Source organism: Tachyglossus aculeatus, chromosome X3 (genome assembly GCF_015852505.1).
Source record: "Tachyglossus aculeatus isolate mTacAcu1 chromosome X3, mTacAcu1.pri, whole genome shotgun sequence".
Lineage (NCBI taxonomy): Eukaryota > Metazoa > Chordata > Mammalia > Monotremata > Tachyglossidae > Tachyglossus > Tachyglossus aculeatus.
The window spans coordinates 17861232-18005410 of NC_052099.1; the positions used below are offsets into that span (position 1 = coordinate 17861232).

General features: G+C 42.1%; 1 protein-coding gene across 1 annotated transcript; it reads left to right on the plus strand.

Annotated features, from left to right (window-relative positions):
- Positions 1–24810: 24810 nt before the first annotated feature.
- CDH9 (cadherin 9) lies at positions 24811–102529 on the plus strand. The gene is made up of 12 exons (XM_038770368.1): positions 24811–24915; positions 53425–53746; positions 73095–73389; positions 88985–89104; positions 89715–89882; positions 93881–94068; positions 95659–95912; positions 97712–97848; positions 98585–98706; positions 99729–99846; positions 99940–100191; positions 101941–102529. The coding sequence occupies exons 2-12, from the start codon at positions 53519–53521 to the stop codon at positions 102426–102428; spliced, it is 2370 nt and encodes a 789-aa protein (XP_038626296.1). The 5' UTR covers positions 24811–24915; positions 53425–53518; the 3' UTR covers positions 102429–102529.
- The last annotated feature ends 41650 nt before the right edge of the window (positions 102530–144179 follow it).

Here is a 144179-nt window from a genome sequence, read left to right on the forward strand (position 1 = left end):
TTTTGGAGAAGCAGCGTGGCTCTGTGGAAAGAGCCCGGGCTTGGGAGTCAGAGGTCCTGGGTTCTAATCCTGGCTCTACCATTTGTCAGCTGTGTGACTTTGGACAAGTCACTTAACTTCTCTGAGCCTCAGTTACCTCATCAGCAGAATGGGAATGAAGACTGTGAGCCCCATGTGGGACAACCTGATCACCTTCTATCCCCAGCGCTTAGAACAGTGCTTCGCACATAGTAAGTGCTTAACAAATGCCATTATTATTATTATTATTTCAGGCAGAGACACAGGATCTGCATTTTTTCAGGTAAGTCAAAGCTTTCAAAAAAGCGGAGGGTTGGGGAGATACCACGGGGCAAGATCAGAAAGACCTATTCCCTGCAATCAGCAGAGCCTAGATCAGGGGAACAGGCGTGCACCTGCAGACACATACAAGTCCTGGGAAACTTCAGACCAAGATCCTCTGGGAACTGGGCTGGTCCATGGGGCCCCCCGTGGTTGGGAAGAAAGGCTGGGGTGAGTGTGGAACTAAGACCACAACAGATAAGCAGACAGGTAAGTGTGCATGCGTGTTGAGCAGGCTGTGGGGAAGCAATCATTCAGTGATATTCATCGATCACCCTGCTGCATGTTAAGCATTTGGGCAAAGCCAAACCTATTCTTCCTCTGTGTTCCCAGAATTCACAGTTCCTCTTCCTCTCAACGGGTCCAGGTACTGGTCAGGTCCTGGTTTGAAGAGTGCAATCAGCTTGCTCATTCAACACCCTGGCTCTTGTCTCTCTCCTCTCCAGTCCATATTTAACTCGGCAGCCCAGATCCCTTGCCTAAAATGTCATTCTGCATATACCTCCTCCCTGAAAAAGTTCCAATGGGCTCCCATTTCTCTCCACAGAAAGCAGACCCTCCTGGTCATTGCCTTTAAGGCACTCAATCAGCTCTGTCCCTTCAACCTATTCACTCTCATCTAACACCAAGCCCTAGCTCCCCCCTTCACTCTTCTCAAGTTAACCTATTCACTGTGCTTCATTTTTGCCTCTCTCACTGCTGACCTTGCTCATTCCCTCCTTTCTTCCTGGAAATCCCTTTCCCTCCACACCAGTCAACCCTCTGCTCTCCCCATCTTCAAAGCCCTTCTGAAATCTTATCTCTAGGGAGGGCTTCCCAGATTGATTTCTGCTCTCCCTCTTACAGCCCCAAAAGTCAAACCCCCAGGCCACCTAAGCCCTTAACTACATATAACCTCCTGTAGCAATTAAGAACATATCTATATTATCTATTGTTCATTCATTCAATCATTTATTGAGCACTTACTGTGTGCAGAATACTGTACAAAGTGCTTGGAAAGTACAATCTATTTCTTCCTCTTGCCTGTTATTTGTTTGAGTGTCTGCTTCTGCAGTCCACCTAGACTGAAAGCCCCTTGAATGCAGGGTTCATTTCTACCAACTCTATTGTACTCTCTCAAATAGTATGGTGCTCAGCAAGCAGTAGGTGCTCAGTTAATATGATTGTTAGAAAAAGTGCTTTCTCCCACAAAGTTTTTACAGTTTAGTGAGGGGGTGGCAAAAATGAAAATGATGATGGGGTGGGCTAATCAGGGAATGCCTCCTGAAAGAGGTGACTTCTTTCCTAGAAGGGCTTTGAAGAAGTCAGAGAGACCTAGTTTGACAAAGTGGTGGTGGAGGGGCTTCCAGGAAGGGGAAAAGATGTGATGAATGAGTTAGGCGAGGACAGTCCAGCATGGGGGAAGTGAGATGTTAACTTGAGAAGGACAAAGAGCATTTGCTGGGCAAAAAGAAACCAGCAAAACAGATGGGAAAGAAGGAAACATCTGGCTCAGACCCTTGAAGTTTATGGTTAAGATATTTTGTTATTTTCCAGCAAAACCAGTGACTGAAGTTTGTCACTCAGAGTCATTGTGGCTACCACCCATCCACAGAGGAGAAGGGTAATTGTACAATAGGATACATGAAATTTAAAATTCAGTGTCACAGAAGTTACAATTATCACAGCAAATATCTCCAAGGAACTAACCGGAACACAAAATTCATTTTAAAAAGTCACTCTTAAAATACCGAGTTTCAGCCAATTCTGATTTTAACACTTTTTATATTTAGTTTTCTATGAGACTCCTGTCCCTTTATCATTGATATGTGTGTATAGACAGTTATCCACAGAAGAGCTCAAATATTAAAAGAGTCTGACATTTTTCAGTGTCTGCCCTCAATCAGATTCAGCAGATTAACGACGGCAATCAACTGCCAATCAGGCTTTCAATGTACATGGTCTCAAACATCCGAGCATTCCAGCACTGGCCTTTAATCCAGATGGTTAATCTGCTTATGACTTGTTCTCTCCTCTTCTTACTCACAGTGATCTACAGTCATGCTCTACTTACTAGAGATTACTCTGCCTGAACATGATATTTTTATATGCCAGGTAACTTCTAGCACTTTGTGATCGTATTATTTCAAATTCATTCATTCATTCAACCGTATTTATTATGCACTCATTGTGTGCAGATCACTGTAGTAAGTGCTTGGGAAAGTACAATACAACAATAAAGAGTGACAATCCCTGCCCACAACGAGCTCACAGTCTGGGAGTGGTGGGGGCAGACATCAATACAACCAAACAGACATCAATACAAACTGATACAACTACAGTTATATACGTAAGTGCTGTGGGGCTGGGAGAAGGTGGGAGGAGAAAAGGGTACAAGTCAGGGTGACAGTGAAACAGTGGGAGATGAGTAAAAGTAGGGCTTAGTCTGGGAAGGCCTCTTGGAGGAGATGTGCTTTCAGTAAGGCTTTGAAAAGGGGAAGAGTAATTGCCAGGTGGATTTGAGGAGGGAGGGCGTTCCAGGCCAAATGCAGGAAGCGGGCCGGGCAGGCAGCGAGACAGGCGAGATGGAAGCACAGTGAGAAGGTTAGCACCAGAGGAGTGGAGTGTGTGGGCTGGGTTGTAGAAGGAGAGAAATGAGGTGAGGTAGGAGGGGGCAAGGTGATGGAGTGCTACACTTGTTCGTGCATTGTTAGTGGTGGTGGTGGTAGTAGTAGTAGTAGTAGTAGTAGTAGTATTAGTAGTAGTGATGGCTTCTTGCCATTGGCTTTAGACCACTCAATCGGCTTTCCCCCTCCTATCTCTCTGATTTCCTACTACAACCCAAGCCAAACACCTCAATACTCTAATGCATACCTATTCACGATACCTCCAACTCATCTATCTCGCCACAGATCCCTCATCCACATCCTACTGTGGCCTGGAACTCCCTCCCCATTCATGATCACTCTCCCTATTATTACCTTCACAGCCTTATTAAAATCACATCTCCAAGAGACTTTCCCCGACTAACCCCTCATTTCTTTTTCTCCCACTCTCCCTTCTTCATCACCTTAGCTCTTGGATTTGCACCTTTTATTCACCCCAACTTCAGCCTCACAGCACTTATGTACATAGCCACAATTTATTTATTTATATTAATGTCTGTCTCCTCCTCCTCTAAGTTCCTTTTGAGGAGGGGCTGTGTCTACCAGCTCTGTTATACTGCACTCTCCCAAGCGCTTGGTACAGTTCTCTGTACACAGTAAGTGTTCCATTAATAAGATTGATTGATTATTGTCCCCTAGAAAAAACACTAAGGAAACTGTTACTGTAGTGGAGAAGTACATCAACCAATCACGATTATTTATTGAGCTGTGCAGAAAGCTGAACTAGACACTTGAGAAAGTACATTTGAGTAAGAGACAGACCCCTACCCTTAAGGAGCTAAAAGTCTAAGTTGAGGGTGTTGGCAGACACAAGCCATTCACACAGTAGCAGCTGCAGATAGCAAAGGGTCACCTCACCCTCAGCCCCGAAGCATTTATAAACATGCCCATCCATAATTTATTTTAATGCTGGTCTCCCCCTCTAGACTGTAAGTTCCTTGCAAGCAAGGAATGTGTCTACCAATTATCTTATATACTTAGCATGGTGCTCTGCACACAGTAAGCACTCAATAAATACAATTGATTGGTATTTATTGAGCACCTACTGAGTATAAGGCCCTGTACCAAACACTTGGAAAGTATAATACTCACAGGACATATTTCCTGCCCACAAGGTACTTACTATTCAGTGGGGGAAGCAGGTATAGGAAAATCTACAACCGGTGGTATCAGAATAAATAGAATTGGTTGTTCAACCAAATAAAGGCATATACAGCCCTCTGTTAGCAGGGCAGTGTACTGACCACTTGGGGAAAGTACCACAGAAGCAAGAGACACATTCCCTGTCCGCAATCAATCAGTGGCATTTACTGATCACTTACTGCTCAGATCACTGTAGTCAGCGCTTGGGAGAGTACGATACAACAGAGTTGGTAGACAAGTTCCCTGCCCATAATGAACTTACAGTCCAGAGAAGGAGTTTGAATCCACTAATTCAAATACACTTTCCATTACCTACGCCTTTGCAGTGTCCTTCGAGCAAGAAGAAACAGTGGGTTGGTTCCCTTTCCAGTCAAAATTAAAAACCCATTCATTAAGCTTCACTTATGCTTAGTGACAGCTCTGTGTATTTCTCTCCATGATATGCTGTGCCCTTCACAGAGTCGCAAGAGCGCATGGAATTATACTGCATTGTGTGCTAAATGGGTTTGGAGCAATTACCAGTGTCCAAGTTTTTATTCTTTTTCATTAAAGCTGTTATTATGCCATGACAAAGATAAATAATACCTGGTTATGTTGGGTTCTGCCTTTGCTAAATGGGAATGACATGAATAGCGATAAATAAGAGAGTAGAAACATGGTAAATAAAACATTAGCATTTATTTTTTACCCACGCAGGTGTAGGTGTCACTAATGAATAAGAATAAATATGTGATGTTAATTGCTCTGGTTTACCTAAGTACATAATGTGAAAGGAAATGTAATACTTGACAAGGTGGAAAAGCAGTCAAGTAAATTGCAGGCATTGTTTTCTGAGAAGAAACATTCCTTTTCCCTTTTATATTTGGTACCGAGAAAAGGCTATAACATAGTTGGATAGTACAAAGTGCCAGACATTGTGCTGTCTAGACTGCAAGACTGTTATGGGCAGGGAGCATGTCTGCTAATTCTGCTGTATTGTACTCTACCAAGTTCTTAGTACCATGCTCTGCACATATTAAGTGGTCAATAAATATGATGTATTGATTATTTGGTCTGGAGGATTTAAAGCAGGAAGTTGAACACATGTCCAATTAAGCTGTGTTTATATCGACTTTTGAAATGGTTCTGAAACATCATTATGTAATAATATTGCATTATTCAAAGTGTATTTCCTTTACATTCTGAATATAGAAAACCTCCGGAGCAAGCTCCCCCCTAAACTCCATATTCTGGGATATAGTGTCAGAGTTCCCTCCCTTTACATATCTTTTCTGGGATTCATCCACTCATATGGCACTTACTAACCTCATGCTAGGTGGCAAGCACTAGCCTAAGCAGGAGGAGACGATAGAATGTAAGCTCATCTCTAAACTTTAAGCTTGTCTCCATATTGGAAGTTCATCTCTAGACTGTAAGCTCATTGTAGGCAGGGAATGTGTCTGCTTGTTATTTTATTGTACTCTCCCAAGAGCTTAGTACAGTGGTCTGCACAGAGTGAGCACTCAATAAATACGATTGAATGAATGAATGAATGAATGAATGAATGAAGGCCAAATTGGGACAAAGTGATTCACAAATGGCAAAATGGCCAACTAGCCAAGACAGAGACAAGAGTTTAAGAGGGAATCTGCCAACATGGGACAAAGAAACATACAATATAGAATGAAGCTGGGTTCCAATTCTGGCTCCACCACTTATTTGCTGTTGGACCTTGGGCAAGTCACTTAACCTCTCTGTAGCTCAGTTACCTTCTCTGTAACATGGGGAATAAAACTGTGAGTCCTTTGAAGGGCAGGGACTGTGTCCCACCTGATTCATTAATTCATTCAATCATATTTATTGAGTGCTTACTGTGTGCACAGCACTGTATTAAGCACTTGGGAGAGTACAATACAACAATAGACACATTCCCTGCTCTAGACCTTACAGTCTAGAGACAACCTTACAACCTAAACAGAGCACTTAGTACAGGGCCTAAAACATGGTACGCACTTTAATAAATACCATATCACCCAGGCACTTACTTCCATTGCACCTGTGTTTGTAACTTTATAAGCTATTGGTACTCCTCTCTGTAATTTCTTTTAATGTCTCTCTGCCCAATAAACTGCAAACTTCTTGAAAGTAGGGATCTTCTCTACTAAGTCTATTCTACTCACCTAAGCACCCTTTAGATCTCAATAAATTCCACTGTTTGATTAATCTATCAATCACATTTATTAAGTGCCTGCTGTGTTCAGAGCACTGTACTAAGCACATGAGAGAGTACAATAAAACAGGGTTGGTAGACACATTTCCACCCTTTCAATGCCACCCATAGCCTACAAATGTCAAAATACTTCGCTCTGAATGCCTGACAAATGATGGGAGGGTTTGAAAAATAGCTTATGAGATAGAACCCTGGTCACTAGACTCTAAGCTCTTTGATGATAGAGATTCTGTCACCTAGCTCCGCTGTACTCTCCCAAACACTTAATACAGTGCTCAGCACACAGTAAAGGCTCAAAAAATATGATTGGGGAGGGGGAGGGAGGGAGAGAGGGAGAGAAGGGGGGGAGGGAGAGAGACAGAGACAGAGACAGAGACAGAGAGAGAGAGATTAAACGTCCAGGGTTTAAAGTCTTGTAAACCACTATATTAAGGAAAAACTCACATGGTAGTTGGGACAAGCATATGCTCACAATAGTTCCTTCTGACTCCATAGCACAATGCTGCGTGTTACCTACTAGCCAAAGCACACAGTGAAACTCATGCTTTGGTTAGACTGAAAGAGCACCAAAGTGGTCTTGCTACCTCTTAGATCAAAGCTGATCACATTGCAGTCACGTTCTGCTCAGTTGAGCTTGGTTTCAGATTGCTGACATTGAAAAAATGGTAAGACAAGTGATCTGCCTCAGAGCTACTGAAGTCAAAAGGTCTAAATGCTGATACACACTAATAACATTAGTAATTGCATTTATAAAAGGCTTACTAAATCCTAAGAGCTGGGATAGATACAGGATAATCAAATCAGAAAATCTGTCAAATACAGGGTTCACTAGCTGAGGGAGAGGGAAAAAAGGCATTTTATCTCCATTTTACAAAAGAGGAAACTGAGGAACAAAGAGGTTAAGTGACTTGCCCAAGGTCACACAGCTGGTCAGTCACAGACCTGGGACTAAAACTGGGCCACGATAACATTTTTAGGGAACTCAGAAATCAAATAAGTTGCTATGGAAGACAAAGCAGAAAGTCTTATTAATCCTTCGCTTTTTTTTCTAGAAACCTTGGAAAATTAGACAATTTTATTTTTTTTAATGATTTGATTTCAGCTGCTTTATTTTCAAATATTCTTAGTGAAACTGTTAAGGGAGTTAAAATGATCCAATATTCCTTCATTGTAAAGATTTTGTGGCAGCAGATAAAGATCGCTCTCATCAAAATATTCCATTATTTCCCCCCCTCCGGAAATCAACTCTTAATCTGCAATGAGAGCATTGAGTTGTCATGTTGCGAAATCAATTTGGAAGTATTACTTTTTGAAGTCAAAAGCTAAGAAAAAATAAAAGCCAGTGAATCAGTCAACTCTGGCCTTATTTACCCTTGTAGTATGTACTTAAACTGTCTCTCAACCCTTTCATATACTGTGTACATTCATCCGCAATCCTGACATATATGGACTACCTGTTATATTTTTGCTCTTCCTCCTGCCACCAAAATGTGTGACTAACTATTGTCTGTCTCTTCCCCCCATTTGATTATAAGCTCCTTGAGAGCTAGGAGTAAGTTTGTTTCCTAGTACATTCCCCTATGATCTTAAAACATTACTCTGCACTCAGCAGTCTCTCAGTAAATCCACTGATTAACTGATCGATGATGAATAATTTTAAGAGCCGTATTCCTACGACTGACTGAAAAATTTTACAATTCATTCAATTGTTTTTATGGTGCACTTACTGTGTGGAGAGCACTATACTAAGTGCTTGGGAGAATAAAAGATAACAATAAACAGACACATTCCCTGCCTGTTGAGAGCTTACAGTCTAGAGGGGACTATAATGCTCACAGTACTTTAGAACTGCTAATATGTTGAATGAAGTATTCCATATCTTCAGAGGAACTATTGGATAACCTGTGGAACATTTGCTCCTTTCATTTCTCTCTCTCTCTCTCTCTCTCTATCTATCTCTAACTCTCTCTCTCTCCTCTCTCTCTCTCTCTCTCTCTCTCTCTTTATTCTCCCAATATTTTGGGGCTCACAATGGCATTTATTAAGCGCTTACTATGTGCAAAGCACTGTTCTAAGCACTGGGGAGGTTATTAGGTGATCAGGTTATCCTACGGGGGGCTCACAGTCTTAATCCCCATTTTACAGATGAGGTAACTGAGGCACAGAGAAGTTGTGACTTGCCCAAAGTCACACAGCTGACAGTTGGCAGAGCCAGAATCTGGAAAGAGCCAGTGGCTCTTTCCACTGAGCCACGCTGCTCACAGCCATATATTATATTCGTTGCTTAGTCATTCTGAAGCTGGTATTCACAATGTTTCTCTAATATTCTATATGTATTTTTTCTGGGAAGGATAAACAAGCTCCATACTACAGAGAGCAGGTAAAAGGATCCTTTGTTTCCCTGAATGCTCTTCTCTCCCCTCCACCTTGCCCCAAGAAAAACTGCTCTGAGAACCCTGTACTCAGCCTGCCCCAGTGGCACCCAGAATAGCTACTCCTAGTTCCTTCCTCCACCCTTCAAGATTCATCTATAACCTGGTGGCCCAACTATGGGGAGGTTATACTGCTCATTGAACAATCCATCAATCAAATCACTTAACTAATGGTATATGACCTTAGAAAAGTTCAACAGAAGTACAATCCCTCAAAGAACTAACAGCATGGTGGGAAAGACTGGCACCTATTATTAATAACGAAGGCATTTGTTCAGTGCTATGTGCTGATCAGTGTTCTAAGCACTGGGATAGAACAAGGTAGTCAGGTTGTCCCATGTGAGGCTCACAGTCTTAATCCCCATTTTACAGATGAGGTAACTGAGGCACAGAAAAAGTTAAGTGAGTTGCCCAAAGTCACACAGCCGATCAGTGGCGGAGCCTGGTTAGAACCCACAACCTCTGTCTCCCAAGTCCGTGCTCTTTCCACTATGCCACGCTGCTTCTCTGATTACATTGTGAGAGCTAAAGGGGAAACCAAGACACAATGGGCAAAGCAAAGCACAAGAAAGACCAAGAGAAAAATAAGCTGCTCCCTATGCACTGTAAACTCCTTATGGGTAGGGAATGTGTCTACCAGCTTCTCAAGTGTACTCTCCCAAGTGCTAAGAACAGTGCTCTGCACACAGGAAGTGCTCAATAAATATCACTGATTGACCGATGAATAAGCAACTAAATAAATGGTAAATGTAAATGAACATATACATGAGTGCTAATGGTGGCTACTGGGATGATATAAACCAGGGTTGTGGAAATTAATCAGGGCAAGTTTCTTGAAGAGGGTGTAGTTTAAGGATGGCTTTGAAGATGAGAGAACCATGGTCTGCTGAGGGTGGACTGGTGGAGAACCTAAAGTAGATGACCTAGAGTTTATCCTTAATGAGTAGGGAAATGGGGAGCCATTTTTCTGAGGTTTTTGAGGTGTGGAAATACAAGTTCCAAACAAGGTTGATTCAGTGGGCAGAGTGTAACCTAGACCGAATAAGCTGCTAGGTGAGCTGTAGGGGATAACAGTCTAGCAGGGAAGAGGCCAGGGGTCTCCCCTGAGCCAGGTTCTTACCCAGGAGTCATGAAGACTAGTGTCTGTCCCCACTCCAATAGATTGTAAGCTTTTTGAGGGCAGGATTATATCTTCCAACTATTGCATTCTCCTGTGAGTTTAGAACAGTGCTCAATATAGAGTACTGGATTGATTGAAGGGTGGATGCCAAAGGGGAGTGTGGACAGGGGTCTGTACCCTTTAAACACTTGACATTCAACCTTACCCTCAGCCCCACAGCACTTATGCACATATCTGCAATTTATTTTAATGCCTCTCTTGCCCTATAGATGGTAAGAGTCTTGCTGGCAGGGAACGTTACCACAGGATGTCTACCAACTCTATTGCATTTTAGTTTCCCAAATACTACCAACACTATTGCATTTTACTTTCCCAAGTGCTTAATACGGTGCTCTGCACACAGTAAGCACTCAATAAATACAACTGATGGATTGAAAAGTGGATTTAAAACACTGGAGGAAGTGAGAGGCGTGTTGCCTTCCGTTTCCATACTTGGAGTGTATCTGTTTGGAATACAACATTCTCAAGACAAAAAGGGAGAAGTGAAATATTCTCTGGGCACGGGAAACAATCCAACTGTTCAGAACTGTCTGTGAAAGCAGGAAGGGAAGGAGCCGTAGCATTTGGATTTATTTTCATGACTGACCGACCAGCTGGCATGCGAAGCAACATTAATGAGGCATGACATAGCCTGCTGCTGGACACTGTTAGAGCTTGGCTTTGCTTTCCACCAGTTTTCATCTCCCAGAAAACTCATGCGGCATGAACTCATTAAGAGTAAGAAATCTGTGTGTGTGTGTGTGTGTGTGCGCGCACGCATGTGTGCCTGTATTAGTCAGCCTTCTCTGAAAATCACTGTCAGGGACCCTGCTGTCGACCAGACTGACAGCATTCAGTAGAGCACTGTTCTGTGAAATAGAGTACAGTCACATGCTGGGAATGGAGAAATGTAAAATCAAAAATTCTCCAGCAGTGATTATGTAGCAAGGTTTTTGATCCTGTTAATAATGTAATAGCTTAAACTTGGAACTTTTGTTTCTGAATAGAGAAAAAACTGAGCTTTGGAAATAGTCAAATTGCAATGTTCTGTTATATTTGGGAGAAGAGTTATAGATTGAGAAGCAGCATGCCCTAATGGAAAGAACACAGTCCTGGGAGTTAGAGGACCTGGGTTCTAATATTGGCTCTGCCACTTGCCTGCTATGTGATCTTGGGCAAGTCACTTCACTTCTATGTGACTCAGTTTCCTCATCTGTAAAATGGGATTCAATGCTTGTTCTCCCTCCCACTTAATCTTTGAGCCCTCTGTGGGACAAGGACTGTGTCCACCCAGATTAATTTACATCTCCTCCAGAGTTCAGTGCAAGGCTTGCCACACTGTAGGCTCATTGTGGGCAGGGAATGTGTCTATCAATTCTGCTGTGCTAATACTTTTTCAAGCACTTAGTATAGTGCACTGCATACAGTAAGCGCTCAATAAACACATTGATTAATAGTAGGTGCTTAAAAAATGTTACAATTATTTTGTGTGGTCTGCTCTTATGACTAAACAGCCTTTCAAGTATGTCACGCACAAAAAAATTTTCCAGATTACAAGTTAGTGTAAGCCAACTAGCGATGGGGTAATATTTTCCACCCACCCCTGCCATGCATGTTTATAAACAAAATGCATCACTCTAACCCAGTGAATGGAAGCTTTCTAAAGGTAAATAAAACCCAGAACCTCCTTGATTAGAACGAACAGTCTTGCTATTTAATGGCAAATGTTCATTCTTGAGTCATATTTCCTTCCCTCCTCTCTCTCAGTCAAATTTACCACAGGATAGCCAGGTGAGGAATTCCTCAGTCACAGTGCATATGTCTCATGTATTCCAGTGTACTCATTTTGGGGGACATAAAGAAACTAACCCTTGATATGTGTGAACTTTTAGCTCTCTACAGTTCATCCTATTTAAGCTAGGGTCCACATACACATTCTTTGGTGCATTAGTGTGTACCATGAGTAATGCATTCACTATATGAAGAATTAGAGCCCTGTGGAGGGTCAAACTACTAGAGGTATCATGGCAAGATTCAAGGCCCCATGACTTTTTGGAAGAGAATCTAAAATCCCCATGGTCGGACAACTGTACCACGCTATGTTCCTTGTGGCTCGATTAAGAGATTGGCAAGTTTGGATCAAGATTTTAGAGGTCCCAAAGAATTAAATTAAATACTAAATTTTATTCCTCTTGCAAAGCAAAAGCAGCATTCAAATTCTCCTAGGATGAATGGCAGATGGGTTTATCTGAGTCGTTGCCCAGTCCCTTTCACCAACTTCACTCAAGGGTACTAACCAATTATTTCACCAAAACTGGGATTTTTGTCACCAAAAGAATCTGTGAATGGGTCCAAGGGAATGCTTGTTCTGCTCACTTAAAGCATTTTTGTACATATCCCATACTTCTGCACTCACCTTCATTCATTCACTCAATCAATCGTATCTGTTGAGCACTTACTGTGTGCAAAGCACTGTACTAAGTGCATTTATTTAATAATATCAATGATAATAATGGTGGTATTCGTTAAACACTTACTATGTGGCACTGTGCTAGGTTCTGGGGTAGATTTAATCAAACCTGACATAGTCCCTGTCTTCCTGGGGAGCACTGATGAGGAAGCTGAAGCACAGAGACGCTACGTGATTTTCCTAAAGTCACACTGTAGGCAAACGTCCGAGCCGGTATTAGAACCCAAGTCTTCCGACTCTCAGACTTGGGCTCTTACCAGTAGATATTGCCACTTCCTAATCCATCTCTACTTCCCCCAGTCTGTAAATGATTTCAAGGCTTGTCTTCCCCATTAGATATGGCAAGCTCCTTACAGGTAGAGGTTGTTTACTCACTCTGTAATCTTCCCGGTGCTTATGCCATGTTCTGCACACAGTAGGTGCTCAAGACACAGTTTACTGATTCACTGATGGAATTTTTTAATCGAAACATCAAGATAAGTTGACTTAGGGGATAGTTTAACCACCACGGGAGTCAAAGTGAGTCTGCTCATCGAATATCCAAGTAGGTGAATTGCATTCACCGATTAAACTCAGAAAAAAAAGCTCAGAAAAAAAGAAGGGCTTTCCTTGCTCCAGAGAGTATTCTACCTAAAGAAATTCCACTGATGAGGATCTCAGGGCCTCAGCAGGAGGTGGTGAACGGCAAGAGATCTGGAGTTACATCTCAGGGTCTTGCATCAGACTGTTTCTATTACTGTTCTCCCTACTTGGGTATTGATCTTGAGTCAGGAGAGTGCCACTTGCTCATTTAGCTTTCACCCAAGAATTATGATGACAAGAGCTTCAGTAAGGAAAATGTGTGGGCTGAGTAATAATCTTTACATCATGTTGAGCAGGGTGAAGGGAGCATAGTAAAACATAATAGTTCCATTTCAGCAGGAAGGGTGATCTAGTGGAAAGAGCATGAGATTGGGAGATGATAATAATGATAATATTGGCATTTATTAAGCGCTTACTATGTGCAAAGCACTGTTCTAAGCACTAGGGAGGTTACAAGGTGATCAGGTTGTCCCACGGGGGCTCACAGTCTTAATCCCCATTTTACAGATGAGGTAACTGAGGCCCAGAGAAGTTAAGTGACTTGCCCAAAGTCACACAGCTGACAAGTGGGGGAGCAGGGATTTGAACCCATGACCTCTGACTCCAAAGCCCGTGCTCTTTCTGTTGAGCCACGCTGCTTCTCATGTGTGATTTCTAAGTCCAGCTCTGCCACAGGCTTGCAGTATGACCTTGGATAAGTAACATAACCTCTGTGGGTACTAGTTTCCTTATCAGTGAACTGGGAACAAGGTACCTAATTTCCCTTGCTCTTGAACTGTGAGCCCATGAGGGGCAGGGACTGTGTCTGACCTGATTATTCTATATCTGTCCCACCAGGTACTGCCAAATCAACATCCCAACCAACCACCACCATCTTTCATAAGACTGAGAACCTGGCAGAGAGAGATCAGGAAAGAAAGATCAGCTTTTTTGCTGGTCTGGCTGAGAAAAGAGAGACTGAATGAGATAAGAGAGGGCTCTTGCTCATCCTAGGGACAGCACTGTGGATTCATATCCTTGAGTCAGGGGGGCGGGGACAGGAACCTCTGTGACTCAGACTGAGACTTAAGCAGAGTGAGGTCAGAGAAGTCACATGAACAAATTATCTTGGGAGACTTCAGCACTCGGATTGCTAGTGAGGCCCAGGCAGCACTTAGAACAGTACCTGACAAGTAGTAAGCGCTTAACAAATGCCATCATTGCACCCAAATCAATCTTTAGAAAAGCAGCGTGGCTTCATGGAAAGAGTGCAGGACTGGGAGTCAGAGGGCGTGGGTCTAATCCCGACTCTGCCACTCATCTGCTGGGTTACCTTGGGCAAGCCACTTCACCTCTCTATGCCTCAATTCCCTCATCTGTAAAATGAGGATTAAGATTGTGAGCCCCACGTGGAACAACCTGATTACCTTGTATCTACTCCAGCACTTAAAGCAGTGCTTGGCACATAGTAAGTGCTTAACAAATACCATTATTATTATTATTATCTATCCATGATATCTATTAAATGCTTACTATGTTTAAAGCACTGCCTTTGGGGGAATGCAATATGAGTGGGTAGACACCATCTCCACAAGAAGCTTGCAGTCGAGAGGGATGCCTATAAGAAAACACCAAGGAGCCCCATTTGGTTCGAGGCAAGATCCAAAGCCACACACAGTAAACAACTGCAAGAGGCTTTGAGAAGGGACTTCTCATTTGGATTTGCACTCTTTACTCGCTTCAGCCTCGGTCCCAAAGTCCTTAGGGATGTATCCGCCATTTATTGGATTACGTACATAACGTCTGTTCAGGGAATATGTCTGTTTATTGTTAAACTGTACTCTCCCAAAAGCTTAGTACATTGCTTTGCACAGAGTAAGTGCTCAAAAAAATCCAATTGAATTAATTAATTAAGTTCATAATGTGTGTCTCCCCCTATGGACTGGAAGCTCCTTGGGCAGGGAAGGAATGGGTCTACCAACTCTGCTATACTACATTCTCCCAAGCTCTGCACTCAGAAAACTCTCAATAAATATGACTGATTCACCAAAGGGACTTCCTTCACACCAGACCAAGCTAAACCGCTCCACAAAGAGAAGGACTGATTGGACTTTTAAAAGCCTCCAAGAAAGGAAATTCTATAGACTTCTTTCATAACCAATTCCAGTGTTTAAGGACCTGACCAAGAAATGTATCATGCTGCAGCAGTTTATGACAAGGACATAAATAAGGTTTAGTGAATACAGATAATTTCATATAATTACTTCCCTTTCTTTCCCTATCAAAAATTAACATCTGCAACACCATTTTTATCAGTGGGGTTTTTTTTGAACTTTTGCAGTGTACAGGCTTCTGTAGAATCCACTTGGATGGAAATGAAAGACATGGGACCTACCTTTGAGGAGTTTATAATCTAGTGGGAACAGGAGAAGGGGAACAGACATACATTGCCATTTATGAAATAATTAAACAAGTAAGATTATAGCTATAAACAGAAAAAAATGTAGCCAAATTAATTAGTAGACGTATACATACATCTATTTGGATGCCTTTTGGTGATGAGGTAATGGAGGCACAGAGACATGAAGGGACTTCCCTAAGGTCACACAGCATGCATTTGGAAGGGCCAGCTTTAGAACTCAGGTCCTCTGATTCTCAGACCCATGCTCTGTATACTAGGCCACGTGGCTTCAAAGCACAAGGACAGACCTCGGCAGATACAACCATAAAAATTCAAAGGAGTTGATTTTTGGTGGCTCAGTGAAGGCTGGGGTTCATTTCAGTCCTGCAGCTCAGCAGCCTTACATGAAGGAATTATTCAAAGTCTATTTGAGCTGGGGTCAACCATTATTCCCCAGGTCTGACAGATTTGCTGCTGGTCATTTTCATTCGTTTCATTATTTTGGAGTCACATTTTCGCTGAAAATTGACTTGCTGTGATTGTCTCTTCTGAATGAAAGAATGGGACCCTATACTAAATTGACTGTGAACCCCATGTGGGACAACCTGATCACCTTGTATCCCCCCAGCACTTAGAACAGTGCTTTGCACATAGTAAGTGCTTAACTACTTTCTTCATTATTATCATTATTATTCAAGTGGCACTCTATTATTGCCACCCAAACTAAAAAGGTCAGGCTGAGCCTGGTGGCATAAACATTTCAGGTCATCACTTGCACTTATTCAAGTTTTGCTATACAGGCCTACCGAATACAACCCTAAAGTCCTTTCCCTTTAAATGCCTGAAATCTTTGGGAGGAAATGTAGTCAGCCACACAATGGGAAGGCAAGACAATGGAGTGTAATGTACACTGATAGAAGGAAAATTATCTCTTAGGTGACCATGATGGTGATACTTATGGTGCTGGTGAAATATCTATAAGCAAGGCCCTTTAGTTCATGGATCTTTTTTAATGTTATTATTCCTACATCTGCTACTCTTCCTGCACAGAGGAGGAATGCTTAATTCTTCAAGAAGAGGAAAATCAACCTCATGAATAGGCTCCCATGATGTTTGCATAAACTGCAGGAATTTTCAAATTGCCTATTTTCCCATGAAAATGTCGGGCGTAGAAAAGAATATATCTTCCCAGCCTTCCTTTCGTAACTACTGTTGGATCTGTATCCAAAAATCTCATCACATAATAATGATAATAATAATAATGGCATTTGTTAAGCACTCATTATGTTCAAGCACTGTTCTAAGTACTGGGGTAGTTATAAGCTACTTGCCTTATGTGAAGAGATGGCCAAGGCTATGGGTGGCTCACTTGCTGAAGAGCTCAACCCCAAGGAGCTAGGCTGCTCTAATTAGAAACCCAAAATGTTTCCTGGCCCAAAAGGGGGCACTGAAATCATTGTCATCCCTCAAATGCCCACCTGACCCAACCAGCTTCAGCAGGTGACCTTAACTCGAGAGCCCAGGAACTTTGATGTATTGCATTGCTTCAAGCACTTAATATATTCATTCATTCATTGAATGATATTTATTGAGTGCTTACTGTGTGCACAGCACAGTACTAAGCAATTGGGAGATACAATAGAATAATAAACAGTGACATTCCCTGCCCACAATGAGCTTACAGTGCTCGGCACACAGAATGTACTCAATAAATACCGCTGATTATGATTATGATGATGAAACTGCGAGAACTCAGGGTAGGGAGGCTAGGGAAACAGTTCTCTCTTCAATGACCTGTCTACTGGGTCACCTTGGGTTGGGCAAGTCACTTAACTTCTCTGTGCCTCAGTTCCCTCATCTGTAAAATGGGGATTCATTCAGACTGTGAACCCCATGTGAGACACGGACTGAGTCCAACCTGGTTACCTTTTATCTACCCCAGTGCTTAGTACAGTGCATGACACATAGTAAGCATTTAACACATACCATTAAAAAAAAAAACCTGCCCCTACCCAGTGGGCCCAGGCCATCTTTGTGGGCCCTGCGTGGTGGGGGTTCACTGTCGGAGGTGAGAACTGGGTTGAGGAGGGGGCATTTGAGGGGTCCTTTTGACAACTTACTTTTGAGCAAGTCTCTATCTTCTGAGAGAAACATCTTCCTACTGAGAACTCTCCTGCACGGAAAGCTGTTACCCGGCCTCTGCTTTCTCAACAGTCACAATTGCCATGGGAGGGAAGGGAAAGAAGAGCTGCTCTCTCTTCAGGCCCCTCCCATAGGGGCACTCAGCTGTGTTGGATATCAATCAGCTGGAGCTCAGCCAATCTCCAGCATGAACAGGTCAGGAAGCGGGCCTTCTTCACACTGCTCCAGCCCTCCCCTACCCCGGCGCCTTACAATCTCCTAGTTCAGGGACTAGGAGGACGATGGATGATGGAGGATGGAGGCGGCAGCGGTTACGATACATAATGTACTCTGTGGAATAATGGTGGGAAGCCTTATAAATGTCGCAGGCCCTTTGGGGTGCCGGGCTGTGGGTGTTCACCATGGGGGAGATGGGGGCTGTGTGCCTGTTTGTGCCCAGAGTCTCTCCAGGGCAGGAAAAGATAATAATAATAATAATGAATGGTATTTGTGAAGCACTTATCATGTGCCAGGCACTGTACTAAGTGCTGGAGCAGCTACGAACAAATCGGGTAGGACGCAGTCTAGAAGATAAACCTAAAGAAGATGGGTCCAGTGAAGACCCTGAAATGGAGATGAACACCCAAAAAAGCACCATTTTTAACTGGTGGTCCGGTCCCGACTTCCAGGAGGAGCCCCATCATCCTCCTGCCCGAGGGCCGGAGGCCAGTGGGGAGAGGGCACTGCAGTCCTCTTTTCCAGTGGGGGCTCACAGACCCTCCAAGTCACGCTGGCCTGAGGTCAGACCCAAGGCAATTAATCTTCTGGACTGGGGAGCCGGGCTGCATCCTTCAGAGTCAGCAGGGGACCAATGCCTGGCTAAAGAGGCCCAGATAGAGACCAAGGACAGCCAGTGATGAGACGAGAATGCCTTAGTCAAGGCAGCATTTGCATAAGGGATGATGAGAAAAGCAGCATGGCCTAATGGCTAGAGCTCAGGCTTGGGAATCAGAAAGGCCTGGGTTCTAATCCTGTCTCCACCACTTGTCTGTTGTGAGACCTCTCTGTGCCTCAGTTACCTTATCTGTAAAATGCGGAATAAGACTGTGAGCCCCACATGGGACATGAGGGAACTGAGGCATAGAGAAGTTGAGTGATTTGTCCAAAGTCATACAGCAGACAAGTGGCAGAGCCAGCATTAGAACCCAGGACCTTCTGACTCTTGAGCCCAGGCTCTGTCCACTAGGCTACACAGCTTCTCTCACCACTAAGCACACTAGCTGCTCAATAAACCTTCCTTTACCCCCATCTGTGCCCGGATGCTTACTAAGCCTGATTGTTGGGGTTCTCCACTACCGGCAGAGGGTCCTTACGGGGCTCAAGCATTAAGCCAGGTGCACCTACCTACAAATCTCTGGCAACCACAATAAAAATGATAAGCATGCTGGTAATCATGGAGTTTAAGTGCTTACCGTATGCCATTTGCTGCAGTGAATACTGGCACAGGCTCAAGGGATTCAGAACGGACACAGGCCTTGTGCCACATAGGCTTTAAAGTTTAAACCCTAGAAGCAGCGTGGCTCAGCAGAAAGAGCCTGGGCTTTGGTGTCAGAGGTCATGGGTTCAAATCCCGGCTCCGCCAACTGTCAGCAGTGTGACTTTGGGCAAGCCACTTAACTTCTCTGTGCCTCAGTTACCGCATCTGTAAAATGGAGATTAAGACTGTGAGCCCCCTGTGGGACAACCTGATTGCATTGTAACCTCCCCAGCGCTTAGAACAGTGCTTTGCACATAGTAAGCACTTAATAAATGCCATCATAAAATGCATCCGAAGATGGAGTATGTGCTTTCCTCCACTTCCTCGCCTCTAATTCTCTCCTCAAACATGTCCAAAACAGAACTCCTCATCTTCCCACTTAAACCCTGCCCTCCCCTGCCTTTCCCATACCCGTAGACAATGCCACTATCCTCCATCTCCCAAACCCAATAACTTTGGCATCATCCCCGACTCACCTTTCCCATTCAACCCTCGTACTCACTCTTTCACTAAATCCTGACAGTTCTGTCTTCATAACATTGATATAATCCACCCTTTCCTTTCCATCCAAACTGCTACTCTGCTGATCCAAGCCCCCTTAACCCGTCTTGACTACTGCAGGCCTCCTGTCTCTCCCCACTCCAGTCCATACTTCACTCTGCTGCCTTGATCACTTCATTGAAAAAGAAAACACTTTTCAGTCCACATTCTCCATTCCTCAAGAACATCCAGTGCTTGCCCAATCACCTCTACATCAAACAGAAACTCCTTGCTTTTGGCTTTAAAGCACTCAATCAGTTTATTTCCTCCTACCTTACTTCTGATTTCCTACTACCACCGGCCCGCACACTTTACTCCTCTGCCGCCAACCTGCTCACTATACCTCAGTCTAGTATGTTTTGTTGCCAACCCCTCACTCGTGTCTTCCCTCTGGCCTGGAACTCCCTCCTCTTTCACATATGACAGACCACCACTCACCCCCTTTAAAGCCTTATTAAAATTACATCTCCTCCTAACTCCTCCTCCCCCCTACTCCCTTTCCCTTCTGCATCCTCTGTGCACTCAGAGCTATACCCTTTAATCACTTGATATTCACCCCACCCTCTCCCCGACAGCACCTATGCACATATCCATAATGCATTTTCATGTCTGTCTTCCCCTCTTGACTGTAAGCTCTTTCTGGGTAGGGAACATATCTACCAACTCTGTTACACTGAAATCTCCCAAGCCCTGAGTACTGTGCTTGGCACGCAGTAAGGGCTCAATAAATGTCACTGATTGATGATTGACTGCACACAGTAAGTGCCTAATAAATATTATCACTACTCTCACAGTCTGTGCAAATAAACAAAACCCTCCCAGACACAAACTTGGTTTGCTTGGTCTGGGTGTGCACGAGGGAAGGGAGAGCTGACAGGAGGAGACACCGCCTCCCTCCTGTCTGTCAGTCCCAAGAGAAACTCACCTCCCCGGCTACCTTAACCCATGTCTGCCCCTGGCAACTGAACCACCTTACCTCCACCTTCATTTGCCCTGGGCCTCAAATCAGAAACCTGGAGACCAAGAGTCAAGTTCTCCATCACCTCGCCCCCTCCTACCTCACCTCCCTTCTCTCCTTCTACAGCCCAGCCCGCACACTCCGCTCCTCTGCCGCTAACCTCCTCACTGTGCCTCATTCTCACCTGTCCCGCCATTGACCCCCGGCCCACGTCCTACATCTGGCCTGGTATGCCCTCCCTGCACACATCCGCCAAGCTAGCTCTCTTCCTCCCTGCAAAGCCCTACAGAGAGCTCACCTCCTCCAGGAGGTCTTCCCAGACTGAGCCCTCCCTTTTCCTCTCCCCCTCCTCCTCCCCACCCATCGCCCCCCCTCCCTCCCTCTGCCCTACCCCCTTCCCCTCCCCATAGCACTTGTGTACATTTGTACATATTTATCACTTTATTTTATTAATGATATGTACATAGCGATAATTCTATTTATTCTGGCGGTATTGACACCTACTTGTTTTGTTTTGTTGTCACTGTCCCCCTTCTAGACTGTGAGCCTGTTGTTGGGTAAGGACTGTCTCTACATGCTGCCGATTTGTACTTCCCGAGCGCTTAGTACAGTGCTCTGCACACTGTAAGCACTCATTAAATATGATTGAATGAATGAATGAATGAATGAATGAATCCCCAGTCAGAGAAATGGGTCAGCGTTCGGGGGGCTGTCGGGAGTGAGAAATGGACAGGAGTTGTGATCTGACAGGAGTGTTTTCTGCTTGAATAATGATATTATCCTCAGAGTTGCATTTATAATGCAAACACTGATAAGCTCTCAGCCTCAACAGCATCACTGTCTTCATTATCATCCCCTTTGGCTGCAAAGAAATCCAAACTGGAGATTTCTTTACACTAGCAACAACGGCTCAGTACTTGGAGCAGCTTAAAACAAACAGAAGAGAGAGTGCATTGCAAAGACAGATTAATCTAGTTTCACTTTCCTGATTTTAAACACATCATGAATTTAACACACTCTCGTATGTACATACTCACTTGCCTCCTTGGATAGCACCGGCAAGGAAAAGACATAATGTACAAGAAATGACGGTCAGGAAACCTGAATTAGCCTTCCCCGCTAGGCCTAGGAAACTGCTTGGGACGATCCTGGTGGAAAAAAAGGTGTGAGCCATGTCAGCCACCTTGCTCATGGCTCAGAGAAGCAGCTGGGTCTAGTGGGAAGAGCATGGGCCTGGGAGTCAGGGGACCTGGGTTTTAATCTCGGCTCCACCATTCATCTGCTGTGTGATCTTGGCCAAGTCACTTCACTTCTCTATGCTTCGGTTCTCTACTCTGCAAAATGGGGATTCCACACATGTTCTCCCTCCTACTTAGAGTGTGAGTCCTAGGTATGGCCTTGTATCTTGCATACTAAGCCTAAGCGCTTTGTATAGTTCTTGGCACATTAGCAAATATTATTATTATTATTATTAGTCCACAAAATTGTAAACTCCTTAAGGACAGGGATCATGTCAACCAACTCTAGTTAGGGCTTAGTATAGTGCTCTGCTCAGAGGAAGCGCTCATCAAATACCACTGACTGGCTCATTTTGATCCTACCACTCCTCCTGGTTCCCCGTCAAGGAGACACTCTTCCACGGATGAAGTTGGGGGCAAGAGAACATCTCAGAACAGTAACTGAGGACTGGCAAGCTATTTTGGTTGAGGGCAGTGGGCTCTGCTGCTTCTGGGAATGGATGATTGATTGACCATGTGATTGACTGATTGACTGATAAAAAGAGAGGACCATGTCCAAAGTAAGGGTAATCTATACAAACACGGAAATGTCATCACTTCTGATTTTCTGTCTCAACTAGTCATAATTCTGAATCAATGGTATTTATCAAGCACTTTCTGTGTGCAGAGCACTGCACTAAGTGCTTGGGAGAGTAGGTAGATATGTTCCCTGACCCCACGTAGCCTCAGTCTAGAGGATGCTTAAATTAATTATAAATCATAAAAATCTGCTACTACCTTTTTGTCCACAGTCATATTTTTGAAAGCGTTGACTATTTTCCATGTAACTTTTTCTAATTTGGTTGCACTGCATCTAATGGGTCTTCATAGTTGTACCTCACAGGCCCAATGAAGGTCGCAGCTGACTTGGTTCAGACTTGTTTTTGACCAAGCCAACTTAACCTCCTGACCAGGTGGTCATGGGTTATATTTGATGTGTATAGTGACTTCCCTTTTTCACGGTCCCACCCCCTCAACTGCTTTTTTTTTTTTTTTGAAAGGAAAAAAATGGCATTTGCTAAATGCTTACTGTGTGGCAGTCACTGTACTAAGCGCTGGACTAGATACAAGCTGATCAGATTGGACACAGTCCATATTCCACACAGGGCTCAGACCTCTGGAGCTCCGTGACCAGTGAACTCTCAGGGCTCCTATCAATCTCTGGGACTGGAGTTGTTGCTAAATGCTGAATTTTGCAGCAAGTGGCGAGAACCCAATGTAAAGCATGGCTTAGTGAAAAGATTCCGGGGTTAGAAGTCAGAGGATGTGAGTTCTAATCCCGGCTCCGTCACTTGTCTGCTCTGTGACCTTGGGCAAATCACTTAACTTCTCCATGCCTCAGTTACCTCATCTGTAAAATGGGGATTAAAAGTGTGAGCCCCACGTGGGACAGTCTGATTGCCTTGTATCTACCCCGGTGCTTAGAATGGTGCTTGGCACACAGAAAGTGCTTGATAAATACCATTGATTAATTCAGAATTATGACTAGTAATAGGTTAGTAAGTGCTTAATGAATACCATAATCATTATTATTATTATTTTTAAAAAGCCAGCATAGGGAAAGAAGTCAGAATCAGACCAACTGCCTTCATTTCAAAAAGAAAAAAAGTGAACATAGGGAAAGAAGTCAGAATCAGAACCTATTGATTGCCTTCATTTAATAAAGAAAAAAAACACACAAAAGGCTGACACTATTTCCAGATAGAGTGCAGCAGCAGCAGCCGTGTGCACGTGGTAGAGGAAGGGTAGGTAGACAGGCTGGGATGGGGTGAAGGAAAAAAGACTTGGGTTTTTTCCTTATTGATGAGCGGCAGAATTGAGTTCTAACTCCTGTAACCGTGATCTCTACTTGTGCCAGTTGCAGGTTTGCGTACACCTACATACCCATACACACAACACACAACACCCCCACAACACACCCCCATACACACCCACCCACCCATACACAACATACAACCACACCTACCCACACACAACACACACGCACAACACACACACACCCCAAACACACAACACACACACAACATATACCCACAACACCCCCACACACATCACACAACACATATACACAACACACACAACATACACACCCACACACTCACAACATACACCCCCACACACCACACAACATACACACACCACACACAACGTATACACAACACACACAACACACAACATACACACACCACATATACACAACACACAACACACACACAACACACACCACACAAAACATATACACAACACACAACAACACACACCACACAAAACATATACACAACAACACACACAAAACACAAAACATACACACAACACAACATACACACAACACACAACACACAACATACACACAACACAAAACATATACACAACACACTACAAAAGACACACACACACACACACACACACACACACAACCCGCCACCCCCTCCAATTTTTCTCCTTGAAGTGGAGATCGGATTAGGGCGGGCGGCAGGGCAGAGCCGTGGCCCGATCCGAGCGGGGTTTAGCGTTGTGCAGAGGGCTCCGCGCAGGCCTCCCCCGGGCCTTTGCCCGCACCTCCCGGGAGGGCGGGGACTCCGGGGTCCTCCGGGCGGGGATGGGGGTCCCTGTCTCCCTACCCTTCCACCTACCAACGTGCACACGGCTGCTGCCGCTGCACTCTATCTGGAAATAGTGTCAGCCTTTTGTGTGTGTGTGGTTTTTTTCCTTTATTAAATGAAGGCAATCAATAGGTTCTGATTCTGACTTCTTTCCCCATGTTCACTTTTTTTCTTTTTGAAATGAAGGCAGTTGGTCTGATTCTGACTTCTTTCCCTCTGCCAATCCGACGGTGGGGGGGGGGGGGGGGGGCTCCCCTTGCCAACCTTCAAAAGGGCGAGGCTGGCAGGCGGGGCCCGCCACTCCATGACCATCCGCAGGAGGACCATCGTCACCGGGAGCGGGAGGAGGAGGAGGAGGAGGGAGGAGGGGGAGGAGAAGAAGGAGGTGGTGCCACCTCCAGGGAGCAGCCCAGGGGAAGCAACCGGGCACAGGCACGGGCACCGCCGCCCTCTCCCCGGGCACAACGAGCGACAGACAGACAGACAGGGAGAGCGCCAGAGAGGACAGCCAGCTGCCAAGGTAAGCAGCCTGCGGGCCCTGCCCTGGACTGCCCTGAACTGGGCTAGACCGGGCGGCCCCGTGGCTCACTGTCCTCCTGATGATTTACACACTGGACGCTTTGCCCTGAGGAAGTTCGGAGCAGGAGCAAAGTTGTCCTGTTCGACCTTTCTGCTCCCTGCTAACTGGCCTGGAGAGCGGATTTTAGTCTCTAGGGGATTCGCATCGAAGGCTGTTGAATGACCCAGCTTGTTTTCCAGATCCATATATGTATATATGTCTATGTATGGCTCGACATGCATAGGTAGAGAAAACAAGTTGTGTGTATCTGTCCATGAAACTTGTATCTGTATATAAATAACAAGTTTTCCGTCTATATACTTGTATGTCTTGTGCTGTCGAGTTGTAGTCATACCTGTATATAACAAGTATAGTAATATGTGTAGGTATAAACATAAATATATGTATATACACATACATATATGTATATTATATATATTTGATCATTGACAAATATGTGTATATATGTGTGTATGTATGTGTGTGTATAGATAGATTTGATCATTGACAAATACATGTAAGTCATGTCGTGCACTTAAATACAGGGAACATCATCAGATTTTCGAAAAATGGGGGGGGGGCAGACTGTACTTTAAACTTGTACTTTCCATTTGTTTATCTTTACCACTTGTCTTTAACCCAAATACACCACTGTTATGCAAAGTATGTCTTCACACTGTGCCAATTTAGGTCCCTGCCTCTCTCTGACCTCTATTTTTATTTAAATGACCTAATTCAGACTTGATTTCATCTCAAATCAAGGGGCAAACAAGAGACCTCTTTAGGTATCTTTTTAAAGGATGTTTAACTAGTAGAACAAAACAAACCAAACACGAACAAACAAAAACTATGTGTGACAGTTTCCCCAGAAATGAGTCAAGGGGCAAATGTCAGTGAATATGACTGTCGACTTGGGTCGGGGACTTTCATAGGTGAGGGTAATGTTTGGTGGGAAATTCAAAGCGATCAGGCAGCCAGCGCCTGCCAATTCAAAGGATCTTTTTCTAGAAGTACCAGGCAATAGCCTTGGCAACTTGATTTTCATATAACAAAAATTACAAGAAGTACAGTGGAGGCAGGAAGAGTCAAAGGCAAAATTGTACATTTTTTTGAACCCAAAGTGATCTGGAAAATGGAATTATTTGCTCCACAGTTCTTTGGCAAAAACTAAATCACGTCAACTCAGGTTTGGAAAGCGCACAGGTCTCAGAGAAAGAATGATGAATGCCAACAGTAAGGAAATCAATATCCCTGAATACTGCAGGACAGGAAGTCTTTTCTGACCATTCATTCTCTTGGCCAATTTGAAACAGCTTTAGGGAGAGGAGCTGAACCAGGAAATTCTCAGCAGCAGTAAACTGGTTAAAAAATGTAAGGTACGCAGATGACTTTTGGATGAGCACATTTTATGCTTTACATTGCAAAAGAAATGTAGAACAATTTATCCGGAGATGTCCTCCTTATGAAGAACCTCGTGTGATTAGTGAATTATTGATGGCTACTTGCTTTAAGAATTTTTTTTAAATTCCATTATACCAGGTGTCCTGAAAAATGTTAAGGACATTCAGATACTTGGGAAGAAGCAGGGTAAGAACTTTTATGTAGCCAGAATGAACGTTCAATATGCCCCATGATTCACAGAAATCAGTAAGTCATTTCGTGGCTTTCTCTGAAGGAAAATCTTACCAGGTTTTGTTAGGATTGTGCATGACCAGTATAGTCAGTGCTATCTTGGAAAGCTCATTTATTCAGCACAAGAGAACACATTCAAAATGTAAATACATTTGTGTTTCAGGGTCTTAGAATTGGAATTCACAGCAACTGTTACGTTTCGTTGGGAAGAGTTAATCAGAGATGCCACTGACCATACTGTAACATCAATGATCGAGACAGGAGTAGAAATAGTATTTCCTAAATTAAACATTCCTTGTAGTGCCAAGGCAGTTGGCCACAGTAAAGCTAGAACCCGATGTTTGGGATTTATTTGATGTTTAAATTAAAGTAATTTTTCATTTTTGGACCCAAATCATATTGACCACAGTAATACTCTACACAGTTCAGAAATTAAATGAACTGAATGATGTGAATCCTATACAGTCTTAAAATAATAAGGTCATATCCATTGCTTTTCCAGAATAACACCATTTGGGATGGGGATAACTCGATATAGATAGGACGAGTGTTTCGTTCTGAACTACGAAGCCCTTAATGGTAATGAGTTGTTTGGAAGTAGGTCTCAGAACTTAATTCGCTTCTCACTGCGCTCATCCTCATGAGGCTACACGATCATGTGGTAACAGAAAACGACTTTGCTGATAACCCATCCATCTGGGAGCAAAGTGTGCAGGTCTGAAATCGTTGCCTAAAATATACCTGACATAGGCATGCGTAGCTTTGGGGCAGCAAGACTGTTCTGGATACCAACTGGTGATGCATTTGCTGCCACTCTTTACTGAGGTATATATAAGAGATGGGCATGCTTCCCCCATGATCTAGCTGCACCCCCTAAGGTTGTCAATAACATCAGAGCTATTTCAGGAGTTTAAGAATAATGCAACTCTAATCCCTTCTTAGTTTCTGCCATATCCCTTTTAAATTCCAGTAAATTGGGATGACAGAGTCTCCTTGAAGGTAGCAATGCCTCAACAGAGTTGGAAGAAATCTTATGTCTGAAAAGAACCTCATTGCCTCGGACAGCTCTAAAATGAAGAGAATAACTTGCATCGATTTCATAGAAATTGGTATATTTATATTCAATGTGATGAAGACAGAGATCTATGAGGATCATTTGTATCCATATCCATTCCGTGTTATCACCTTCATATGTATTCACTGCTGCAAGTAGTAGATGCAAATGTAAAGTCTAAATTCACAAATATTTAATCTGTGTCTGAGTGGGAGCCAGCCATGATTTGTGGATCTGAGTATATGAAAATTAATTGTGAAAGAATAAATCCTAGATAGTCACGATATGAGTAATGAAATTAAGGACAATGAACCATAAATCTGAACAAACAGAACATAGTACTTGCAAAAACATCCTGGCCTGACTTTGATATATTTCCAGAAATGACTCATTCCCATCCCTGTAAACAAATATCTACAATATTCCTATGTAGTGAAATCCGGTTATGATATTGTCATTCTTGAAGTAAACAGAGAGTCCAAAATGCTCTGAGACTTCACTAATTTGCAATCAAATTAAAGGTTTTGAAAAAAAGGCAAGAAGAAAATGCAATATAGATAGCAGTAGCAAATAGAAATACCCTTCAAAATGTTCTTTCCAGAAAATGCTATGATCTTCACAGAACATTAAAGATTTAAAAGCAGCACAATATTCCCTTATTATGCACCTCTCCAACTTCCTCCCCCCCCCCACCAATTTTTTTTTTTAAGGAGAATGATAACTCTAAAACCCAATGTATTTACGTGGAAAACAGGCAACATGAATGCTAGTGCATTCCGTGTATGATATATACAGTTCTTGTCAGTAACCAGTATTATTTGTGGTATGTGACATACATTTTACCAGTAACGAGTTGGCGCTTAGAAAGGAAAGACAGCACTTTTTGCTGTAAATTAATCTCCAACAAGCAGAGATGCTTCACCATGAATATGTGATCTTACCTATCCCAAAAATGAAGTTGAGAGCAAGCGTGTTTCAAATTAACCAAATAGAGCCGGTTACTTTTAAGCTCCATGTGAAAGTATTTTTCTCAAGACTCTCCCTAAAGTTTGGTTAACTATTAAGAATGGAAGAATCAACTGGTATCAGTCCATCACTGGGATTTATTGAGCACTTGCTCTGGGCAGAGTACTGTACTGAATGCTTGAGAGAGTACGATATAGACATAATCTCTGCCCACAAAGAGCCTACACTTTAGTGTAACTGGAAATGTATGAACTTTAAATTTATTCTTTTCTAGCAATCTTAGAATGCCGATGTGTCCAGATTGGCAATCCATCAGATCCTGGGAGCACCATATTAAGCCGTCAGTGAAGTCCTCGGACACTTACCATTGCCTTTCATGGGGACTGCACCAAGAAACATTAATAAGGAAACAGTATTTGAATGCAAAGAAAATACTGAGGCTTTTGACTATTTTCTTCAAATACCAACGTTCCATAAGGTTTTATATATATATATATTTGCTCCATTAGCTTTGCAAATTACAGAGTAACTGTATAGGGAATGAGGGATCCTGGGGCCAGAGTAATATAATAATGGAAAAAAAGAGCTCTTACTTGGGGTGGTGCACTGTACTAGACATTTGGGAAGCACAGACTAAAGAAGCAATATGTACCCTGTCCACAAGGACCGTACACTTTCAGAGAGACACACATAAACATTATTTACAACTAAAGGGGGTCAAAATAAATAACTGAATGCACATATATACTCATCCAGGAGGCCTTCCCAGACTGAGCCCCTTCCTTCCTCTCCCCCTGTCCCCCCTCCATCCCCCCCATCTTACCTCCTTCCCTTCCCCACAGCACCTGTATATATGTATATATGTTTGTACATATTTATTACTGTATTTATTTTACTTGTACATATCTATTCTATTTATTTTATTTTGTTAGTATGTTTGGTTTTGTTCTCTGTCTCCCCCTTTTAGACTGTGAGCCCACTGTTGGGTAGGGACTGTCTCTATATGTTGCCAATTTGTACTTCCCAAGTGCTTAGTACAGTGCTCTGCACACAGTAAGCGCTCAATAAATACGATTGATGATGATGATATATACGTGATTTTGATGGATACATTTATAAATGCATAAATAGTTGAGTTGGCTGAAGAGAGGTTATTACTCAGGGTCCTAAGCATTTGGGTTTTCTGGGCAATCAATTTGAAACATCAGACCATGTGATTTCTTGTATTGTACCCTCCAAGTGCTTTGTGCAGTGCTCTGTACACAGTAGCAGCACAATAAATACCACTGGTGATGATGAAGGTGATGATTTCTCAAGTATGGATTAAAATTTATAGGCACCTCATTTCCTTTTCCAAGTCTCAAGAACATAGATTCAGTTTATGATGAAAATATCCTTCATTCACTCTGGAGATGCACCTCCCCCCCCACCAATTGTAATGTGGTGAAAGAGTTCTTGTATAATTTAGAATTTTATCCTGAGGCTTGATCTGAAGGAGTCAATTGCCTACTCAGTACATGGGTAAGATGTTATCCAATGTGAAGGATTTTTAACACGTCTTGCTGAGCCAAGCATTTGTTTTGGCAAATGTGCAAAACCGCGGGAGAAAATATTTACAACTATTTTAAGACAAACATTAGAGAAGGAGGTTTGTAATACTTCGAATTTGATGGAGCAGATCGCTTCTTCGTTCTCAGGTTAAAATCTGGGTTGAAAAATATTGGTTTATGGACAAGTAGTCCAACAGTGCACTAAGAGTGGGGCCGGCTACGGGGTGGAGGAAGATAGAAGGGAGTAATAATAATAATGATGATGGCATTTATTAAGCACTTACTATGTGGAAAGTACTGTTCTAAGCTCTGGGGAGGTTACAAGGTGATCAAGTTGTCCCACGTGGGGTTCACAGTCTTCATCCCCATTTTACAGATGAGGTAACAGGCACAGAGAAGTTAACTGACTTGCCCAAAGTCACACAGCTGACAATTGGCAGAGCCGGGATTTGAACCCATGACCTCTGACTCCAAAGCCCGTGCTCTTTTCCACTGAGCCATGCTGAGATGGCAGGGGGTGGTGTGGTAGAGCTGGAAGTTGAGATAGACAAATCAACCTGCTGGGCCAGGAATAAGAATTTCCCATGATGCCAGAGAAGCAGTGTGGTCTAGCGGATAGAGCACGGGGCTAGGAGTTAGAGGACCCAGTTTCTAACCCCGGCTCTGCCACTTGTCTGCTGTGTGTCCTAGGGCAGGTCACTTAACCTTTCTGTGCCTCAGTTACCTTATCTGTAAAATGGGGATTAATTAAGACTGAGAGGCCTATGTGGGACAGGGACAGATGCATAAAAAATGTTTACCACAAACAAAAAGTATTTCCTCGGTTCAGTCTGAAAAGCACATCCTTGGTCCAGGGGCTAGTTTTGCCTCGATAACTGTGGCTGTTGAAGGGGTGGTGGCAACAGCAGCAACCGCCAACATGGCCACGAGGGTTCCATCAAACCCCTCCAGGGTCCAAAGCGGGTTATTTTGTCCCGGGCATACAGTAGAACCCAAGTCAAAATCCAGGGGTTCCTGACACTAGAAGGAAGCCCAGTCTGGGCTGTAAATAATCCCAAGGTCAACCCAACTCTCCAGCAGTTCCAGTTAACAAAGGAACCCAAGCTACCATAGGATCTGGTGACTCCAGCATACATATCCCATTAAAACTCATTTGGGGATGTATCACAAGGCCATTCAGTTGTGTTTGGGGGCAACTAATGTATTGGTAGTGTGAGGGCCGCCTGTACCCAGCAACCACCCTAAGCTATGCTCAGTCCAAAAAAGACCCAGAACTCCAAACCTGGGGTCAGCGTGGCCTAGTGGCAAGAGCCTGGGCTTGGGAGTCAGAGGCCGTGGGTTCTAATGCCGGTTCTGCCACTTGTCTGCTGTGTGACCTTGGGCAAGTCACTTAATTTCTCTGCACCTCAGTTACCTCATCAGTAAAATGGGGATTAAGAACTGTGAGCCCTGTGTGGGACAATCTGATTACCTTGTATCTACCCCAGTGCTTAGAAGAGTGCTTGGCACACAGTAAGTGCTTAACAAATACCAAAATTATTATTATTACTATCCTTGGGGGTCCAGATTCTCTCCTCAGATTCACCAGTTCTATTTCCTCCAAATGGGGAAGGGTGTTTAAATTTACTCTGCCCAAACACACATAATCCAATTTAAATTTTACAGGCTCCTTATCATGGGCTGTAATCTACTAGGGAGTCAATATTCACTTCTCTTCTTTTGAGACAAGGTGTGAAAACCATTTCTTTAAAGCTGTAACATAATGTGACAAGATGCAACTTAGTTGGACCCATGGCAGAAGGTTGTGAGTAACAGTTTTACAGACATGGTACTGCATGGAAAAAAAAACAACCCAACAAAAACTAGCACTTTAGGACATGTGTTTGTTTTTATTTACAAAAAATAAATATTAAATAGGGAATGGCAATGGCAGTTTTGATGTATGCTTTTGAATATGGAAGACCAGATGTGAATCTCTTAGGATTTAAATGTACATTGCTTTGGCTAGCTGTGGATTTTCCCTACTTTTGCAAGACAGCTTTCATGAAGAATGTGATCTACGTCTTTATCAGGCTTTCCCAGTGGTGAAAGTGGAACCTTAATGCTAAGGAAAAGCTTGGCAATCCCTGTGGAAGCTGGGGCAGTGAGGACATCCAAACGCCAACATTATCCAGCTCTCTAGACTGTAAGCTTGTTGTGGGCAGGGAACTCTTGTACTCTCAAAGCGCTTAGTACTTTGCTCTGCATACAGCGAACACTCAATAAATGCCACTGATTGATTATCCCATACTTTAATTTGAGCATTTCCTCCATTTGTCCTCAGAGGACATGGAGAATAATTCATTTTCCTCTTCTCCAGAAAATTCTTCATGTATCGATGATGGTAACTGTCACCACTTTATTACCCAACCCCCTGGCACTTTTAGATTACAAAATTTGTGGTAGATCTTTTCCCCCAAGATCTATTTTTCTCGCAGGTAATCAGTTTTACTCTTCTCTTGGATGTCCGCAGTGACCAAACATGGACAAAGGGTCCTCCCCAAACAGATACTTCTTTAGCCAGGCAGTCTAACTGCTACTGACCCATATCCCCCTTCCAAGCGAATTGTGTTCATCACAGCTCCTCGTCAACTTCTGGGCAGCTCTGCCGCTTGTGACATTTTCTGATCTCCCTGTGCCTCACTGGACTTTCCGTACCATGTCAGGCTGTCTGTTTTGTCTCTGCATGTATTATTTTTGACCCATCCCTGCTGAATTCCATCCTGTTTCTGTTGGAAGAGTATTTGAACTTTCAATAACTCTGAATTCCATGTTTGTCTTTCAAAGTCTTAGCACCTCCACCCTACCTGATCTTCTTTCATTGAAGTAATGGATCAACAAATTGTATGGCATCATTCAGAGATCAGTTCCTGTTGAATACCTCTTGATATGTCCTTCCATTGACCCTGAGCCACCGACGACTGCCCTTAGCTGCACCCTCACAAAACTGTAGTATGATCAAGACCATAAGTTCATCCTCTTGACTAGAAATTCAATGTGGGCAGGGAATGTGTCTACCAACTCTTGTACTGTACTCTCCCAGACACTTAATACAGTGCTCTGCACATGGTAGGTGCTCAATAAATATGATTGATTGAAATGGCATGGACTTGTCAAAAAGATCATCATGGGGTACACACTCACAAGTCTTCCTGAATTCCAGTTCGAACTCAGCTATTCCTCCCTGGTCTACCATTCTAGAGAAGGAAGAGATTAAATTGTCAGCCATGATTTGCTGCTACTTTTATTGCAAAAAGCCCTTTTATAAGTGCTTAAGAGAGTAAGCCCAAAGTAAAAACAGGATCCCTGCCCTTTAAGAGTATACAATCTGTCAGTCTGGGAGCTGTGCTCACATGATGTTCAGGGTACAGGGCCTGAGGCTAAACCAGTGTGGTTTGATTCCAAAAAGCTGGGTATTTTCAGTGCACAGATATAACACCAACATCTTTGGACACAGATGGGGGAGAGTAAACTTAAACAAAATTTCTCCTAGAATAATCATTTCTTGGGTTGTGTAGTCTTTGTTGTTATTGCTGCTGATTGACCTCCATTATGTCTTCTCCTGGGTTTTTGCTGTCATTTCTCTACCTTTGGCTCTGTCCTAAGGGGCAGATATCCCATCTGAATGAATAACCATGCACTATGCCCTATTATTTGTCAATCAATTCATCCATACTAAGTATGAAATATTGGGAGAGTACAATTCATTATGGTTGGTAGACACATTCCCTGGCCACAAGGAGCTCACAGTGTAGATGGGGAGTCAGACATTAAGACATTACTTCTACAAAGTAAGGATTTAAAGGTATCAGTAATAATAACTCAGAGTAGTTAGTCATTTACTAGTAGGAACAGGAGTTGCATTTAGGTGCTTGGCAAGTACAGAACAATGCCCCATATTCCATTCTACACAGACTCTGAGATATTTGCAAGGCTACAAACAACTCCTTACCTACATGTTCAGCTAAGGCTTGGCTGAAACACATCCCCACATCTGACTTTCTATTCCATGACGAGTTCTTTTACTTCACACTTAATTTACTGAAATATCCTAGTGTCACTACTGAGAATAAAAGCATATACATTTTTTAACAGATGAAGAACATCAGGTTTCCCCTGACCCCTTAATATCCATTCCCCTTACTCCTACAATCCACTTACTCTTCTTATCTCCAAACCATACTAAAATATCTTAAAATATTTCCTCCCCTTCCTTAAAACTTTTCACAATCTACTAAACAGCTTAATGTGGATTTCTGCTCACCAACTTTATTGGGTGCTCCCAAGTTATGCCCCTTTCAAATGGGCCCTGTTCTCATTACCTCAATGAGAGGTTCCTCTTCTTTATTCCTGTCCTTGACTCTAAGAACCCCTCAATGCTTGTTTTATTTCCTTCCTCTCTCTTTTCCTAGAAAATATCATTTAGTCTCAAGAATTAAGCTTTTAACATTACCATGAATCAAGCCAGTTCTACATTTCATGCATGGACTTTGATCTTAGTTTTTTTTCCCCCCAATTCATTCATTCAATCGTAAATATTGAGCGCTTACTGTGTGCAGAGCACTGTACTAGGCGCTTGGGAAGTACAAGTTGGCAACAGACAAAGAAGGTCCCTACCCAACAACAGGCTCACAGTCTAGAAGGGGGAGACAGACAACAAAACATGTAGACAAGTATATCTGTTGCTGGGTGAGGAACCTGTCTGGGGGTCCTGTTGTCACCCTAGTTGGATATGGACAGGGAATGTTATATTGTTATATTGTTATATTATATTATGTTATATTGTATATTATATATGTTATATATTATATTATGTTATAATGTTATATTGTTATATTGTGACATCGTCCTATCCCAAGTGCTTAGTACAGTGCTCCGCATCCGGTGAGCGCTCAATAAATGCAATTGATTAATTGGTTGATATGGGAAAGTGGCGAGGGGTCAGCATCTCCTCCTAGCCCTCCTGCCACTGCAATCACCAAAGACCCCACACACTGAAAAATCAAATCACCCTAGAGCCTCAGTGCTTAGCACAGTGATCTGTACATAGAAAGCACTCAATAAATACCACTGACTATAATCTTGCTATTTCTCACCACAGCCCATCTTTCAGAGAAGTCTTTTTCTCTTTTCCCAGCATTGTGGCTTGGTGGAAAGCATGTGGTGTAGAGCATGAGAAGCAGCATGACAGAGTGAAAAGAGCACAGGCCTAGGAGTCAGAAAGTTATGGGTTCTAATCCTGGCTCCTCCACTTGTCTGCTGTTTGGCCTTGGGCAAGTTACTTAACTTCTCTGTGCCTCAGTTACCTCATCAGTAAAATGGGGATTAAGACTGTAAAATGGGGATTAAGACTGTAATGTGTCTGTTTAGTGTTATGCTGTACTCTACCAAGTGCTTAGTGTAGTGCTTTGCACACAATAAGCTCTCAATAAATACAATTGAATGATTATCTCCCCCTTCTAGACTGTGAGCCCGCTGTTGGGTAGGGAACGTCTATTTATGTTGCCAACTTGTACTTCCCAAGCGCTTAGCACAGTGCTGTGCACACAGCAAGCGCTCAATAAATATGATTGAATGAATGAATGAATGAATATCTCTGGTATTTTCCACTCAAACCTGTTAATTCATTAGTCTACTGTTCCATCGACTATTGTGCATTTTTCAACAAGAACCCAACATCTGAAGTTCTAAAGTATTTACAGTCACCTTAAGAATGCTATAAAATAAAAATATTATTACATTTTTAAGGTATTGGCTCTGTGACTTTTTACCACGTTGAAATTCATACAGCATATAAAAAAAAAGTATGGGGTGTTTGAAATTGTTATTGCCTTAAGTTTGAGATGACTTTGTTACTCAGAACTGGTAGGATCACAGATGACTTATGAAGGTCTTCTAAAACCCGTGGCAATAAAAGTTTCATAGCACCTGATATGATCACATTTTTTATGACATGTATTTTACTTCCCTTTTCTATCATTTTTATGGTCTTTTCTGGGGGAATCAAATTTAATGCTTTTTGTTTTTTTAAAAACAACAACAGAGGAAATCATGTCCTTCTACATGCAGGTTGTCCCCTCTTTGGGGTTAAGGTGTTCAGAGAAGATTCCCTGGTCTCTTGCTTCCTCCCAATTCCCATCTGACTCTCCCTTCCCCTACCGATCAATTGTCTTATGTATGAATTCACATACATGTTCCAGGCACCTACACATATACCCACAAACCCCCAACTACTTTGTAATCATCATTGGTCCACATAGCATGGAGCCCACTATGCTTCCAGCCTCTAGATAATTTGGGATTCTTCCCATCCCAGGCTCCCCTTGCTTCCTCAGTCTCCATCTTCACTACCACTCTGGGTGTTGGATGAGTTGGGGACAGAATCAGGGTGCTGGAGTCCCAGGCCCAGCACGGGAGGGGCTAAGGTGATTGGACCATCTGCTCTCCTCTCCATCCCCTACTCACACTGCCTCTTCCTCCTCCTTCTGGATTCCAACACAATTCACAGGGCTACGGGTTCCACAGTCTAGTTTCCTCCAGGCTGGGGGAATCTGGTAACCAATTTAAAATGAAACAAAGCATCTCTCATTCTGTGTTTCATGGGCAATGGCAACTTAATTTCACACCTATATATTTTACTGCCAAAGATGGGGAAGTGATGTTGACCATCTGTGCTGAATAAACCAGGCAAATGATTAGGGCTGCAGCTGTGACAATTCTTGGGCTTAAGAAATCCTAGGAAACTCCTTCAATCCCAAATTATCTAGAGGCTGGAAGCATAGTGGGCTCCATACTATGTGGACCAATGATGATTACAAAGTAGTTGGGGGTTTGTGGGTATATGTACAGGTGCCTGGAACATGTATGTGAATTCATACATAAGAGGTGGCCTCAAAATTACAAGACTCGTGTGTGAAGCTGGAAGACTAAATACAGGTGTTCTGCTGATGGACAGCTCATCGTGTGCAGGGAATGTGTTTGTTCATTGTTATATTGTACTCTCCCAAGCTCTTAGTACAATGCTTTGCACAGTAAGTGCTCGATAAATACAACCGAATGAATGGATGGATGTTCCCAGTGCCTGCTATTTGCTAAATACTGTGTCGTGATAGTCAGAGATTATCTGAGGTGGGACTCAGAGTCCAAGAGAGAGAAGAACAGTAATCTTATTCTGCATTTTTCAGATGAAGAGACTGAGGCCCAGAGAGGTTGTGACTTGCCCAAGCCCAGAGACCAGGCCGGGGCAAAAGCTCAGTTTAGTCTATCCCTACAGTTTAGTAGAAAATGGTGGCTAGAGACTTTCCCGGCCAATGGAAGGGGTACATGATGCAAGAAGATTTTTCTGAAATGATTATTCTAGGATAAATTCCATTTAGATTTACTCTCCTCAGTCTGGGTCCAAAGATGTTGGTGCTGTATCTGTGCACCGAAAATACCCAGGTTTTTGGAATCAAACCACACTGGCTTAGCCATTGGGCCTGCACCCTGAACACCATGTGAGCACAGCTCCCAGACTGACAGATTGTATGCTTTTGGAGGGAAGGGCTCATGTCTTTACTTCTGGCATACTCTCTTTAGCACTTACATAAGAGCTTTTTGCACACAATAGGAAGTCATTCAATACCATTGACTGCTTGATCCACAATTAGAATTTCAGCCCTTTCCCATTCTGTTTCTCTGTCCCCCACTATGCAGTCACTGTGGCTCTGGGACAGGCCCTGAACCCAGGCACAGCATCTTGTGAGGGGGGAACAGCTCTCAATCAAGCTTCCCCTTCATGAGGTGTGCACAAGGACATCATCTCAGATCCCAAATTCCCTGACTGCAAGTTCTCATTGTACTAATCTTTGTCCCATCGAGAACAAGGCTGTCATAGGAATTGTGGGTACCAAATCTCCATCACTGGAGCTGGCTGAGGAGAGTCAAGGACCCTCTGGCTGCTCCGGGGTGGGACAGGACCAAGATTTTGCTCACCTATGCTAGCTCCCCTCAGATGGACCAACTCCATCGTACTCTCCCAAATGCTTTGTAACGGTGCTCCTCCTTTATCAACTTATTTCCCCATTTCTGGCTTTGGCCTCCTTTCGCTTTAATCTGCTCACATATTTAAGTGTATGAAAATGATCTTTAAAAGCAGTTTTTTACACAGGAGTTACCACCTTAGGTGTTCGGTTGCATTATGCTGATGGATGCTCCACTTCGGCACAACAGATTATCTTTTCAGAAAAAAAAAATTGGTAGTCATAGGTTAAGTGCTACCTATTAACATTTTAAATGGCAGTTAAGTATAATAATGTATCTGTCCGGTTAAATATGAATTAACAAGCAGCTTGTAGCTTGTATGTGAAGCTAATACACAATTTCAGACATGTAAAACCGAGTCATATGTAGTACAATGCAATAGCTCCCTCTATTGGATAGCGATTGTCCACAGTAAAAAAAACAAACAACTGACATACTTTTTACTAAAAAAGCCTTACTTCCACCAGAACTCTGACATTTTCTAGGAAGCTCACTGAGCTCCCCTAAAAAAATTCACAACACAAATCTTTTTAATCACACTTGCTACAGAATGTATCAAGGGTGTGCAAACCAGGTCTTTGTATCATGTCAAATAAGATTGGCCAGTTGTTAGAGTTGGCTTCAAATTTCCAATGAGACATTTATTTGTACCAACGAAAGTACAGGAAGAATGAAGAATAGCGACCAGAACAAACAGAATCATACAGACACTGCTCAATCACAGGTAACTTCCATGCATATTTTACATCACGGATATTCAAGTATTCAGACTGGAAAAGCCCTGGGAGGGTACCGTGTGATCATTACTTTAATAGTTCCCGCACTTACTAGGAGCTCAGTCCTGAGGTAGATACAAGGTTATCAAATTGGACATTGGGAAGCAACGCTGCCTAGTGAGTAAAGCACAGGCCTAGGAGTCAGAGGGACCTGGGTTCTAATTCTGACTCTGAAACTTGTCTGCTTTTTGACCTTGGGCAAGTCACTTAACTTCTCTGCGGCTCACATCTCATCTGTAAAATGGGGATTAAGACTGTGAGCCCTGTGTGAGACAGTGAGTGTGTCCAACCTGATTAGCTTGTATCTATATTAGCACCTAGCACAGTGCCTGGAACATAGTAAGCGCATAACAAATACCATTAAAAAAAGTCCCTGTCCCACATAGGGTTCATAATCTAGCTTCTCCCTATTTTACAGATAAGGAAACTGAAGGCCAGAGTGGCTTTGGCCACACTGGGTGAAATGGGACAAATATGTCACTGGCTGTAATTTTTGTTTATAAAAATATGGGTGGCGAAAATGAATGACATTCTAGTTTGAGAGAAACACTACTATACCATCCGGGCAGGTTTTCACGGGTCGGGGGTTTACGTAAACATGAGCAGTGATCCTCGAACCCCACTGAGGTTGGCTGGTGAAATGTGGCCCAGCTAGGCAGGGCAATAAAGAGCCAACCATGTGCAACACACCTTGACAATCATGAGTCCTTCACAGAAATATTCCCACAGCACTGAAGCAGTGTAGGTCATATCACATCTTGTCTGGGAGGAACGTGTGCGGTTTCCGAGGAAGATAGAATATCCAAATGGCTTGGGTTGGGTGAATGAGGCTGAGCTGAAGACATGTGTGTCTGAATATATTGGTGGTGAGCTTGTAGTCACTCATGCAGATGTGAATGAAAATCACCCATCAATACACAGGATTTATCTAAGTTCCCATTTCGTGCAGAGAACTGTACAAAGCCTTGGGAGAACGAGGCTGCAGAGATGATTTCTGTCCTCAATAAGCTTACAATCTAGTGGAGAGGGCACTAAAATAAATTGCAGCTAAACTGCTAACTTTTTAAATTACTAAAATACATTACTCCCATGTGTGTATGGCTGGGCATTCATTTCATAAGGTACGTGCGTACAGAGATGATGCATTTTCAAATTTTGAGACTGCCTCTTAGTACCCTAATTTTTTTATGGTATTTGTTAGGCACTTAGTAGGTGCCAGGTACTCTACTCAACGCTGGGGTACATACAAGCTACTCGGGTTGGACAAAGTCACTGTCACACATAGGGCTCACAGTCTTAATCCCCATTGTACAGATGAGATAACTGAGCCACAAGGAAGTTAAGTGACTTGCCCAAGGTCACAGAGAAGAAAAGTGGCAGAGCCAGCATTAGAACCAGGAGCCTTCTGACTCCAAGGCCCATGGTCTATCCACTAGACCGCATTGCTTCTCTAGACCTTGACTAGACCTGAGCAAGGCCTCTCCTGATTGCTGGTCTGTCCACTACTGTTGTCTCCCAGCAGCCCACTGATTTGCCACATGATTTGAAACTCTCACTAGATCTTTACAGGATGTGCTTTGAGTTCCCTGTTTGCACATACCCACTTTAGGGTGGCTAATCTGCTATTGTCCATTCTCCTCACATGTCCTACCTCAGGGAATGCAGCTGCTGAGAGCCCTGTCTTTGTGCCTCATGATCTCATTTCATCTTGCTTATCTTGACTACTCTGTCAACCTCCTTGGGGAGCTCCCTGCCTCCTGTCTCTCTCCTCTCCCATCCATACTTCACTCTGCTACCTGAACCTTTTTTCTGCAAAACAGTTCAGTCCATATCTCCCCACTCCTCAAAAATTTCAAACACCTCTGCATCGAACAGTACGTCCTTACTGTCGGCTTTAAGACAATCACGTCTCTCTCTCCTACTATAGCCCAACCGGCACACTTTGCTCCTCTCACACCATCCTACTCACTGTACCTTTATCTCATCTATCCCACCACCAAGCCCTTACCCATACACTCCCTTGGGTTTGAAACTCCCTCCCACTTCATACCCAGAGATCCACCACTCTCCAACCCCGCAAAACCCTCGTAAGATCACATAAACTCTAGGAGGCCCTCCCTGACTAAGCCTGATTTCCCCTGTCTGCCCTCCCCTCTGCAGGGCCTATGCACTTGGCCGGGTATCCCTAATGCACTTGGATATTCAGTCCAGCCCCACAGTGCTTATGGACATGGCCTTATTCTCCCTTACTTCCCCTATCTCTAATTTATTATAACGTCTGCCTCCATCTGCAGGATGTGAATATCCTTGTGGGCAAGGATAGTGTCCTCTAACTCTATTGCATTGTACTTTCTCAAGGACTTGGTAGAGTGCTTTGCACACAGTAAGTGCACAATCAATACCACTGATAGAATGCTACTTGATGCTCAGTTTGGCCCGTAGATGGCACTGACTTCCTCTGGCAGTTGACCTGTCTCCTATCGCAGGACCCAACTTTGCATCAAAATGGAATGTGGGATGTGAATATAGGTTTGTAGGTCTTCCATGCAGTATGAAGAGTCCCGCCCTGTGGTTGGAAACCTCTATCACTCTCCCCAAAATGTTGCCACCTGCTAGATTGTATTTTCTGCTTCTCTGTCTTCTCCGTGTGTCACCGGATGGTACAACAACCAACCAACCGATGGCATTTATGGAGAGCTTACTGTGGGTAGACTGCTGAACTAAGAAAGGACAATATAACACAGGAACAGAGACGTGAAGTGACTCGCCCAGGGTCAAACAGCAGACAAGTGGCGGAGCCGGCATGAGAACCCATGACCTCCTGACTCCCAGCCCCTCGCTCTCTCCACTAGGCCATACTGCTTTGGTGTGGGGCAACAGTTTGAAGGCTATGATATAGTCACGAGGAGTCTTTTCTTCTTGTTTAGGGATTCCTGCAGGAATGGTATTGGTCCGATGGATTTACCAGGTTTGGTGACTCTCACTGTGGCAGTCAAACCTTCCAACTATTCACCCCAACTTTCTTCCAGCAAACTCTTCAGTAAGGCTAATAATAATTAATATTCTGGTAATTGCTAAGCTCTTACTATTTGGCAAAGAACTATACTAAGCACCGGAGGTGGATACCAGGGAATTAAATCAGTTACAGGCCCTTGGGACTTGGGACTACTTGGGACTCACAGACTAAGTAGGAGGGAGAACAGGAATTTAATATCCATTTTACAGAAATAATAATGATAATACCTATGGTATTTGTTAGCACTTACTATGTGCCCGGCACTGTAAAGGACAATAATAATAATACTAATTGTGGCATTTGTTAAGTGTCTACTGTGTGCCAGGCACTGTTCTCAGCGCTGGGGTGGATACAAGCAAATCAGATTGAATACAGTCCCTGTCCCACGTGTCCCACATCTCAATCCCCATTTTACAGATGAGCTAACTGAGGCCCAGAGAAGTGAAGTCCTCCCAAGTTCACACAGCAGACTAGTGGTGGAGTCAGAATTAGAACCCAAGACCTTCTGATAGAGCATAGGCCCATGCTCTATCCACTACGCCATGCTGCTTCTCAGTATGGCAGAGTGGAATGAAGTGACTTCCCCAAGGTCACACAACAGGCACGTGGAATAGCCGAGATTGAACCCAGCCCCTCTGACTCCCAGGCTCATTGCTCTTTCCAATAGACGGTACTGCTTCATGAAATCAGGATACCGAGAAGGACACACAAAAGTGGCCCCAACTGCTGTGGAAAGGAGAGACGATGGCCCAGGAGACCAATTTTTGCATTCAGGCAGTGTGGTAGGAATTTTCCTTTCATATACCGGAATCTGCCCACATTTGACAAGAAAATCGATAATAAAATCTGCCATTGTGTCATCTTCGGAACCCCCCAAAAAGCTTAAATACACACAGACATAAAGGAATCCTTATTTTAATACGGATATAATCATAAACAGCCCAAAATTAAGAGCCATTTAATCATCGGCTAGTGTAAAATTTCATTTAAAATGTCACAATATGTATGTAGTACAACATAACCTTTATTGATAGTAAATGTTAATGATAGGTATTACTATTCACTGCTGGTTCAGGATCCACAGTGGGTTTTGTATCCTTTAGATTCAAAAAAGAAATATCATGCACTGAACAATCCCACATTTATGAAATCAGAGAATTTCAGAATTTGAATTCCTTTGCTTGACCCATTTGGAAAATATTGAAGAGATACCTTCTCCTATACCTATCTTGGGGCTTTTCTCTCTAAACATCAGTTTGGCATCAGTTGACTGGCAGGTATTCCAGATGAATCAGAGTACGCAAGCCAGTTGTAAATCAACCTTTTCAACAGGAAGGAAGATGCTCAGAGAGGGGCACGCCCGTAATCTAATCCAACTCACTCTAGGCAAATAGCACCTCAGTCCCCACCCTAGACATTGCTGTCCTTGGTCCATGGATTTGAAGATGACTCCACTGGTGGTGAGACTCTGGCGGTTTCTTTGGAGAAGCAGTGTGGCTTAGTGGAAAGAGCATGGGCTTGGGAGTCAGAGGTCGTTGGTTCTAATCCTGGCTCCGCCACTTATCAGTTGTGTGACTCTGGGCAAGTCACTTAACTTCTCTGTGCCTCAGTTACCTCATCTGTAAAATGGGGATTAAGTCTGTGAGCCCCACGTGGGGCAACCTGATTACCGTGTATCTACCCCAATGCTTAGAAAAAGTGTTTGGCACATAGTAAGTGCATAACAAATACCATTATTATTATTATTTTTTGCTTGGGGCTGATATAATCAATGTGAATTCCAAACACTTTGGCATAGTGGGCCTGAAAAGACTGTCGTTGACTGCTTGCTGGAATGTACTCTCCCAAATGCTTAGTACAGTGCTCTGCACACAGTAAGCTCTCAATACATACGCTTGAATGAATGAATGAATATTGGCTGAGCTCTTACTTTGTGCAGAGCATCCTGCTAAGTGCTTGGGAGAGTACAATCCCAACAGGAAGCCAAGGACAGTAAGATTGTTGTGGTCAGGGAATGTGTCTGTTTATTGTTGTATTGATTGATTGATACAACTTATTAGCACACGTTTTCCTAATCCCTGCTGGAATTCTATTACTATTCAAGCATACTTTTATGATTGAATTTCTATTAAACATGAGTCATTCATATCATCAAGGTAGGCTTGAAATTACAGACCGTTTAATGGGGAATCAAAATTTTAAACAGAGAAGCAGCATAGCCAAGAGGAAAGAACAGAGGCCTGGGTGCCTAAGGACCTTGGTTCTAATCCTGGCTCCCTCTTGCTGCTTATTCATTCACTCTTTCATTCAATCAGATTTATTGAGCACTTACTATGTGCAGGGCACTGTACTAAGCACTTGGAAAGTACAGTACAGCAATAGAGAGACAATCCCTCCTCACAACAACCTTCAATGTTTACGTATCCAAAAGGAAGTTAGAGGTGTTAAATTCCTCTCAGAAATTCTATCTTTTGAGTTTTTTCCTCATAAGGATTTCTCACTGAGGTTGTAAACTTTAGGTTCTAGTTTCAGCACTCTGGTATTTGAGCTTTCACACACAGAAGTCAGGAACAAACAAGCATGAAAATGTAGTTTTTTAGCATAAAAAAATTAAAAGGAGTAAAACCATTCCCCTCCATCCCCCAAGGTCATAGGAACAAAATAGATGTCTGTGTAGAAGGGGGGAGACAGACATCAAAACAAGTAAACAGGCAACAGTATAAATAGGTTTATACATATATACATAAATGCTGTGGGGCAGGGAGGGGGGGAAGAGCAAAGGAAGCGAGTCAAGGTGACACGGAAGGGGCGTAGCTGAGGAAAAGGGGGCTTAGTCCGGGAAGGCCTCTTGGAGGAGGTGCACCTTCAGTAGGGCTGGGAACAGTGATTGGTGGATTTGAGGAGGGAGGGCATTCCAGGCCAGAGGTAAGACGTGGGCCAGAGGTCGACGGTGGGACAGGTGAGAATGAGGCACAGTGAGAAGGTTAGCACCAGAGGAGCGGAGTGTGCTGGCTGGGATGGAGAAGGAGAGAAGGAAGGTGAGGTAGAAGGGGCAAGATGATGGAGGGCCTTGAAGCCAATAGTGAAGAGTTTTTGTTTGATATGGAGGTTGACAGGCAGCCACTGGAGATTTTTGAGGGCGGGGGAGGGTGACATACCCTGAACGTTTAAGTGACCTTGATCAGGTAATTTCTCTGTAGGCCAGCTCCCTCATCTGTAAGATGGGAATTCAAAACCTGCCCTTCCTCCTACTTTGGCTGTGAGCCCCATGGAGGACAAGGACTGCATTCAATCTGATTATTCTGTAGCTACCCCAGCACTTAGTACCATGCTTGGCACATAGTAAGCACTTAACAAATACCACTGTGCTATTATTATTAGCATTAACATTTTGTTAATAATGATACTTATGGTATTTGTTTAGCACTTACTATGTGCCAGGCACTGTACTAAGCGCTGGGGTAGATACAAGGTAATTGGGTTGGTCACAGTCCCTGCTTCACACTAGGTGCGCAGGTTTAGTTCCCATTTTACAAAGAACTGAGGCACAGAGAAGGGAAGTGACTTACCCAAGGTCACATAGCAGACAAATGGTGGAGTCGGGAAGTAGAAGCCAGGTCCTTCTGAATCCCAGGTCCATGCTCTATCCACTAGGCCACTCTGCTTTGTTCTTCTTCTTCTTCTTCTTCTTCTTCTTATTGTTATTATTATTATTATTATTATTATTATTATTATTATGAAGCAACTCCATGGATAACTCTCTCCAGAATGTCCTGTCCTTTGCCATAATCCGCAACCTTTCTAATGGTTCTTCTGTTACCACTGTTATGGTCTCTATCCTCCTAGCTGCTGGCCTGCCTCTTCCACGTTTTCTCTGGAGTTTTCCTAGCATTAGTGTCTTCTCCAGAGAATTAGTCCTCCTGATTATGTGTCCAATTGTTCTGGCTAGAACTGCCTAATCCCCTTATCACCTGTAGCTTGTTGGTAAGCCCCTGTGGTCTGAATTAACTGTTGATGCTATGATGCCATTTCCCCAGTGCCAAATATCACACCTCCTTTCCCACTCCCTCAAGCCAAACCGGAATTTCAAGAATCAGCAGGATGCATTATTTTTACCCAGAAGGGCTGGGATGGAACTGCTTCCAAAGTCAGATGTATCTTGGGTGGTCAATGCAGGCTTCGATGCCATGAAGAGGGTTGGAAATACAATCGTGCTGTGTAACTGTGTAACTATACATCTCTATCTGGCAGTGTATGGATTTCTTCACCTTTATAAAGATGAAGGAGCAGCATGGCGTAGTGGCAAGAGCACGGGCTTGGGAGCTAGGTCAAGTCACTTCACTTCTCTGTGCCTCAGTTACCTCACCTGTAAAATGGGGATTAAGACTGTGAGCCCCACGTGGGACAACCTGATTACCTTGTATCCCAGCGCTTAGCATATAGTAAGTACTTAACAAATACCACTATTATTATTATTATTATTATTATTATTATTATTAAATGTCTATGAACTTTACTGATGCTGCTGCTGAGATGATGATGGAATTAACTGCTTGTTATGTGCTGATGACCAGGATAGTTAGAAGATATAAAAGAATAAGAATCAACCTCATTTTCATAGGTGATGATTAACTCTTTTAGGATTTCATTTAATAAGACTATGAGATGACAAAATGCAGTAGAAATCGCCAAGTGATGCCCTGTGAATGTTGACGGCGGGGGGAATACGTTGAAAAGCTGTGGTGCCCCAGGTTACCCCCACTGGTTCCCTTTAGGAGGACTGAACGTAGAAAATGACAGTCTGGATTTGTCGGCACTGCAGTGCAGTGTGTTTGGCAGATCAGAAGTTAGGATGTTCATGAAACGTCTTAAATAATGCAGGTGATGCCTATCAGAGTTTATAAACAGGTGGGTGTATGATGCCTCCGTCACTTCTACAGGAGACATGATTCCAAAGGGGAATTGGTACGACGCACATCGAGCTTTGATGAAAACATTTCCTTTTATTTCTTGACTTTGAAAGATGCACTCTAACTAGCCACTAATATTGCTTTGGAAAATAGCAGAGAAAAATGTGTGATGCTGCCTAATTAGACAGGGAAATGACAGTGAAAAGCACCCCAGCAGAGAAGAATGCACACTAGAAGATCAAAGGAAGTTCAAAAGGATTTATGTTTGCAGGGCTACATGCAATACTTTAAAAAAAAAAATCTCCTCCTCTATTGCTGAAATGGAAACCATACATCAAGGGCATTAGTGGGAGCAAGAACGACTGAGTGAAAATGTACACCAGCCTCCCTTCATTACTCCAGTAGGTTTCAACCCCCCACCAAAATGGTTTCCTCATTAATTTTGACTCAATTGAAGAAAAAAAAGTTCTACAAAGCTGGCTCTGACTATATTTCTAATTAAATCCTCTTCATTTTATAGTGGACATTAGAGGGTTTTAAAATAAGAATCCAATTATCTTTAATTTCAGTAGGCTAGAGTGTTGGGTGCCCAGAAAGATGAGATCCACCACAGATGGTCAGAAATGACTCATTCTGTCTCATATCACACTTGCTGCCTCCACCCTACCTAACCGACTCAGTTTACTTCTCTAACAGTTTTCTTGGCTATAGGCCATGGATGAAAATCTTCCTTTATCCCCCAGGGATGGTGGGAGCATAATGAATATAGGGGGTAAAGCATTTTTACTTGCACTGGCTAAAAGACTATGTTCTGTGAAAGTCTCACTTTATGAAAGCATCTTTTAGTAAAATTTATGTACATGTCTATTCTGACATTATCATTAGTCGGAAATGTTTCATTCAGCATTGCTTCATGCAAGAAAACCTGTCACATCATCATACGGCCATTTGCTATCAATTAAAATACTTGCATCCATACCCCTTTCTTCCTCTGTAAAAATCAGGGGTCCTCTTCCCCTTTAGTACAATTCCATTGAGCTATAGTTCATGGTTGTCGTTTCACAAGAAGGCTGCTTAGAATTCGAGCAGCGCTGTGTCCATATGTCTCAGAATTGTTGTGTTTTGATATTTTAGCAGAACGATCACACTGAAAACGTGAAACCTTTGACTTTGGAAGAGTAACAAACTCCAGCGGGACACTGATGATATTTTGGCCTTAACGATTATGTAGCATACATATTAAGTTTTATGAGTTTTTTGTTCATTTGGATTTTGACTGTTGTTGCTCTAGTGTGATGTTGCTAAAGGTTAGAACGGGTTCCTATCATGCTTGTCACTGTGCAGAGCTAATTAAAAATATTACCATGGTGATTGCTATGGTAACCTTGAAGTTGGCACCACTGCCAACACATCCTCACAGTTGATTCAAGCAGGGAATGTCTTTCCTAGCAAAGTTATTGAACAGAGTGAATTCTTATTCCTCTGTATACTTCCTTGTTGGGAAATATGGCTGGATTTTGTATTGCCCTATCCACATGATTTTAAAAATCATTTCTAATTCCTTCAATACACAGACTGAATATTGAAGAAAAATATTATGTTGTCATTCAAAACATTGAGACTTCCTTTATTAATATGTTCAGCAAATAACTATTTTGTGAGCATAAATCTCTTCAATCCATCTATGATAATGACATAATGGGGTCCACTGTGAGAACAGAATTGTTGATTGATGAATGGATGAGCTTTAAAGTGATGAAGGACTACGTGACTATAATTTCCACACAAAAAGGCAAACTAAGGGGAAGATCCTGAAAACATCTTCATTCAGAGACACACCTTGGCATTTAGATGAGTTGAGCTCTGGCATAAACAGCGCCAAGTTCACTTCTGACTTGTCCCTTGGAAATATTCCTTTAAAAATGGCAGTCTAGAATGGATAGGGGGTAGAATGAATCAGTCAGAGATGCACATTTCATATGTAACCAGAAGCACTGGGAATGCATTCCTGTCCCTCAATTAACCAGGGTAGGCAGCAGAAACATCTTTTTCCTTAGAATTCTACAGAAACACATTTTTTAGTATACAAGAAATGCATCAAATGTGTTTTAAAAAGTTTTTTTAAAACTTGAAAATTTGACCTCCAATTGCAAAATCGGTCTTTCATGAGCTTTGTTGGAAAGGAACAGTAGTAATGGTATTTACTGAGCACAGATTGAGTGCAGTGCTCTGCAGCATTCAGTCAATCAGTTGTATTTACTGAGCGCTTAGTCAGTGCAGAGCACTGTTACTAATCACTTGGAAGAGTACAATACAATAATATAACAGACACATTCCCTGCCCACAACGAGCATACAGTCTAGAGAGAGAGAAAGGCATTAAAATGACTAAATAAATTAAAGTTATACACATAGGTGTTGTGGGGCTGGGAGTGGGGAATAAATAAAAGGAGTCAGTCAGGGTGACGCTGAAGGGAATGGAAGAAAAGGAAAAGAGGATGTAGTCAGGGAAGACCTATTGGAGGAGACAGGCCTTCAATAAGGCTTTGAAGGGAGGCGGAAAAGAGTAATTGTCTGTCAGCTATAAAGAGAAAGGGTGTTCCAGGACAGGGCAGAATGTGGGCAAGAGGCAGTGGGCGAGACAGAAGAGATTGAGGTACAGTGAGTAGGTTGGCAAGAGAGGACTGAAGTGTGTGGGCTGGGTTGTAGGAGGAGATTAGCAAAGGGAGGCAGGAGGGGGACAAGGTGATTGAGTGCTTTAAAGCCAATGGGAAGGAGTTTCTGTTTGATGTGGAGGTGGATGGGAAACCACTGAAGGTTCTTGAAGAGTGAGGAAACACGGACTGTACATTTTTGAGGAAAAATGATCCAGGCAGCAGAGTAAAGTATGGACTGGTGTGGGGAGAGACAGAAGACAGGGAGGTCAACAAGGAGGCTGATAACATAATCAAGGTGGGATTGGATAAGTGCTTGTATTAATGTGGAAGCAGTTTAGATGGAGAGGAAAGGAAGGATTTTTGCACTGTGGAGGTTGAGCTAACAGGATTTAGTGATAAATTGAATATGGGTTGAATGAGAGAGAGGAGTCAAGGATAAATGCCAAGGTTATGTGCTTTTGAGACAGAAAGGATGGTGGTGCTGTCTACAGTGATGGAAAATTCAGGGGAAGGACAGAGTTTGGATGGGAAGAAAAGGGGTTCTGGTTTGGACATATTAAATTTGAGGTGACAATAGGACATCCAAGTAGAGATGTCTTGGAGCCAGGAGGGAATGTGAGACTGCAGACAGCGAGAGAGATCAGGGCCGGAGATGTAGATTTGGGAATCCTCTCCAAAGAGGTAGTAGTTGAAACCACAGAATCAAATGAGTTCTCCAAGAGAGTGGGTACAGATAGAGAAAAGAAGGAGACCAAGAACTGAACCTCGAGGAACCACCATAGTTAGGGGGTGGGAGGCAGGGGAGGAGCCCGTGATGGAGACTGAGAATGACAGCCAGAGACATGAGGAGAACCAGGAGAGGACAGAGTCAGTGAAGCCAACGTTGGATAATGTTTCCAAGAGAAGGGGGTGGTCCACAGAGTTGAAGGCTGCTGAGAGGTCGAGGAGGATCAGAATGGAGTAGAGGCCTTTGGATTTGGCAAGAAGAAGATCATTGGTGACCTTTGAGACGGTGGTTTCTGTGGAATGAAGGGGATGCAAGCCAGATTGGAGGGGGTCAAGGAGACAGTTGGAAGAGAAAAACTTGAGACAGCTGAGTTGGGGTGTAGGAAACTCACTCAAGGAGTTTGGAGATGAATGGTTGGCGGGAGATGGGGCGATAAATGCAGGGAGCCATGGGGTCAAAGGATGGTTTTATTACGATGCGGGGACAGGGGCAAGCTTGAGAGCAATGGGGAAGAAGCCACTGAAGAGTGAACAGTTGAAGATGATTAGGGAGGGAAAAAGGGAAGGGGGCAAGTGTTTTGATAAGGTGCTAATGCTCTGCAGTGAGCATTTGGGAAAATGAACAGAAGCAAGAGGCATGTTTCCTGCCTAATCAATCTTCATATTGTATGTCATGATTGTGCTTATTCACAAAGATTCAACCAGATCAAAAAAGGAGAGCATAGAGGCAAATAGATGTTTTAAACATTCAAGCATATACGTATTCAGTTCAGCACTGAAAATGAGTGATCAACTGGCAACTCCTGAGATGAATAAATATGAATCATTTTATAAGCCTGTTAGGCTTTCAACTCACTACCTTAGAAACCCGAGAAGCAAAGATTACTTAAAAAAAGGTTTTGTTGAATGGCATCAACATTTAAGGGTGTTGAATTACATCTGGAAAATCTCCATAATTTCCACCCCCAAATAATACCATCCTATTTGGGTTCCAGGAAAAAAGATAAGAAGATATTAGACAGAAGAGCTGCAGAGTTCAAACAAAAGCATTAAGGGTTCACACAGAGATCTATGTGTTTGTGAAACACTATGTAAATCAGTCTTAAATCATTGAAACATTTGCTTTTATTGTTTGGAAAAGTTAGGAACAAGGACATCCGACTTTTTTTGCTCTGAAATTTAAAACTGACATGTTAAAAGCTGGTGCCTTTAGAAGCACTTTGTCAAATGACTTCCAGTTTCATTCATTCATTCATTCAATGATATTTACTGAGCACTTACTGTGTGCAGAGCACTGTACTAAGCACTTGGGAAGTACAAGTTGGCAACATGTAGAGATGGTCCCTACCCAACAGTGGGCTCACAGTCTAGAAGGGGGAGACAGAGAACAAAACAAAACATATTAACAAAATAAAATAAGTAGAATAAATATGTACAAGTAAAATAAATAGAGTAATACATACAAACATATATACATATATACAGGTGCTGTGGGGAAGGGAAGGAGGTAAGGTGGGGGGGATGGAGAGGGGGAAGAGGGGAAGAGGAACGAGGGGGCTCAGTCTGGGAAGGCCTCCTGGAGGAGGTGAGCTCTCAGTAGGGCCTTGAAGGGAGGAAGAGAGCTAGCTTGGCGGATGTGGGGAGGGAGGGCATTCCAGGCCAGGGGGATGACGTGGGCCACAGTTCAACGGCGGGATAGGCGAGAACGAGGCACAGGGAGGAGATTAGCGGCAGAGGAGCGGAGGATGCGGGCTGGGCTGTAGAAGGAGAGAAGGGAGGTGAGGTAGGAGGGGGCGAGGTGATGGAGAGCCTTGAAGCCGAGGGTGAGGAGTTTACAGTAGTGCATAGATAGGATAAATCTAACAGAAATGTAGAACTGAACTTTTGTCTAAGGAACTGAAGGGGAAGAGAATAAAAACCCGATTTAATTTATATGATGCTAAAATTATTTCAATGATTTAAATGTAACATGCAGTGAAGATAGTTTATCATGATCAAAAAATTTAATTTGTGTGTTAGTCTAGATTTCTGAGATACTCTGATTTAAGTTTAGCACCTCTTTGCTAACATTCTGAGTTGTTAACAATCCCTACCATGGGCAAATTATAACAATATCTTTACTTGACATAATTTATCCTCACTAATATTTGTCAAGAACCTAAAAATATGAGTCCCTTTACAAGTATGAAAATAGGCTGTAGGGTCCAACCAGAGAGACTTTGGATAATGAAGAAAACAGTTCCTAACTTTAACTGTGATTAGACTTTGAAATAGCTTGTTAAGAGATGTGATGGAATCTTCATCAATGAAAATTTAAAGTAACTTATCAATCAGCTTCAGAAATTATTCTAAAACCAATTAGGTAAAGGTATTTATTGAGCACCTACTAATGCATTACACTAAGCACTTAGGAAAGCACAACAGAAACAGCAGATAGGTTCTCTGCCCACAATGGGCTTACTCTCTAAAAGAGGGAGCATGTAAAAATACTTACAAATAAACGAAAAAAATATGTACAAAAATGCTAAAGATGGGCACGAATAATTACCAAAGTGCTTGAGAGCGTTCACTGATGTGTACAGTTTAGGGTGCCACAACTAACTGGGGAAGGCCTATTAGAGGAGGTGGGTTAATAATAATAATAATGGTATTTGTTAAGCACTTACTATGCGCCAAGCACTGTTCTAAGTGCTGGGTAGACACAAGGCAATCAGGTTGTCCCATGTGGGGCTCACAGTCTTAATCCCCAGTTTACAGATGAGGTAACTGAGGCACAGAAAAGTGAAGTGACTTGCCCAAAGTCACACAACTGACAAGTGGTGGAGCCGGGATTAGAATCCACGACCTCTGACTCCCAAGCCCACGCTTTTCCCACTAAGCCACACTTTTCTGAGGAGGGCTTTGAACAAGGGAAGAGCTTTGGCCTGTCGGATGTGGGGAAGGAGGTTGTTACTTGTTACAGATCAGGCAGCAACATGAGTGAAAGGACGGTCATGGGAGGGAAGCAGGGAGGGGCATTTAGTAAATAAGTTTGAGGTGAATGGCGAGGGAGAATCGGGAAATACCTGTGGAACATGTTGCTTATCAAACTGACTGACCTTTGGTATTTTGGCCAATTTTCAGATATACGTGACCTTGACTTCTAATTATTGAACCTATTCTCCTGGGAGAACCGAAGAGAGATTACACCTGACCTATTTTGAGAAGCCCCAAAATAATGAAGACTTGCTACTGCCTTACCCTATGTATCTGGACTTGTATGCTTCAAACAGTTCACTCCACCCAGTTACAAGAAAGGATTCCCTGGTATTCCCAACCACCAAGGATTGTGGGACTGTCTGGAAACGACAAACAAGTGCTTCATCGTGTCAAAAGAGGATGGATGTGGAATCAGTTCTTTCTTCTGGAAGAGTACACAGGCACAGACTCTCAGTATGTAGGGAAGGTAAACACCTTGACTCTTTGAATGAAGAACTTGATTATGGAAAACTGTTCTCTCTTTCTCAAGCTCATGTCTCTGCCTGGGAGTCCCTCCATATTATCTTTTCATGCCCCTGTCTGGCATTAAATAAATCCACAACTTCCCCCATTTCTCTGAGCCGGCACACTGGATGCAAGGCTCTCATATATTATTACTCAAATATGCTGCCCTGAAAGGAGTTAGAGCTAAACTAGCATTTTACACCACATGCCAAAGGGAAACATGAAATAGAGAAGAACTTTGGGAATCCAAGGGGATTCACATAATTCAAAGTATGAGCTGAGAAAATTAGTAAACAATTACGACCCCACTAAGGAAGGGTGTGAAACTGGGAGTCTGAGGGATTTCAGGCAGCAAGAGTGCTAGAAATCTATCAAGTGGTCATTGGCTTTCATTTGGGAGACCTTTGCCCCTCATGAGGTTTTGTGTTTTTTTGGATATTTGCACCTTTAAAGTAGGTAATGCAAATAGCAATAAATAATGAGGGACCACAGTGTTCTGCTAGTGGTGGGTATAACAAAAATTTGGACATGTGAATGGAAATATGTCACCTGGTGATATCTTCGAACAACTGTCCGACCCCCAGCCCATTCATACATAATGAATCAATGGCTAAGGTAGTGTAATTTTCCCTAATCAAACACAACCTCCTTGTTACAACCAAAATGGCCGCATGACTGTTACAGAGCATAAAAATAGTCCTGAAGGGAAATTTATGGCTCTTGGGTTGACTTGCCTATAACTTAATTGTCATCATGTAAATAGCACGTAGACAAACATATGATGATTCCAGTAAAGATTGGATTACATCATTCAAATTGTTTCATGCATGTCCATTCCCGGGCTTTATTCGATATTCAAGGTGCTAAGGTGAATCCTTGGAGTCATTTTAAAATAATTTACTCACTTTTGAACATGTAGCAAGGTACAGGAGGTACCTTGCAAGCACCTAATAACTCAGTTTTGCTATACTGTGTGTGTTCATTGCATGTTTCAGTTTGGACATGATTAAGGAATTTGGGAATGTCCTTTCAATTAGATGTTGGCCCAGTAGAATATGCAGTAACTTTGGAGGAAATGGTTTTGGTTAACATTCGACAGCTATAATGGAAGTCTTACTGAAATGTGGGATTTGTACAGAATGTGATCCTTGTGTTATAGAATGAGTGTCTTTAGTAAAGCAAAACAGAGATGTGAGTGTCTTCACCACTGACTTAACTCTGACCGTAATTATATGGAATAGCATAAGGGAGGCAACATGACCTAGTGGACAGAGCATACAATTATGAGTCAAGAGACAGGGGTTCTAGTTCCATCTCAGCCTCTGGCATAATGTGTGACTTTAGGCCAGTCCTTAACCTCTCTGTGCTTCCCTGCTCTACTTCCCTCTTAGACTGTGAGGCTCGTGTCAGCATGGGAACTGTGTCCAGTCTGATCATCTTGCATCTTTCCCAGTGTTTAGAGCAGTATTTGAAATGTATTAAGCACTTAATACCATTATTATAATTAGAATGGTGGGGACATGGCTCCCACACAAAGAAAGCCCACAGATATGTATGAATTGTTTTATAAAATCGGAACAGTACTGTGTCAGGCAATACTGTTACACACAACTGAAAATTGTCTTTGCCAACCAGAAATGAATCTGAGAAGCACATCTAGTAAACTTTAGAGAAGAAGAAGCACTAAACCCACTTTCTCAAACATTTTCCTCCTGGAGAAGCACTAGAGGGAGAGTACTCCAGTGGGAGTCAAGAGACCAGTGTTCCAGTTCATAATAATAATAATATTAATGGTAATAATTGTGGTATTTTTAAAACACTTAATATGGGTCAAACACTGTTCTAATTGCGGGGGTAGATACAAGGTAATCCAGGGTTCACAGTCTTGATCCCCATTTTACAGATGAGGTAACTGAGGCCCAGATAAGTAGAGTGACTTGCCCAAGGCCACACAGCAGATATGTGGCAGAGCTGGGATTGGAACCCATGTCCTCTGACGCCCAGACCCAGGCTCTTTCCACCACTAGGCCATGGTGCTTCTCAGTTACTTCTCAGCTACTGACCAGCTGTGTGACCCTGGAGTGAATTACTTACCTCTTAATTCAGTCACGTGTCAGTCACAGAAGCAGCGTGGATCAGTGGAAAGAGCCCGGGCTTTGGAGTCAGAGGTCATGGGTTCAAATCCCCACTCTGCCAATTGTCAGCTGTGTGACTTTGGGCAAGTCACTTCACTTCTCTGTGACTCGGTTACCTCAACTGTAAAATGGGGATTAAGACTGTGAGCCTCCTGTGGGACAACCTGATCACCTTGGAACCTCCCGAGTGCTTAGAACAGTGCTTTGCACATAGTAAGCGCTTAATAAATGCCATCACTATTATTACTATTATTATTATGTGATCACTAGATTAGTACAGCCTTCCCCACCCACCCTTGTAGGCTGTTGGCACTCATCAGAGGAGGACAAATGTGAAAAGACTTTGGTGGGGGGTAGGGGGAAAAGAGAGAAAGGAAGGGTGCGGAGCCAAGCTCTGGTGAGGGGAGAGGAAGAAAACCTAGTTTTAATTGCAAGGATCTAGAGATAGGCAGTTTTACTATCTGCCATAACAGTAATAGTAATAATAATAATAATAATAATGATATTCGGTAAGTGCTTCCTACATGCATGCACTGTTCTAATCACTGGGGTAGATACAACGTAATTAAGTCAGACACAAGCCCTGTCTCACACGGGGTTCATGGTCTAAGGGGAATGAAGAACCGACATGTGTAAATTATTTCTCTCATAAGCAGCATCAGAATGACGTGAGGAAGAGGAGACTTTTTTATGGTACTAAGTGCTTACTATGTACCAGGCACTGTACTAAGTGCTGGGTAGATATGTTAGTGAGGTTGGACAAAGTTCCTGTCCCACATAGGGTTTATAGTCTTAATCCCCATTGTACAGATGGGGAAACTGAGGCACAGAGTAGTTGAGTGACTTGCCCAAGGTCACACAGCAGACAGGGGACAGAACTGGGATTAAAACCTAGGTTCTTCTGACTCCCAAGCCTGGGCTCTACCTACCACGCCACACTGTTTCTCATAACATTTGTGGCATTTTTTGAGTGCTTACTATTTACCAGGTTCTGTTCTAAATGCTGGGTTAGATACAAGATAATCAGATTGGACACGGTCCCTGTCCCACATAGGGCTCCCAATCTTAATCGCCATTTTATAGATGAGGGAACTGAGGCACGGAGAAGTTAAGTGACTGGCCCAAGATCACACAACAGACAGGTCGGGGAGCCAGGATTAGAACCCAGGGCCTTCTGACTCCCAAGCCTGGGCTCTATCCACTAGACCACGCTGCTTCTTGGAAAATGTCAGTGTGGGTTAATTTAGAGGTGTCAATGGTGGATAACTTTAGCTTAAACTCAGGTTTTCAGAGGTCTCTCCAGCAGTTCCAGCTGCCATTCTCATGGCCAGCCTATTAGGAGGGTGATCTAAGAGTAGAGCTGTTAATTAATCCTAAAAGCCTTCAGGAGCTGTTGGTATTTCCTTGTGAGTCCCACTTGGAACATTCTGCATTTGTTTCCCTCTATTTATGTTCCCAATTAAATCCTGTTTATTTCTCTTGCCTGTTTATGGGGGAAGCTCCGTTATGGCCACTTTCCTAATGGAATCTTGGCCATATTTCCATGTCCATACTACCCCTGATCCTCCTAAACAGTGGATGGGTTGGTTCAGTGATTCATGGGTATATAGCAACATGACCCTGAATTCTGTGCAAAATTCTCCTCGGGAATGCCTCTCTGGGTCTCAGTTTTCACCTCTGTAAAATGGAGATGAGATACCTGCTCTCCCTACCTTTGGTCGTGGGCCTCAGGTGGAACAAAGTGCTTTGCACACAGTAAGTGCTCAATAAATATGAATGAACGTACTTGGCTTCAAGAACCTTACAGTCTAAAGTGTATAAAGGCCACTGGATTGGAAGAACCTGATGATGGCATTCCAAACTTGTATGCTTTTATTTCTTGCCATATTGTCCCTTTTTGACACCATCATTGGGTAATTCATGATTACAACAGATCAGAGCTGTAAAATTAATTTTTGATGTGCTCAGAGTCTTTGGAAAAAATCCTTACTGATGATTTCTTGAATTCTTTATAACTGCCTGCATGTTTTTAGCTTTCAATGAATTTTTTGATGTATAAACACTAAAACACCAGGGGGTAAATCATTTTTAAAAGGTCCTGAAGGCACAGTAACTGAAACTCTGCAATATGAACAAATTAATGTGAAAAAATACATTATAATTGAATTAAAGAAAGACAGTGATCATATTTGAATGCAGTTCTAAAATGGAGAAACAATGTTGCGAATAGGATTCTACCATCTGAGGGGGAAAAGGGGGTAGGGGCTCTCTCTATACATTGCCAATTTGTACTTCCCAAGTGCTTAGTACAGTGCTCTGTACAAGGTAAGTGCTCAATAAATATGATTGAATGAATGAATGAAGTAGCTTTCACATACACTCAGTTCTTCACTGAGGTGCCTCATTCCTGATTCACCTTATTCTAAGGAAAACTCATCTTACAGTTTGTGGGTCTTGACAGATGCCATATATATGCATACAAAGATTTCTGTGGTGCATCACTTTCCATCCAGATAGATGCACATTATTGGAATGTTTATTTTCTGTATTTGATATGGACTTACTATGTGCAAGCTACTGTACTAAGCACTGGGGTAGATACAAGATAATCAAGTTGGACACAGACCCTGTCCCATATGGAGCTCACAACTTTAATCCCCATTTTTGTTTTGTTTGTTCAGAGGTAGTTGTTAAACGCTATGTGTCAAACACCATTCTCAGCACTGAGGTTACAGCAAGTTAATTAGGTAGGACACAGTCCCTGTCAAGCATGGGGCCTTACAGTCTTAAGTAGTAGGGAGAACAGGTATTGAATCCCCATTTTACAGGTGAGGAAACTGAGGCACAAAGAAGTTAAGTGACTTGCCCAGAGTCACACAGCAAACAATTGGCAGAGCAATCGGAGAGCCAGGATTAGAACCCAGGTCCTCTGACTTCCAAGCCTGTGCTTTTTCCACTAGGCCACACTACTTTTCAGTACCTATTCCTTAACAGCATCTATCAAAATGTGCAGTAAAGACACATGTTGTTGAAGAATGAGGGGTTTTGAAAAGATTGAAATGATCTCTAGCTAGATAGACCAATGACACCTGTTAAATCAACTGTATTCTTCTGAGTGCTTAGTTCTAGTGCTCTGCACACAGTAGGTGACCAATAAATACTACTGCTTCATTACTGCTTTTTCACAGTGTTTGATCATGAAGAATATAAATCACAGAGATCATACTTATCATTGACGAATAAGCCCATCGTTGGGTAGGGGCCGTTTCTATATGTGGCCGACTTGTGCTTCCCAAACGCTTAGTACAGTGCTCTGCACACAGTAAGTGCTCAATAAATATGACTGAATGAATTAATGAATGAACTAAAGTCACTAAAGGCATTTCTTATAATTATTATTATTATGTAAATCAAAATATTACTATTGATTTGAAGAGATAAACACACAAATGAGTGCAAAAGGATATCATACATCTGGGCTGACTATTTGAAATGGAGTTTCAGTTGGGGGGGGGGGTGGAAATTCCTGTTTGACTCCTGGACAAGAGCATGTTCTTGGCCTTTTCCAACTGAGATAGTAGAACAGTTATTCTTCCAGTTAGTCAGTCAGTCAATTGTGTTTATTGAGTGCTTACTGTATGCACAGCACTGTAACTAAGGGCTGGGGAGAGTTCATTTCGAGTATTATAACAGGCATATTCCCTGCCCACAACAAGCTTACGGTTTAGAGGAGAATTGATCTTCAACAGAGTGCTTAGAGATTGGTTTGAGTGGAATCCTTTACTCAACCTGCTCTTGGCCATCATTGATGTTTTTGCTTTCCCTGGCCCAGAGAAGTATGTGCCCATCCTTTTCCTATTTCCCCCTGTCCATCTCCAGCCTCAATTTTTTATTGACACTGTATTATAACTACATCAGATTGGCCTCGAAAGGGTGGTTAATGGACACCTAAATGGTACAGGTAAATCAGTACTCAATATTGCAAGAAAAGGCACTTTTTGGGAAATAATTCTTCTAATTTGAACTAAATTTCCCCGTGCTCAGAAACGTGGTGTTGCATTTTTTAAAAGAAAATTTTCAGTTAGAATATTCTGAAGACATGAAAATTACACTTTAATCTATTGCCCAGATGGAAAAAAATAATATGTTAGATCTTGGAAGTATGTGGTGGGAAAAGATGGTTCTACAGGATGAGAGTAGGTCATTTAACCCAATCAATCATTAAATGAGCTTGAAAAAGATAACAAAAATATGGGTGAACAACCAAATATTTTTCCCTTAACTTACTGTACTATAAGGAACACTCAGTAGCACATTCCCATGTCATGATTTGTTTTTTTTTTTGGATATTCTGACAAATGATTAGTTCCATATTCCTTACTAACCAAATAGTCACTCTGACAGTTTCCATAAATATCACTGTCCCATTGTATTGTCCAAATTAACATATTTTAAGTGGGATGCAACTATAGTGCTATGGAATGTAAAGAGAAAATAAATCAATCAATGGTACCTATTGAACACTTACTGTGTGCCAAGCATTGTGCTGATTTCTTGGGAAAGGACAGTACAACAAAGTTGGTAGACACATTCCCTTCCCATAAGGAGTTTACAGTCCAGAGGGGGAGACAGACAGTCATTAAAATAAACTATGGATAAATGCATAAGTGCGGTGGGGCAGAGGGTGGAGTGACTAGCAAATGCTTGAAGGGTAATAATAATAATGATGGTATTTTTTAAAGATCCAAGTGTACAGGCAACACAGAAGGGAGAGGAAGTAGGGGAAAGAGGGGATAGTCAGAGAAGACCTCTTGGAGGAGGTGATTTTAATAAGGCTTTGAGGGTGAGAAGAGTGGTGGTTTGTCATATATGAAGGGGAGGGAGTTCCAGACCAGAGGGAGGATATGCTAAAGGGGGTGTCAGTGACAGAGATGAGATTGAGAAACAGAGAGCAGGTTGTTGTTGGTGAACCTAGAGGGGGCGTTGGGTTGTTGGGCAACACTGGAAGTTCTTGAAGATTGAGAAGACTTAGATTGAACACATTTTTAGAAAAATGATCTGGACAGCAGAGTGAAGTAAGAACTGGAATGGGGAGAGACAGAAGGCAGGGAGGTCAGGGCAGTAGTCAAGGTGGGATATGATAAGTGCTTGGGTCATCATAGTAGCCGTTTGAATGGAGAGGATGGCATATTTTAGAGATGTGAAGGCAGAACGGGCAGGATTCGGTGACAGATTGAATATGTGTGCTGAATGAAAGAGAGAAGTAGAGGATAATGCCAAGGTTACAGGCTTGTGAGCGGAGAGGATAACAGTGATGGGAAGGACATGGCTTTGACAGGGAAGACAAGGAGTTTTGTTTGGGACATGTTTACTTTGAAATGTTGGCGGTACATCCAGGTAGAGATGAACCAAAGGCAGGGGGAAATGCAGGACTATAAAGAAGAAGAGAGTCTGGGCTGGAGAGGTAGATTTGGTAAGCAACTGCAAAGAGATGGTAGTTGAAGTTATGGGGGCGAATGACTTCTCCAGGGGAAGATGGCAAATAGAAACTAGAGAAGCAGCATGGCTCAATGGAAAGAGCCCGGGCTTTGGAGTCAGAGGTCATGGGTTCAAATCCCAGCTCTGGCAATTGTCAGCTGTGTGACTTTGGGCAAGTCACTTAACTTCTCTGGGCCTCAGTTACCTCATCTGTAAAATGGGGATGAAGTCTGTGAGCCCCACATAGGACAATCTGATCACCATGTATCCTCCCCAGTGCTTAGAACAGTGCTTAGCACATAGTAAGCACTTAATAAATGCCATTACAAAAACTAATACAAAAAAAGTCTATTCATAATAGAAATGCATTAGGCTTAATGTCAAAGGTCCAGAATCTCATTTTAATTAACATGTGGCTCAACAGAAATAGAACAGAGGTCCATGGGTGAGTCACCAAAAAAGATTTTATTGCCAAATACCCATTGCCTGAGCTCTCTGATCAGTAACAATCCATAATTTACATTATAGCTCCATTGTACCCTCCCAAGTGTTAAGTTCAGTGGTCTGTGCTTTAGCTCAGAGCACAGTAAGTGCTCAAGGAATATGATTGACTGAATTGGGAATTTGCTCTAGAAATCTTTTCTTGTCAACCCTTCCTAAGTGGGGAAGAATGTCATTTTAAAATACGATTTGCAAAGGAATTGCCTACATGCATACATACTCTGTGAAGTTTACAATTATCAGGGAATGAAACATCATTTCACTTGGCCAGAAGGGTCTCCAAAATTCTGTTTCTGTTTTTTGTTTTTTTAACCTAAGCTTTGGTATTATAGTTGTAGTAATAGCAGTGGTATTTATTGAGCACCTTCTGAATGCAACAACCTGTCCTAAATAGTTGGCAAATACAACTGAACAAAAACACACATTCCATGTTCACAAGGGAGAGACAGAAAATATTTATAAATAGTGGAAACCACAGGAAAAATAAGGATCAGTTAGGGAGTAGAATTAATATTCCAGGATAAAAAATTAGAAAAACAATTGATTATACACATATACACAAGGGCTGAGGATGAGGATGAATATAAATGCATCCAAACTAAAGGTGGCTGTAGAGCTGCTAGAACTCAGGGTGTTGGGATTGACTTGGGAAAGGGAGAGGTGGGATTTCAGGAAGGATTTGAACGTGCAGAGAGCTGAGGTCTGATGGATTGGGGAAATGGGGGAATTTTAGCCAGGGGAACACATAAGCAGGGATTACAGACAGGTGAGTCAAGGATGAGAGACATGTAGATGTGTAGTGTATGAACTAGAAGAACAGAGGAATGATAGAATGGTAATAAGAATGGCATACTCCGAGCCCCACCTGGAACAGGGACTGTGTCCAACCTGATAACCTTCTATCGACCCCATAGAACAGTACTTGGCACATAGTAAGTGCTTAACAAATGTCATTGCTATTATTAATATTGTTATTATTATTCAAAAGATTGAAGCAAAGAGACTTACTGAGACTGTGAATGACCTTTGACTGTAATAAGTGGATAGCCATACCCCCAGGCCCAGAGAAGGTAGGGGTCTGGTCATTTTCACTTCTAGCTACATGCAAGGCTATTAATATAGTCATCCTCTCATTCATTCATTCAGTTGTATTTACTGAGCACTTACTGTGTGCAGAGCACTGTACTAAGCACTTGGAAAGTACAATTTGGCAACAGAGACAGTCCCCCACACCGTATTTAGAGATCTTATTTACCTATGTATGAATTATACATTACCAATTATTTGTTTATTTTATATATTTATGACTGTCTCCCTCTCTAGCCTGTAAGCTTGTTGAGGGCAGGGAACATGAACACATCTACCAACTCTGTTGTATTATACTCTCCCAAGCACTTTGTACAGTGTTCTGCACACAGTAAGTGCTCAATAAACACAACTGATGATGAGGATAAAGGTCTGCTGCCACTCTCTGTGCAGAGCAGAACTGCTGTTGATCCAGTTGAGAAAGCACTGCTCTGGGAATCAGGAGGCCCACATTCTTAACCTGGCTCTGCCCGGAGATGGTTAATGTGGGCTAACCCAGCACATACACATCATGACATGCTGCACCCTTGCATGCTTACCCATGCATCACAGTTGGTACTCTAGCGGGAACATGACTGGCAGAAACAAGAGGGTGAGTGGAATGGTGTCAACTAACCAATCAATTGGTTGTATTGATTGGATCGATTCCTGCACAGGTTTTCTATCCTCAAGGAATCAGGCTGGCGTGGGGGCTGGAAAGCAGAATTCTGAGAAGAGATGAGTGCAGGAAAGATGTTACTTGAGGAATTATAGAGGATTCTCCCTTTAGATTCAATCTTCTTAGGGGCAAGAGTTTGGCCTCATTCTTCACTTGTCTCTCCTAGGCACTTTAAAGTACCTTGCACTCAGTAAGCACCACATAAATACTCCCCTAACATCTATGTCTCTTCCACAATTTATGCATCTATGTATTCTGGATCACACAGTGTATTCATTCTGATTATCCTATTATAAATGTTTTCATGTTGGTCTTCTCCATTAGAGTGTAACCTCTTTGCTTCAGGGTGCAAGGGTTTCATGCTTTTATGATACTTTCCCAAGTGCTCAAATCAGCATACCACACCCTAGTGTGTGCTTAATAAATAACTACACTGTTGCTACTTCTGAATTATTATATGGCTAGATTGTTCAGAAAAAAAATATTTATGGATGGGTTGATGTGAGTACACTCTACCAAAAACTAGCAAGCTTAACTGATGAAGAAAAATGTATCTAGATAACATAATGCAAGCAAGTGCCTTAAAAATAGTAGAAAGTCACCCAATGCCACTAGATTGGAGGAGAGATGCCTAGTGGATAGAACCAGACACCGGAATCGTGGGACCTGTGGTGTAGTTCCAGCTCTGCCACTTGCCTGCTGCATGAACTTGGGCAAGTCACTTAACTTCTCTGTGCCTCAATTTTCTCAGCTATAAAATGGAGATTGAGTACCTGTCACCTGCCCCCCCACCCTGTTAGACTGTGAGCCCAATGTAGGACACGGACTCTCTCTGTCCTGATTATCTTGCATCAATCCTAGTGCTTAGATTAAATAGTGTATGGTGCACTTCAGGACCATAGTCATGATTATTACTATTGATATTGAATGTACAAAGAATGTGGCAGAAAATTCTCCACATAAGTAAATGCATTTTCTTCCTCCTCCACATCCCCACAATATTGGTTTGAAGGCCCAGATCCTTTGAATCTTGAGAGGAGTTTGGGGCCTGGGACACCCATTCCCACTGAGACAGCAGGATCAAAGAATACATAGGCCAAAGGGCCCACTTTATCTGTGACTTGTATTTCTTTCATGAACAGGACTCCCTTGGCAGAGAGACAGAAACACCTGCTGAGAGTTTCAGATTTCCCCAATTCCCAGAACAGAGCCAGCGTATGACTGCCGCTGTAACTGCTCTGTGGATCCAAAAACGTACACAAGGCACACAGCTCAGTTGACAAAGGGAAATGCTAATTTGATGACCTGGAAGGGAATGATTTTGCTGATACTGCATGACAGAAGCTATTGTACAAGCATCTCATTAGGTCTCTGGAAGGCAAGACAGATGATTCCCTATGTGGATTTCTACAAAGTCAGTAGAAGGCAGAAATCAAAGATGAAAGAGATTCTATAGTGTGGACCCACCACACACCCCTACAAAGCAGCATGAAGGTCACTTGCAAGCAGGCTTTCAGATCAAGATGCTCAAAAAGCAGAGAAGTACTTGTAATGCCAAAGAATGTGGAAATGTCCTATCCCGAAAGGAAAAAAAAAACATCGGTGCCTAAATTCAGCCCTGCATAAAGGAAGGTGCTGAATTCCTGAGTCCACAAGTCTTCTGGTTCATGTGGAATGGAAATATCAATATTTCAGAATGCATAATTTAATTTTCTGTTTTTGAGAAACATGTATCCAGTGAAAAACGAGGAAGTGAAACTCCTTCTAGAAATGGCTAATAAAGTAGTCTCTGAGCCTAAATTGAGTATGGCCTGAAGCCACATAATAATAATAATAATAATAATAATAATGATAATAATAATAATAATAATAGCATTTGTTAAGTGCTTACTAGGTGCAAAGCACTGTTCTAAGTGCTGGGAAGGATACAAGGTGATAACTTCCTCATCAGACTAAGATACGATATAGACAGATTTTATGTACATATGTACATATCTTTAAATTATATATTATATGTAATATATATTTAATATATATTACACATTATTCATATTAAATATTCATCTACTCCTCTAGACTGAAACTCATTATGGGTAAGGAACGTGTTTCCCAACTCTGTTGCACTGTACTCTCCCAGGTGCTTAGTACAGTGCCCAGCACATAGTAAGCTCTCAATAAATAACATTGATATAGATGCTGAGATATCACTGAGGCCACCTGGCTTGACAAATCAAGGATGATTAAATCAATTCCTTGAGAATTAATTGGTGTTTTCAGTGGAGCACCTACTGAGTGTACATATCTATAAATTAAATATTATGAAATATTTATATATCTGTCTCCCCCTCTAGGCTGTAAGCTCACTGTGGGCAGAGGCTATGCCTACCAACTCTATTGTACTCTACTGTCTCCCAAGAGTATTGCATTGTACTCTATTGTCTCCCAAGAGCTTAGTACAGGGCTCCGCACATAATAAGTGTTCCTGATTGATTGGTAGTAAGAACTCAATAAATACCATTGATCATGACGATGAGTGCACAGCACTGTACTAAACACTGGGGAGAAACAAGAGCAGAAAGATAAATGTTCCCTGTAACAAGGCGCTTTGCACTCTAATGGGGAAGAAAGACAAAAATGATTTACTTATTGTGAAAGCAGAATAAATAAATAGAATAAAATAGGCAGTGGGACAACTATATCAGAATGAAAATAGAAATGGCTGGATGAGTACTGAGGAGAGGAATATAATATCTAAGCACTAGGGGCATGTGTTGAATTGGGGTGAATTGTGTGCTATAAATTCATCAGGGAAGACTTTCCTAAAGACCATCATGGCTAGCAAATTAGGATGGAAGAGATTATTTGGAAGTCCTCTAGATTGTAAATTCCTTATGGGCTGAGAATGTGTCTACCAGCTCTGTTCTATTGTGCTCTCCCAAGGGCTTTAGTATGGTAATAATAATAATTCTGGTATTTGTTAAGTGCTTAGTTGTGCCAAGCACTGTTCTAAGCACTGGAGGGCTACAAAGTGATCAGATTGTCCCACATGGGCCTTGCAGTCTTAATCCCCATTTTACAGATGGAGTAGCTGAGGCACAGAGAAATGAAGTGACTTCCCCAAGAGCACTCAGCAGACAAGTGGTGGATACTCTGCACACAGTAAACACTCAATAAATACTATTGATTGATTGGCCTAAGAGGAGCTGGATATCATGCTGACACAACCTACTACCGTAATATTTGATAATGATAAGTGTTTACTTAGTGCCAGGCCCTATGATAAACATGGGGTATATACAGGATAATAAGATTGGATAATAATAACAATAGTGATAGTGATTGTGGTATTTGTCAAGTGCTCACTATTTCTAGACTGTGAGCCTATTGTTGGGTAGGGATTGTCTCTATTTTTTGCTGAATTGTACTTTCCAAGTGCTTAGTACAGTGCTCTGCACACAGTAAGCCCTCAATAAATACGACTGAATGAATGAATGTGCCAGGCATTGTACTAAACGCTGAGATAGATACAAGCTAATCAGGTTGGACATAGTCCCTGTCCTATATGGGGCTCACAGTCTTAATCCCCATTTTTCAGATGAGGGAACACAGACACAGAGAAGTGAAGTGACTTGTCCAAGGTCACACAGCAGATAGGTGGTGGAGCAGGGTTTGAAACCCAGTTCCTTCTGACTTCCAGGCCTGTGTTCTATTCACTAGACCATCCTGCTCCTCTACGGGATACACCTGTCCCACCCGGGGCTCACAATCTAAGAGGCAGGAGGAGCAGCCATCTTATACTGTGCATTTTTCAAATGAGGAAATGGAGGGCTAGAGAAGTAAAATGAACTGCATAAAGTGGCACAGGACATCAGGGATCGAATTGGGTTTAGAACCCAACTGTTAACTAATACTTGGCCCTTTCCATCTGACCATCCCTCCCTAGGCGTGTCAGTGCATTAAACACATTTGGTCAGTATGTGTGAAAGAGGGTTCAAAGCCCCCTTCTCTGACTGTAGTTTCTAGTTTCTGGTGTTCTGTCACTTTCCACTGGTGACGGGGTTTCCCAGAAAAACTACTGAAGCAGCATGGCATAGAGCATGGGAATGGGAGTCAGAAGGTCATGGGTTCTAATCCCGGCTCTGCCGCTTGTCCACTCTGTGACCTTGGGCAAGTCACTTCACTTCTCTGGGCCTCAGTTACCTCATTTGTAAAATGGGGATTAAGACAGTGAGTCCCATGTAGGACAGGCACTGTGTCCAGCCCAATTTGCTTGCACCCGTCCCAGTGCTTAGTACAGTGCCTGGCACATAGTAAGCTTTTAACAAATACCATTATTATTATTATCTTCAACTCTAGACTGTAAACTCATTATGGGCAGGGAATGTGTCTTGCTAAGTTTGTTGTATTGCATTCTCCCATGCACTTAGTACAGTGCTTGAACATAGACTGAGATAACTTCCACGTATATGTTGATGACTTGTACTTCCCAAGTGCTTAGTACAGTGCTCTGCACACAGTAAGCGCTCAACAAATACAACTGAATGAATGAATGAATATTAAGTGTTCAGCAAACTTGTACTTCCCAAGCGCTTGGTACAGTGCTCTGCACACAGTAAGCGCTCAGTAAGTACGACTGAATGAATGACTGATTGATTGATTGAATGGAGGTCCTCTGAATTGCATCCCCCTGCCAACTACCTCTTTGTCATTTCACTTTTAAACTCACAGCCATCCATAACACTTGTGTTCATATGAGCTTAAATGCCACACTATTCAAGAACATACTGTTTTAAACATGTACTTCTTCATCCTCCTAACTGTAAATGATTTCAGTCTGAGAAGTAGTGTAGCACAGTGGAAGCTCACTGTGGCAGGGAATTTGTCAGCCAACTCTGATGTATTGTACTCTCCCAAGTGTTTAGCACAGTGGTCTGCCCACAGTAAGCACTCAACAAATACCACTGCTTAACTGGAAAGCATTGGCTTGGGAAACAGGGGACCTGGGTTCTGACCCTGGCTCCACCCTTGCCTTGACTTTGAGCAAGTCACAACTTCTCTTTGCCTCACTTCCCTTGCCTGTAAAATGGGGATTAAAAAGCTCTTCTACCTTCCCATTAGACTGTGAGTTCCACAAGGGACATGGACTGGATCTGATTGTGTCATATCTACCACAGTAGATATGGTATTTGGCATATAAGTATTGACAAATACCACTATAAGTACTGCTGTGGTCTACTGTACACTCCAAGAGTTTATTACAATACAGTGCTCTGCACACAGTGGAGGCTCAGTAAATGCTATAGATTTCATGACTCATTGGTCATAATGGGGTTTTAGGCTGCAACATAACATAATACAAATAATAATTGCTGCCCCAAAGATACAGGAGAATAACAGACTGCTCTTTTGGTAAGTACCATGTATGGAAGAGTGACATATGTGCCATTCAGTCACTGAGTTTCAAAATCCTGGCAAGTGAAAATTCTTGAGAGCTTCATCATAAAAGCAAAGTCGACCAGAGTACAGAACTTCCCACAACATTATCAGCAAACAGGCACAGCAATTCAAATTCTGGGTCCAGGGTCTGACAGCCGATGCTAGAAATGTATTAACTTTGAGGCACACCAAATGTGCATATTTAATCATATTCCTGAAAACTCAGCATCGAATATGCAGATCAGGACAGAATGTGTGCATGGTGAATGGTGAGAGATCAAGGCTAAGCATCTACAGGTTGAGACCAAACTTTCACTATCACTTCCCTCCAGAGCTATCAATTTTTAACCCACATCTAGTGAAGAAAAGGAAACTATTATGTTTCCAAAAATGATTTCCTTAAACTACATGGACTGGTACCTGTTTCAAGGCAATCTATCACTTAATAATCAACTGACAGCATCAATTAGGCATCTGTAATGTGCAAAGATTCTCATTATACTGTAAACTCCTGGAGGGCAGGGAATGTGTCTATCAATTCTACCGCACTGTACTTTTTCAAAGAGCTTAGTACAGTGCCCTGCACAAAGTAAGCACTCAATAAACACCATTAACTGATTATAATTTTTTCTTAGGAATTGTTTCCAAGCTACAGAATCCAAAATGGTCCACTTGGACATTTCCAGATTGTCCTATCTACTCTCTTTTAGACCATTCTAATTTTAGGGTGAAATGCTGAAATTGTGGCTTTTGACAGAAGCTACTCTTTAAGTATTAAAGATTGAATTCATGTCTATGGGAAATGTAGCCAAAAGTTTAGGCTGCACTTACTAAACCTTGTCAAGGAGAACTAACTGTAAAATAACCACCTTGCTGCTTTGTGCTGAGCATAAAATGAAGAAGCCAACATGTTGTTTGTAAGTCTATTGAAAACCCCTGTGAGCAATCTCTTTTGTTATGGAGTGAAGCCAGTTCCCTCTTTCCTCTGCACCTGAAAGATCTCCTGTGGCTCTAGTGGCTGCTATCACTGGCAAGGAATGATCCCATTCGTATTCCACAGGATTTTGTTTTCAGAATATCATTTTCGCCTTGTTAAAAGAAAAAAATGCAAATAATTATGTTCTCTTTTTTACACCACCTTGAGAACATACTATATTTTGAAAAATAAATCAGAATATTTACAAGAAGAGCTCAAAACCCACAACCCTGTAAGGGAATCGAGAGCATAGACCTCTTACAAGACAGTATCTTTCAATAGTCCCTTGTGTTGGTACAATTTTATTTTTAGGACTAACTAACCCCAGAGTTAATTTTTATTTTAATGGTATTTACTAAGCATTTGCTATTTGCCAGGCACTGTACTAAGCGCTGGGGTAGATACAAGATAATCAGGTTGGACACAATCCCTGTCCCTTGTGAGGCTCAAAGTCTTAATCCCCATTTTACAGGTGAGGTAAATGAGGCAAAGCTTAAGTGAAGTGACTTGCCCAAGGTCATACAGCAGACAAGTGGCAGAGCAGTGATTAGAATCCAGGTCCATGCTCTTTCCACTAGGGCACACGGCTTCTCAATTGAACTCCAAATGAATTCAAATTGAACTCATTTCACCTATTCTTCTTGATGCATGCTTATGTGAACAAGCAAGTGACCAGAGATACATATACTTGTCTTTCGTTTCAAAGAGGGCACTTTTTTATTACTGTTATTGACACTTGCTGTTGTTTATAAAAAGACAGAAAAAATTTAAAACTCACTACTGGTGACGTTATCAAATCAGATTGCAGTTGTGTCAGTTGCACAGTTTCATTTTGCAATTGGTGTGATTTTTGGTTCTTCTGCCTTATTCATTTAAATAATCCCTGGGATTCCTTTCTAATTGGAACTGACTAAAACAGCTGTTTGTGGGTAGAACATAAGACATGACAGGATGCTCTGGCAGAGCATGAAAAATAACCCTTGCATGAAGATTACACAGTTCACCTAACACATCACCAAGGCCTGGTCTCTGATTCATAAACCTATTGATGACCTATTTGTTAAGAGATGGAGAATTCCAGCTGCTAGCTTCTAAGTGGAATGTTCCTTAACTTGAAATCCGTCAATATTTGGGAAGAGGTGAGGTGTCCTGCATGGTGTAGGTCAGACTACACGTGCCCCGCAACCCAACCTGGCTGAGTGGTTACTGGTGTCATTATTAAGATGCTTCAAACAACAACAGGATTCTCGAGGAACACAAAGAGGTAAAACCTCCGGCTTCTCATTTCCACCTGACTGTTTTTTTGGTGGAAAGCCCAGAATGGTTGGAAGTGATCCCAGACTTAGCTGGAATACTTCGTCTGGCCCATCACACACACTGCCTCTTTTCCATTTATTCTTTCTCCAAGTAGGCGATCTTGGTTGCCTGCTGAAACTCAGTCATCGTTCTGCCCCACCTCCCCAACTTTGGCCAAAAGTAGAACTTCATCTGGTCTGGCTAGCAGAAATCCAGCTTAAGATCATTCTGCTTCTTATCTTTCCTGCCTTCAAACTGAAAATCCTCATCTCCTGGGGTTCTTTCCTGTTCTCTCAGGTGTCATCCCCTCACCTCCTAGGCAAAGTCAAGAGTAAGGAGGTTCACTGCCATCATCATCACCACCAATCATCATTTACTTTTACCCTGGTTGGAAGGGGCAGGTATTATTATTCCCAATTGTGCAGAAGAGGAAACGAAAGTACAGAGAGGTTGAGTGACTTATACTAAGTCACCCAGCAGGGCGTTGGCGCCTATAGAACTAGGACCCAAGTCTCCTGATGACCAACCCCACGTGCTCTCCCCCATGAACAGAGGCACCAAAAGGTTGCTTCTGAGCATGCTACGGAATTGAGACAAAGTTCAGCCTGTAGGCAATTGGAGAGCTTTGAGAAGTGTTTCTCAGGCTTTGATTGTAATTGTTTAGAGGGGATCTGATTAGCTGGACCTTGCAGAGGTCAGTATGGAACCCAAGACATGATGACACAGTGAATGGAGAAAGTCTGCTTGCCACTTCTGCTCTACCAAGGAAGCTGTATTTCAGGAAGAACCTAGTGTTATAGCAACCACTGATTCAATGGAAACTATGGGGCTGGGGAGGTAGTTAGTTCTAAGTTTCATTCATGACTCATGTCTCAGGACATATTCTTAAAATAGTGTTATGTCCACCACTAGCAGAATGATTTACAGCCCTACCACCTTTTGCTTTCTTACTTTATTAAATTCTATAAAGTCTCCAAAACCCAAAGGAACCCAGTGTGTCAACTTGTGGAACGTGCTATACGCAGACCAAGCTCATGTTGTGGGAAGAATGTTTTCTATCACTTCCACTGTGTTACAGCCAAGGTGTTCAGTGAAAACACAGACTGTGTTTGAAATTTTACCTCATTACCTCTTTCAGTAATGTACAGAATACCTTAGGAGGGAAGAATCCAAATCCATTTCAAAGAGGGGAGGCATAATCATTGAAGTATTAAGAGTGATTTCTCAACCAAGATAGTTCAGAGCATTTCTGTTTAGGGCTCTGAAGAGGTAACCACCACTGACTCTCTGGCAGAGCCACCATTTAGCAGGATGTTAAAGAGCTGTAATCTCTCTCACCTTTAAGGAATACATTTCTTTGGGTTCCTACATAGACTGATGAAATATAAGCACTGTTTGTTAGGTTATTGAGACTCTATCGCCAAGTGCTCTCAGAGGTTTATTCAGAGACTTCTAGGTAAGTGGTTGGGTTGCGGGGGGCAGGGAGGGGGGCTTTTACTTGAAGTTTTCCAGGAGAAATACAAAAGATAACCCATTATTGACCCCTCTTTCCAATCACATCTGTGCAGACCCTCCTATAGAGCTCTTAATGGGCAGGGAACATGATCACTAATTCTGTTGTATTGTACTCTCCCAAGAGCTTAGAACAGTGCTGTGCATATAACAAGGACTCAGTAAATGCCATTGATTGATTGATTTTGAATGCCCTACATACACTCATAGACTTCTTTTCTGCTCCCCAAAGCTACACACCGACCAAGATAAAGGAGATGGAAACTTAAAATACATCCTCACAGGAGACGGGGCAGGCAGCCTGTTTGTCATAGATGAAAACACAGGTGATATTCACGCAGCCAAGAAGTTGGACCGGGAAGAGAAGGCCTTGTATGTGCTGCGAGCCAAGGCCATAGACAGAAAGACAGGAAGACAGGTGGAGCCAGAGTCGGAGTTTATCATTAAAATCCATGATATCAATGACAACGAACCCAAATTCGGCCAGGACGTTTACACAGCCAGCGTACCTGAAATGTCAGCAGTTGGTATGTTCAGTCTGCTCGTGTATAAAATGTGATTTTCTCGGTGGAATTGGGCTTAAACCATTGTAATTTTTTCATTATTCGAACTTGGTTATGATTTAGGACAGGACCATGTAGCTATAACTACATGTCGGTCACATCCAGTCAACTGCTGCTTCCTTGTCTGTGCCCCTAAAATCCAGGTATTTTCAGACCAAATGAGATCCTTATTTGCTTTAAGTTCACCTCTAGGTATCAGTTTCTTCACATCACTGAAAACCAGAAATAATCTGTTTGCCAATATGAAGAAAATTGAGAACTTTTCCTAATACTAATACATATTAAGATGGCTTTGTTTTCACTTCAGTTAGCATCTGGATGATTGTGAAACTACATCTGCCCAGAATAATGGCCCAAAAACTAAGAAATATTTATGGATGTGTACACACACACTCTCTCTCTCTCTCTTCCTCACTGTGCTGTCATGTTTGATTACAGCATCTGGTAAACAGTTCACCTTTGCTCCCTTTTCTCTTGATCTTTATAAACTTTCTGCTCAGAAAGGGCCATTTCTCTCTGGATTGCAATATATCATGTTGGTCTATTCAGTCTCAGCTGGGATGCAACATTGCCTGAAGTTTTGTTTCACTGTATCTTTGAAATGGCTATTCATTGACCACCAAACTACTATCCATATATATACACACACCTGAGTTGGGGCTCTTCTCTTAATGCCTATCGGAGGTAAATATATTGAGAATAATCATGCTATCTTAGAACCCCCAAATTATATCATATTTATGCCACCATTTTCCAAATGCTGACTGAGGACTGTTTTGATTGCTGGATTGACAGTTCATAAATAGATTATTTTTCTGGATGTAGAAGCCAAAATAAAATGATCTGAGAAAACATTTCAAACCAAAATATTTTCTCAGGTTCAAGCAACCTAAAATAGAGATATCCTCAAATATGCCTTCAAATTATGCAACTTAATGTCTCACTGAAGCATGGGTAACTGCATAGGTGTCTATATTCTTTCTGAACCTTGAATGGGTAGCAGAGAGGGCGGTTCATACAGGTAAATTTTTCCATCTACTTTTTTTTTTTTTTTTTACCTCAAAGGAAGCATGGTCTCCAGTGGAAAGAGTGGAAGCATGTTTGCATGTTGGCCGATTTGTGTTGTATTTTCCCCATCTCTAAGTAGAGTGCATTGCATTCAGTGGGTGCCCGATAATAATAATAATAATAATAATAATGGCATTTATTAAGCGCTTATTATGTGCAAAGCACTGTTCTAAATGCTGGGGAGGTTACAAGGTGATCAGGTTGTCCCACTGGGGGCTCACAGTCTTCACTGTGATAAATATTACTACTTCCACTACTACTCATCTTTAGAACTTACACACTTATTTATACCATCATTAGTGTGCAAAGTTCTAAATATTTCTAAGTTTGGTTCCCTGGTTAGAGTGTAAGCTCCCTGTGGACAGGAATGTGTCACTTTGTTATTCTGTACTGTGCCAAATGGATATTCAATAAGTGTTCCTGTTATTGTTTTTAATACTATTATTAATATTATGACTACTATTTAGAGTATGTGGGTGCTATCAATTTTTAAATAGCTTGATTCAGTTGATGATTATACCATCCCTCCAATGGCACTTTTAGGTTTTACCCAAATATGTTAACAGACAGTGTCCATTCATTAAACTTCTAAGTTCTTTAATTATAAAAGTAGTAAGGAAGTAGAAAATCCGGAGATATTAATTGTATTGCAAGCTGAGCAGCAAAAATTTTCAATGATAATGAGATTATCTTCAAAATCTGTTATTTCCTGAGCCATCTAATACCAAAATAACAAATTATTATTATTTTTTTTAACCATGTGTTCTCTCAATTGAGTAAAATCTTGTATCCAGAAGCAGAAGAGGCACAGTCAGGAAGCTGACTCTCCACTGAATGGCAGCTAACTGATGACAAGCATACTTTGGCCAGATTTGTTTCAAAACATTTCTACTCTGCTTGAGCTGAAATGCTTAATTCATAATACATCACTTTTTAGAGGCAGAACTGGGCGATCTGGTTTTAAGTCCCCGCTTCTCCACTTGCCTCCTGTGTAACCTTGTCTCTCAGTTTTCTCATCTATAAAATGGTTATAAAATACCTGTTCTTCCTCCGTCTTGGACTGGGAGCCCCAGGTGGGACAATAATAGGGTCTAATCTGATTTTCTTGTATTTATCCCAGCAGTTAGCACAATCCTTGGCACAGAGTAAAATGCACTGTTCTGAAGCCCTTAATCAATGACATCATTATTATTACAATTAGAATAAATGAGATGAAGTGTTTGGAAACATGTCCTGTCTTTTCAGACCCCCAAAAATATTTCTTGTCACCATTTAAATTTGAAAATATTCTCTGGGAAGCAAATGTTTGGGCTGCTAAGAAACTGCATGAAGTCTTTTTGTTGTCAACAGGCTAAACAACAACAAAAAAAAGCCTACATAGAAATAGTCCTAATAAATGAAGACATTCACAAAGGACTCTTGAAATTGCAGTGCAATTGTCATTTTTTGCCCCTGGGAAAAAAATGTATTCAATTATAATAGCCACAGCATAGGAAACCTAGTAAGCAAGGTTGTTCTGGGTGCACAGCTCTTAAAGAAATGCTGAGTTTGACCTCACAGATGGTGCCCTAAATCCATGACTTTGTGCAGCACTTCTCAAAAGTCTCGCTGTCAGGAAGGATGATAAAGTGGTACTCATTGTTTTGATAAGAATGAACATTCCAAATGAAATCAGAAACCTCTTATGAGAGCGTAAGCACAAGAACACAAATAATAGAATTATCTTGAGGATGGAGTTGGAATAGCAATCTGTAAGGATAAAATGCATAATTCTAAGTGCATTCAAAATATATTAAGCAAATGTAGCAAAGTGAAAAAGAGGCCACAGTTTTGATGTTGGTTTTAGCTATTAATTGGCTAATCTTCCTTCATTTGGATAGGTGAAGCTTTCATTCATTTTTTCCCCTAGTATCCATACTCATTTTGTGCCTAGTGTGCCTTAAATCAATCAGCATCAATGGTATTTATTAAGTGCTTACAACGTGGAGACCACTGTACTAAACACTTGGGAGAATGCAATACACATCAAAGATACAGTCCCTGCCCTCAAGGAGTTTACATAGCCCACATAGTATATTTTAAAAGAGAATACCTTTTACCTCTAAAATATCCACTAGGCAGCAAGGATAAGCATGGGTCTGTGAGTCCGAGGACCTGGGTTCTAATCACAGCTCTGCCTTTGCCTGCTTTGTGACCTTGGGCAAGTCACTCAACTTCTCTGTGTCTCAGTTACTTCATCTGCAAAGTTGGGGATTAAATAACTCTTCTCCATCCTATTAAATAACTCTTCTCCATCCTATTTAGACTATGAGTCCCATGTGGGACAGGGACTGTATCTGGTCTGATTAACTTTTAACTACCCAAGTGCTAAAAACAATGCTTGATTTATACTGTAAGTGCTTAAATGCCATTAAAAAAATAACTTGGAATAATGACTTCTGGGGACATTCACCATGATGACATCATCCAACAGAAGAGCAAGCTACTGGACTGATCATCGCAGTCTTCAAAGATTATGTCTGGCTCAAAATCTCATTGAGCCCAGGGTAATTAGAAATCTGAGAACAGAATAACCCCTTAGGAAATCCCAATAATCTTCAAAATCGATAAAATAAATGCCGGGTCAATGTCATACATAAGCCTGAATATATATCTCACTTTTCCTATCAAGGGAGTAACAAAAGGCATACAGTCAACTTACAATCATTTTTGGCTTGTAAATCCACTAGGCATAAGAAGAGACAGTGTAGTGATTAGAGTAGAGAAATTAGAGAAGTAGGAAGAGTATTTATTGAGTATTTACAGCCTGCAGAACACTGCAAAATGCAAGGGTAAAAATTAGACAGAGTTGCTGGCTCCCAGAGGACTCACGATCTAGAAATGAACACTGAATGAGCAAAGAATGAGCACTGGGCTCCAAATCAGGCAGCCTGACACTGGGACCATATTTGGGGAGGGGTAGCCCAGACCCCACACCTTAGGGGTGTCTGATTCTATTACTGTCCTTCTTCCTCATTCTGAGCTCACATGGCCCACTTTCCCTACAGAGGGATATGGCAGTTGCCTATGACTGACCTCTCTCCACATGAAAGAGTGACCCATCCTTGCCCCTCTCTTTCCCCCAACCATCCTATTTTCCCTTCTCTGGTTTTCTTCTCATCACATTATCTCCTGGTCAGTGACTCTGGTGCTGTCTTTGTCTTGCCTTTCTTTTTATTTACTAAACACCTACCGGGTGTAAAGAGCTGTACTGAGCACTTGGGAGAGTTCAGCAAGGGTAAAAGAGAGATAGGCCTTGCCTTCGAGGCGTTTTTCAACCTCGAATTTCAGTACTGGATGGACCCTACACTGGTTGATATGCCCTGGAGGCTGCGTTTTTGTAGGATCCTGCTTCCTAAGAGTCCTGGCCCTGCCACCCCATTCTAAGGCTTTGGAATCCCCCAACCTTGAATTCCTCCCTTTTCCCAGCTTGTGAGAATTAATTTAATGATAGTGGCATATGTTCACGCTTACTATGTGTCACACACAGTGCTGATCGGGGGGGAAGATACAAGATAGTCTGACACACTGCTTATCCCTCGTGGGACTCACAGTTTGGGAAGGATAACAGGAATTTTATTTCCAGTTTTACAGATGAGGGAACTGAGGCACAGATACATTTAGTGACTTGCCCAAGGTCACACATCAGTTAAGTGGGAAATGGAATTAAAGTACAGATCTCCTGAGCTCTTTTTACTAGGTCACACTGCTTCTTGGGATGGTATGACACAGTATGGGATGACAGGACTTTTCTGCCTGAGTCTCAGCACTAGATCTGGGGACAATCAATCATCAATCAAGAAATGGTATTTATTGAGTGCTTACTGTGTGTGCTGAGCACTGTACTAAACACTTGGGAGGGGCCAGACAAGCAACCCTGCCTAGGGGCAGATTTGCATTTCTGTGGAACCTAACCAAATCATTCAGAGTTCACTTTAGGCAACTGGGTTCAAAACTTGGAGCAAATTTCCCCTCGTAATCATTAACAGTTCACTGCCCTTGGATGGTGAAGACCTATCTAAGTCTCCATATTCTTCTATGGATCACAAAATCAGAGCACGAGAGCATCCGCCAGATACTGTACAAGTTGTTTTACAAGTCCTGTCAGCCCCAACTGCTTCTTGAGTATTTTACAGATGAGGTAACTGAGTCACAGAGAAGTTAAGTGACTTGCCCAGGGTCACACAGCAGACAAGTGGCAGAGCTGGGATTAGAATCCACATCCTCTGACTTCCAAGCCCAGGCTCTTTCCACTAAGCCATTGATGTCTGTCTCCCCCTTAGACCGTAAGCTCATTGTGGGCAGGCAATGTGTCTACCAACTCTGTTGTACTGTACTTTCCCCAAGTGTTTAATAAAGTGCTCTGCACCAGTAAGCGATCAATAAATTCCAGTGATTGACTGGCTCTAGAAGACTATTTGAGGATCAGATTTAAATTCTTGTTAGAGAGAAATGACTGTTTGCTCAGCCTATTAGCAAAGCAAGAAATTCAGGATGATTCCAGGAAGAATTTATTCAGAACCCCAGAGGAAAGCAGACAGCTTGAGGGTCAAGAAATTGATATTAAAGGGGAGAGGGAGATAAGTTGTTTGCCAATTAGCAAAGAGTTTGTGCAAATATTCCAGGGGAGATCATTCAAACTGAAAAATCTCCATCAAAGATCAATATACCAACTTTGCTCCTGATTGAGGAATATTCTAAGCACCAATTAGGAGACGTTCCCACTTGGTACAGGGCCAAAAAACACAGCTTCCATCGAATACAGAATTGATTTTGCAGCACTGTCTGACAAATTCTTCAAACTGGACCTGGACCATTTTTATGGTTTTTTTCAGATATGTACTTTGAATTGTCATAGAAGAATTTCCAAAGTAATATTTATTTTTTACAGCTATGAGAAATGTAATCTACATGTCCTCATAGGTCTACACAGAATTGTCAATAGATGCATCACACTTCCATTTTTCAGTACACAAAATTGGGGTATTATTAGAATTGACCCACTGATTGATTTAAGCAACAATCCCTTTGAAGAGCTGACACAAGAATAACACTGCCAGTAACTTCAAATCACTTTTCAAGGAGTAGGACAAAGTAAGAAATTGACTGACAATCCAAAATCCTGACACTGGAAATTTCACCGATTCATATATTTTTATTCTTTAATCATACTGACAAGTCCACCATGGCTTTCACCTCAACTACCCTTCAGTACTTCAAGGGGGATATTTTATTTTGCTTTTTATATTCTGTTTGTGTTTTAATTTCACTTCTCAAAGTAGTTTTCTCCACTTGAATTTACCCGTTTACTTACCCATTTTTATTACCCTCATTTGCACATTAAAGGTAACTAAAAAGCACTTTGTTCCATTTCTCCTTTGCCTCTCACATACAACTACTCCAACTAGCTTTTACAGAATGCAAAAAATTCAAACGGCCTTATCGGCAAGGACATGACGTTTTGGGGTCCTGAATGATGAATTATTAGAGTAGGGCAAGTAGTAGTGACTATTGAGTGCCTTCTGACTCAAAACCCTTTAGAGAAAATGCCTGTTCTCCCTCCTACTTAAAGACTGTGAACTCCATGTGTGGGGAAAAGGGCTGTGTTTGACCTGATTGCTTGGCATGAAAAACATTATTATTATTTGCAGTAGTATTAATAATAATAATGATAATGATAAATAGTAGGAGCACAAAGTCCCCAGTTCCTACGCATGAGAAGCTCACAATCAGAATTCTTGAATGGGGAAGGAAGGTCTGAGAATTCTTTGAATGGTCAGTGCCTTCTCATTGAGGAAACACCAATGTGCTGAGATGCCTCTCACTTTTCACCTCATACAGCTGTCTTGATAATAGGTTTTCCATATTGATGGCCGGCACATGCCATGCTACCTTAACAAATACCATAATAATTATGAATTACCTGCTGGGCATTAACAAAGTCCTGGAAAAAAGGATTTAGGACCACAAGCTCTGGGTGGGACAGGTATACAATCGGGTAATCTTATATCTTGTACCAATATTTAGCAGAGTGCTTGGCACATAGAGAACATCTGATAAATCCCATGATCATCAAATATTAGGACAAGGGAAGAGGATGGACATAGGGCATGGAGTAGCATCTCCTCTATTATGACCATACAACTTGCTGCAGAAGCCTAGCAATAATCCTTACATAATTCACTTCTTCAATATTAGATTTTTTTAGAATGCCTGGACTAGTTTCTGCCGACCTTTCTGTTATCCTGTTCTTACATAAGTGTCCCCATATTTGTCAGGTGCCCATGGCTACCTTTCAATCAATGCCAGGTGACAGAGAGAGCTGTATTTCCCCTTCAGCGTTGGGTTACTGAGACAAATATAATGGTTTCCAGATGCCTGGGATAGATGTATTTTCCATTCTGAAAAAGGCTTTTTCCTTTTGGCTAAATTGTAAAACTTTCCAGCATGTGAAGTACATCTCGCTGACCAATACAAAAGGAACCAGAGAAACATTTCACCGACTGCACTGTAGGTGTGATTTCTTTTTCTTTCCTTTAGCCACAAATGCTTGAACAAATGCTAAAAGAGCCTATAGTGGAAATTCTGGCAAAGCCATTTGTATCTGAATAATGGAAGTGAAAACCTGCAGCACACTGGATTCTGTATAAATATATAAAGGGTACATTTCTAAGCCTCTTGTGGGTAGGGAATGTGTATATGTAATCTGATTATCATGCATCTACCCCACTACTTAATACAGTGCTCAGCACATAGTACTTAACAAGTGCCTTTAGCACTATTATTACCAACTCTCTTGTGCTCTCCCAAGTGCTTAGCACAATGCTCCGCTCACAAAAAGCACTCAAAAAATACCACTGATTGTTCGACTGTGACAAATTCATATGGATCTACCTGCATGATTCCTTCAATGGTCCCAGGGAAAATTACTCAGCTAAACTCAAGTGTCCAGGATTAAAATCTTGTCCCTAATTATTCAAGGTTCCATGCACCAAAAGGCTGAAAAATAATCATGAGAGACTTGGGGGAGAACAAAACAAACAGATGGAATAGTTTCCCTCTCCATCTCCCTTCCTCCCTCTTAAATCCAGCATCGGATGCATTTTCCCCATTATCTAGGAGGGGCCCATCCTCTAGCTCCCGGGCATTATGTATCTTTTCTCTCAATTATTTCAAGATAAAGAGCAGCTATTGTCCTTCCAGGTCAGGCTGATGCCCACCTTGAATCAACATCCAAGCCCTTCTATTATGCTGGGGAAATCATTCAGCAGCAGATGTATTTGAATACCTCTTTTAATACTCCTAAAGGGAACTCAGAAACTCAAAATAACCATGGCAAACACTCCTGTGATGCCTTCACCACATTAACATTTTTGGCTCCTGGCCAGCCCTGCAGTACAGTATTGTGGGAGATATTCTACACAGTGAGAGAGGGGCTGTCCTTGAGCTAAGATGTTAAAACCGAGCTTCTTCATGTTGGCTATTTCAGGTGATGGTTTCTCTGGGAGCTGAAAATGACACTTTGCTAGACCCTATATAATGGATTTCTGGTTTAACTCAATTCATAAGCAATCAGACGTTATCCACTTCAATTTATTCTTCCTCTGTGCAAAATTGATGCTCAGTAAATACTACTGACTGACTGATAGATAACACGCAAGTGAATCTTTGTATTTGGATACATACATTCAGTTCTACAATGAAGGGGATCCATTCCTGACAAAACCCGTGGAGGGGAAAATCTCGTGCTACACTGCGTATATATCAGTATATCAGTGTATATCGGTATATCAGTGCGTATACCACCATATCTTCTGCCATTGCAATCACATCCCATCCAGATAGATGGCCACTGTCAGAAGAACATTCTCTGATTCCCTGGCAGTGTTCTATCCAATATGGGTAGTAAACAAAAATGTGCTATGGAGGACCTGAATGAAATTTGATGCGTGACTGTTAGGCATAAATTGTGCATAATTTTGGAATAATCAGGGAAGACTGCCTAGAGGAGGTAGCTTTTTAGAAGCCCACGAAGAAAAATATGCACTTGGGAAAACAGGAGGGAAGAAGGCACTTCAGGTAGGGGAGATGACAGGAGCAATGGGATAGACGTCCAGCAATGGTATTCAATAATAATAATAATAATAACAATAATAATGGCATTTGTTAAGCGCTTACTATGTGCAAAGCACCGTTCTAAGCACTGGGGGGGATACAAGGGGATCAGGATGTCCCACACGGGGCTCACAGTCTTCATCCCCATTTTACAGATGAGGTAACTGAGGCCCAGAGAAGTTAAGTGACTTGCCCAAAGTCACACAGCAGACATGTGGGGGAGCTGGGATTAGAACCCATGACTTAATAATAATAATAATAATAATAATAATAATAATGATATTTATTAAGCACTTACTATGTGCAAAGCACTGTTCTAAGCGCTGGGGAGGTTACAAGGTGATCGGGTTGTCCCACGGGGGGCTCACAATCTTAATCCCCATTTTACAGATGAGGTAACTGAGGCACAGAGAAGTTAAGTGACTTGCCCAAAGTCACACAGCTGACAACTGGTGGAGCTGGGATTCGAACCCATGAACTCTGGCTCCCAAGCCCGTGCTCTTTCCACTGAGTCACGCTGCTTTTCGCGCTTCTCACAATAAGCGCTTATTGTGTGCTCAGTCCCAATACTAAGTGCTTTGGAGATAAAATACAGTGGATGTGAGGAATGGTTGATTGTGACAGACATTGAGGTGATTCACTTGGGATTCTGTTTATCTATTTTGATGCTACTGATGCTCAATAAATACGATTGAATGAATGAATGAATAAATAAACAAGTGTAGCAGAAGAAAGCAGGCAGGAATAATATAAGTTTCCTAGTTGACTGAAAGTCTGTGATGACAAGCTTGTGTTTTATGCCAGAGAAAATAGGAAGTCATATTGCCAAGACCAGTTCCAAATTCTGCTTCAGAAAAAGGATTCATCATGCCATTGGTACTAGAATCTGCAGCATGGCTCAGTGGAAAGAGCCCGGGCTTGGGAGTCAGAGGTGATGGGTTCTAACTCTGCCTCCGCCACTTGTCAGCTGTGTGACCTTGGGTAAGTCACTTCACTTCTCTGTGCCTCAGTGACTTGGATTCAAAAGAGAAGCATTAAGGATGGAAAATCCTGAGTGAAATCAAATATGTCACTGAGGCATGTTATTCACTGAACTCTCTGATCCTACTCCCATCCCATAAGGGTTGTAATTACAAAGCCTCTAATTGGGGTTAAAGACAGAGGAACCAGGGAAGAAGTGTGACCTACTGGAAAGAACAGAGGCCTGGGAGTCAGAGGACCTGGGTTCTAATCCCACCTCTGCCACTTGTCTGCTGTGTGAACTTGGGCAAGTCATTTAACTTTTCTGTGCCTCAGCCACATCATCTGTACAATGTGGATTAAGACTTTGAGCCCTATGTGGGACAGGGACGGTGACTATCATCAATAAATCAATCAGTCAATCGTATTTATTGAGCACTTACTGTGTGCACAGCACTGTACTAAGCGCTTGGAAAGTACAAGTTGGCAACACATAGAGACAGTCCCTACCCAACAGTGGGTTCACAGTCTAAAAGTGAGCTCACAGTCTATCATGTACTACCCCAGTGCTTACTCAATGCCTGGCACATAGTAAGCACTTCACAGATACCACTGAAAAAAACACTTTACAGAGTCCCTTCCTCACGGGAGATAGTTCCAAGGTAGGACAAAATGGACCTGAAATATTCTTGTCATCACCACCCCGCCTTCAAAATATTCAGCTAAAATTTAGTATCAATTAATAAAGCCCTTAATGTATTTTTTGAAACATTAAACTGGATCCTTAGATAGATACAGTGCTGATGTTCCTAAGAATCTACATACAGACATTCTCCACTGCTCTTAGAGGATGCAGTCAAGCTGAAGTAATTTACACATTATCCTCATTCAAAAATGTGTCAAATCTAACCACAGTTTTCTAACCATCAAAATATGGCCATTTTTTGTTTTTAAACCCCACCCCTGTTTTTTACCCCCTACAAAATGTTCATCAATGGCTTAAACTGTTGCAGTGACCTGGAAACAAATGAGCTTGATTTGTTTTCATTCAATGTCAAATCCATTTAGATTACTAAACACATTTCAACTGGGTAGGAAGAATGAGTTAAATGCTTTTGAAAATATCATGGAGAAGTATACCATCAATCAAGACATTTTGAAATAACTACAGACAGTGGTCAACTTGTTTAAGTGTCTCGTGCTGCCTAATAAACAGCTCATTTGTAACCTGAAAGATGTATCCTTCTATAAAGCAAGCAAGTAGAAGAGTCTACATATTTCTACCTTATTCTATTAAAAAACATCAATAATCTTCCACTTAATTGCATTTCTATTGCAGCATTACATTTGCATGTTTTATGTAATTATCGGCATAGTAATAATTTTAGAGTTTAAAAGAATTAAAACAAAGTAAATAAAGTCGAAAATTTAAACTAACTAATCAAGTTTGGCAATGAAATAGTTTTGCAAAGTACTGAAATACAGTATGTTGATTCCAGGTTACTAGGGGAAGATCTGGGAAGAAATGCATCTGTATAAAGCCATTCACCAGGTTATTCTTAGTGATTTCATCTTCTCTCATCTCATAGGGGAGAAATTTTCTCTCATTTCGCTTCACTACTAGATGCTTTTGCCTAATGTATTCCTGCTTTTTTTTTTCCCTTTCATCCTTAGGCTCCTGTGTTCTATTCCCTCATTTTCTGACACTATCAATAATTCATTCCTTAATTTTCCATTTACCTTCAGGGTTCAATTTTTTTTATTCTGTGATCTTGTTTCCTCTGACCTCTTGCTCTTAAAAAATTCTCGAGCAATCTTCTAAAGCTCTGTATAATCTGGAGTGAAATACGAGGTTTGAGCATGTTTACAACTGTCCAGGACAGGTCATATACACATACAAGTTGTACTGAAGGAGGTGCTAATGGTGTTGATTGAGCTCACACTGAATGCAACATACTCTACTCTGTACCTACAAAAAGACTTTAGCTATTGTAAATAATCCATGGTTTTGGACCATTATACTCATTTACAAATTTGTTAAGAAGGGCAACTCTTTTTATTCAAGCACAAATAATGACCCACGAATGCCTGGAGGAGATACATGTAAAATGTTAAATTTGCCTGGTGACCAACCACAGGATAGCTGCTATAATAATGTAAAGGATAACTGTGGTTAGAGTGAAAGAAACATATCCTATTTCCCATTTGTTTATTAACACAAAGACAAAATAGAAATAGTGATGGTATTCATTGAGCACCACCTGCATGTAATGCACTGTACTAAGCACTTAGAAAGAGTAACAGACACAAACTAAAATCAGGTAGCTATAGAACTTTGATTTCAATGAAACACAAACATAAAGAGTTTAATTTAGGAAAACAGAGTAGAAGAGTAATCATGAAATCAACTCTGTGGATTCATTATACCCACCGATTTAACTTGTCAAATGACACACTGGCTTCTCAGTAGATACTTTTATTTTATTCTCACACTGGTGTGCATTCATAAATAAAAGCCCATCTATGTAGAGGCTTAAGGCTAAGATGCCCATGATGGCTCCATCTGCCATTTTGCAGGATGAGGTCATGTAATGGCTAATTAAGGGAGGACAGAATAGCATTTTGGAGAAGTGTGGCCCTCCAATAGAGGTAGTGGATTGAAACATCAGGAAAACATTTATGTTGTGTAGTGTGGTGGAAAAGAGTACGAGTATGGGGATTGGAGGATCCACATCCTAATGCCAGTTCTGCTGCTTGTTGGCTGTGTGACTTTGGATAAATCACTTCATCTCTTCAGGCTTCAGATTACCCACATGCAAAATGGGAATAATAATTACCTTCCTTTCTCTACTTTACAAGGATGATTTGAGGACAAATACAGTACAAATGATGTGAAAGAGTTATGGAAATGAAAGCACTGCGTAAAATCAAAGTATTATTATTATCATTATTATTATTATTGTTATTACTATCTGGCAGCTATGACAGAACAGGTTTGTCTTTTTGGAAAGAAGATTGATTTTTTTGAGGAAAAAAACCTGGGAAAAACACTTTTTTATGAAATATACAAAAGCACAGAAATTTTGAGGGTAAAACATGATAAAGAGTACAATTTTTGAGATCCTTGTTCATTACTACTTACTGGGGAAAATGTGTACCCACACCTCTAAGGACTGGGACAACTAAGGGAGGAAGAAAACAAAAATAAGCAAAGACCTGGATAATCTATAGCTAGATCATCTGAATAATGGAAGGGTGGATGAAGAGGCATTTTGGAAATTCATGAACCGGAAATGATTGTTATTGGTTGGAGCAATTAAAAAAAATGGTCATTCTGGGCTTTGTTAAGTTAATTAAATTATCAATCATAATAAGTGTCAGCCAGTGAAAATTGTTTAAGGAGCTCAGAGAGTCTGATTTTTGTGATTTTATAAAATTAGGTACAATTTTCAGGGAGGAGAAAGCTTAGTTTTAACAGTTCGGGCATCAGGATAAATATTGATGTTCAGAGCTTTCTAAAAGAGCACATGAAACTCAAAACTCTTTCAGTACCTTCATCTAGGTTACCTTTGTAGACTCTGAGCCAAGATACTTTACAGGTTAATAGACTTTGAATGCAAGAGAGAAATATTTAACAGACTTTTAATGATTAAGCTGAATCAACACTTGCTTGTCTTACTCTGAACATCTTAACTTACTATTTCAGCACTAACTCATTTACATTTCCACATCTACTTTCGCCTCCCACTTGCAAATCATTTCAATGCTTGTCTTCCCCTCTGGGCTGTAAACTCCTTGACAGCAGGGATCGTATAGACGGACTCTTGTACTCTGCCAAGTGCATAGCACAGGGTTCTTCACACAGTCAGATCCTCAGTAAATGCTGTTGACTGATCAGCATTCATTCATTCAATCATATTTATTGAGCACTTAGTGTGTGCAGAGCACTGTACTAAGCACTTCGCTAAGAGTTATGACAATGTTAGCAGTGTAATGATGATGCTCAAGATGATAAGAATGCTGTCCTCCAATCCTGCCCACCTCAGAGTCATTCTGGTGGTTGACTGACTTGCGCAAGGAGCTTTGCTAGACTTTGCTTGGAAAGGAGGTTCGGCCCATCCTGTTCTGGATCTCGAAGCATCATTCCCACCCTTGGCCACCTCCTCTGATTTGACAAGGTATCGGTGGCGGGGAATAGGACCAAGCTCCATTGCTCAATGTGGGTTCATAGGTTACAAGCCCCATGATACCCTCTGGGATCCTGACAGGGCTTGCTTTCAGGCATTTAGACTTCCTGAGGCAGGGGAAAAATCTGCCACTCCTCCTCATCCCATGTGGGGTCAAAGTTTCAGTTTTTGTAATTTTAATTACAATAACCTTCTTCCTATGTGTAACTATGTGTGAGGTATGGCCACCCTTCTTTCTCCTGTTCCCACTATTTGTAAATAATCAGCACTGCTGATCAATCATATTTAATCAATCATATTTATTGAGCTCTGACTGTGTGCAGAGCACTGTACTAAGCACTTAGGAGAGTGCAATATAACAATGTAGCAGCGTTGGAAGACACACTCCCTGCCCACAGTGAATTTACAGTCTAGAGGAACTGTTAAGATTGCCAACTTCTTGAGGGCAGGGATCACGACTACTGCCTCTATTGTGTTCTCCTGAGAACTTGGCACGCTGCTTTGCATACAGTAGAGGTTCAGTCAGTACTATTCATTGATGACAGGGATGGGTATTATCGCTAAAGGTCACATTTAAATGTGCTCCCGAATACACTATTATACAACCATACACAAGAAGTCACACAAATCTCTGACACATTTTCCAAAATGTAGCCTGTTTGATTCCTGGGAAGCCTTCTCAATGTGTATCCGAGACGGAACCCCTCAGTTCTTTTCACAGTAGATAATTCATTTTTCCAATGCAAGCAACAGTAGAAGGGCTGGAAGTGTAATATTCATCTTTGACTCTCTGCTTCCAGTGAGTAATCAAAGCATTATTTAAAAATTGCATCTGCACTATATTCTTTGGCAAAATAATCCTTCCCCCTCACAGAATTTCAAATGGATAAAAATACATCGCATTAGTCACATTACATCTGTCCGTGCAGTTAGCACTTCTGATTGCTGATTGCCTGCAGAAATTACTGGAATAAAATTTTTAAAAAAAGCTTTAAATAAAACTCATCTAATGGGGCAGAGAAAATGAGAGAGAGAGAATGAAGAGAATATTTTTTCCCATCAATTTGCAAAACACCAAGTTTCTCCAATTTGCGGGGATTCCTGGAACAGCCTGCCACAGTATGGGAGGTGTGGGCCCTTCCTTAAGACATACATATGGTGTGTGTGCAAGTGTGTTCCTCTTGACCTAGGCACCTCGGTAATTCAAGTGCTGGCCACCGACGCTGATGATGCTAACTATGGAAACAGCGCCAAAATAGTGTACAGCATACTACAAGGACAGCCGTACTTTTCAGTGGACCCCGATTCAGGTCAGCAAACATTCCTTTTTGTGGTTGTATTATGCCTGCCAAAATCCAGCTGGCATGAAAAGAGGATCTCTAAAATGTTGAGCATTTTCATCTAATGTCTATCAACATCCCTTTACATTGTCCAAGGTATGATTAGCATGGGAATCTGATCCGGAAAGAACATCTTATAAATGAGTGAAATCATTCTCAATGTGAGGCTCTTTTTTGGTATCTTTTTAACAATATGTTGAAATGTCTTGACCCCATATTTACAGGACCCTTCACTAAATACTCAAAAACAATGTCAGGTAAAATACATGGAAAGCCTGAAATGTGTGCCATCTCCAGAAACATTTCACCAGATGAAAATCTAATGTTTAGCTTGATCAAAAGCCTAATTTGATTAATTCGGCAAACCGTACAGACTGATAATGGCAGGCATAATTCTCTGTGCTCTGGCAATTGCATTAAATCAGTCACAGGGTTAACGGGCTTAATTTTGGGCACCTACAAGTGTGTCTATTTGCTGTGACTAAACATCAGCACAGTGTATTGCATGATAAGCTATATTGAAGCCAGAGGATGAAAAAAATGTGTGCTTTCTGCTCCACTCCCTCCATCTTTCTTGAAGGCATCATTAAAACGGCGCTGCCAGACATGAGCAGGGAAAACAGGGAACAGTACCAAGTGGTCATCCAGGCCAAGGACATGGGCGGCCAGATGGGGGGACTATCGGGGACCACCACCGTGAACATCACTCTGACCGACGTCAACGACAACCCTCCACGCTTCCCCCAAAGTAAGAAGCAAAGTAAGAGTTGTCAGGCCCCAATTTTGTGAAGATGAAAAACACAAGACTATTCATAGCATAGATTAAAAATACTGTAGCTACTAGGCAATGTCTGTGGAAAAGTTCTGTGACACACAACTGTTTTTCAACCAATTTCTGGTATTTATTGATGTCCAACTGTGCACAAAACATGGTTGCAAACCCTTGGCAGAGTGTACTAGAAGAAGAAAAACACAATCCCTGTCCTCAGGGAGTTTACACTCCAATGGGGAAGGCAGGCCTAATAATTATTTATAAATGGTGGGAGCTGGAGGACACAACTTGTGGCCTCAGGAGTATGACAGAATGAAACAGATAAATAAGGGGATGAATATTAAGCAGCAGAAGAGATGAATATAAAGCACCGATCCATGTACTGAGGTATCTACACTTTCTGAGGATGAGTGATAACTCCTATGTGCTATGGGGACTGTTGTGTTGCTTTGATTTGGAAGAAAGGAAATGAACTGGGGAAAGGCTTTATGGAAAAGGAAGATTCCCGGAGAGCTTTGAGGATGGAGAGCATCGTGGCCTAGGGGACTGGAAGGGGGAGGGGGTCCCAGGCAGGGCAAAGGGTATGACAAAAGGTCTTAAGTGGGAGAGTCCAGAGTGATGTGCAATTACGGGGCTGAGCTTGGGAAGAGAGAACTGGTAAGAGTAGGGACCAGCCAGTGAAGGGGGCCAATATGTAAGCTGGAGAATGATGATGGAATTCCTTTTTTATGGTATTTATTAAGTGCTTACTATGTGCCAGACACTGCGCTAAGCCTTTGGGTTGATATAAGCTAAACTGATTGGATGCAGTCCATATCCCACTTGGGGCTCACAGTCTTAATCTAGTGCTTAGAACAGTGCTCCAGAGTTTAGAACAGTGCTTGGCACACAGTAAGCACTTAACACCATTATTATTATTACTATTATTATTAATCCCCATTTTAAAGATGGGGCAATGGAGGCAGAGAAAAATTATGTGACTTGCCCAAGGTCACACAACAGACAAGAGGCGGAGCCGACATTAGAACCCAAGACCTTATGACTCCCAGGCCTGTGCTCTTTCCATTAGATCATGCTGCTTCTCACTAGACCACGATGCTTCTCTAAAGAAAATGGCTAGGAGTCTCAATGCCTTGATGCAGAGGGAAATGGTAGCTATTGGAGGACTTTGGAGGAGCAGACACAGGTTTGCAGGAGGAGATGCCTCCCTCAACTGTGATGAAAAAGGAAGCAGGAGGAAGAACAAGATTCTGCTTTAGCCACGTTAAATCTGGGGTCCTAGCAGGACATAGGTGTAAAGGAATGATCCTAAATCACCATCCAGTTCAAGCCAATTGTAAAAATGATTAGAATATTTTTGAAAAGGGTGGATTGCACAAGTCTGGTGTTTTAACCGTGTTAAATTGGTATAAATAGTCTTCACAATAAACTTCATTCATCAATCTATTCTAATTTGACTAGATTGAGAGTTTGTGGAAAATATGGGTGAAATTGAATAAAGGATGTGTATGCTCTACATTATGTCTCTCTAGAAGACCAATTCATAACTTCTCCTGAGATAATGACAGTGCAAACAGTAGTTTCCACTTACAAATTTATAGTAGCAGTACAAATTCCCAGTTTAGTACAGTGCTTTGAACACTCTAAATACTTAAGAAAAAGTATTATTACTGCATATGTCCAAACTCCACAAAATGTATAGGTCATTATATGGCTATGGATGGCTTCTTTTTGGTCTGATTCATCTTATTAGTCTTTACAAACTGCAAATACACTTGATAATTATTGTCTTTTCTTCATTTTGACTTTGTTGAAATGGACTAAACAAACTTATCTAGTTCTTTTTTCTACATTTACTATTGGATCCTCCAGTTGATTTTCAAATTACGGGGTACAGGAAATTTTATTTTTTATAGATAACTTCTGGCATACTTTGTTGACCATTTTGCAGAAAAAAAGTAGTTGAGCATCTTATGAATTGGTTTAGAAAATATGAGCATTCAGTTTCCTGGAAAAGTAATTAAAGTTTTTTTCATTCTCCTGATTCCTATGTTTGTTCTATTTTTAACCTTCTGCTTCAGGACAAGAAGAAATGATAAGATTATGGGCAGCATTTACCTCAAGTAAAATAATGGATCAGCCACTAATCAAACCACAGTATTCACCGTATTCAAGACCATTTCATTCTTTTTTTAAAGTTATTTGTTAAGTTCTTATTATGTGTAAATCACTGAGCTAAACTCTGGGTTGGTACAAATTAATCAGTTTGGACAGAGTTCCTGTCTCACATGGGGTTCGCTGTCAAAGTAGGAGGGAGAACAATATTTAATCCCCATTTTACAGTTGATGAAACTGAAGCACAGAAGAGTGATATGACTCATCCAAGGTTACACAGCAGACAAGTGGCAGAGCCGGAATTAGAATCCAGGTCCCCTGACCCCCAGGTTCCCCCTTTCTACTAGGCCTTGTTGTTTGTCTGCTTTTAACTTTAAGCGGATTCACTCCGTAGCTAATGTTACATCAACACAAAATGCAAGGGCAATAGTATTGATTAAGCACTTACAATATGCTAAACTCTGAATAAGCTCTAGGAAGAAAGAATGAATACTGGTTCAGACACCATCCCTGACCCACAGGAGCCCAACAACTAATGGGGAGAAGAAGCAGGACAGACAACAGAGAAAAGTCAACAATTGCATGTGTCCGGAGAGGGCAAACATATGACGGATCAAACCGCAAAATGGGTAATGACCTTGCAGGGTTCTTGGCACCTCCCAACTCCAAGGCAATCCCCCATTATCCTAATGGTTGGGAGGAAAATTCCAACCCATCTTCTGCTCCCTGGAGTAGATGGTGGACTGGAATTTCTGGCCAACTCCTGGAGCCTTGATGTTGGGAGAGTTGGGGGCTGTGTAGTAGACTGTAGAACCCTAGAACTGAAACCTCCCTCTAGACAGGGAGCTCGTGATGGGCAGGGGAAGTGTTTGTTAATTCTGTTCGATTGTACTCTCCCAAGTGCTTAGTACAGTGCTCTGCGCAGAGTGGGTGCTCAAATAAATGCCATTGGCTAGAAGGACATGCCCTTGAGTTGTTTTGCAATAGTGATGATGTCGCTGGGCTAAGCCATCCACACACTCTCTTGCCTGGTTTCCCAGCAGCCTATTATACATATTGCAAAATTTTCAGTTAGAGTATCATTCAGCTATGGGCAAATGTGGTATAATAAAGTTAATAATAATAATATAATAATAATAAATATTATACCATATTTGCCCAAGTGCTTAGGACTGCTCTGCATACAGTAAGTGCTCAACACATAACAATAATTGATTGTTGAATGATACTCTAACTGAAAATTTTGCAATATGTATAATAGGCTGCTGGGAAACCAGGCAAGAGAGTGTGTGGATGACTTAGCCCAGCGACATCATTACTATTGCAAAACAGCTCAAGGGCATGTCCAGCTCAAGGGCATGTCCTCCTAGCCAATGGCATTTATTTGAGCACCCACTCTGCGCAGAGCACTGTACTAAGCACTTGGGAGAGGACAGTACAATAGAGTTAGTAGACAGTCTTGAGGTCAACGTCTTCTAGACTGTAAGCTTGTTGTGGGCAGGGAATGTGTCTGCTTATTGCTATAGTATACTCTCCTAAGCACTTTGTACAGTGCTGTGCACACAGCAAGCTCTCAATAAATACGATTGATGGACATGTACGATTAATTTCCTCAAACGTATGGAAAAATCCAATGCATACCCCAGTGTTTCAAGTAGAGAAAAGGGGAGAATGAATTGTCTTTCTCTTCTTTGGCAATACTATACAGCTTCTAAGTTTACGGAGGACCAGGAGCACTTTTAAAACATTGCCAATTCCAACACTACTTTATCTAATCAAAAAAGAAAAAGAAAGAGGCCATGAAAAACGCTCATTATCAAAAGCGGCTTGGTCCAAAAAAAAATGCATTTCATTGGCAGGCACTTATCAGTTTCGTTGCCTGGAATCCATGCCACTTGGTACCTCTCTGGGGCGGATCAAGGCGAACGATCCTGACCTGGGCAGCAACGCGGAGATGGCCTACGGAGTGACTGAAGGAGATGGCGCCGACCTGTTTGAGATCATCACCGACAAGGACACCCAGGAAGGGATTTTAACTGTCAAAAAGGTTGTATGTTCCTGCCTTCATTTTCACCTTAAACCTCTGTCAGTCCTTTTTTTTTTTTAATGGCATTTGTTAAGTGCTTACTACGTGCCACACACTGTACAAAGCACTGGGGTAGATACAAGCTAGTTAGATTGAACACAGCCCCTTTCCCACATGGGGCTGACAGTCTTAATCCCCATTTTACAGATGAGGAAACTGAAGCACAGGGAATAAATGACTGGCCCAAGGTCACACAGCAGACGAGTTGTGGAAACAAGCTTAGAGCCTAGGTCCTTCTGACTGCCGGTCCCATGGTCAACCTACTAGACCACATTCCCTCTCAGCAGCGCTTTGCTGTTGTTTTCTCTGAGTCTAGGGAAAACCTTAAAGGTCAATTTTTTCTCTTTTTTTATGCAGAGTCCATTTCCTTGGCTTTGCAGAGTTGCAAATTTTTCTGACCCATCCTGATTTACTATCTGACGACAATGCGTAAACATATACACACAATGCACGTTGTCCCAGTCATGCAGAGAACATTTTAGAGAAAACAATAATTGTTCCTTTAGATATAAGTGTTTTCCAAAAGAAAGTAACATGCAAATACGCCAGCGGTTCGGGCTATTTTTGTGCTATTTCCAATCGAGACCATTCCCTCCCAAACACACACAAAAGGGCAGCATTTGGGTAGCTGAAACCTATGTGTAGCATCGTGTTTGTCCTAATACATCATCATCTCATTCAGATTCCATTACATTGTGATATTCCATTAGGATGTAACTAGCACAATGATGAATGGTGACTTAAACAAGAGGTGAAAGGAAATTTATAAAAAAAAAAGTAGAATCTAGTACTCGTGAATATGTGACAAGTCAAACTGTTATTTCCTGATCATCTACAGCTTATGTCCTTTTGCCATTTACTATTTTCTTGAGCTATCACTCTCAGCCTTTCATTTCTCCAGTTCCATCCAGAAGCTAAATTATTTTAGCTTATTACATCCTTTATTCATTCAATCGTATTTATTGAGTGCTTACTGTGTGCAGAGCACTGTACTAAGCACTTGAATTTATTGTTACATTGTACTCTCCCAAGCACTTAGTACAGTGCTCTGCATACCGTGAGTGCTCAATAAATACGATTGAAGGGATGAATGAATAAATTTCAGAGTCATGTGTTTCTCCATTAGAAAGCACTCCCTAAGTGTGGTGAGGAGCATATGCAAATATCTTACAGTGGCCTTTCAGTTTTGACCCACTTCAGATGTAGGCCAGAAGCAAGCCTCATGCTTAGATAGCAACTTCAATGCAGGGCAGTGACATTCAATTTGATTAAACACATGTCATTTGACATTAATGAAACGTAAGTGCTGTAATTTATTTTGTGTCTATCTCCCCCACTACACTGAAAGCTCCTTGAGGGCAGGGATGAGACCCTACCTTTTTTCTACCAACTGCACTGTGCTCCCCTGAGATCTCAGAAATGTGCTCTGCATAATGTAAGGACTCAATACATATCACTGATGAGGAGATGGAGAGATGGTCTTTGAACTGAACTCAAGTGGATTGAGCAGCCATGCTAAGCGATAAAACCGTTCTTTGATTTTATCCCTAGCAGTTAGATTTTGAAAACAAAATGCTCTACACTCTAAAGTTGGAAGTACGCAACACCCATCTAGACCCACGTTTCTATCACCTGGGACCATTCAAGGACACGGCCCTGGTCAAAATCTCCGTGGAAGATATCGATGAGCCCCCTGTGTTTAGCAACAATTCATATTTACTAGAAGTACACGAAGATGCCAAAGAAGGCAGTATTATAGGGCAGGTCACCGCTCGAGATCCGGATGCCATCAAGAATTTAATCAAGTAAGTACCTGAGAAAAATCCACCCCACTCACAGAGAAGCACAGTACACTTTTTTTTCCTGCGTGCTCCCCTTCCCTGGGGGAAAGCAATCAGACTGCATTAGCACCCTATTCAGTTTGACTTAATGGAATTCCACAAGCTCTATTCAAATTCATACCCTTATCATTCATCTTCCTTGTACTGGTTTTTCCTCCTCACATCAAAACATAAAAGGAAAGAGATTAAAAATCAAAGTACTGTAATACAAGTCCCTGGCTTTTCCATTTCCCGAAAGCCTTCAAGAAATACTTCATCATCAGTAGATCAGCCCATTCATGAAAATGGACCAAAAATATCTCTCAAGCCATAATGAATGGTGGGTGAACTAGTACCTTTTCCATTTATCCCTCTGTGAACCCTTCTCTAGACTGGATGTTCATTGTTTTAATTATATTTGTTAGGTGTTTACTATGTGTCAAGCACTGTTCTCAGTGCTACAGTAGATACAAGCTAATCAGGTTGGACACAGTCCCTGTTTCACATGGGGCTCACAGCCTAAGTAGGAGGGAGTAGGATTTAATCCCCATTTTATAGCTGAAGAAAATGAGGTACAGATAAGTTATGTGACTTACCCAAGGTCACAGGGCAGGGAAGTGGGCATTAGAACCCAGGTCCTCTGACTCCCTAGCTCATGCTCTATCTACTAGGCCATGCTGCTTCCCTCCTTACGGGCAGGTAACACATCTACCAACTCTGTTATACTGTACTCTCCCAAGCACTGAGTACTCTACCCACAGTGACCACTAAATAAATACCATTGGTTGACTGAAATGTGGGAACAAAAGTTGGAAGACAGAACAAAGGGCTCTCTTGCTCTTTGGCTACTACAGTTAAATTGGTGGCATCAGTTAAACAGTCAGGGGTGTCATATTGGGATCAACACAGAGAGAGTCTCACCTAGAGGCTGCTGGGAAATTGGCCCTAAAGTCAAAGAGTTTTTGTTAGTGAAGATATCCTTCATCCAGAATGCCTGCTTCCTCCCTATTCATGATCTTGAGTTATCCGCTCCCACGCGCACAATAATAACAATATTACGGTATTTGTTAAATGCTTACTATGTGCCAAGCACTGCTCTAAGTGCTGGGGTAGATATGGGGTAATCAGGTTGCCCCATGTGGGCTCGCACTTTTAACCCTCATTTTAAAGATGAGGTAACAGGCACAGAGAAGTTAAGTGACTTGCCCAAGGTCACACAGCAGTCAAGTGGCAGAGCCAGGATTAGGACCCAAATCCTCTGACTCCCAAGCCTGGGCTCTTTCCACTAAGCCACGCTTCTTCTCTAATGCATGTGCCTCATTAACCTATAAAGTCATCTTCTCCTAAATGGTATTCCCAGTCTTCTTCTTAGTAACCATCCAGGGCCACGGATCCCAAAGATAAGTTGCCCACATCTGATAAGGCTGTCAGCGCATGATTTCTACTGGACCAAACTGTCGTTCAAAGGACCATATTACAGCAAAAGAGTCAACTGAAGAAGAAATTCAATGTAACAGGTTCTTTAGTAGTTAGGCACAAAGATTTTATTTCATTTTTTTTAATGACATAAGTGGAAAATAGCAGCTTATCCAAGGGAAATGGTCTCTGACTTGACACTATTAAAAATTGGAATAAATCAAATGAATCCATTTCAAAGCAAAGATGTACGACCCTTAGACTTTAAATGGGATTCAAATGCATCTTGAAGACCCATCTATTTGCTCACAAAATGGTTTCAGAGTGGAACATTTTAAAAGCAACTACTGATATCAATTTCTTGCCAGATACTCTGTGGACCGACATTCTGATATGGACAGGATGTTCAATATCCACTCGGGAAATGGGTCAATTTTCACATTGAAGTCCCTTGACAGAGAAGCATCTCCTTGGCACAACATTTCCATAATAGCCACTGAAATCCGTAAGTTGGACACAATATGTCTGTTACGTGTTTGCTGCATCTATGCTTTTTAGTTAATGAAAGTAAAAAGTAAATGCTGCTAATAATATTGCTTTCAGGACCAAAATTCTCTCCTCAGCATGATGGAAGATAGGCAATGATTCAAACCATGGGGATAAAAGACATACTTACCTCCACGTTTGTTTATCAGATAGGACAGAAATGCACAGTAAAAGTAGTAATAGTGGTGGTTCTAATGTATCTATTAAGCATCTGTGTGCAAAGCACTGTTCCATAATGGCTGAGAATTAGACATGGTTCCAGGCCCCAAGAGACTTCTAATCTATGAATAAAGCGGGCAGAGGGAGCTGGCAACTGACACATACAGAAAGATGCAACAATAAAAACAAAAAACATCATAAAGGAGCAGGACAGCAATAAATAAAATGAGCACTGTAGGGTACAGTGGCTAGAGGAGCAAAGCATCAAGCTTCTTGTAGGCGAAGGACCAAAGTGGTGGAAGGGTTATTCATTCTGAGGAAATTGGCTAAGGGAACAAATAAACATGTTCCTATTCACATGTAGCTATTTTTTACCATTTCAAATTTGGGCCGTGGTAAAAAGCTGAGATTTTAATAAGCAAACGAAGCCAGAAAAATAAAGCCTTTGTCCAATCATTACTATACCACAGATGGGGCCCAGGGAAACAATTTCTCCCCTGCATATTCTCTCAGCAGGGCATGCTTTCTCATTCCAGATAACCCAAAGCAAAGCAGCCACGTTCCAGTTTTCATCCGGATTTTGGACATAAATGACCATGCCCCAGAGTTTTCCAGATATTACGAAACCTTTGTCTGTGAAAATGCAAAACCAGGACAGGTAAAACGCAAAGTCCATTTCAAGTGAGATGTCAGATATGAAATCTTTGCCTGTGAAAATGCAAAAATCAAGACAGGGAAAATGCAAGTCGATTTCAACAGAGATGGGCGAAGTGTGAGGTTTTTCAGTTTTATTCTTTCTCCTTTTATTGAACATTTGTTTTATTGGCTCAGATAATATGCAGATGCAGTGAACCCCCTCGGCATTCTCTTTCAACCAAATCCACACATTTTACCTGGCATATCTCATCCCCCCTGCTCCTGCTTTTGTCTTTCAACTGAGGATACAAAGAAAGTTCTATTTTTACTCAAGGTAATATTAGCAGTTAGAGCATTTATTAAGTGATTAACTTTGCACAGACCACTGTACTAAGTGGTGGGGAAAACTACATTGATGAGGTGCATAGAGTGAATTTATTGAGCACACACTCTACTACTACTGTTGTTTTAATTATTATTATTATTATTATTATTATTATTATTATTATCATTGCTATGATTGTAATGGGCTACAGATGTCCTTATAAATTAGGAATTGGGCCTTTCCTCAAATATGTCACCCTCTCAGCTCAACAGTTAGTTATGATATTTATTAATTGATTATGCTGTGCCAAACACTGTGCTAAACTCAGGGGGTAGGTCAAACATTGTCCCTGCCCCCCAAGCTAAGAAGAAAGGGAAGCAGGCAGACTGTAAGCTCATAGTGGGCAGGGAACTTGTCTACAAACTCTGTTATACTGTACTCTCCCAAGGGCTTAAGACAGTGCTCAGGACACAGTAAATGCTCAAAAAATGCCAATGCTTGATTGACAGGTAAGACAGCTGAAACCCAGATAAGTTAAGTAATTTGCCCAAGGTCATACAACAGACACATGGCAGGGTTGGGTTACCAAATTCCCAGTCCCCTGCTCTATCCACTAGACCACACTGCCCAACATTTCAGCTGAGAAACTATTTCTGAGAATTAGTTGAGGAAGTCACTCTGAAGCACGCCTAATGATCAGTCATGTCTTTGCCTTTCAGTTGATTCAGACTATCAGTGTTATGGATAAAGATGACCCCCCTCAGGGACACAGATTCTTCTTTGAATCAGTACCAGAATTTCCTCTTAACCCAAACTTCACTATCATAGATAACAAAGGTAAATCAATTTGGGTTGCTAACTTCCTAATTTGGATTCCCGTCTCCTCCTCAAGCCCCGTGGGATTGTCATTTCTTCTGTCCTCTTTTTCAGATAACACGGCAGGAATCGTGACTCGGAAAGATGGGTATAGCCGCGGGCAGATGAGTGTCTACCTCCTGCCCGTTTTAATATTTGACAACGACTACCCAATCCACAGCAGCACGGGGACGCTCAGCATCCACGTATGCTCCTGTGACCGCCGAGGAAACATACAATCCTGCAACGCTGAGGCCTTGATCCTGTCGGCTGGCCTGAGCAGAGGGGCTCTCATCGCTATCCTCCTATGTATCATCATCCTGCTCAGTAAGTCATTCATTAAATCATTCATTCACTCAATAACACTTATTGAGCTCTTACTGTGTGCAGAGCACTGTATTAAGCACTTGGGAGGATACAATGCAACAATGAACAGTGACATTCTCTGCCCACAACAAGCTCACAGTCTAGACAGGGGGAGACAGACATCAATACAAATAAATTAAATTATAGATATGTACATAATTGCTGTGGGGCTGGGATGGGGGAAGAGCAAAAGGAGAAAGTCAGGGCGACACAGAAGAAAGTGGGAGATGAGGAAAAGTGAGGCTTAGTCTGGGAAGGCCTCTTGGAGGAGATGTGCCTTCGATAAGGCTTTGAAGGGCAGGGGGAGTAACTGTCTGGCGGATTTGAGGGGGAAGGGCATTCTAGGCCAGAGGCAGGATGTGGACTAGGGGTCGGGGGTGAGACAGGCGAGATCAAGGCACAGTGGGAAGTCATCTGGAATGCAATGCAATGGATCAGATGAAATAAAATAGTAAAATCTGGGCAAGTGATTCTGTCAACCAATGAATGGTATTTACAAAACACTGAGCACACAGCTTTGCTCTAAACAATTGGGAAACTAAAGTAGAGTTGGTAGACTAGACAATAATAATAATAATAATAATGGTATTTGTTAAGCACTCACTATGTGCCAAGCACTGTTTTAAGTGCTGGGATAGATGCAAGGTTATTAGGTTGACCCACATGAGGCTTACAGTCTTCATCCCCATTTTCCAGATGGGGTAACAGAGGCACAGAGAAGTTAAGCGACTTGCCCAAAGTCACACAGCAGGCAAGTGGCGAAGCCGGCATTAGAACCCACGACCTCTGACTTCCAAGCCCATGCTCTTTCCACTAAGCCATACTGCTTAGGGGATCTCTGCCCCATGAGGACCTTACCGTTTGGATGGGGAAACAGATATTAAAATAAATTCCACTCTGATTCGTAAATCCTTTACAGAACTTGCTTCCCTTTCAAATCTGCCAGACCACAGTTCTCCCCATCTTTTAAGCCCTCCTAAAATTCCATCCCCTCCAAGAAAATTCCCCCATTAATTTCTGTCCATCTTAAGTCACACCAACCATTTACTATATGCAGAGCACCTAGAGCTGATTATCTATTTACATCACCAGTACTTAGATCTCAATTTATAGATGAGTGGCATACATCCATCAGAATATGCCACTTATTTGTTCAGCCATTTCATCTTTTCTTTCTTCTGCTGCTACCAGTTATGCCCTTTTCTTTGCTATAATTTGTGCCTACCTGTTTTCTCTGTGAATGGAAGCTCCTTGATAACACAGACCGGGGTTCTTTTCTTTCTGGGATGCTCTCCCTTGTGCTTCGTGCAGTGCTCTGTGCTCTGTAAACACCATTCATTGGTTGACAGACTCACTTGTCCAAATCTGTTTTATTTTACCTTGGGCCACAAGCTCTTGATGGGAGAGGTGGGGATATTTTGCTTTAATTGTAAAGGTTTTCCCACCCGCCATGGGGCAGGTAATGGGCAAACTACTATTATCCTATTCTCTTGACATGGGCAATGGGGAATGGAATAGTGTAAGAACATGCAGGAAGTGGAGGATCAAGGTATCTAAGAAACATCTATTCTATAGGTGCTAGCATTTCAGCTGCAGATTATCCTATGAAATATGCATTTTCTATTGAGCTTCTGGTCTGGGTCATTCAGTCTCACTGAATTCCCCCCAACACCCACACACCCCCACACAACCCCAACCTGTGTTTACCAGTTTTAGTGGTACTGTTTGCTGCACTGAAGAGACAGAGGAAAAAGGAGCCATTGATCATTTCAAAGGATGACGTTCGAGATAACATTGTGACGTACAACGACGAAGGTGGTGGAGAAGAAGACACCCAAGCTTTTGACATTGGGACCCTGAGGAATCCGGAAGCCAGGGAAGAGAGCAAACTGCGCAGAGATGTCATGCCAGAAACCATCTATCAAATAAGGAGGACTGCCCCACTGTGGGAAAACATCGATGTGCAGGATTTCATTCACCGACGACTGAAGGAGAATGACACGGATCCAACCGCCCCGCCTTACGATTCCCTAGCCACTTATGCTTATGAAGGGAACGCCTCGATAGCGAGTTCGCTCAGCTCCCTGGAGTCTCTCACAGTGGATGGGAACCAAGATTACGGCTACCTCGGGGAGTGGGGACCCCGGTTTAAAAAGCTTGCAGATATGTACGGGGGAGAGGACAGTGACCAAGACTGACCCCTGGCCCTGGTGCGATATTCGTGGATGTAGCGTCTTTGTTCCTCAGTTCCGTGGCCTGCCATCTCCTATTTGAGCGAAATGAAATGGAATCCAAAAGTCCAACTAAAAGTAGATGTCGTCTTAGGGTTTGCTTGATCAGTAAGCCCATGTGACTGAACACAGATGGTTCAGGTGTAATAAATTTGTCACCCTCTGCCTAAAAGCCTCTAAGGGAATATGTATTGCATTAGAAATGAAAACTTTAAAAGGCTTTTTGTGCCTTTTCAAAGGAATGGAAAACTTTTTAATTTTTTTCCTAACTTGCTTACAATCACCTTTCTTACTAGATAGGATAATGTGCAACTGCTTTGTAACCTTACATAAATATACACACACACATATAGATATATAAACAAAAGAAAAATGTACTGTTACTATGACTGCCATATTTATTGAGTGGAAGAATGTCAGAGTGTTGATTCATTCATGATATTTTTATAAATGTATATTTATATTTTTGTATTTTTATGAATTAAACTGGTATTTCTAAAAATATTCATTGCTGTGTTTACCACAATTACTACTACTGCAGCAAGTGATAGCATTTATTGAGCACATGCAGGGTGCCGTGCCCTGCACTAATAGCTAGCAAAAGACAAAAGAAAGAAGTGACAAGTTCCTTGCCCACAAGGAGCTTACAGCGAATACTCATGTATCTTAGCAGCTGAGATGGTAAAAGTTTTCATTTTGGAAAAGTGGGAGAAATATGCTCCTTTTAGACAATTAAAGAATGCAGTCAAAGCATATAGGGAGCAGGCCCAGAAGAACTGCCTCAAGAGCCATGAGACAGGATGGTGACGGTGGGCACAGTGGGCCAGGATGACCTTGCTGGCAAGCCAATGGGGCAAAGTGAGAAGCAGCGTGGCCTAGTGAAAAGAGACCGGGCCTAGTGAAAAGAGACCGGGCCTAGAGGTCAGAGGACCTGGGGTCTAATCCTGGCCATGCCAGTTACTCTGAAAATTGCTTGCTGTGTGACCTTGGGCAAGTCACTTAACTTCACAGTGCCTCGGTTTCCTAAACTGCGATACGATAAATGCGACAAATACAATTGAATGAATGAATGAACCATAAAATGGGGATTCATTACCTGTTCTCCCTCCTACTTGAGACTGTGAGCCCCCACGCAGGACAGGGACTGCATCTGACCTAATTAACTTGTACCTACCCAGGTGCTTAGAACAGTGTTTGACACAGAGTAAGCGCTTAACAAGGACCACAAAAGAAGCAACAAACAAGTTGGTTAGAAAGTATGCTTGTTCGGAAAGAAATATCGGGAGTTCTTGCTCACAATCTAGTGAAAACCAGAAGCTGTACAAAACCCAAAACTGAAAAGTCAAACAAATAGCAGCAGCACTAACAAAAAATGTGCAGTTTTCCTCCAGACTCCTAGACAGATCAGAGTTGGAAAATGGCATGAGCATCAGAGGGTGGTTGCGTCAGGGGGGCAGGCAGAATGGCATCACCAGGCTGAGTCACGTCTGCAGCTGGGTGAATGAGGGAGGTCTGACCCCAACAAATGTCTGACTGCAAAAGCACACCTGACCAACAGCCAACACCCCCAGCAACCCGTCTCTGTGAGCCATTCCGCCTAGGCTGGGCAGCCTCATCCAGTGCTCTGATTCCGAACTCGTAACCAGTTAGCCAACAGGCTCTGAGGTTTATCGACTTCTCCATCAATCGATCAATCAATCACTTTTTTTGAGCACTTATTGGGTGCAGAACGCTGTACTAAACACTTTGGAAAGCTCAATATAACAGAGTCGGTAGACAGACACGTTGCCTGTCCGCAAGGAGCTCATTACCCTGATGGGGAGACAGCATGGCTGTCTCCTTAGAGAAGCAGCGTGGCTCAGTGGAAAGAGCATGGGTTTTGGAGTCAGAGGTCATGGGTTCAAATCCCGGCTCTGCCAACTGTCAGCTGTGTGACTTTGGGCAAGTCACTTAACTTCTCTGTGCCTCAGTTACCTTATCTGTAAAATGGGGATTAAAACTGTGAGCCCCCCATGGGACAACCTGATCACCTTGTAACCTCCCCCCAGTACTTAGAACTGTGCTTGGCATGTATTAAGTGCTTAACAAATGACATTATTATTATTATTATTATTATCATTATTAGACAGACGCTATATAAATAAGTGCTGTGGGGCTGAGGGAGGGGTGAATAAAGGGCGCAAAAACAAGTGTAAAGGCGAAGTCGTAGAGAGGAGTGGGAGAAGACGACATGAGAGCCTCTTGGAGGAGATGAGCTTTTAAGAAGGATTGTGTGGTCGAGGGAGGGAGGAATGATCATGTAACTAGTTGGCATCTATGGGAGATGACTGCTCTCATCACCCCACAGCACCCCAGTTCAAGGGGATATGAAATGGGAGTAACCCTTGTAAATAGTAAAGGAGAGGGATGGATTCAAAACCAAAACAGGATAAAAGCTGAGAATTCATTACCTACCAGCCAGGAGTAAGAGAACCCCCTGCTTCCCCAGAAGCTCCCCAGGTTTTATATATATATATATATATATAGAGAGAGAGAGAGAGAGAGAGAGAGAGAGAGAGAGAGAGAGAGAGAGAGAGACACTCTCAGTAGTCATGTATAAACTATTGGCAACTCGATTCCAAGAGTTGTTCAGGGAGATAGCGGGTGCAGATAACAAACTAGTGGAAAAATAACATACAAATATATGGAACCCACAAATCTTCATCACAGTCTTCTTTCCAATAACTGCTCTGCAAAGGTTTTTCCTTACAGACTTTTTTGCTATCTCACAACCTAGATAGTTGCTTTCCAAGTTTGAAATGATTTTTGACTCTTCTTCTACCTTATATATTACTTGACATATGTGTGTAATTTAAACTACGTACACTGCTGATTTATGCCAGTAACCTCTTTTGCACAACTTTAAGAATCCTCTGGACTGTAAGCTCATTACAGACAAGGAATGTGTCTGCTTATTCCATTGTATAGTACTCTCCCAAGGGCTTAGTACAGTGCTCTGCACATAGTAAGTGCTCAATGAATATGACTGACTGATACGCAGAAAGCTGGTAAAAATAGTCAAAGTATACCCCTTATTTCATAAGGCTCTTACAAATGACATTGTAATTCAGAATATTATAAAATCTCATTCATGGATCACTGCTTCATTTATATTCATATAAAACATATTTAAATCATTAGGCTCTTCAGTTAATTATAGATTTACAGACTTGTTTTTCTGCTCGTGCCATTATCCTTCCCATTCCACAATGCACTTAAGTCTTTATCGAGGCAAGGTTGTTTCTCAGTATATTTTGTAGATGAAAGAAGGACACTGAGGTGGCCATTCATTGGAAAAATCTCCGATACTATAGGAATGACAGACCAGCTGCTAATAACAGAAGACTATTTCCCAATCTCTTCACCAAAGCTCTCTCTTCAGATCTCATTGTGCTTGCCCTTCCATCTTTCTCTGATTAATCAACCAATCATATTTATTGAGCTCTTACTGTGAGTAAAGCACTGTACTAAGCTCTTGGGACAGTACAACACAACCGAGTTGGTAGACACATTCCCTGCCTACAACGAGCTTACAGTTGAGAGACACTAATACGAATAAATCAGTTACATATGAGCACTTAAGTACTGTGGGGCTGAGGGAGAGGTGAATGAAGGGAGCAAGTCAGGGCAACACAGGAGGGACTGGGAAAAGAGGAAATGAGGGCTGAGTCAGAGAAGGCCTCTTCAAGGAGATGTGTCTTCAATAAGGCTTTGAAGCAGGGGAGATTAATTGTCTGTCCGATATGAAGAGGGAGGATGTTTCAGGCCAAAGGAAGGATGTGGGCGAGAGGTCAGCGGCGAGATAGACGAGATTACTCAACAATGCTATGATGACTCCCTCATCAACTTCCCACTCCTTCTCTAGCCCCCAGCACTACCCCCTTATTATGTTCGCAAGGTCACATCTATGAGATTAAATCTTTTCCAAAGGCCACCCTTACCTTTCCGCTGACTTCTCCTGATGCACCTGAACTCACACAGGATGGTGACATCAGGGATAATCCGGAATCATGCTTGAAATTTCTGTCAGCCGGACGTGCCTTCTTAGTCAATAGGCTGAAGTACCTGAAACGGAAATAACTGTAGTAGGTCTTGTCATTGTTAATTGTGTTTACTGAATACTTACTTTGTGCAGAAAACTGTGCCAAGCACTGGGGAAGTACAATAGAATAGAACTTGCAGATACGTTGCCTGTCCACAGTGAGCTTGCCATTTAGAGGGTCTTCCAATACTTCCAATCTCCTGGCCTGCACCTACCAGCGCGGGGTAACCAAGAGTGCCAGAGACACCCAGCAGCAGCCTTAGAATGTGAGCCCGCCATGGGACAACCCGATCACCTTGTAACCTCCCCAGCGCTTAGAACAGTAGAGAAGCAGCATGGCTCAGTGGAAAGAGCCTGGGCTTGGGAGTCAGAGGTCAGGAGTTCTAACCCCAGCTCCACCACTTATCAGCTGTGTGACTTTGGGCAAGTCACTTAACTTCTCTGTGCCTCAGTTACTTTATCTGGAAAACGGGGATTAAGACTGTGAGCTCCACGTGGGACAACCTGATTTCCTTGTATCTCCCCCAGTGCTTAGAACAGTGCTCGGCACATAGTAAGCGCTTAACAAATACCAAAATTATTATTATTAGGGTTCTAGGCCCCATTATTGCACTGGGACTTATGGATGAGTTCTCAGTGGGGGGTGACGACTGAGCATAAATTCAACCAATCAATCAATCATATTTATTGAGCACCCACTGTTAGCAGAGAATTGTTCAAAGTGCTTGGGAGAGTACACTATGACAGAGTTGATAAAAATGTCTCCTGTTCACAATGAGCTTATAGTCTAGAGGGGGAGACTGATATTAATATAAATAAATTACAGATACGTACATAGGTGATGTGGGGCTGAGGGAGGAATGAATCCAGGGGAAAATCCAAATTACACTGGGTAAGTTCACACCCACCTCAGTTTTAGAACCTCTTTAGAAGCTCTAGGGAAACATCACCTCCCCTGGCCTCCACTCAGCTGGAAAGCACTCATCTGAGCCCTCTCAAATCACACCCAGACAATTATTCATTCATTAATTCCATCGTATTTATTGAGCGCTTACTGTGTGCAGAGCACTGTACTAAGCACTTGGGAAGTCTAAGTTGGCAACATATAGAGATGGTCCCTACCCAACAGCGGGCTCATAGTCTAGAAGGGGGAAACAGACAACAAAACAAAACATATTAACTAAATAAAATAAAATAGAATAAATATGTACAAGTAAAATAGAGTAATAAATACGTACAAACATATATACATATGTATAGGTGCTGTGGGGAGGGGAAGGAGGTAAGGCAGGGGGGATGGGGAGGGGGAGGAGGAGGAGACAAAGGAGGAGGCTCAGCCTGGGAAGGCCTCCTGGAGGAGGTGAACTCTCAGTAGGGCTTTGAAGGGAGGAAGAGAGCTAGTTTGGCGGATGTGTGGAGGGAGGGCATTCCAGGCCAGGGGGATGACGTGGGCTGGGGGTCGAGGGCGGGACAATCAAGAACGAGGCACAGTCTCCAGATGACTGAGGGCTGAAATGTGTCTGTTATAATTGTTATATTGTACTCTCCCAAGTGCTTAGTACAGTGCTCCACACACAGTGAGTGCTCAATAAATGAAACTGAATGATTGATACAGCCCAAAGGAAATTCTTCACAATGGCTTTCCCACATCCTTGCTGCCTCATCTCAAACTCCCAATCCTCATTATCAGTGGAGATAAGATAACTGCTGGTCATTATCTTGTTTACAAGCCACCCCTACAGGAAGCCTCTCATGCATCATTAGTCATACCATCATCCAATAAACCCTGCACTTGGCCTGAGATTAAAAGACAAAACCCAAGTCTGACGGAATTTGCACACTGCATTATGATGAAGCTGACAGGTTTGAATCCTCCAATAGATCAGATTGCTTTTGCAAAAGCCCAAGATATTATTTGCCTTTCAAAATATGGTAGTAAAACAACACACATCCAGGGTGAAAGTATTAATGGTAAATAGTATCCACTTACCCTCAACACACTGCACGAAGCACTAAGGCACAATAAACATTTTCTGTCCAGAAGGAGCTTGGCTCCAGTTGGAGAAACTCATAGAGAAATATTAATTTGCAGTGAAATCATTCAAAGGGACTTTCCTCAAACTTCCACAGAGCTGAAGAGAGGAAGGATTTCATATCCCAGTCTTGGCAGGTATGCAGTTCTTAGCCATGGGATGCGCGCGCGCACACACACACACACACACACTCTTGTGGTGACAAGATAAGAAACCAACGGAAGAGATACAGAGTCAATTTCCTGGATGAAGAAGTGTAACTTCTTGATTCCCCAAGGGGATCAGGATCTGGTCAGTTCTTTGGAAAATTTTCATGAATGCTGTGGAAGTGCCCAGTGAAGTGACCAGATTTCTGATCTCGCTAAACTCCTATGGATGGAAAAATACCCTGGAAAGGGGTTACAGGATGGAGTCAGGAGGAGGGAGTGGGGATAAAATGGAAAATGAGCTTCACCATGAGCAGGGGCAGTGGTGACAGGATAGAAGAAAACGACACAAAACACTAGGAACCTCTGGAACGATGGGGTGGTTTAAAATCAGTCAATCAATGATGCTTATTGAATGCTTACTGTTTGCAGAGCACTGTACAAAGCATTTGGAAGAGTACAGTACAATAGGGTTGGTAGATGTGAAGCCTGTCCACAAGGAGTTTGCAGTCTAGAAGGGGAGACAGACATAAAAATAAATCAATCATCATGCATGGTTCTTGTGCACTCCCTGTTCCTTCTTCATCCCTGCCCCACTCGTCATCACCTTTGTTACTACCTCATTCACCTCCCTATTTACCAGCCTTTCACCCTCTCTCATCTCCCTGTATCTTCCACAGTGAACCACCATGGTTCACTTTTTGGAGATTGAACAAGCTTTCTGTCTGTCAATCAATCAGTCATTATCTATGTCCACTTATGCTTGGATCATTAGTGTTTTTGAAATAATATTGCAATCCATCAACTGATTTTGCACCTGCTCAGGGCAGAGCACTGTACTAAATGCTCAGGCAGGTGCGACTGAGGTAAAAGACACTTCCTTGTACTCAATGTAAATATGCTACAGTGATAAAATTTTTAAATTTGACTTGTGCCTATGTAAATACATGACTTTCCCAGAGTTATTTTTTGTAACCTATTCTGAGAAATGATGCCTTGTGCTAGATCTGTCATCATCTAAAGCTAAATTGGACTTTCATTTCTCTAATCAAATCAGAAAAAAAGAGCATTTCCTAGGTTGAAGAGACAAGAAAAAGAGGAAGGAAACTGTTTAAGGACAAGGTGGAGTTTGTGAGGTTATCTCATTGTGAGAGATTCCTAAAAGAAATTCAGCATTAAAATTCAGTAAGGTTGTCACAAAAGACCACTAAGAAAAGGGTTAATACATGGGAATCCCTGTCATTGCATTGCCCAGGTCAAATTGTTGGTCACATTAGTCCTCTGCAAAAGTCTACAGGGGCCCAGAAAAGTGCATTTACTGCAGAAGTTGGATGATCTAATTCTTTTTTTGGAATTAGAAAAGCCTAGCCACTGCCCAAAGTGGAAGGTCTGTTAAGTCAAAATATGCTTTAATTTTAGAAATATGTTGAAAACCCCTCTCAGTTTGGCCATGCTTACTCTAACCATTGCATCTTTTGCATAATTCAATTTAAAGAAAAACAAATGAACAGACTCTACAGCAGAATGGAGACCTCAGTCCTATATCATTCATCAACTTAAGCTGATAGAACCAAACATATAAAACACAATTTTATAACCTTTCAAAATATTGTAAATGTTGCAGATACAATAGTGCCAGACCACTAAATGATAGTGCCTAGAAGAGACATTGGCTGATTGTATTGATCCTAGCACTGGATTCTAAAATGTAGAGACACATATTTCAATTTCTTATTCTATACAATTATTTCTTAACCTTCCAGCTAAAACATTGTATTATGCATTTTCATTATTAATCTACTCTCAGTTTTCATTTTCCTGAAATTGCATTAAAATATGCTCAACCTTTTTCATTAATACTTAACCAAAATAACAATTAATTTTGTTCTCTGAATGACTAATAATTTAGAAACAATGTTAAAAGACATTTAAATGCAAATATATGTCAAATGTAGAAGTGATCTGAATCCCTGATAACGTTTAGTTAAAATTCTACTTCAATTCAGCTAAAACTAATGGTGCTATATTGCTTGGTAGTTCTTATATGAGAAATCAATTAATTAGTATGAACTTTTACTTTTTTCAACTGAAGTTATTTCATGAAAGATTGTCTATTTTCTAAATGTGACTTCATGTTGTATTTTAAAATGAAGTAATTAAACTTGCTATAAGGATCCATAAGCTTGTAAATAAAATCATAATTAAGAAAAAACACTTCAGCACACATTAGTTATTGCAGAATGGCTGCAAATTGAATTGAGAGATTATGATTGGAGATTTGAAGATTAAGCTACATTGTCCTAATTTCAAATAGAAAACTGTGTTTATTATTTAGAATGGTTCAGAGTGGTATCAACAGGAATACCTCCATATAGATTCATACAAGAAATTATCCTATAATGCAAGGTGGCATTCTTGCAAAACCTTGCATTCTGGAAAAAAAGTCAACATTCTTGCAAGGCCTGAATTCACCCCATGTATATGCACACAAGCAGCTTCTCCATCACCTTGGGATTTTGAGCTCACAGGTTCAAGATGTTGGGCAAACACCCCCTAAATAGCCTTCTGACAAAATCAAATATTAAAAGTCTCTGCTATGGCAGAAGTGAATTTGCTTCTAGTGTTCTGCCCTAAGCATTAAGCACAGTGCTCTAGAGGCACAAGGTATATGCTCAAAGAAAACGATTGTTTGATATAGTGAATTTTACCCTTGGTGTCAGATGCTCACTTTCAGCTTTGCCCTGAGGAAATGGAAGTAGACAGGTTAGTACTCTCTAGGCAGATGGCTAAAATACTATCAATTATTCAATCAATCGTATTTATGGAGCACTTACTGTGTGCAGGGCACTATATTAAGCATTTGGTGGATTCAATCCCTGCCCACAAGGAGTATAGTGTCTACAGGAGGTGATGGGGATTAAAATAAATTACAGAAAAGGGAAACAGAGTATAATGGTATTTAAGTAAGTAATGAGAGGCTGGGGTGGGCATCAAAGTGGGCAAAGGATACACAGCCAAGTGTACAGTCAGCAGAGGGGAGGGCTGATGGGGGAAATAAAGGGCCTAGTTTGGGAAGGTCTTCCTTTGGGAGGAGATGCCATTTCAGGAGGGTTTCAAAGATGGGGAGTGGCGGACTGTCAGATAGGAAGGGGGAGAGAGTTCCAGGCCCAAAGGAGAGAGTGGACAAGTGGTCAGTGGCAGGATAGACAAGAGTGAAGTACAAAGAGTATGTTGGTGGTAGTGGAGTGGGCAGGTTGCATACATTCATAGTAAGCACTTAATAAATGCCATTATTATTATTATTATTATTATTATTATTATTATTATTATTATGTCATATACCCCTGACCACCACTCTCCCCACCTTCAAAGCATTATTAAGGTCATATCTCCAAGAGCCCTTCCCCAATTAAACCCTATTTTCCCAGGTTCCCTCACCCTTCTGTGTGATTCATTCAATCACATTTATTAAGCGCTTACTGTTTGCATCTATGTCATCTATGCACTTGGAACTGTGACCTTTGGGCATTTGATATTTGCCCCATGGCCCCGCAACCCCACAGCACTTGCAGTTCACATCTTTAAATTCTACATTCTAAATTATTTGTTTATATTAATGTCTGTCTGCCCCTCTAGACTGTAAGCTCATTGTGGACAGGGGTATGTCTACTGCACTTTGCTTGCCCAAGTGCTTAGTATAGTGCTCTGCACATTGTAAGCACTCAATAAGTACCATCAATAGATTGATTGACAGTAGGAGATTTAGGAAGGTAAAGTAGGAAGAAGAGAGCTGATTGAGTGCTTTGAAGTCGATGGTAAGGAGTTTCTGCTTGATGGGGAAGTGGATGGGCAACCGCTGGAGGTTTTTGAGGAGTGGAATGATATGCCTATTTGTGGTAGCAAAAAAAAACATTGGTCTATTAGGCAGGGTTGTGGGGAAAGGGAATTTCAGTAGGGAAGTCAGTTCCTTAATGATCTCTTTAACCTCAAGCCTTCTGTAAAAAAAAGTGTTTCTTAGTCTTCTCAAATAATGAAGTCTCTCTATGAGCCTCTACATACCCTCTGAGGAAAGCCTTAATCTTGATTAGAGACTCTGAGAGAGAAAAGTTTGGGAAGTAATAATAATAATGACATTTATTATTCATTTATGAAGTGCAAAGCACTGTGCTAAATGTTAGAGAGAAATAAATGGACATTGATTCCAACATAATAATGGCCCCTTCCCCTTTGTCCTTCCTCCACCCAGAGTGTTTAAAGACCACATTATTCAGTGAAACTCTCCTGGATTTATGCCATCGTGGCTTTAGAGTTATGCAATTACTTTTGCTTCTTTTTTTTTTTAATCTCTCCTCAATCCCCGGGGGAGATTGACTCTTATGTGTGGGTTGACAGCAGGGCAGTGTTGTATTATTTAGATCACACAAAGGAAATTAGAATTGACAAAATGGTTTGCCTCTTTGCCCTGAGATTCTGAAAATGAGAGGACCCTAAGAGGACCTTGTGAAGTGCTGAAACTGTGTTAACTTTGGTTAAGCAGGGTCAAACTGACAGTTTCAAGGAAGGTTTCCAGCTTACTCTGTGAAGGCTGGGGTGACTAGTGAGGGGTGCCAACCAGCCCCAAAGGAGCACCCACAAATTCTCCTATAACATGCTGATCTTTCCTTGCAAAGTCCTGGGATAAGGAGGACTCCACAGTGGAGCCCACCTCGTCTGATCAATCAATCAGTCACATTTATTGGGCTCTTACTGTGTGCAGAGCATTCTACTAAGTGCTTGGGAAAGTGCACTATAACAGAAGTGACAGACATGCTCCCTGCCTACAACAAGCTTTCAGTCTGGAAGGAACAGACATTGATATAAATAAATACATTGTGACTGCATACATAAGTGCTGTAGGGCTGAGGGAGGGGTGAATAAAGGGTGCAAATTCATGTGCAAGGGTGATGCAGAAGGGAGTGGGAGAAGTGGAAATGAGGGCTTAGGCAGGAAAGGCCTCCTGGAAGTGATGTGCTTTTAATAAGGTTTTACAAATGGGGAGAGTGATGTCTGTTGGACATGAAGAGGGAGGGCACTGGAAAATTGATGAGACTGAGGTACAGTGAGTAGGTCGGCACTAGAGGAGTGAAGTGCGCGGGCTGGGTTGCAGTAAGAAATCAGTGAGGTACGGTAGGAGGGGGCAAGGTGATTGAGTGCTTTAAAGCCAATGGTATGGAGTTTCGCAGAGGTGGATGGACAACGACTGGAGGTTCTTGAGGAGTGGGGGAACATGGACTGAAAGGTTTTGCAGAACAGTGATCCGGGCATCAGAGTGAAGTAAGGGCTAGAGTGGGGACAGTCAGAAGGCAGGGAAGTCAGTGAGGAGGCAGACGTAGTAGTCAAGATGGAATAGGATAAGTCCTTAGATTAACACGATAGCAGTTTGGATGGCGATGAAAGGGTGGATTTCAAGGATGTTGTGAAGGTTGGACAGGATTTAGTGACAGACTGAATATGTGTCTGAGGCCAAGTGCAAAGCCTTTTCCTCCAACCCCATGGTGGTACTGTATTCTGACAGGTTTCTATTGCCTGATGAACTTTTCCTGTCCCTCTAATCATGGATGCTCTAGCCAAAGAGTGAATGGAAAGTGTATGCTATGGCAGAACAGAACAACTGAATGTAAATACAAAGCTGCTACTTTGTTTGCCTTGAACTGGGTTTGTTTCCCTCCAGCAGTACAGTGTGGTAGACCTAGGTGGCATAATCTCTTCCTTGGTTTGAGCACCTCATTCAACCATGACCACCCTTTCCTTACAAAGGGGAGCAAATTTGAAAAGTTATTGTTAATATTCTTATTGTCACTCAGTTATCAGGATAATTCATGCCAAAGGAGGGAAAGGCACATTTCACCTGAAAAACATGGATAATACAACAGGTGGCAGTGACAGTATTAAGGGCTTACTGTGTGCAGAGCACTGTATTAAGTGCTGGGAAAAAATACCCAAGTGGGAAGTAGACAATATCCCTGTGAAACAATGTTGCCTAGTGGAGAGAGCCCGGACCTGGGAATCATCTGACCTGGGTTCTAATCCCAGCTCCATCGACTGTGGGACCTTACAAAAATCACTTACCTTCTCTGTGCCTCAGTTCCCTCATCTGCAACATGTTCTCCCTCCTGCTTAGACTGTGAGCCCTATGTAGACACCTGATTATCTTGTACCTACCCCAAGCAGGTAGTACAGTGCTCGACACACAAATCCTTAACAAGTCTTATTCTTATTCTTACTGTCATTATGATGTTTCTCAGGAAGTACTGACCTAACCAATCTTAATGAACTCAAATGAGCTGCAAAACCTGTCCCTAACACTTTCTGCCTGAGGTATGTAAGATCTCTTTCCAGAATAATCTCCTATCCTTCAAGTGTCTTTTATTCACACCAAATTAGTCCCCCCACATTTTTCATAGCCTTCTTTTTTTAAAATGAAAATGATCTCAAACTTCATCAATCATCATATATCATATATGGGAACTGTGTTGTCTTTTTTGAAAGTAGAAATTTTCTGCCTTCAGCAAAGTGTTTGGAAACCAAGTTCAAACAGTTATGTTTTCTACATTTCAACAAAATCTAAAGGAGCATATCATTTAGTCCAACACTTTCACAACAGCTGCAACTATGTTAAAGATGAAGATTCCTACTAGTCTTAAGAGTTGTATTTGTCACTCTGATTAGATCCTTATCCTATGTTCCAGAAAAATCTGACAATTCCGAAGATGAAAAAGGTCATTCTTCTGGAGTACTAGACCTTAGAGGATATGGCAATGACTTCCTAATGTTAATATACTTCCAGTAATGTAAAGATGATTGGATTCCTGAAGTCAGACAGTTCATAAATTCCCATGAATTATGGTATATTCCTTGATTTACTGGGTTCTTGTGCGCTTTTGGTCTTAACACTGGCTCCAAGGGGAGGTATATGATATAAGGAAGAAAAGAAAAAGTTCAAAGGGCTAAATGTACAGATTTTAAGTTTCCCAGAAAGACCCTAACTGTAACCCGGATAATGACTGGAAGGTCTATAAGACATAGATAGATATACAGATAGATAAATAGATAGATCAAAGACTGTTTTTTATCCAGTTATATGCCTGATCCAATGTATAGAATGACTTCACTTTTGTTTTATCTCACTATTTCAAAGTGATAAAAATGAGGCACGGATCAAAACCGCAGCACTGTTTTATTTTAGGATCAGAGAGTGCTGTTTTTCTGAATCAGTGGAATGAATCATCAATTGCCATTTATTGTGCCCACAAAACAGTGATGACAGGGGACCCATAAAAGAGTATAAATGACATTCGCTGAAGGAACAAGCATTTTAAACATTAAATATTAAAAAGCAAGAGCAAAAAGTAGAATTGGGTCATTCAATCCTATTAAGGCTGCCATTAGATCCACAGCTATACTGAGTGTCCACATGTTCTCCAACATTGACCCAGACACAATGAAGATCAGTTGGTTTTCATTCAGTTTAGCTACTGACCCCCTTAAGGAGGCTGCAATCTATCTGGAAACGATGAAAGAGACAAAAACATAGAGGAAAACCTGTGCAATGCTATAATGGCATTTAGCAAAATAGAATGTGTGGGTGCATGTGTACATATGTACACCCAACCACGCTCATACACAAACTCTTAGGTCTGAAGATGATGTTACTGATGGCTGATGATACCAATAAGTGAGCATCTATTGATAGTATAACACCATACCTATACACTCGGAAGTGAATACTGGGTGGAATCAGGGGCCTATCCTGCTCATCACTTTTTTGTCTCCAGCAATGGTAATAAGAATGCTTAGGGAAGCCAGGTAATGGTTGCCGTCCTCGTCATACAGTTCCCGAACAGGGAGCAATCATACGCAGACCTATACCAAGCATTTCACTATGTACCCTGCTGAGGCGCGGTCTCTACCTATGACTGTCTGGGAGCACAGTTGAGCCACTCCAACAAAGAGTGCATGGGAAATGGATCCCATAGGTGATGGGCCCCAGAAAATTAAACAAAAATCAATAATCGTACTTGTTAAGTACTTACTATGTGCCAAGCATTGCTCTAAGCTCTGTGGTAGATTCAAGTTAGTCAATCAGCTGGACAAGTCCCTGTCCCACCTGGGGCTCACAGTCTTGTAATTTTAATTACTTAAATTGTGGTATTTTTTTAAGCAGTTACCATGTGCCAAACTCTGTTTGAAGTGCTGAGGTAGATATAGGATCATCAGGTCCCACACAGGGTTTACAGCCTAAGTAGGAGGGAGAGCAGATATTGAGTCCCCACTTTGCAGATGAGTCATAGAGCAGTGAAGTGATTTGCCCAAGGTCACACAGCCACAGCGGACAAGTGGCGGAGCTGGAATTAGAACTCAGGTCCTCTGACTCCCAGGCCCGTGTTCTTTCCACTAGGCCATACTGCTTCTCATCATCATCATCAATCGTATTTATTGAGCGCTTACGGTGTGCAGAGCACTGTACTAAGCGCTTCTCATCGGAGTCACTTTCCTCACATTAACACCCTTCTGTGCCTGGTGCCACGATCTACTAGGCAAGGGTGACTTGTTAATCTGCTCACTGTGAATCACCCAAGTCTAGTGCAAAGCTATGTTCATTGGAAGCATGTACAGTTGGTCAAATTATTTAATTTGTAGGCTCTATTTCAGGCAAGGTGAAATTTCTCGGATTCTAAAGAGGCTCTAATAGGACGATACGTTCTAGGTTTGGATATATCCAGATCTTTATCATGCTTTGTAATGCAAATAGAATATTCATTATAGTTGGCATGACTCAGAGCCTCTGAAATTTTCAGTGGAATAGTATTGCTTTCAACAAGCAGTGCAAGTCACAAAAGAGGGAGGTGAGAGATAATAATAGGACAAAATATTTTCCAATTTGGCCAATCTCAACACTGCCAAACTGATTGCCAGTAAGTGTTCTGACAACACCACACAGAAAAGATCTGTGTCCACTATAGCTGAGCACGTAAGCTGTGCAAAATCTTCTGGTTCCTTTTCCAAAATCAGAATTGCGGCAAGGACAAAGAATGAAATAGTGGAATCAATTCTCCATAAATGCAATTTGACCTCATTATCATTTTGGAACAATAATCTCACGCCCTTGTCAGAAGGGGCATTCCCTCTGGCATGCTGCATTATTATCCTCCCCAAGGAATCACAATGAACGGACACTACCATGGTGGGAAAAAGCCAATGTACAATTGATCAAAAGACTCATCAAATCCAAAAAGGCACAGACATAACTTGATTGCTGTGGCCATCAGCTACAAGCCATACGCAATATCAAATGACAAGACAAGATCACGAACAATGAAGTTCTAGAACACAGTTTCTCAGCAGCTACACTATGCTCAACTTAAAACGCTATGCTGGATGGGATATGTGAGGAAAATGAGGGATCTAAGGCTACCCATATGGCTACTGTGTGAAGAACTGGAATTAGGAAGTAAAAAGCAAGGAGGGCAGAACAAACATTTTAAGGACTTCAATCAATGAGCCCGCTGTTGGGTAGGGACCATCTCTATATGTTGCCAACTTGTACTTCCCACATGCTTAGTACAGTGCTCTGCACACAGTAAGCGCTCAATAAATACGAGTGAATGAATCAATTAAATTTACTGAGGACATCAATCAATCAATTCAATTTAGTGAGCCCTTACTGGGTTGCAGAGCTTTATACTAAGTGCTTGTGAGAGGACAATAAAGTACAGCTGATAAGCAAGTTCCCTGCCCACAGTCTACAGGGGGAGACAGACATTAACATAAAGAAATAAATTGCGGATACATACAGAAGTGCTCTGGGGATGAAGGTGGGCTGAATAAAGGGTGCTAATCCAAGTGCATGGCTGATGTAGAAGAGAGTGGGAGAAGAAGAAGTGAGTGTTTGGTTGACTAAAGCATCTTCGAGGAGAGGTGCTTTGAATAAGCAGCGTGGCTCAGTGGAAAGAGCCTGGGCTTGGGAGCCAGAGGGCATGGGTTCTAATCCCGACTCTACCACTTGTCAGCTGTGTGTCTTTGGACAAGCCACTTAACTTCTCTGGGCCTCAGTTACCTCATGTGTAAAATGGGGATTAAGACTGTGACCCCACATGGGACAACCTGATCACCTTGCAGCCCACCCAGCGCTTAGAAGAGTGCTTCGCACATAGTAAGCGCTTAAACGCCATCATCATCATTATTATTATCAATAAGGCTTTGAAAGTGGAAAGAGTGTCTGTCGGCTATAAAGGGAGAGGGCATTACAGGCCGGAGGCAGGATGTGAGGGAGGACATGTCTTCAATTTGAAGTAGGAGTAGGAGAATTTACTGAGCCCTATTGGGTGTGGTGCTCTGTACTAAGTGATTTCATTCATTCATTCAATTGTATTTATTGAGCACTTACTGTGCGCAAAGCACTGTAATCAGTACTTGGGAGAGTACAATATAACAGACACACTCCCTGCCCAAAACAAGCTTAAATTCCAGAGAAGTGCTCGATAAACTGCGAAACAGAGAAGTGACTTGTTCCCTGCTTACAAAAAGCTTACACAGATGCAAAACATATTTACTTGGCAATAATTTGATTTTGTTATTAATAAGATAATTCTTAAAAGTTCTGAAGAACTTCATTAAACAGAGATGAAAAAAATGTATTCCTATCCCTAGGTGCTAGATGAAAACCCATACAAAAATGAGAACTAAGTTATGAGCTTAATGATCACAGAGGAGACTACTGAATTATGCAATAAAAATGACAAACTGCTAGCTTGCCCTCAATCTAGGTTGAAAAGCCAAACATTCAAGGACAGACAGCCCTCAGCAATGCAACTGCCAGGCATTGAAAGGAACGAGCCATCGCTGCTGGTTGCCTTGGCACCAGCAGAGCTTTGGTTTTAGACTTCAGAGAAATGTGTCCTGGCAATTCGCCATTTTCAATCTCTGGAACTGTCAGATTTCCAGGTGCAGACTCTAGGGTGGCTGACACCTGCATGAAGATTTTACCATCATCCCTGCCATTTCCACAAACAGCGCCCGCTGTTTTGTTAAGGGTTTAGGAAGCTGCTTTTACTGAGGGGGATTTAAAAAAAAATGTTTAAAGGTCTGGACTGGTGGGGTGGTGTGAGGGAGGCAGAACAGCAACCACCGTTAACTTCTCTGCTGCCAACATACGTAGTTCAACTTGAGAAGTGGCATGGCCTAATGGAAAGAGCATGGGCCTGGGAGTGGGAAGACCTGGATTCCAATCACGGCTCTGCCAATTGCTTGCTGTGTAACTTTGGGCAAGTCACTTGACTTCTCTGTGCCTCAGTTTCCTCAACTGTGAAATGGGGATTAAATACCTGTTCTCCTCTCTACTTAGATTCTGAGCCCTATGCAGAGCAGGGACTGTGTCTGACCTAATTAACTTGTATCTATCCAAGAACTCAGAACATTCTTGACACTTTACAAGTGCTTCACAAATACCATTAAACAAAACAAACTTGGTTCTGGGCTCTTGGAGTGTGTGACCTAGGAGAAAGTATCAGCCCAATCCTGGTCAATGTCTGAAGGGAAGACACGGAACGCCCAAACCTGAAATACTGGGTCTAGTTATCATCGCTCCCACATTAATATTCATTTCACTTGTTAGGCTCTTGCTTTGTGAAAGCACTGCCAACTGCTGGGAGATTTTGAGCACTCACTGTGTGCAGAGAACTGTGCTGAGTGTTTGGGAGACTACAATACAACTGAACTGGTTTATCATGTTCCCTGCCTTCAAGGAGCTCCGAGTCTAGAGGCAAGACAGATGTTAAAATAAATTACCGTCCTGTCCATAACTGCTGTGGGGCTGAGGGTAAGGTAAGTATTAAAGGACAGAGAAGGTCAAAAGATGGCATAATTGGGGAAGGTGTCTTGGAGGAGATGTGAGCTTAATAACGCTTTGCTGTGGGGGGTGGGGGAGGTAAGGTAAGGAAAATGGTGGCCTGTCATATATGAAACGAAGGGAGTTCCAGACCAGAGGGAGGTCATGGGGTCAGCTGTGAAATAGATGAGATTGAGATACAGTGAGGACATTGTCGGTAGAGGGACAAAACGTGCAGACTGAACTGTAGTAGGAATTGTGAACTTGGTGAACCAAGTTAACAAAGACAAGGAAAGAGATATGATAAATACAGTAAAACCCAGAATGTCAACAAGAACAACAGGAGTTGCAGCTCTTCATTTGTTGCAGCTTTCAGGGTCAAGTCCAAGAGTTACAACCTCCCCAATATTCTCATATTAAAAACAGCCCTGTAATACAACTCTCCATTTCAAGTAAGAACAAAATTACTCTAAAGCCATGCGGGCATATCCTAATTTATTACCATCACTACTACTACTGCAAATAATAATCATGATAATACTGCTATTTATTACTTCAGCTGGGCCAAATTCTGGGTTAGACTCTGGAATGGATACAAAATAATAAGACTGAACACATTTCTAACCTGCTGAGGACTCACAGGCTAAAATGGAGAGAGAGCAGGTATGCTATCACCATTATACAGTTAGGGAAACTGGGAAACTGAGAAGTTAAGTGACTTGCCCAAGGTCACGCAGCAGGACAGTGGCAGAGCTGAAGCAGACTGGTTTAGGAGAAACAGCATGGTTCTGAGAGACATGGGTCCTGGGTTCGAATTCTGGCTCTACCACTTGCCTGCTGTGGGACCTGGGGCAAGCCACTTAACTTCAGTTCCCTCATCTGTGAAATGGAAATTAAATACTTATTCTACCTTCTACTTAGAATGAGTCCCATGTACAAAAAGGACCATGTATGACCTGATTAACTTGTTGTTACCCCAACACTTGGTACAGAACTTATCCCATAGTAAGCTCCTAAGAATACCACAGATATTATCATTATTATTAGAGCCTGGATCTTGTGACTCACAGCTCAATATTTTTCCAGCAGCCCACACTGCCACATTTCATCCTCTCTGAAGCCATGTCTTGTTACTGTCAAACAATCAATCATGTTTACTGAGTGCTTACTATGTGCACAGCACTATACCAACCATTTGGAAGAGCATAACAGAGATGCTAGTCACTTTCCCTGGCCATGATGAGCTTACAGTCTAGAGGGGGAGACTGACATTAATGTAAATAAATTATAGATATAAACATAAGTGCTGTGGGGGTGAGGGAGGGTGAATAAACAAAGCAAAACCAAGTATTTGGGTGACACTGAAGGGAATGGGAGAAGAGAAAATGAGGTCTTAGTCAAGTAAGGCCTCTTGGAGGAGATATGTTTTTAATATGACTTTGAAGGTGGGGATTATGAAAATAGAGAAGAGAGCAGAAGGTGGAATGAGATGGTTGAGAGGAGAAATAAATAGAAATAAATCTGGTCAGACCCAGTCCTTGACCCACATGAAGCTCACCACTTAAACTGAAGGAAGAAAGATATTTAATGCCCAATTCACAAATGAGGAAAGGGAGGCACAGAGAAGTAGCTGACTTGTCCAAGGTCCCAAAGCTGGTAAGTGGTTGAGCTGATACTAAAACTCTCATCCTCTGACTCCCAAGCCCTTCTTTCCACTAGGCCACACCACTTCTCTTTACTAGTTTCCATGGAAGTGCAATTTGGGAACTACATGCTAGAAATGCTTCCACTTTATTCCCCCTACCAAAAGACGTAATTAGCTTGGATGTCCTGCCGACACCTCACAGATAACATTTCCAGAACAGTACTCCTCATCTTCCCACCCAAGCCCTGTCCTCCCCATCACTGAAGACAGCAGCACCATCCTCCCTGTCTCACAAGTCTGTAACCTTGACATTATCATTGACTCATCTCTCTCATTCATCCCACACATTCAGTGTCACAAAATGTTGTTGATTCCACCTTCCAATTATTGCTAAAATCCACTTCTTCCTCTCCATCAACTTCCTACCACACTGGTCCAAGCACTTATCCTATCCCACCTGGACTATTTCATCAGCCTTCTCACTCACCTCCCTACCAGCCCATACTTGGCTCAGCACCCAGATCATTTTTCTGAAAAACTGTTCAATCCGTACCTCCCCATTCCTCAAGAACCTCTGTATCAAACGGAAATTCCTTATCACTGGCTTTCAGAACTCAGTCAACTCTCTCTCCTACCTAACCTTGCCAAGCTCCAGCCTGCACACTCCACTCCTCTGACACCAACCTACTCTCTGTACCTCAATCATGTCTAATCCACCATCGACCCTTTGCCCAGGTCTGGAACTCCCTCCCCTTTCATATCTAAAACTCCACCACTCTCCACACCTTCAAAACCCTCCCCAAATCACATCTTCTCCAAAAAGCTTTCCCAAATATCCCAAACAGAAATAAAGACCTAAATTTCCTTATTTCCACTATGAACTTGGCTGTGTTTCCCTTAAGCATTTGGATACTCACCCCAATCTTAAAATACTTTGGCAAATATTCTTATATCCTACCATTTCCCCTATCTGTAAGTTACTTTCATGTCTGTCTCCTTCTGTATACTGTAAGCTCTCTGTGGGCAGGGATCACATCTACCAACTCTGTTGTACTTTTCCAAGCATTTAGGGCAGTGCTCTGCACACAGTAAGCACTCAGTAAGTACCACTGATTAAATTAGCTGGGAAGTAGAAGTAGTGGAGAGCTGGACAGTAGAAGAACGTGAGTGTAGAGGTTGGAGATTACTGATGAGCAACAAGGAGGATGGGAAACACCTGGCAAACTGATCAAGTGTTAGGGCGGGGGGGAACATTGGAAATTTTAGAAGGGATTTGGAGGCCTAAAAATACTCTTGGAATTAAGATCCAGGGAATCAGCAGAGAGAGAAGCATATTACATCTAGAAAACTTCCTTCTGAACATCATGTTATTAATTCCTGAACAATCAAAAGTTTTTTGGAAAGCTCCTTGTGGGCAGGGATCCCATCTACCAACATTGTTGTACTGCACTTTCTGAAGCACTTAGTACAGAGCTCTGCACGTGCTATCAATGTGATCAATGAATACCACTGATATAATGATTGATTGGAGAAGCAGCGTTGCCTAGTGGAAATAACACACGCCTGGGAGTCATAGGACCTGGGTTCTAATCTCAGCTCCACCACTTGTCTGCTGTGTGACCCTAGGCAAATCACTTAACTTCTCTGGGCCTAAATTACCTAATCTGTAAAATGGGGATTAAAACTGTAAAATCCATTTAAGGACATGGGCTGTTTCCAAGCTGATCAGCTTCTATCTACCCCAACACCTAATACAGGGCCTGGCACATAGAAAGCACTTTAAAATACCATAACAAAAACAAAAACAAAAAACCTACATTTCAAAAGAAGGTGGGGAAAAACTCAAGCAAGACTAAGAGGATAGATTTTCAAATGAAATTTTGAATTGCTAATTTCAACTTTTCCCTACAGACTCCCTACTGTAACAAGAAAACACTTTCCATGCGCAAATGACAGGGCGAAAGGCAAAGCAGGTATTCACTCCACCCAATACTACAGATTTGCCCAAGTGAAAAAATACAAATATTAAGGGAATCATGTTTGTGCAAGGGTAATGACTGATACTAATTTTAGAAGAGAGATGCTTAACTCGGTCAATACTCTGACTCATTAAGCAGAAAAATACATTTAAAAACGCAAAGTAAAATCTGGAAATCAAAACATCGGAGACAAAAAGATGAGTGGAAAGGAGCTGACATCTTTATTAAGGGCTTGAGGTTGTTTACTTAAAAGCTGCTCTCCTTTCATGTGGTTGAGCTTATATGTTATCAGCTCAGCAGTTCCTTGCAATTTAGATTATTTTTCAGGCCCATTTTATTTCATTTTAGGCTATCCATCTTTGCAACTTCTGTCTGTTCTCTTTATCTTAATGGAAAACTAACTCACCCCAATTATCTTGCTAGTAAAATGTCAAAACTGATGGGTTAATGTTTTATTTATGTAAAGAAAGGAGTTGGTAGCTATTTGCAAAATTATACATTTCATGCTTTTATTGGTGCCATTTCAACTTTTGAGTTGTGCGTGTCATAGCAACTCATCAACAAGTTGCAATTTTAAAAAGCAAAAAGCAAGTGATGAGCCCTGAGCACGATGGAGGAGAAATGTAGTCATCACATTCTCTTTCATGTATAAGGCCTACTGGACAGAGCCAATGCCTGGAAGTCGGAAGGATCTGGGTTCTAATTCTGGCTCCACTGCATGTCTGCTGTGTGACCTTGGGCGAGTCATTTTATTTCCCCATGCCTCAGTTACCTCATCTGTAAAATGGGGATAAGGATTGTGAGCCCAACGTGGGACATGGACTATCTCCAACCTGATTAACTTGTAATTACCCCAGTGCTCAGTACAGTGCCTGGCACATAATAACTGCTTAACAAATACCATTAAAAAGAAAAAGGTCAAGTTGAACTTGTGTCTACTTACTATGGGGGCTAAGTATATATCCAAGAGAAAGTTCCCTCTAGGTAGGAATGCAGCGTTGTCAATTGGAAAGAAAACTCTCCTGAGAGTCAAGGGGTTGGGGAAGCGGCGTAGCTTAGTGGAAAGAGCCCGGGCTTTGGAGTCAGAGGTCATGGGTTCAAATCCTGGCTCTGCCACTTGTCAGCTGTGTGACTTTGGGCAAGTCACTTCACTTCTCTGTGCCTCAGTTACCTCATCTGCAAAATGGGGATTAAGACTGTGAGCCCCACCTGGGACAACCTGATCACCTTGTAACCTCCCCAGAGCTTAGAACAGTGCTTTCCACATAGTAAGTGCTTAATAAATGCTATTATTATTATTACATTATTATTTCCAACCCCAGCTCTGTCATGGTCTTAGTACGTAACTTTGGGCAAAATGATTCTCCTTTCTAGGCTTTTCTGACAGCCTCTTCCGCCAGCCTCTTCCAACTCCATGGGGAAGTTGTGAGAATACGGTGAGAATTTATGGGTAAGAGCTTCGGGGGCTGGGGGGCGGGGGGAAATGAGTGCTCTACAAATTCAAGATAAGAAAAATCCATTTGAAGTATTGAACATATTTGAAAATGTAGACTTTTTCCCTAAATTCTTTGTCTGTAGACATACAGGCATTCACAGCAGACAAGTTAGCACAAGATACAGTCTTTGTGCTTGCACAACGTAGCTGGAAATGTGAGTTTCATACTGACCTTCACGGACCCACAGGCACCCTCAGTGGCATTTTCTTTGAGCACATGCAGTCTTCAAAGAAGGGGCAGTGGGACAGGGGCTGTGTCCAGCCTGATTATCTTCTATCTACCCCAGCACTTGGAGTTCAGTGCTTGGCACAAAGTAACAAGTAGCATGAACAAAAAGGTACTAAGCTCTGAGTTAGACACAAGACAATCAGGTTAGACACATTCCCTGTTTGTTCCACATGGGGCTCACAATCTTAATCCCCATTTTACAAATGAAGTAACAGAAGCGCAGAGAAATGAAGTGACTTACCCAGGGTCACACAGAGGGCAAGTGATGGAGCTGGGATGAGAACTCAGGTCTTTCTGACTCACAGGCCCGTGCTCTATCTACGCTGTCTGCTTCCAAGCATTGAAATATTTTCCACCTAAAGATTAGTAAACTATCTTGGACAATCCAGTGCCAAAGAGCTGGTGACAGTTCAAGTGGATTCTGTCCCAAGGGTTGGTTTCTCAGCTCCTTTGCTAGTATATCTCAAATGCTCCAACTGTCAGTGGTGTCCTTTACTTGATAACTGGCTGATGCTTAGGACCTTTGTGACCTTTGAAAATGCCAACTTCTGATAAAGATCTGACGTGAAAGACTTTGCAAGAATACAGATCCAGATAGAAGGATTCATCTATAAATCTTGAGTTCTTAAGGCTAAGAAAGGGCTGTCTTTAGTTTGACACATTGCACCCCGAGTTTTCATTCTAATCAGACATCTCTAAGTATGTGTAAATAGTTTTCTTGTGAGCCTATTAAAAATGCAGTACCTAAAATGAGAAGCAGTGTGGCCTTGTGGCTAGAGCACGGGCCTCGGAGTAATGCCTACCTGGGTTCTAATTCTGGCTCTGCCACTTATCTGCTGTGTAATGCTGGGCCTTAGTTTCAACGAAACAGGATTTTATTCAATGAGATCGCAAAGGACCGTACACAATAATAACAATTCTATATTTGCCAAATCAGAATGGATTATTGTTACCGGGATAGTATTTTAAGCATGCAGTTACTAATATAACTTCATCTACTGGTCCTATGGATCAATTCTGCAGTTGAATTGATAAGATGAAAGAAGTCTTGTGGTTTGATTGGAATCCAGATCAAAGGAATCACTAGTAGAGAATATTTGGAAAGGGGGGGGGGTGAAAGAAAGGTGGACACAAAGTAGCGAAGATAGAGCAGTTCAAATAAAGAGACACAGTCATAAGGGGAGAACAAGAAGACAATACAAAGCCTGGACCCAAAATATTTTAATGAAATTAGAAGGCTAAAATTGCCAATACTTAACACAGGTCTCAAGTTTTTGATTACCTGGAAATAGACAGTGGATATCAAATGCCAAACAGAAAAGAAATCACTTGAAAAATCGGCATGATTCCACTCACTATTGCTTTTTTGATTGTCAAAGTACTTTTTAGATGGAAAACAAGAAGTGTTATTAATTCTCTACTGTTATTCTTTCAGGTCTTTAATATCTTCATTTAAATAATTCTACCCATACATTTTGAAAAGCTTTTACTTTTCCATTACACATTCCCTGACCCCCATCAAATCCTTTCCATTAGAGTGATTTTCCTCTAAGGAATGACACATTTCACATAGCCTCAGTCTATTAAAACTTCACCATTCATTTAAATATGAACAAGAAACAGAGTGGCCTAGTGGAGAAAAGCACAAGCCTGGAAGTCATAAGGACCTGGGTTCTAAACTTGACCCTGTCACTTGTCTGCTGTGTGACTGGGCAAGTCACTTCACTTCTCTGTGCATCAGTTCCCTCATCTGCAAAATGGGGATTAAGACTGTGAGCCCCACATGGGACACTGACTGTGTCCAACATGATTAGGTTCTATCTACCCAGCACTTAGTACAGTTCCTAGCACCTAGTAAGCACTTTAATACCTAAAAAAACTCAACCAAACAAAAAGAACCTGCAATAAAATTAGGTAATCTAGGATTGTTGTTTACAGGGAGGAATGCAGCTCCAGACTACTTTTTTTTCCATATGTCTGAATGCACACTTTCTAGTCTACAAGGGAGTTGAAGAAGCAATTACTCTCCACATATCTTACATATATCTTTTCCCACTTATATGATATTAGTTTTAGCCTCGTAATGATAGATATACTCTCTGGGAGAAAATGGATTAGGGTTCGCCTTTCTTCACCAGCGACAGGGACTGTGTCAGTAAATTACAGCCCCCATCACTGGCCTGTATGCATTCATCTCTATTTTGTGGACAACTGAGCTCAGTCACCTCACTTAACTAGGTCGTATAGTCTGGTTAGAAAATCTACGCTTCAGAAGAAGTTCAGAGGAGTTAGAGAAATTGATCCTAACTCTAATCCATGTTACCACCAACACATATAAAATCTTTGTCTTGAAAACTTTCTTTTCAAGGAAGACTCAAGAATGTTTCAAAGTTGTGGAAATGTACTTCCACTGAATGGATTTTGAATTCAATGTGAGTTTTTTTGGTAATTCTTCAGGAAAGTTCTTTATTCTCTGGATCTGCTTATTCTTATCTAAAAAACTGGGATATACATTCATTAAAATCAGTGACATATTGCCTAGTAATACCAAATGGAAAGTAAATGAAAATGACTATCACATTAGATAGCTGGCAGAAATGAAAAGCCTTGCATTTCTAATCTTTGATAAAAATTAAGTGGCAATTATATCCATTAGCAATCTTAAATAAAATGGTAGAAATGAAATAAGACCAAGTGCAGTACAATTTGTTTCAACCACTCTGTAATTTTACAGAATGTAAAACTGAAGTTCTTAGGCAAGTCACAAAAATGTCATTTTCTCTTGTGTCAGTAGAAAGAAAATCATTATCTATTGACCTATTAATGGAAAGACCATGGGCCTGGGAGTCAGAAGACCTACGTTCTAATCCCGACTCTGCCAATTGTTTGATGTGTCACCTGGGGAAAGTCACTTAACTTGTTAACTTGTTCAGTTACCTCATCTGTAAAATGGGGTTAAAACTGTTGTCCAGGGACTGTATCGAACCCGATTATCTTGTACCTACCCCAGTGCTTAGTACTAACCTGGCATCTAGTAAGCACATGTTATCAGTGACATAAATTATAAACATTCCCAAAAACCTTCAGTCAATACCTCCCCATTCCTCAAAAACTTTCAAAGTTGCTCATCTGCCTCTTCACCAAATAGAAACCCCTTACCATTGGTTTTAAAGAACCCAGTCGACTCTTGGCCTCCTACTGTACCTCACTGACCTCCTACTACAGCCCAGCTTGCACATCTCTCTTTTCCAACACCAACATACTCACTGTACCTCAATCTCATCCCTCTCACCCCTGACTCCTCGCCCGCTCTCTTTGGTCTGGAACTCCATCCCTCCTTATATCTGACAGACAACCTTTCTCTACACCGCCAAAACCCTTCTAAAATCACATCTCTTTCAAGAAGCCTTCCCTAAGTACTCACTTCCCCAATTTTATTTTTATTTTATCATATTTGTTAAGAGCTTACAATGTGCCAAGCCTGTTCTAAGTGCTGGGGGAGGTATGAGTTAATTAGGTCAGATAAGTCCCTGTCCTGCATGGGGCTCACAGTCTGAGTAGGAGGAAAGACAGGTATCCCCATTTCACAGTTGAGGAAACTGAGGCACAGGGAATTTAAGTAACTGCTACCATTTTAATCCAATCACTTATCGTTTCCCTCCTTGACTACTGCGACAGCCTCCTTGCTAACCTCCCAGTCTCCTATCTCTCCCCATTCCCTAGTCAGCTGCCCAGATCATTTTTTTTTACAAAAATGTTTAGTCCATATTTCCCCTCTCCTCAAGAAACTCCAGTGGTTGTCCATCCACATCCACATCGAACTGAAACACCCCCACCACTGGCTTTGAATCTGTCAGTCACCTTGCTCCCTCCTACATCCTCTTGCTATTTTCCTACTACAATTTGCTATTCCCTTACTACAACCCAGCCCGCATACTTTGCTGCTCTAATACTAACCTTCTCACTATACCTCATTCTCATTTATTTGACTATCAATCTCTCTCCCACATTCTCCCTCCTCATATCTGACAATTACTCTCCCCCACTTCAAAGCCTTACTGAAGACACATCTCCTCCAAGAGGACTTCCATGACTAAGCCTTCTTTTCCTTTTCTTTAACTCCCTTCTATGTCACCCTGACTTGCTCCCTTTGTTCACCTCCCCTTCCAGCCCCACTACATTTGTGTACATCTGTCTCCCCTTCTAGACTGTAAGCTTGCTGTGGGCAGGAAATGTATCTGTTATATTGTACTCTCCCAAGTAGTTAGTACAGTGCTTTGTGAGCACTGTGGGCAATCAGTAAATATGACTGACTGACATACCCAAGGTCACACGGCAAGCTATTGACAGAGCCGGGATTAGAACCCAGGTCCTTCTGACTCCCAGGCGTGTGCTCACTCCACTAGGCCACACTGCTAGCCCTCCCTTTGGTGTTGCCTACACATTTGGATCTCAACCCCCTAAGCACCTGACATTTACTTGAGCCTTGGGGCCATAGGACTTAAGTACACATCCTTATACTCTGCCATTTCCCCTCTCTGTAATTTAGTTTAATGTCTATCTCCCCTTCCAGATTGTCAGCCCTTATGTGCTGGGATCATGTCTACCAACTCTGTTGTATGCTCCTAAGAGCCTAATACATACTCTTACACAGAATGAGTCCTCATTAAATAACATTGCTTGATTGATTATTTTGCCCTTTGCTCACTGGTTTTTTTTTGGCTTTACAGTTTCCCCAGATGGCCTCTTACTGATTTTGTCTTTCACTTCTGAGATATTTTAGCCCATTTCAACCTCATCTCAATCCATCCCATATCCTAGCTCACAATTCACCCATGCTCCCCAATTTTGTGATTCTGAAATGCATTTTTGTTGAGAGCATCTGGAAAAATGTTTATGGGTAGATACAACTGCCTTCCCTATGAACATAAATTGCAGGCAAATTATAAAAGAAGAAATCAACATTCTTTAGAACTACTTGCGTGTATTCCATAAATCATGCAGAACACAGATTACTGCAGGGCTGGACTGTAATAAATTTGGAATATCAAACATACTTGGTTATCAAAGGATTTAACAATGTGGGCATAGTGTGGAAGACAAAAAATGGAACAGTTCATTTCTGGTGGGCAGAGAACATGTCTGCCAACTCTGTCATATTTTACTCTCCCAAGCACTAAGTACATTGCACTGTGATGGAGTGCTTTAAAGCCAGTGGTGAGGAGTTTTTGTTTAATGTGGGGGTAGATGGGCAGCCACTGGAGTATTTTGAGGAATGGGGGTGACATGCTCTGAACTTTTTTGTAGAAAAATGATCTGGGCAGCAGAGTGAAGTATGGATTGGAGTGAGGAGAGGCATCTGGGAGTCCTGGCCATATACAACCTCTCTGGAAATGCCTACATATATTCTGGGGATATTCACCTATGGGACAGGCAGAAGCCTGAACCCTTGAGCCCCTGGAGAGCCTAAAGCATGTCACCCATCCTGGTCTGCAGTGACTCAAGGTAGTAAGAGGAGAGGGAGTGGAATTTGAAAAGGAGACTACTCCAGGCTGGGACAGAGAGAGGGGTAAGCCTTAGTCTGTGCTTACCTCTGCCCAGTGCACATAGGAGAGAGCCTCCTCTGGTTAACTTGGGTTGGATGGAAGTCTGGCAAAATAGGGTTATAAAAGATAAAGGATGAAGGAAGAAGAAAAGAGGAGAAAAAAAATCTTTTGATTACCTCTTTTTCCTGTGGATTTTTGGGACACAGGTGTAGTTAATATTGGTATTTACTGCTAGAAAATGCAGTATGCCATATTATGCACTAGGGAAAGCGCAAAAAGGAGCCCAAGGTACATTCACTGCCCATGGTGACCTTAAACTCTAATCACGGAAAGAGTATTGCGAAGACTTAAAAATGGGAGGTGTGACAGACCGAGAAATTGGGGGCTGTCTTCCTTAATCAGGACACGTGGTCACCTCCAACAAACCTTGGCTAGGGGACATCAATATAGACATCAAGACAGCAGTTCCTTGAAGTTTCTTTTCATCCTGTGAAAATGAACCTGAGGAAACTGTCAAGTGACAGAAGTGCTTAGAAGTACTTTGATGGATATATAAAAACAGCTAAGTGATTTCCATTACAGTTAAGTATTTCCAACATCTTGCCAACCACATCTCCTCCTGTATTTCCTCACTTTTGGTAACCATTACTTATGATTATTAATGCCCCAGCTCAAAGGAGGAAGTAAATTTTTGGCCACATATAACGGCATTCAGTGCTGAAACTGCAAATCTCCTATGCATCAGCCTTAAAAAAAAATCCTTTTTTTTTTATTCAAAAACTAAATCAAGCAACTTTCCATGGATTAGATGAGGAAGAACAAACATAAATAAGGAACTCGGTCAATTCTTTTAATGATTCCTATTTCCTCCATAAACTAAAATGTGAATAATTTATTTTGTCCATCATTTCTTCCTTTAGTTAAGGAACAACTGCTTAGCAAAGGGTGTTTACAGGGAACTTAAGGCATTGTAACAGAAATTTACGGCCTCAATTCTCGGTTGGTTAGCATGCACCAGTGAAAAAGGGTGTCATAAAGTTTCATTTGTCATTTACCACTACACTGGCCCCAAGTAGTCGGAGGGATCTTTATGTGAGCACATAAATGGTGAAAAAAATGACTTTCATTTTTATGACGCGATGCTCCAAACTCTTGCCGAGGAAAAGAGCTGATGTTTTCACCTTGGAGCGCGTGGTCTCATCAGAATGGGATTTATGTCAAAATATGCAAAGTAGCAATGATGCATATGCATCAATTAGGCTGCTGAAATGAATCTAAAATTTTAAGATAATTGCAAGTGAAATATAGCCTCGCTTGTGATTAGCTTGAAGAAATCCCTTATGCATGTGCTAAAAAAATGAGGATTGAAGCTCCTGGGTTTACAGTAAACTTGGCATAAGATTCCTGGCTGAACCTTTCCATTTTATTCCTGGTGCCTTGAACTGCAGGTTCTCTTATTCTTCCGGGCTCCTCTCCTAGGCAAGATTTGGAGGAGTAGATCTCTCTCTCTCCACTAGAAAGCTCCTGTGCCTTCCCAAACTGGGTTCAGTTTCTCTGGGTGTTTCAACGTGCACAGCTCTCTGCTTCCATCTGTTCCTGCCCAAGTCATTGTCCGATTCCCTAAAGTGAGTGAGCGATATGCCTTTTGTTGCCCCCTTAGCATCAGGCTCTAGATCAGCCCTAGGTCCAGGGGACTCACCAGGCAGCAACAGAGTCTAGAGAATAGAGGTTGAGCCTGAGAGTCAGAAGGTCCCGGGTTTTGAGCTCTAATTCTGGCTCTGCCACTTGTCTGCTGTGAGATTTTGGGCAAGTCACTTTACTTCTCTGTGAGCCCAATGTGGGACAGGGACTCTGTCCAACCCAGTTACCTTGCATCTACTCCAGCACTTCGTACAGTGCCTGGCACATAAGCACTTAACAAATGCCACAATTATCCTCTTGACTGTAAGCTTACTGGGGGCAGGGAATATAATAGTAATGATGGTATTTGTTAAGTGCTTACTACATGCAAGGCACTGTTCTAAGCGCTGGGGAGGTTACAAGGTAATCAGGTTGTCGCACGGGGGCTCATAGCTTTAATCCCCATTTTATAGATGAGGTAACTGAGGCACAGAGAAGTTAAGTGACTTGCCCAAAGTCACACAGCTGACAGTTGGTGGAGCCGGGGTTTGAACCCATGGCCTCTGACTCCAAAGTCCATGCTCTTTTCACTGAGCCAAACTGTTGTCAGTTTATTCTTATCTTGTTCTCTCCCGAATGCTCGGTACAGTGTTCTTCATACATTAAGTGCTCAATAGATACAATTGAATGAATGAATGAATGAATGAAAAGAGCACTGCTCAGGTAATCAGGAGACTTGGGTTCTAGTCCTGCTTCTGTCTGAAGCTGGCTGCAGTGGGTGAAGACTACACATCCACTTGGCACCCCTGCCCTCCTTCTCATTCATTGCACTTGGTGCTCCAGTGGGGACACAAATGGTAGGGACAAGAGATTCCACCAGCACTAGAACCAATTCCTCTGGGCAAGTTTTCAGGCATAACGTTTACATACCAAGTCTCACTAAAGGATGGTGGGATATGCAGCAGCCCTAGCTCCACCAAAATGCAATCAAGTGAGTTAGAAAGAAGAAAAATCCTTCATCTTTTCTATAATCATGATCTATATTCCATGAGAGCTGAATGCCAAAGCAAAAGTGAGGCCCACAAATTACAGTTTTCACCCACATGCTGTGTTCCTGACCTAAACTCTAAAAGGCTTGAGGATGTCACCTCAGCTGCAAGAAACATGCAAATATAGCTGCTGGCTCAGTAACCACAGCATTGGATTCCACTCCTCAGTGTGTTTCAATCAAGTTTTTCAATCAATTTTCAGAAACGCTGCAATAATCTACCAACAATAAACAATGGAAGTGATCGATACTACTACTAATAGTAACAGTTTCTGTTAAGTGCTTACTATATGCCAAACACTGTAATAAGTGCAGAGGTAGATACAAGATAATCGAGTCCCACATGGGGCTCATAGTCTAGGTTGGGGGGCGACCAGATATTGAATCCCCAGATGAGGAAACTGAGACACAGAGAAGTTAAGTGACTTGTCCCACTGTTGGGTAGGGACCGTCTCTATATGTTGCCAACTTGTACTTTCCAAGTGCTTAGTACAGTGCTCTGCACACAGTAATCAATAAATACAATTGATTGATTGATTGATTGTCCACCAGGCACGCGATGAAGCCAGGATTAGAACCCACAGCCTCTGACTTCCAGGCCAGTGCTTTTTCCACTAGGCCATGCTGCTTACCAAAAACAAATAAAACAATCAATCAAATGCTGGACAGAGTAATGCTCATTCATTACAGGTGACTTCCAAAGGATTTCAAGTACTTAATTAGTGTACTGTTTCTGTTGCACTCACTACACACTTAGTACAGTGCTTGCCATTCTCAGGAGGCACCCTGCTAATACTACTAATGAATTGATCAATTAAGGATACCCTTGATGCATAATGAAACTTCTCCCCACACACATTCAAGCCAGAGTGGACAGAACATGTGAATGATTGGAGCAAGCCAAAGGCGGAGAAGATCGTAGGTCAGGATCAACTATACTACAGAAAGCACTTGGAAATTTGGCCCTCAGAAAATACGTGAAAAATCGCAGCACTTGACTTGACCTTCACCATGTGTCAAGAGACTGTTAAACCTTCCAAATACCACTTAATTAGGAAAATGATCACTGAGCTTGATGCTTAAACCAATAGAGAGTGCTTCCCCTTAAGGAGTGAGTAAAAAGCACATTTCTCTATTGTTGGATTGAAAGCTTCTTGTGGGCAGGGATTATTTTTGCTATTGTAGTCTCTCTCCCTAACGCTTCTGGGCACTACACAGAGTAGGGATGCTATAAATGTTATTGATTGAGTGGTTAAATAACTGGAAGTCACTTGTCTTGGAGAAGTTGCCTCACTGGCCAGTGCATTTGTTCCTGTGATCCTTATTACAGGATCACCAGTAGAATAGGGTGCAGTGTGAATATGTGGGTTGATTGAGAGAGATGAGTCAAGGGCAGAAAGTTGGGGTGTTGCCAGGGGAAGAACTCCTGGGAGTTTGCACCATGACTTCTCTTTGAGACCTGCTTTCCCAGGCTCTACCAAATTCCCATCATCTAGCATAGCTTTGAACAAGGAAGCGGAGATGATATAGGAGGTGGCAGAGGAGTAGCAAAGGAAATGAAGTGGTAGTATTAAAGATATTTATTGGGTTTCTTCTGGTATTTTTATATTCATTTCCCCCACTAGAGTATAAGTTCCTTGTAGGCAGGGAGCATGTCACTTTCTTATTCTGTATTTCCCAAGGGCTTAGTACAGTGCACAGAACCAAGTAGATGCTCAAGAAATGTTTTTTTTTATGGTATTTGTTAAATGCTTACTATGTTCCAGGTACTGTAATAATAATAACAATCATGGAATTTGTTGAGCGCTTACTATGCGCCAAGCACTGTTCTAAGCACTGGAGTAAATACAAGGTGATCAGGTTGTCCCACGTGGGGTTCACAGTCTCAACCCCCATTTTAGAGATGAAGTAACTGGGGCCCAGAGAAGTTAGGTGACTTGCCCAAGGTCACACAGCAGACAAGTGGTGGAACCAGGATTAGAACCCACAACCTCTGACATCCAAGCCCATGCTCTTGCCACTAGGCCATGCTGCTTCTGCTAAGAGATGGCATTACATTTTTGAAATGGAAAAAAAAAGAATAAGGATGAAAGTCACAAGCAGTAAACTCGAAAGCAGAGGATTAGTCCAGATGATCCATGATTCTATGAAAACGCTCAAGAAAGCTGTCTTTTACAACCTTTAAAAATCACATACAATGTGTTTGCTTCATGTGGGTGTTACATAAACAACATTACCAACTTTACAATATAAGCTGTCCATTCTGAAATAAGATAAGAAAAAGTCTGGGTAAAAGACAGGAAATGCAGACGAAAACACAAGACGTCTGTTGTGATGAAGAGAACCTTTCGTTAGCTTACTATTCAAATATATTTATTTTTTGTTGTTGGGATGGGGGGCGGGGGAGGGCATTGCTGAACTCTCATTGTATGTCCTGGAGCACATATGTGCTACTACAAAGTTAACACATTCACATCACACCCTGCCAGCCTGGCATATTTCAAAGCCCAGTTTTCACAATGTTCTTCCACTTTCACCTGTTCCCACTTTCCTCACACAGGTCGGGAAATGGGCCACATGAATCAATCAATCAATAGTATTTACTGAGTGTTTACTGTGTGCAGAGCACACAGCGCTTGGGAGAGTTCAATATAAAAGGGTTGGTAGACACGCTCCCTGCCCACAAGGAGCTTACAATTTACAAACTGAGGCAAATGTTACAATAAATTAGGAACAGGGGAAATAGTTGAGTGGAAGGATATTTACGTCAGTGCTGTGGGGCTGGGGTGAGTAACAAAGGCCTCTTGGAGGTTTGTTTGTTTTACAGTCTTTGTTAAGTGTTTACTATGTGTCAAGCATTTTTGCAGGGGCGGGGCATTATAATGTTTGTTAAGGGTTTACTATGCACCAGCACTGTTCAAAGCACTGGGGCAGATACAAATACAAGTTTATCAGGTTGGACATAGACCATGTTCCACATGGGGTTCACAATCTTAATCCCCATTAAACAGATGAGATAACTGAGGCACAGAGAAGTGATTTCTCCAAGGTCACACAGCAGACAAGTGGCAGTGGCGGAACTAGAACCCAGGTCCTTCTGTTTCCCAGGCCAGTGCTCTATCCACGAGGCCACGCACTGTTTTAAATGCTGGGGGAGATACAAGTTTATCAGGTTGGACACAGTCCCTGTCTCACATGGAGCTCACAAGTTCATTCATACATTCAATTGTATATATTGAGTGCTTACTTGTGCAGAGCACACTACTAAGCTCTTGGGAGAGTACAATACAACAATAAACAGATACATTCCCTGTCCACAATGAGTTTAGAGTCTAGAGGGGAAGACAGATATTACAGCATGGCTCAGTGGAAAGAGCACAGACTTGGGAGTCAGAGGTCATGGGTTCCAATCCCTGCTCCGCCACCTGTCAGCTGTGTGACACTGGGGAAGTCACCCAACTTCTCCATGCCTCAGTTAGCACTGAGGTAGATACAAGCAAATAAGGTTGGACACAGCCCATGGGTCTCACAGTCATAATCCCCATTTTACAGATGAAGTAACAGGCACAGAAGATAAGTGACTTGCCCAACACCACAGAGCAGACAGGTAATAGAGCCAGGATTAGAACCCAGGTCCTTCTGACTTCCTGGCCCATGTTTGATCTAGTAGGCCAAGCTTCTGTAAATGTCGTTACTAATATGGCTGCTAGCAATCGATAAATGGTATTGAGTGTTTACTGTGCGCAGAGTGCTGTACTAGACACTTGGGAGAGTACAGTACAATAGAGTTTGTTAACATGAGCCCCGTCCAAAAGAAGCTAACAGTCTTCTACAACTACTTTTAATACTATTATTTCTACTGAGTAAAATGCACTGCACTAAGCAGTAGGGAAAGCACAACAGAAATGCAAAAACATATTCCTTGCCCACAAGGACCTTTCGCACTAACTGGGGAGAGACCCAAAAATATTTACAAATAGAATAATCAGAATAAGTAATTGACTGTACAATCATTACACACAAACACAGGTGTTGAGAGAGGGCATAAATAAATATGCAAGTGCTAGAGATAAAAATCCTCTTGTGTAAGAAATTTCCAATTAATTAGCTCATTAGATTCTCCTGAGGCTGAGGAGGCAAGGCTCTAGAAAGTTCAGTGTGATCACTGATTTTTTATTAGTGTCTGGAGGGTAAGATTTCGAGCCCAGATCTTGTGCTTACAGTCCTGGTGGGCAGGGAACCTGTCTACCAACTCTGATGTAAAATGCTCTCTGTTGTAAAATATTCTCACAGTGCTTAACACAGTGCTCTGCACACAATATGCTCTCACTAAATATGGCTGATGGACTGAGGCTGGGCTATGGATTGATTTTTTGGTGGGGGAGATTTTTCGTGATGTTTGGTGACAATTAGTGGCCATTTCAGTCTGGAATATTTTCTTTAGCCTTGAGGAGTTTTATCACCCAGATCAGCTGAGGATATACTGATATTGGTGGCATTTGAAAAAGACAGCAGGTGGATGAGACAATGTAAATAAAGGCATCTCAAGATCTCACTGCTAGGTTTGGGCTCGCAGTCAGGTATGTCTGAGTTCTCTGGGCTCAGACCCAGGAAAGACTGAACTCCCTGGACTCTGACTCAGGAAGGCTGAGTTCTCTGCCAAGTTACAGAGCTGAGGAAATTGGGGGCTCTAGGTTTGGGCACTGGGTTCCTCCTTCCTCCTCTATACTTGCCTAATTTCAGAGCTGAGAAGCCTCTACGATGGCTCTCCTCAGGCACCATAACTCCTTACCCATGGGGACTAGTCCAGTGTATGTTCCTGTTTGTCTTTAATGAAGGGGTCTAGGAAAGGGTTAGATGGTCCCGGACATAGGCCATGACCCTGCTTTAGCCCGGTGGGGATAGGGAAAAAGTCACACAAGGACCTTCGGGCACTAAGCCGATGACAACAGCAGGATGGCCTTGGTGAAATTCTTAGAGCTGTTCAAAGTCAGGGGTCAATGAAGCCAAGTTAGAATCCTTGACATGCCTTCCTACTTTCTACTGTCATGCAGCTCAGGTCAGCCTTGTTGTGCAAGAATTGGAAGCAGTGTTGCCTCATGGAAAGAGCGGGTGCCTAGGAGTCAGGAGACCTGAGTTCTAATCCCAACTCTGTCACTTAACATCTCTGTGCCACTGTTTCCTCATTCTGTAACATGGGGACTCATTACCTGTCCTTCTTCCTACTTGAGACTGTGGGCAGGAACTGTGTCTGACCTAATTAGCTTTTATCTACCCCAGTACTTAGTATGTAGAAAGCTTTTAACAAATATCTCAATTATTATTTTTGTGCTGCACCCTGGTCTTAAACCACATTGCCTTTTAAGTTAGCATGGGAGTGTTAGCTTGCTTCAGGAAGTTTGCCCAGAGGATTTGGGCTAGAAAGCAGTGAGGTAAGGATAGGGGAAGGACGTTATGAGTAAAAATATATATTACATATCAATGACTACCTGCGAGATGGGGAACAGAGACCATGATGGAATTTTTAAATAGTACTTCTTAAGCACTTGGTGCATTTTGTGCTTATTTTATGTGTTTTGTGCATACTTTGTGTGTATTTTGTGTTTAAGACCCTTGTGGGAAGGGAACATCTTATTTCATTATTCTGCTTTTCCCAAGCACCTAGTACAGTGCACTGCATGTAGTTGACTCCCAATAAATACTAGTACTCCTACTACTACCACTACTACTAATACTATTACTACTACTACTAAGAAGCACGGGGTGTATACATGGTAATGAGAAACAGCATGGCTTAGTGGAAAGAGCATGGACTTGGGAGTCAGAGGTTGTGGATTGTAATCCTGGCTCTGCCACTTGTCAGCTGTGTGTCTTGGGGCAAGTCACTTCACTTCTCTCTGCCTCAGTTACCTCATCTGTAAAATGGGGATTAAGACTGTGAGCCCCACGTGGGACAACCTGATTTCCCCAGTGCTTAGAACAGTGCTTGTCACAGAGTAAGCACTTAACAAATGCCATCATTATTATTATTATTATGAGACTGGACACAATCCCTGCTCCACACAGGACTGCAATCTAACAGGAAAGAATTTATGAAATTCTACATTAAGTGATGGCATTTATTAAGTGCTAACTATATACTAAACACTACGATAGATCCAAGGTTAATGGATCGGACATAGTCCATCTCAAAAGGGGCTCTCTGTGAAAGAGGTGGTGGGAGCAGGGATCTGATCCCCATTTTACAGATGAAGGGCCAAGAGAGATTAAATGACTTGCCCAAGGTCACACAGCTAGTCAATGGAAGATCCGAGACTCAAGTTTGTTTCCCCCAGTTCCCAAACCCTTGCTTTGTGCATTAGTCCTCAATGCTCCATATCGTCTAGAAGTAAAGGATGACTCCCCTGAGATTCCCTTGGGGGTAGACAACCGGACTGGAATCAGGAGACCCTGAGTCCTAGCTTTGACCTCAACCCTTTGAACCTAAGGCTGTACTTTTCCTTTGTGAGCCTCGGTGGCCTCTATAAAAGGATCTCCCTGCACAACAGGGACAGGGTGAGATGTGTTGCCCAACAACACTTAAAGAAAAATATACAGGACTAAGTGAAACGATGTGTGAAACTATATATATATATACTGAGTATAAGGCTTTCAGTTCTTCAGAGGAAGAGGTACCATATCATCAAAAGGTTTTATTTTGAGCTCCAACAGCAGAGGTGTTGTATGTTTTAAGGCACAATTACCCGGCTATTTTAGGCCCATTTTTAAAGTCAACGCCTTCACAGTTATAGTGCCTTTTGAGCAGGCTTCTAGAAGGCAGCAAGACCTAATGGAAAGAGCATGGATCTGGGAGGCAGGAGACACAGGTTCTAATCCCAACTCTGCTACTGAAAAACTGTGATTTGGGGCAATTCACTTCCTCTCTCTCTGGTATTTGTTAAGCTCTTATTGTGTGCCAGAACACTGTACTCGGAACTGGGGTAGATAAAAGATACTTGGGTTGGACACAGCCCCTGTCCAACGCAGGGCTCACAATCTCAATCTCCATTTTACAGATGAGGTAACTGAGGCACAAAAAAGTGAAGTGACTTGCCCAAGGTCACATAGCAGACACATAGCGGAGGCCCCAGTTAGAAGCCAGGCCCTTCGACACCCACTAGGCTATGCTACTTCCTGGGCAGCTTCACTGGGACTTAGTTCCCTGATCTATAAAATGAGAACAAGATACATTCTCTCACCTTCTGAGATTATGCCTCCTATGGGGAAAAAGGATTGTGTGTCATGTGATTACTTGGTATCTACTCCAACACTCAGAATGGTAGCTCTCTTCCTCCCTTCAAGGCCCTACTGAGAGCTCACCTCCTCCAGGAGGCCTTCCCAGACTGAGTCCCCTCCTACCTCTCCCCCTCCTCCCCCTCTCCATCCCCCCGCCTTACCTCCTTCCCCTCCCCACAGCACCTGCATATATGTATGTATGTTTGTATGTATTTACTACTCTACTTATTTATTTTATTTTATTTGTAAATATTTATTCTATTTATTTTATTTTGTTAATATGTTTTGTTTTGTTCTCTGTCTCCCCCTTCTAGACTGTGATCCCACTGTTGGGTAGGGACCATCTCTACATGTTGCTGACTTGTACTTTCCAAGCGCTTAGTACAGTGCTCTGCACACAGTAAGCGCTCAATAAATACGATTGAATGAATGAATACATTTGTATTTGTATTTGTATTCATTCCTTCAATCGTATTTACTGAGCGCTTACTGTATGCAGAGCACTGTACTAAGTGCTTGGGAAGTACAAGTCGGCAACATATAGAGACGGTCCTGACCCAAAGTGCTTAATGCACTAATAATAACAATAATAATGATGATGATGATAATTATGAAGCAATAGGGGTGCTGTAAATACAGTAGTTTCCCCAAAATTAGGTTTTAAAATATCCCACGTTACCATTTGACATGTTAAGAATGTTGTAGGATGATACTTTTAGACTTGTGATGGGTGGAGGGATTCCCAGGCTGGACCAAATGAGCAGTTTGCCTTTAATAATCAGGATGGTATTTATCAAGCCTTTACTTTATGCCAAGCATGGTACCAAGCCCTGGGGTAGATAAAGGATAATTATTTAGGACAGCTCCAAAGCACTTTGAAAGCTTGCCAGGATTCCAGGAATAATGTGTCCTTGTTGCTACAGCTTTGAACCAAGAGAAGCCTTCAATCAGTTCCCTGCCTGAACCCTGCAGGCCATTGGAGTCTTCTCCTTCCACAGTCTATCAAAGCAGCTCCGAAGTGTTTCTGGAACCCTGCTTGGATTCTGGCCATAATGCTTCTTTGTTGTCATAGCTACCTCTAAGCCTTCTCCCGCTACAGAAAATGGAAGTAAACCATCGTCATTGCACTTGATATTCAGCTGGGCTAGCCCCCAGACAGGAAGGACTCTTTTGAATTGTGTTTGTTTCTGTCATGTCCTCTCCAGATCGAGATAATGTGGTTCAAGGATAATACGGGCCATAAGAACCCATTTGGTCCAGTCACAGAACTTTGGGACCTGGGCCGATGGTGTGTTGAACCTTTCCCGCCTCAGGGAGAATGGTGATTTTGTCAGCCAGAGCCACAGAAGGGTAAAGGATGCCATTTAAATGGCTGGAAGATAATAATAAAAATAATAATGATGGTATTTGTTAAGCGCTTACTATGTGCAAAGCACTGTTCTAAGCGCTGGGGAGGTTACAAGGTGATCAGGTTGTCCCACTGGGGGCTCACAGTCTTAATACCCATTTTACAGATGAGGTAACTGAGGCGTAGAGAAGTTAAGTGACTTGGCCAAAGTCACAGAGCTGACAGTTGGCGGAGCCGGGATTTCATTCATTCATTCATTCATATTTATTGAGTGCTTACTGTGTGCAGAACACTGTACTAAGTGCTTGGGAAGTACAAGTTGGCAACATATAGAGACGGTCCCTACCCAACAGTGGGCTCACAGTCTAGAAGGGGGAGACAGAGAACAAAACAAAACATATTAACAAAATTCATTCATTCATTCAATCGTATTCATTGAGCACTTACTGTGTGCAGAGCACTGTACTAAGTGCTTGGGAAGTACAAGTTGGCAACATATAGAGACGGTCCCTACCCAACAGTGGGCTCACAGTCTAGAAGGGGGAGACAGAGAACAAAACAAAACGTATTAACTAAATAAAATAAATAGAATAAATATGTACAAGTAAAATAAATAAATATATAGAGTAATAGCTGGTAGCGGTGGAGGGGGCTCAGTCTGGGAAGGCCTCCTGGAGGAGGTGAGCTCTCAGTAGGGCCTTGAAGGGAGGAAGAGAGCTAGCTTGGCAGATGTGCGGAGGGAGGGCATTCCAGGCCAGGGGGATGACGTGGGCCGGGGGTCGACGGTGGGACAGGTGAGAATGAGGCACGGTGAGGAGATTAGCGGCAGATGAGAGGAGGGTGCGGGGTGGGCTGTAGAAGGAGAGAAGGGAGGTGAGGTAGGAGGGGGCGAGGTGATGGAGAGCCTTGAAGCCCAGGGTGAGGAGTTTCTGTCTGATGCGTAGCTGCCTGATGCATAGGTTGACTGGTAGCCACTGGAGATTTTTGAGAAGGGGAGTAACATGCCCAGAGCGTTTCTGGACAAAGACAATCTGGGCAGCGGCGTGAAGAATGGATTGAAGTGGGGAGAGACAGGAGAATGGGAGATCGGAGAGGAGGCTGATACAGTAATCCAGATGGGATAGGATGAGAGCTTGAACGAACAGGGTAGCGGTTTGGATGGAAAGGAAAGGGCGGATCTTGGCAATGTTACGGAGGTGAGATTGGCAGGTTTTGGTGACAGATTGGATGTGAGGGGTGAATGAGAGAGCGGAGTTGAGGATGACACCAAGGTTGCGGGCTTGTGAGACAGGAAGGATGGTAGTGCCGTCAACAGTGATGGGAAAGTCAGGGAGAGGGCAGGGTTTGGGAGGGAAGACAAGGAGTTCAGTCTTGGACATGTTGAGTTTTAGATGGCGGGCAGACACC

Coding starts and splice junctions, on each gene's coding strand:
- CDH9 (XM_038770368.1), top strand. CDS start 53,519: ATGAAGACTTGCTACTGCCTTACCCTATGTATCTGGACTTGTATGCTT. Junction 73,390..88,984: donor ACCTGAAATGTCAGCAGTTG/GTATGTTCAGTC, acceptor CTCTTGACCTAG/GCACCTCGGTAATTCAAGTG. Junction 98,707..99,728: donor AAAATGCAAAACCAGGACAG/GTAAAACGCAAA, acceptor TTTGCCTTTCAG/TTGATTCAGACTATCAGTGT.